Source organism: Miscanthus floridulus, chromosome 2 (assembly GCF_019320115.1).
Source record: "Miscanthus floridulus cultivar M001 chromosome 2, ASM1932011v1, whole genome shotgun sequence".
Lineage (NCBI taxonomy): Eukaryota > Viridiplantae > Streptophyta > Magnoliopsida > Poales > Poaceae > Miscanthus > Miscanthus floridulus.
In genome coordinates this window covers 171,202,101-171,343,174 of record NC_089581.1, presented here as the reverse complement: position 1 = coordinate 171,343,174, position 141,074 = coordinate 171,202,101, and the positions used below count along the sequence as shown (strand labels likewise).

Below are 141,074 nucleotides of genomic sequence, written 5' to 3'. Positions count from 1 at the left end.
CCAACTCAACTAGAGGCCCTTTCGCAAGAGCCACAACTTTATAGAGATCTAACGATAAAAATAAATAAATAGACAACTCTAACGATTAGATGAAGGGCAACATAATACTCATTGGTATATACAATTATTCAGTCACACAACAGACAATCTTATGCCTATGGCAAATCATATGATTTTATAAATGCGAGCAGTGTAAAACATGGTAAATGCAAGACCAAGAAGATCAAAAGTCAAGTTCTTATGATCAAATACCGAAACAAATGAAATTATAAATATAGTATTAAAAAAATGGATACAGGATAGAAACTGAGGAAATGAGTTTGGGTCCTTATCGAGGCGAATTTGGGTGCTTGTTTGTTCTTTATATATAATAAAGTCACCTAGATCCTCCCAAGTTGATCTGTTTTAAGATAGAAACTTAAATCTTACAGGACTTACCGGAAGCAACAGACTTTGCCACTGGAACGGCCTTATCATCGGTATAACTGACAAAACAATTGCTGACAGGACACCCTGCAGTTACACATTTGAGAGAAGCACTCGAATTAGTGGGAACAAGGATGGCATGACACTAAATCACACTGTTACAATGCTCAAATAAAACCATACCAGATTTGGGCATATTACCACAATTTGCTTCTCCAGCAGAACTCCAGCAAATAATCCTAGCACCTTCAGGAGAAAATAATAACTTTATGCAAAAATGAACAGCCAAGATAGAAATTACCATTTATATTATGCCCCATGATACCAAACAGAATTGCATGGATCGAACTGAACAAACAGAATTGCATGGATGTGACCTATATTTAGTGCGGTCTTAATTACCTATATTTTACATAGCAAAAAGTAGTGTTTTGTGATTCAAAAAGACCAGCTTTCATTTCCCTGTTAAGCATCTTTGGCTAAGTTTTGTTTCTCACCCTGCTCAGGCTTGTACAGTCTTTTTTGTTTGCTCCCCTTTTTCTTTTGTTTGTACAGTTGTTTCTTTGGTTCTAATAAAATTTTATTACAGTGGGGGGCCTCCCCTGCTGTATTTACGGTTCAAAAAAATGTTTGGTTGGGTCACGAACTAATGATATCTCTCACTTCACTTCTTCCTGTAGATTGAGAAAAATAAGTCATGCTAGAGCATACAGGTCTTATTTGTGGAATTTCACAAACAGCCAAAAAATAAAGATAGCAGAAAATCTTGCTTGTCAATATTATATCTTGAGAAAAGATCTTGAGTCTTGACTAAGATGATCCTAGTAATTGAAGAGCAAATTTTCTGCCCATACAAATAGTTCTGAGTTGAAGAGCATATTTTAAAATATTCTTTCCAAAGGAGGGAAAAACCGGAGGTCCACTGGAACTGACCCCAACTGTCGGCCTGATAGGTTGTTTGAACCAATTCAAACCATTAACCGGCTGCACCAGAGCAGGAAATGAGGGCAGCTAAGAAGGAATGAGACCCGGAATTCGTGGCGGGAACCGGCATCTAGCGGAAACATGGCCCAATCTGAAGCAGGAGTCACAACGTGTTCTATTGGGGCAAAAAATCCAGGTGTGGGCCGTTGAGAAGCAGCGATTGCAAGAATTAAGGCCCAGAGAAATAGCTCTAGGATGTGCGCCCAAGATTGACGCCGTACGAAGCTCCTTGTCATGATTAGGTTGTAAACGGTCAAAAACCGAAACTTGGAAATTGAATTCGATCAAAAACAGAGGCTCGACGATCACCATGAACGTGAGCTCGAGCTTCACGAGGACTCAGCAAAGGCCGACGAGAACCAAGAGAGGTCCGATTGGCTCCAGTAAGCACAGAGGCATAAGAACGTTGACGATTCGGAGCAGACTTTCTGACAACAGACCATGAGACCAAAGAGCATTTTGCCAGAGACGGAATTCATGTCTCCACTGCGGACCTCCATCATGCCAGAGGTGGAAGAAGACTTTGAAAGACACACCACCAAGAATGGAGCAGAGGATCGAAGACACAGAATACACAGAAAGACGAAATTTGCACCGGCCAACAGAGATGACGAGGAAGAAACCAGGTGAACCGGAGGAGGGCGAAGAACAAACCGGGACGTGGAGGGAGGAGGAGATGGTCTTCTCAAACTGTTTGCCATGAGAGAAGTCCATCTGCAGCAGGTCGCCGGCGGAGATCACCTGCAGCGAGGGGGGTCACCGGCTTCCTTCATCAACATCCCCAAAAAAGCCAACCGGTTCCCGCAAAACTTCGAACACCTTGCAAGCAGGATCCGTAGAAGCCTCCTCCAGCTCCGATGAAACGCAAAGGAGCTAGCTCGGGTCGCACCGGACGCTAGCAAATCCAAAGAGGGGCGGACGCCATGGCCGGAGCAAGCAGCAGCAGAGTCGAAGGTCGCCGGAGTTAGGGTCGGGGTCGGGTGGCGAGGGGGTCCACGGTCCTGGAGGCGCGTAGGCGAGGGCCGCACCAGGACGAGGCGCGCAGGCGAGGCCGCGCCGGGGCCGGGAGGTCACCGGCGCCGTTGGGGTGGACGACGGGACCGGGTAGTCACCGGCGTTGGAGCGGGGTGATGAGGCTGCGAGACGCGACGACCTTTTTCTCTTTATGACATGGTAACTGCTAACATTACCTTAGGAAAGGTCTGAAAGGACGTTACCGTCGTCTAGATCGATTCAGTGCTGCTACATTGCGAGGTGCAGAGGAGCGGGAGCCGCAACAAGTCGTGCCAAACACATCCTTAGAGTCAACTATTCCATCAATTCATACTTCCGCATGGGCTAAAATCTTAGAAATATAGCATTTTATGATGTCATGAACCTAAATTTTAATCTTATCGGTTTTCTGCAGTACCCATGAAAGGTCCTGCGAGCGAGATGAAGCAAAGGGATGGTGGTGTGGTTCCAACAGAAATGCAGATGAAGTTGGACATGGAACGCTACAAATTGAATAGAAAAGCTGGTCGATAATAAAGGGGCGGCGGCACAACAGATGCGAGGTTCTTGACAGAAGCTGCGATTTGATCGGGATTCAAAGCTGTCGCCGGCGAGTCGGCGGCTAGTGGAAGGGCAGCTCGGCTCGGGAAGCTTGCTGGCAGTGCCGCCCAAGGCTGCTCCTCCATCTTAAAATAACCAGGTCATGTTTGTTTTGTTAAAAAGCCATAGCTAAAAACATCGTTCGCTGATTTATTATGAAAAAAAACTATTCATTCGTTAAAATAGTATGGCCCGTAAGACAAACGAACAGGGCCTATGTGTTTTATTTTTTTTTTTTGAGAAAATTTGACTATTTATAAAATATGGGATTCACTAAATTTCAGATGCCATAATTTTATTTTTCTTTCAGACGACGATTATTACATATTTTTTGTATAGAAATTGCAGTTTTAGTTCGTTGCAATTTCTATAGATATAATATGCAACTTTTTGTTTCGAGAATAAAAAATCAGTTAGACAAAACCCAAACCTGACCAAATCTGATGTGTTGGCACAAAAACAATTTAACAATTTACAATTATTTCTATAGTCAGACAAGGACAAAATTTTGATATGTTATGACAAAGACAAATAAGAAATCATAAAAGTGACAATTTATTTGTACTAATTGGTAGTACAAGAGTGTTATCTGAAATCATCTTAAAATTCAGGTACCTGAAATATAGAAGAAGTGATAAAATATATCATCAATATTTGTATCTTATATAATATTCTACAACTAATCTAATCATAATAAATATTAGTTTTTTATTAATTTGGTCAAATTTAAAAATGTTTGTGGCTTTTAAAAATATGAGATGTGTAATTATTTGGGACAGAGGAAATTCCACGGTTGGTCGAAAAACACATATTAGATGGAAGCCATGGGTTTAGGAATAGGAAGCGGGATGGCTGGAACTAGATCCTCTGCAGTTGGGCAAATCAACTTTTCTCTGCAGTCAGCATCTTAGCCGTGCATTTCAGACCCAACCGTCAGCCCACGAAATGGTGGAACCAGACTAATCTTGCAAGACTGCAGCTGGCCCATCTCAGCCCAACCTGGGCGACTCGTACCTGGACTCCACCGACCACCGCCGTTGCTGATCACCGCTAGATCGGCGTGGCCAGTGCTCTCGCCCGCCGTGGGCGACCCGTAGGCGACAAGCACCTTGATGTCGGCGGCGACGTCGGCCTCGTTCTTGGCGGACAGCCGGTCACCGGAGGCCGGCACATCGAAGGCCGTGCCGTGTCGTCCCCGCACGCGGCTTCGCACGACAGCGCGGCGACGCGGGCCAGCAGCGCGACGCAGAAGTCGATCAGCGCCGCGAGCGCGACGGCGATGAGCACGGAAGCAGCGGCCACTGCGGCCTTGTCGCGGGAGCCCAGCGGCAGCGCGGCGACGAGGTCGAGCGAGTCCGTGATGCAGGCAGCTGTGGCGGCCGTGACGAGCACGGAGGCAGAGTCGGACGCGGTGAGGACCAGCATGTTCAGCAGCACCGTGGCGGCGTGCATCTTGAGCGAAGCATCTTGTGTGAAAGATAGCAGCCATAGCTCTTCCAGGCAACGTCGTTGTTGGGCCGAGGCCCAGTGCGTGAAGGGGTGCAGTGCCAGGGAGGAACCGTGTATCATCCGATTCTACTCACCTGACTGCAGAGGAGAGTCGTCCTCATGGACTGCAGAGGATCTGGTGGTGGCCTGCCCATCGCTAGAAGAAGCGGGTCTGTTGGGTTTTTTTTATGAAAACGGGATGGGCTTTAGCCCCTACTGACTTTATTAGAAATATAAAAAAAAATCAGTCCAGGAACAGTAGTAAAGTGCTTCATGGTGTAGAATAACAAAACGTAGAATAGCATATATGTATATAGAAAGGATGAGAAATTGAGAAGTAATCAGGTTCCGATGTATTTGTACGTTGTAAAAAAGAAGAGTCTAGAGTTTTCTTTCTATCGCGGTACATAAATGTTACCGTAGTGGGTGGTGAATGAGTTATGAAGATCTAGCACCCGTGATTTTACGATTGCGGGAAGAGTTTTACAATTGCAGCTATATGCGCTACTGAAATAGTGAATTTAAGGTACGGGGAAATTGCATCCACCACGCAACAAATTGGCGAGTGAGTGCGTATTAGTCCAACAACTCGTAGACTACTCAATTAAGTGTAACAACATGGTAATCTGGTAAATCTTTGGTCCGTTAACTATAATAGTAATGAGCTTTGCCACACTGGATATTGAGCAGGGCTTGTGTTCACTTGACACAGGTCATCCAGACTTCCGCTCGGCTCATGTTTCCTCATAGCGCACTCGGCTCTATCTCAATACTAGCTAACATGGGCTACTCACCGCATTAAAAGGGACTATATGCACAGTTTGGTTCAGGCTATCGCTCTGTTGCTATCATGAACTCCGAGAATCCGCCACCATAACCGATTCGTTAACCCCTTAAGATTCGGTTTCTATTTCGGTGTAAGAATACAGTTGTGATACGAGGTATCACTCTGATTATTGAATAGGGAGTGAAGGTATGAACTACTTGTCTGTGTCACAAACCGGTTGTGATGATCCAAGCTTCACAATTCGTTCGAGAGTAGTTTTCCTATCCTCATGGTTTGGAGGCCACTTTCCTATCTAATTTCACAAATTGTATGAGCTAGTTCTCCAAATTGATCAACTTGAGTTGAAAAAACCGTTTAATTTATTTCACTAGAGAGGGTTAGCACAAACACTTAGGCTTATCACTAATTCACAGACAAACACAAAAAGTAATGTCCACTCATAAATCAGCAATGTGCACGTTTCCATAATCGTTTCACATCACATTACTTCAACATACTGGAGTCCCTACGTGCCTGTATTCACATTACATGGCATGGAGCAGCCTCCAGCCAATGACGCGTGTCGGGGACTTAATACCGGGTACCCCGGAAGGTGGAACCAATAACCACCGAGCGTTAAAAACTTCTGGACGGATAAGGGCGCCATAACGTCTCTTGCTCGAATGACAAGAGTTTGGTTCCGCCTCGCCCGACGCCTTTGGGGCGAGCTCGGTCTCGCCCGAGGACTAGGGGATAGACTCCGTCTCGCCCGACGCCTTTGAGATAGCTCTGCCTCGCCCGAGGGCTCAGGGCTAGTCTCCGTCTCGCCCGACGCCTTTGGGGCGGGCTCGGTTTCGCTCGAGGGCTGAGGGATAGACTCCGCCTCGCCTGACCCCGGAGGGGCAGGCTCGGTCTCGCCCAAGAGATAAGGACTGGTCGCTGCTTCACCCGACGGCCAGGAACGAGCCTCGCCCTGCTCGATATCTAAAGACTGATTTCATCTTACCTGACAACTTCTCCCCGTTCCCTCATGATGATGGGTACAGGGCAAGACATGACGTTCAGGTCAACCATGGCTCCAAGGACCATACCCTGCGCCCTAGCAGGAAAAGTACTGCCAGGGAACGACGGGACAGGTGCTTTAGACCCTTCCAGGCGCCGTAGAGCCCGAAAGGTATTTCAGGTGCGTGCTCCTCGCCCTGTAGAGTTGTAGGCGCCGCCTTCAGCTCTGGGACATGGAACCCGACGAAGATATACAACAACTGCTACGCTCCAGAAAAGGATTTGCTATCTCCACGAACGACGGATACTCCGTCACCACGCTATGAACCCAAGGGAGCTGCGTCCGCTTCTCGACCCCTCAGGTCCACCAAGTCAGAAGACCTTAGCCACGGCGCTACTCCGGACCCCGACCCCGCGTCCCTTCGATGAAGACTCATAGGAACCAGAAGGCATGCGGAGCAAGGCTGGGGGAGGCTCATAAGTCAAAACCACTGTATTGCAGCCCATACCCTGCACAGGGCAGCATTCTGTAACCAACCTGACATTCTACAGAGGCATCGACAGTATTATAGGTGCTTATCTTCCTTCGCACTCATCAGAATGAAGAACCATGCTGGGTAGACGTGAGCCACCAGACTAGGTAGAGTACGCATCCTAAAGCCCTCACCCTTGTAAAGCCAGCCCCTTCATCTATAAAAGGGGATACGCTTCCTCCATCAAGGGGACCGATCTTTGACGGGATAGTACACAACACTCACACAGTCAAGCTGCGATCAAGCTCTTGTCCTCCTTTCAACCCTTCCATCAGAGACTTGGGACCAGTCCCTCTCTCGATCGTTTGTACCCCCTACTACGAACCGTTCACGGTGCTAATAACACGAGCAGTAACAAACTGGACGTAGGGACATTCGGCCTGAACCAGTATAAATCTTGTGTCCTTTAGCGCACCATCCGAGCCTAACGCGCATTACTATAAATTTACTTGCCGGTGCTTATACAAAACACCGACAATTGGCGCGCCAGGTAGGGGGCTTGCGCGTTTCAAATAAGGCATCGGATGGCCACCCACGCAATCAGCTGGGCCCTGGGCGCACACGTGCGTTTCGGCAACCTAGATTTCATTGTCACACTAGGAGGAGAGCTGGCGCTGACTCACACGGCCGCCCGGTCTCTCCCTTCCATCAACCTCAGCCATCTGAGGCTTGAGGGCCGGCCTGGCAACTCCCATGGACCCCGGTCATCAAGGGAGGCCTCACGCAACGTCGCCCTGTTTCCAGAAGGCCCCGTACGGAGCGCCCCGACAGCGTTTCCATTCGGTCTCCGCAACGCTGCGGCGACCGCTGGCCACCTTCTGGCACTACGTGTGGTTCAGTCACCCACGAACATCGAGTTCATGGGGGCGATTGAGCATGATACGGAGACTCTCTACGGGCTCCTCAATGAGGAGCCAGGATCGCTCTCCAGCTCGGACTCCAGTAGGGGGAGCCACCACCCTTCCCGGGAATGCTTCATGGCGCAGACCCCGATGGGCACGTCGAAAGTATCTCTGGGGAAGAGGTTACCCCGACAAACAACCCTAACGGTAGATCCGGGGAAGAGACAATAGCCCCATCTCGCCTAAGGATGGAGCAGCTGAGGGCCCGTCAGCAAGAAATCGATGAGGTCGGGCAAGGGCTCGTCCGGGAGTACGCGGACATCAATCGTGAGATTGAACGCCGCAAAGACGGGGGGCGCGCGTGCGCCATGGCCCGCACCGTACACCAAAGGATCCTCACCGACAATGGGACCCTTCCTCACTTTACCCGAGCAAGCCAGAACATCGCCGCAGCAACTGCCTTACTGCATGGCCTTCCGGAGGCCACGGTGTCCGAGGATCGCCGCGCCCGAAGAAGAAATTCGCACGTTGCTCGAGCGTGCGGCGGCGCAGCAGGCGGAAAGTTCGTTGTCTCGACTATGTGAACTCGACACCAGCCAGCACACGCCCTCAGTGCATCCCACCAAGGACGCATCCGTTCACCAAACACCGCCAGTTGACAGGCAGCCCTCCGCCGTCCCAGTGCATCAACGCCTCGACCATGGCCGCGACGTACGCAGCATCATCGACGCTCGGAAACATGCCCACAGCGACGATGGAGAAGCAGCACGCCGCGACTACCATCCCCGACGTGGCCGACGCTACGACAGCAACGAGGACCGAAGCCCGAGCCCCAGCCTGCCAGGTCCTCAGTCCTTCGGTCGACACATCCTCAACGCTGCGTTCCCCCTAAGGTATCGACCGCCTACCAACATCCCTAAATATTCTGGCGAAACAAATCCTGGGCTTTGGCTCGAAGACTATCGGCTTGCATGTCAGGCCAGTGGTGCGAGTGATGACGATTTCATTATTCGCAATCTCCCATTGTTCTTGGCTGATTCGGCGCGAGCATGGCTGGAGCACCTACCGTCCAATGCCATTCAGAGTTGGGCGGATCTAACGAAGATCTTCGTGGGCAACTTCTAGGGCATGTACAAACGCCTTGGAAACCCATTGGACCTCAAGAACTATCGCCAGAAGGCCAATGAAACCCTCCATGGGTACATCTGGCGCTTCTCTCGGCAGTGCAATGAGCTCCCTAACGTCACCGACGCCGACGTGATAGGAGCCTTCCTATCCGGGACAACCTATGAATCCTTGGTCCACAAGCTAGGACGCAGGGGCCCATGGACTACCTAGGAACTCCTAAACATCGCCACCAGTCACGCCTCTAGAGAGGAGGTGGTGGGAGCCATCTTTGATCGCTCCAACGGAAAGACGAGGCAGGACAAGGGCGCCGGCGAAGGCGCCTCCAACTGTCCTGCCAAAAGGAAAATAAGAAGCAACGGCGCAACAACTCGCTCGTGGCCGCTGCTGACCGCAAAGGTGGCCGGAAGCCAGCGGAGGGCACTCTGAACCACTTCGAGAAAATGCTCGAGGGGCCATGCCCAAACCATACCTTCCCGGCCAAGCATCTATACAAGGATTGCGGCCTCATGCGCAAATACTTGTCCGGTGGCCTTAACAAAGGGGAGCAGAGGAAGGAGCCTGTTCCCGCCACAGACGACACAGAGGAGAAGGACGACGCCTTCCCAACATCGACCGGCGCCCTCATGATCTTCGGAGGATCAACGGCCTATGACTCCAAGCGCCGCCAGAAGGTCACGCGCCGTGAGGTCTATACAGCCGGACCGGCCACGCCTGCCTTCCTCCGGTGGTCGGAATCCGCCATAACCTTCGATCGGACCGACCATCCGGATGCCATCCCACACCCAGGAAGGTACCCGCTTGTCGTTGATCGGATCGTTGGTCCAAAGTGACTCACGAAAGTACTGATGGACGGAGGCAGCAGCCTCAACATCATGTACGCCAAGACGCTCGACGAGATGGGCGTCGACCGAACAAACCTCCGTCCCATTCGAGCGCCTTTCCATGGCGTCATGCCTGGTAGGCAAGCCGTGCCACTGGGGCAGATCGATATGCCCATCACTTTCAGGGATTGGTCCAATTACCGGACTAAGACCCTCACCTTCGACGTAGTGGGGTTCCCGGGGACTTTCCACGCCATCCTGGGACGACCATGCTACGCGAAGTTCATGGTCGTCCTCAATTATACGTACCTCAAGCTAAAGATGTCGGCCCCCCGTGGGGTCATCACCATCGGCACCTCCTTCCAGCGCGCTTATGAGTGCGAAGTCGAATGTTGCAGACATGTATCCGCGGTCATCGCCTCCAAAGAGCTCGCCACCCTCAGGGAGGAGGTTGTTGAAGAGGCACCCGACACGAACAGGTCATCTGGGTCATTTGAATCGGCGGAAGGACCCAAGGAGGTCCTCTTGGACCCCAGCAACTCCGAGGGCAAAAAAGTCCATATCGGGACCGCTCTCTCCTCCGAATAGGAAAGCACGCTCGTCGACTTCCTCCGCGATAACAAAGACATCTTTGTGTGGAAACCCTCGGATATGCTGGGCATCCCGAGGGAGGTCGCCGAGCATACTCTCTAGATCCTCCCGGGCTCCAAGCCAGTGAAGCAACGCCTGCGCCGTTTCGACGAGGAAAAACACCGAGCCATCGGTGAAGAAATAGCAAAATTGTTAGCTGCTGGGTTCATCAGAGAAGTACACCACCTAGAGTGGTTGGCAAATCCTGTTCTTGTGCAAAAAAAGAGCGAGAAATGGAGAATGTGTGTCGATTACACAAGCCTCAACAAGGCGTGTCCAAAGGATCCGTTTCCTTTGCCACGAATAGACCAAATAGTCGATTCCACCTCGGGGTGCGAAACCCTCTGTTTTCTTGACGCATACTCTGGTTACCACCAAATCATGATGAAAGAGTCTGACCAGCTCGCGACATCTTTTATCACCCCCTTCGGATTGTTCTGCTACATTTCAATGCCGTTCGGTCTGAAGAATGCTGGGGCAACTTACCAGCGCTGTATGCTCAATTGCTTCGAAGACCTCATCGGGTGAACCGTTGAGGCCTATGTCAATGACATCATGGTCAAGTCCAAGCGAGCTTACCACCTTGTCGCCGACCTTGAACAAACCTTTGCGAAACTCTAGGCAAACGGCATCAAACTCAATCCTGAAAAATGTGTTTTCGGGGTCCCGAGGGGCATGCTGCTCGGCTTCATCGTCTCCGAGCACGGCATCGAAGCCAACCTAGAAAAGATATCAGCCATCACAAGGATGGGCCTGATCCAAAACTTAAAGGGGGTTCAGCGGATCACAGGGTGCCTTGCCACCCTCAACCGATTTATTTCACACCTCGGCGAACGAGGACTCCCCCTTTATCAACTCCTGAAGAAATTTGACCACTTCGAGTGGACAGTCGAGGCTCAGGAGGCACTTGACATGGTTAAACGATTTTTAACTAAACCCCTGGTCCTAGTTCCTCCATGCAATGGAGAATCCCTCCTACTGTATATATCGGCCACCACCCAAGTGGTCAGCTCCGCCTTAGTGGTAGAGCGAGAGGAAGAGGGGCACGCCTTCAAGGTGCAGCGCCCTGTGTATTTCATTAGCGAGGTGTTATCCGACTCCATAGCCCGCTACTCCCAAATCCAGAAACTCCTCTACACCATCCCCATCACCAAGAGGAAGCTATGCCACTACTTCGAGTCACACCCTGTAATAGTAGTGATATCATTCCCCCTCGGCGAGGTCATCCGTAGCCATGACGCTACGGGAAGAACCGCAAAGTGGGTGCTCGAGCTGATGGATCAGAGCATTTCTTATGCCCCCCGAACAGCGATCAAACCTTAGGTACTGGCTGACTTCATCGCGGAGTGGACTGAGGTCCAGATGCCACCAACAGTCATCGATCAAGAGTAATGGACAATGTACTTCGATGGATCGCTGATGAAGAAGGGCGCCGGAGAAGGACTAGTTTTTGTATCCCCCCTCGAGGTCCACATGAGGTACATGGTTCGGCTCCATTTCCCCTCATCAAACAATACTGCAGAATACGAAGCACTCATCAATGGCCTACGAATCGCCATCGAGCTAGGCATTCGACGCCTCAACATCAGGGGCGACTCTCAACTGGAAGGCAACCAGGTCATGAAGGAGTCATGCTGCCACGACGCCAAGATGGTGGCATACTGTCAAGAAGTCCGATGGCTGGAGGACAGATTTGACGGCCTTGAACTCAATCACATCCCAAGGCACCTCAACAAAGCAGCCAACATGCTCGCGAAAGCAGCGTCCGGCCGAGAGCCAGTCCCGATAGGCGTCTTTGCCAACGATTAACACAAACCCTTGGTACGCTACGCGGGGTCGGAACAAGCCGATGATGGCCCATCTAGTCCGACCCTAGGGGCCGATCCGCCAACTGCTCCACCCGACCCTGAGGTTATGGAGCTTGAAGAGGACCTAGCAGTGGAGTCCAACCCTCCTAATGATTGGAGAACGCTTTACCTCGACTACCTCCTCCATGACATACTATCGGCAGACAAGACGGAAGCCCGACGGCTCGCGCGACGCGCCAAATCCTTTGTTCTTGTAGAGGGCGAACTCTACAAATGGAGCCACATCGGTATTCTACAACTCTATATCCCTGGCGAACAGGGGAAGCTCCTGCTGGGTGACATCCATGATGGAATCTGTGGTCATCATGCCGCACCAAGAAACTTGGTTGGAAATGCATTCCAACAAGGTTTTTACTGGCCCACCGCAGTAGCCGATGCCGAGCAAATTGTACGCACCTGCGAAGGGTGTCAGTACTATGCCCGGCAAACACACCTCCTGGCCCAGGCACTCTAGATGATCCCCATCATATGGCCCTTCGCGGTCTAGGGGCTCGACCTGGTTGGGCCACTCAAAAAGGCACCCGGGAGCTTCACCCACCGTCACCATAGACAAGTTTACAAAATGGATTGAAGCTCGTCCAATATCCACGATCAAATCTGAGCAAGCTGTGCTATTCTTCCTCAACATCATCCATCGCTTTGGAGTACCGAACTCCATCATCATAGACAATGGCACGTAGTTCACCGGTAGGAAATTCGTTCAATTCTATGATGAACAACACATCCGGATCGATTGGGCAGCCGTCGCACACCCCCGGACGAACGGGCAGGTCGAGTGCGCAAACGGCATGCTCCTTCAAGGCCTTAAACCCAGAATTTTCAACCGGTTGAATAAGTTCGGCGCACGCTGGCTCGCTGAGCTCCCAGCCATGCTCTGGAGCCTAAGGATAACTCCTAGCCGGGCCACCGGCTACACACCTTTCTTCATGGTCTACGGTTCTGAGGCTGTTCTCCCAATAGACCTCGACTATGGAGCACCAAGAATCAGAGCATACGATGAACAGGGGGGCGAGGCATCTCACCAAGACACCATGGACTAGCTAGATGAAGCCCGCGACATCGCCCTCCTCTGTTCAGCTAAGTACCAGTAGGCGTTGCGACGGTACCACAGCCGACGGGTAAGGGGTCGAGCCTTCAACATCGGGGACCTCGTCCTCTGCCTTGTGTAGAGCAACAAGGACCGCCACAAACTCTCCTCACCCTGGGAAGGGCCCTACGTCGTCGCGGAAGTACTTCGCCCGGGCGCCTACAGGTTGAAAACCATCAACGGCGAGGTCTGCACCAACACCTGAAACATTGAGCAGCTACGTCGTTTTTATCCTTAAAATAAGCGTATACTCCTCCTTATCAGTCTTTGTCATTACAAAACCTCGATCCTTAGTGACTTCCGACCCCTGCAAATCATGAGGGGTCAGACCTCACTCGGGGGCTAACATGAGTAATACAAGTATTACGCTTGCAAAAACCTCCTGTGTTATATTTGCAAACATTCTCTAAGTTTTCCATTCTTCTCATAAACAAGTCCTAAGGGCTAAGATTTTGGGAACAAATTCTGAATATGACTGGTAGGACTGTGGGAGACCCACGCCCCAGCGACTGCAACCTCTTTGCTCACTAGCTCAATTAAAATTAGTTTACCCACGTTCCTAGTTTCTTATGACTTAGACCATGAGAAGGGTTGGAGGGCACTAAAACCATTTCTACAAAAAAGAGAAAGATAAAAAATTGCTTGCCATAAGCAAAAGATGAAAATTTATTTATTTTTTGCACAAAATTCACCACTTACAAAGTGATTTCATTACAAAAAGGACTAATATACTTGTAAATTCAGAGGACTATTTACTCAGGGGCTTCCCCACAAAATTATTCAATTACAGTCTCTATTTAGCTTTACTACAAGTACTGCTGCGGTCGCCGCGCCACGCTCTCCATCAATGACGCCCGGGGCATGTACACGGGCCAGCTCATCTACTGCGGCCGCCGCGCCACGCTCTCCATTGGTGACGCGCGGGGCCTGTACACGGGCCAGCTCGTCTACTTCGGCCACCGCGCCGCACTCTCCATCGACGACATCCCACCGCTTTGCGGGATCCTCGAAGGCACCGTCATCTGCAACGCCTTCGCCGAGGCGTCCGGGGACTACGCCATCGTCATCAGCCGCAACCTCGACAGCGACGCCTCCGCCAGGGCATCCGGGGGCTACGCTATCGTCGCCAACCACAACCCTAATAATGGCGTCAGGGCAGGAAACGCGAACACAGCAAACGACGGTGAAGTCGACAATGTACGACGCCCACCAGCGCTCCTTCTCCTTTGGCAGCAGCGACTCCTCAGCAAGGGCGGCACGCACCATCTCATCTACATTGGATGACCTCCGGCTTAACATCATGCTCTAGATTCACGAGCGGATTTGTGAGTTTTCTCTCTCTCTCTGGCATTACTCTTCCTCACTCAGGAACCACCGCGACGCACGGACACATTCAGCGGAAAGAAAGAAGAAGGAGAGGTAGCGGCTCAGAGGTAGGAGAAGAGGTAGGATGAGAACTCCCCTCCCCCTCCCTATTTAAAGAGGAGGCACCACAGCTAAGGAAAGGCAAAATGTTGGACGAAAAACCCTCTCCCTTCCCCTCTTTAAATATGGAATCAATGCTAATAGACCCCTGAGGGGACGCACCGGAACTGACGGGACGTGCCCTGGTCGATGAGGCGTCCCCCCTGGTCAAACTAGACACTGCCTGGGTATGGCCCGCCACTGACCCGCTCTAGACATGACAATTAAAGCGCCCACATGGGTAGACGACCCTCCGCCTCCCCATGCAGGATCACGAAATGATCCGACGACAGAAACAACGAACGAACATCCAAAGAAAGATAAGCATCTTTGCCTTCTTACTTTACGCGTTAAAATTCATTACCGAGCTTCCGACCCCGTCAAACGGTGAGGACACGAACACCACTCGGGGGCTGCCGAGGATGTCTACCAGTCTAGACATCCTCCTCACCCGACCTCTCCGTACGCTTGAAACCAGGGGCGCGAAGTACGGGCATAAAACTTTGAGTAAAGCTGGATGAACTAGCAGACCCTATGCCTCGGTAGCTACGGTGTTTCTAACTAGAAAAATCATACTCAGCGCCCTCCGCGTCTCTAGCTTCGACGTCTGCCTTCTCAAGAAGGGTTCGGAGGGGTCCGCCTATAGAATCTCCCCCAAACGAGAAGTTGTCAGGTTGCCCAAGTCAATTGAACGGCTCGAACCGCCACCGAGATACGAAAAACAAAGAATAGCGATTCTTATGCATGTTACTCCAACCTCATCGCAAACATCAGGGCCCGAACCCCGCACGGACACATTTGGTAGGAGCTTTCCGTCACTCATACCGCCAAGGTAACGTTACCGACCCTGCCTTCATTTCGATTATATTATACATATGCAAAATGTCGCATCCCAACGCTTCGTGTCCTGTCATGAAACGGCCATCGCCTCATTCGATATAGGTGGCAATAGGCCGAGGTTCAAAGGCCGGCCCATGAAGGGCTCGAGGCCACCTCGTGCCAAAACAAGAGCCAGGGAGAAGTAACCAAGACGAGCCCCAGCGGCCTTGCCCGACCCCGCTCACAAACAAACAGGGACGTCTCAACCTTTTCTCGTTCGATTCTAACCCCGAGCCAAACCCATAGAATCTCCATCGAGGAGAGGCCATCGGGCCACCTAAGCCTATCAAACGGCTTGGGCATCTGCCGAGAGGCGGGTTAAGAAGTTGTGGAGTGCCACCAGAGGGCTCTACCGACCCCATCAGCAAATGATGGACCCGGATTCCACATGAACGTACCCGTTAGCGAGCTCATTGAGCGCGATACTCAAGCCATCGAGGCAAGTGTCGTTCACTCAGCCCCTCTGATTGCGAAAATCGAGGATGGGGTAACACGCAAATTACGGCCGACCCCTATTAGACCCTGACAAGGCCCGAGGGCTCGAGCCAATCAATACAGGGACACAGGTTCGAAGGCCCTACCATGCTGAGCCCATAGAGTCCCCAGTTGGGGATTTCTGTTGGAAGACAGTGCGAGGAATATTGCAATGCCATCCAAGGACTTCGCTGACCCTATCACAAAAACTACGGAATGGGATTCCATCTGAATGCTCCGGTCTCCAGTAACCCCTGACCCCAGCAAATGTAGGGGGTTGGACCTTACTCGGGGGCTAGTTAAGGTATGGCTACCTCCCTTCCTTTTTTCAAAACAATCTCCTCGCATCAAGACCAGCGGCAAGATTCGGGGGAACAGATTGGTAAGATCGCAAAAAATCAAACAAAATGAAATTACAAAGCAAAATCACGAAACTGCGTCCAGACTCGAAAATACTGACACTTGTTCACATATTACATATAAGTTGTGCCCAAAATTATTCGACTAACTACTCCCGCGAAGGGAGAACCATCTCTTTTAGATTATCCGCCAGGTTTTTCGTAAGGGGAGCAACCATCTTCTCAATTGCCTCCAGCTCATCATCCTCATAGGTAGACGGGAAACCTTCGCTCATCACCTTTAGGTTGATCTCCTTCTTGTAATGAGCGTGGGCAACGGTGAAGGCCTAGGTGATCCTGGCGTGAAAAGCACTCTCCTCAAGCTGGCCCACCAGAGCCGTGATACCCACGGCACGAGCCATGAGCAGGCTGGTCTCCACCAGCTCCACCACCTTCAGGGCATCAAGGACCACCCCAACCACAGCTTGCAGAAGATCATGCTCGTCGCTCTCAGTCTAAAGGGTCCTTCGTACATGGACAAGCTCCTTTTCTAGCTTGACAGAGACGTTTTCGGCGCTCAACCTTCAGCTCACCGCGTCATCGAGATCCACCCGGAGAGAATGGACCACCTCGACGTCCTCGTCCACCTTCTACTGAAGGGCCGTGGTCCTACTCTTGGCCTTCCACCTGAGGTCCCGCTCCATCTCTAGCTCCTTCAGGACCTCACCGGCCTTCTCATTAGCCGTGGCATTCCTCTGCAGTGGCTCATCTCGCTCCTTTCAGAGCCTGGCGATCTCCTCCTCATCCAGCTTTGACCTCGCTGACAAATCCTCAAACATCCTGTGGGCCTCCTCCGCATCCTGACGTGCCTAGGCCTCCCGCTCCTGGGCGACAGCAAGCTGTGCGGCCATATCTGCTCGCAGCTAGGCCTCCTCGGAGAACCGATCCCACTTCGCCTTCTGCTCATGGAGGAATTGGGATTTATTCCGACTACGAGCAACAAGAATTTGAAGAGGAAGAATACTGGTATCAGAAATACGAAAATACAAGAACATGCGAAGAAAGAAGAAAACCCAGCGAATACCTGGGTAGTAGGAACAACGATTTCAGGCAAGGCTCCTCTGGCCTGGTCTAGGGCATCCAGCATGGTCGAGATTCCGATGTCAAGACCCTCCCGCTCCATGCTCTCGGCATGATCATCGAGCGAGAAAAGAGCCGACGTTGGATCCTGGGCGGCCATCCACTTGAGCGGTGGCTCCCCCGCGTGGGGGAGCGGCTTCCTCCTGACAAAGGGGCCGGGGTGGCTCCCTTCTGACCCTATGTGGCACCACCGCCACGCTCGAGGACCCTCCGACCGGACCCTCCTCCATCTAAGCCGCTTCGAGCGTCACGAGCAGATCCACCTAGGCCCCTGGTGGCACGGACTGCACTACGCCCTTAAGCACCACCATGGTGGCGTCTGGCTGAGCCTGGCTCAACGCGGTCACAACCACCTCTATCGACATCACCCGACCCTCGGCTGGCTGTACCACGCCCACCACGAAAGATGTCGCCTGCTTGGCAACCACTGAGGGCGCGAGCGCCACCACAAGCGCCGTCGAAATGGCCAACATGGCCCCAACATCGGCACCGCTCCCACCCGAAATAGGGGCGACGCCGGGCAGCGCCATCCATCCCGCCTATATGGCGAGGCTCTTTTTGGGCGCTAGCCCCAGGGGGTGACCCATCCGCAAGAACCTACACAAAGGTAATAGCCATTAGGTCAAAATAGAAATGGAAAAAGAATGAAAACAGGGGAATCAGCAGCTTACGCTGACGCCCTCGGCCGGCGGAAGCATTTTGGAGGTGGATCCCCAGATCCCTGACCCGACTCGTCTGGGTAGGACCGTTTTGAGCCTGCCCCCTGCTCCGAGGTAGGAGGGCTCATCTCCCTCACCTCATGGGGCACGGCACCAGAGCCGCTCCCCTCCATCATCTCATGGGGCACGGCACTAGAGCCACTCCCCTCCACCATCACCTCAGGGTCAGTGGTGGCAGGCCTACCTTCCCCCATCCACCAATCCTCAGCCAGCACGCTATGCGAAGCGGTGGACTCTCTGGCCTCCACCGACCTCACCGACTCACTTCCCTCCGCGTGGAACGGGAAGGGTCCCTGCACGGATAGGTGGGCACTTGTCAGCGTGTCCTTGTCCTCCAGGATGCCTCAATCCACATCGATGACTACCTCGTCGTCATCATCATCGTCGTCGTCGTCATCATCACTGCTCATGTCCTCTCCCCGATCCCGTGCCTCCTGCTTCAGTCGTTTCGCCTTCTTCATCTGCTCCCTTGCTTTCTTGTCCCGCTCGGTCGTGAGTTGATTTGCCGCCGCCATGGCCTTGTCCTTTGGCAATGGAACCAAACTGTCTTTGAAGACTAGCCCCCTCGGCTGGTTCCAACGTCACAAAAGCGAGTATCAAAAAAATGGAGATTCAGGAAAAAGAGAGAGCACGGGAGAAGGAGGCTTACAAATTCGAAGAACCCAGGTTCTGACCACATTGGGGGATGTCTGGGCACCGGATACACAATGTCGAGGACGCCGCCTGTGGAATCCTTCATCAGCTTTGTCGCCTCCTTAATGCGCTGTGCCACTTCCGAGAAAGGGAGCGCCTCGTCAACAAGCACCATCCCCTCAACCGACATCCCGGACATCATTCGATGCAGGGGAAGCACGCGCACCATCAGAGGCGCCACCCTCCTCACATGATAGGCACCGATAATCCCCGCCCCCTTTACGCCCCGTTCCTTCAGGGCTTAGAGGGCGGAAAGAAGGTCGGAGATGTGTTTCTTGTCTTTAGACTGGACGCCCCAGCCCCACAACTCCGGAGCCTCTTCAATAAGGTGCCTAGTGTACCTCAGTAGGGTGGCACTCACATCATTCCTAACATAAAACCACTGCAAGTGCCATCCCTTGTTGGATGTCGCCAGACGCATGAATGGGTAACCCCTCGACCGAGTATGGCGCAGATGAACGCTGGCACATCCCATCGGCGCGTTCACATCTTTCTCCCCCAATCTTCCTCTTCGACAAACTAATGGTAAAGAAATACCGCCATAGATCAAAATGGGGATCTATCCCTAGGAAACCCTCGCACAGGGCAACAAACACCGCCATATGTTGAACCCCGTTGGGAGTTAGATGCTGTAGCTCCACCTCATAATAATCCAACAGCCCCCGAAGGAATCTATGTGCGGGTACCGTAAATCTCCGCTCATGGAAGATGGCGAAAGAAATGACATACCCTTCGGGCGACACCGGCTCACCCTCGTCACCAGGTAGCAGCCACTCCTGGATGGCGGATAGCGGGCGAAGAAGGCCACGGCGGACGAGGCCCTCCAAACGCCGTGAGGTGATGCTAGATCTGCCCCACAACTCCATTAAAGCAATTGGGGAGAAAGGCAGGCACAAGTTTGATGGCGGCTACAACACGGATGCAAGCCGGTCGACGGTGGTGGTGCGGGCGCAGGAGGCTGGGACGATTGGCGCCGGATGTTTCAGACGCAAAGGCAAGGGGGCGAAATATGGAACCTTGGGGGTGAACCTCGTGGTTTTATAGGGGCGACGGACACGAGAAGGGCAACCGTCCGCCTCGATCTCTAGGCCTGCCACGTGCACCGCCGCGTCACGTCACGGGACACGTGCCCACAGTCCCTATCCTTTCCCACCGAAAATCACAGTGGATGGTTCGCCTTCCCCGGGCAAATCCGGACTCTCTTCCCACCTGGGGAAGGCAGGTCACAAAGATTTTTTCTATTTGGCCCACCTAGGGCCCAGAAGCTCGGCGGCCGGCCCAACTGAGGATGGGTCCGCTAACGATCTGAAATCAAGGGCGCAAGTATTACTGGGATCCTAGTCCACGGACAAGCCCCAATTAGGTCAGCCCTGAATGAGATCCCCGCGAATAGGATACCACGACCCCCTCGAAAAAATATCCAGTTGACGAAAAACTAAGTCCTTCAGCCTTACCCGCGAAGGGTCTGATACAACCCCCTAGGCGACCCTGCTCGAATCACCCGGGGGCTCGGGGGCTACACCCGTCGGGTGCGCTCGCGCGCACCCTCTAGCAAAGTAACTCCGACGAAATCAAAAACATCCTCCAGGCGGTTCTATCCGAATCACCTAGAGGCTCGGGGGCTACTGTCGGGGACCTAATACCGAGGTACCCCGAAAGGTGGAACCAATAACCACCGAGCGTTAAAAACTTCTGGACGGATAAGGGCGCCATAACGTCTTTTGCTCGAATGACAGGAGTTTGGTTCCGCCTCGCCCGACGCCTTTGGGGCGAGCTCGGTCTTGCCCGAGGATTGAGGGATAGACTTCGCCTCGCCCGCCACCTTTGAGATAGCTCTGCCTCGCCCGAGGGCTCAGGGCTAGTCTCCATCTCGCCCGACGCCTTTGGGGTGGGCTCGGTTTCGCCCGAGGGCTGAGGGATAGACTCCACCTCGCCCGACCCCGGAGGGGCGAGCTCGGTCTCACCCAAGAGATAAGGACTGGTGTCTACTTCACCCGACGGCCAGGAACGAGCCTCGCCCTGCTCGATATCTAAAGACTGATTTCATCTTACCTGACAACTTCTCCTCGTTCCCTCATGATGATGGGTACAGGGCAAGACAAGACGTTCGGGTCAACCATGGCTCCAAGGACCATACCCTACGCCCTGACAGGAAAAGTACTGCTAGGGAACGACGGGACAGGTGCTTTAGACCCTTTCGGGCGCCGCAGAGCCCGAAAGGTATTTCAGGTGCGTGCTCCTCGCCCTGTAGAGTTGTAGACGCCGCCTTCAGCTCTGGGACACGGAACCCGACGAAGATATACGACAACCGCTACGCTCTAGAAAAGGATTTGCTATCTCCACGAACACCGGATATTCCGTCACCATGCTATGGACCCAAGGGAGTTGCGCCCGCTTCCCGACCCCTCAGGTCCACCAAGTCAGAAGACCTTAACCACGGCGCTACTCCGAACCTCGACCCCGCGTCCCTCCGACGAAGACTCATAGGAACCAGAAGGCGTGCGGAGCAAGGCTGGGGGAGGCTCATAAGTCAAAAACCACTGTACTATAGCACATACCCTCCACAGGGCAGCATTCTGTAACCAACCTGACATTCTACAGAGGCATCGACAGTATTATAGGCGCTTATCTTCCTTCGCACTCATCAGAATAAAGAACCAGGCCGGGTAGACGTGAGCCACAAGACTAGGTAGAGTACGTATCCTAAAGCCCTCACCCTTATAAAGCCAGCCCCTTCATCTATAAAAGGGGATGCGCTTACTTCATCAAGGGGACCGATCTTTGACGGGATAGTACACAACACTCATACAGTCAAGCTGCGATCAAGCTCTTGTCCTCCTTTCAACCCTTCCATCAGAGACTTGGGACCAGTCCCTCTCTCGATCGTTTGTACCCCCTACTACGAACCGTTCACGGTGCTAATAACACGAGCAGCAACAAACTGGACGTAGAGACATTTGGCCCGAACCAGTATAAATCTTGTGTCCTTTAGCACACCATCCGAGCCTAACGCGCATTACTATAAATTTACTTTCCGGTGCTTGTACGAAACACCGACAACGCGCCTTGTGGTTATGTCATCTTGTAGAGGTGAGCGGCACTTTGAATTGTGCTTTCAATTGGAGGTTTCGTATCCTAGTTTTCAGAGCTCGCATGTATTGAAACAATATGGACTTGTTTTATCTCCATGGAACTTGTTTTACTCCTATGAAACTTTGATCTTTTCATCGATATTGTGATATATCAACATATCTGCTAAGTTTTGTAGCTTATTCAATACTACTCATAAATCTCTCATGACACCTCCACTAAGAATGACCTTAGAAGAACCATTGTGCTGTGTCCGAATTTATAGCATTAAACTACCCACGCTGTCAATGTGATGTTTACCCAGAGAACCACCCTGCAACTCACGTTGATTGTTTATAGGATGAACCGGCACCAACCGAAATTTGGGGTGTTGAGTTTTTTAGTCGCTCCTAAAATTCATGTCATATCAAATGTTTAGATACTAATAAGGAGCATTAAATATAGATTAATTACAAAATCAATTACATAGATGGAGGCTAATTTGCGAGACGATTTTTTTTAAGTCTAATTAATCTGTCATCAGCACATGTTTACTGTAGCACCATGTTGTCAAATCATGGACTAATTAGGCTTAAAAGATTCGCCTCGTAAATTAGTCGCAAGTTGTGCAATTAGTTTCATAATTAATCTATATTTAATACTCTATGTATGTGTCAAGTATTCGATGTGATAGGAATTTTAAGAGACACTGCCGGAACCAAAAAGGGCCTTTGAACGCCTCATGCATGCATGCCTCAACTTTCGAGTCAAGCAATGCGCGTCGGATACACGATCAAACACGAGCTAGTACTGCCGCATCTATCGTCTCAATTATTTTATATTAACATGAGGACGAGGGAGGGGAATGCGAGGCTGGCAACGCATTCCTTTCACGCTGTCTGCAATCCGTGACGACCCGGACTGGAGTGTGACGAGTACGTCGCACGCATAGCCTCTCGATAGTTGATCAGATAGCATGTCATGTTTTCAGGTTTGGTTGATAAAAAAAGAGTTTACGAGAGAAACGTACGCGCATGCACTTCCGTAGGCCTGTCGCTTCCGGTCCGGGAAAGCAAGAATGGGCCTCTCTTTGAAAGAAACCACACGTCCACACGTATGGAGTTAAGATAATGCCCAGCCCCTGTTGTTTCGAGCAAACTTGCAGCTTTAGGCTGTGTTTAGATGGCAAAAATTTTTACAAAATGTTATGGTAGTATTTTTGTTGTTATTTAACAATCAGTGTTCAATCATGGACTAATTAGGCTTAAAAGATTCGTCTCATGAATTTCGGCTAAACTGTGTAATTAGTTTTATTTTTTATTAATATTTAATGCTTCATGTATGTGTCCAAAGATTCGATGCGATGGGAAATCTTGAAAAATTTTGCAAATTTTTCTGGAACTAAACTGGACCTTAATTCTGGCAAATTTTAAAGAGCGCTCAAGAAGATAGCGTATACTTACTGGCCAAAGTTCTGATCCATCGATGGACGGCAGAGGAAGGTCTCTTCAGTAGTAGGAGGGATCTGGCAATAGGATGGATGATCAGCAGCATGTTCGGGAGGCCGTATCGTATCGTGGATTATTTACTGTTGGCTGATTTGGTGTGAGAGAAAAACACTGTTTCCGACTGAAAATTTACGATCGTTTACGAGCAAGCGAACAGGCTGCAGGCTGTTCGTTTGCTTGTATCTGACTTATAAGTCATGATTTATCAGTCAACGAACAACGAACAATATTTTTCTCTCACACCAAATCAGTCAATAGTACTTTCAGTCATGACTTATAAGTCAAACCAGCCCAAACGAACAGGACGGATATCTCTAACACTATTAGACACAGTCAGTTGTGGGACCCTTCTGTCAGCTGCTCAGGTGTACGTACCCCTGCTTCTCATCCTAGGAAACAAACACACGGACACGGTAGAAGAACGATGCGCATGCATGCGCGTCCGGGCGTCCGGCTGCCAAGACGCGGATCAAGTGCCGTGTGTGACACTGATCAGTGGACTCGCACGACACGAGGCACCAAGCAAGCCATCACTCCCGCGAGCCGGCGACGCGTACTCGCAGGCCGCACCCGTGCACTGCACGCCTGACGCTGACGCCCCAACCGGCCGTCCCCCACAGGATCGGGCGCTCGGCGCCCACGAGGCCGCCGCCGCCCAGGAAATGAACGACGGCCTTTGTCAGTTCCCAGGCCACTTTTATTTAGTGCGTCACATAAAGGTCAAGCGCCACCGAATACGACGCAACCGCAACGCCCCGCTGCTTCTTTCTTTCTTTGAGGCGCCGATGCGATGCCTACCTTGTGTCCTTGTTGAACGCACGCACACTCGCACTGCACGCCCGGCCGCCTGCCTATATAGCCCGCGGCAGCCGTGCCGTGCCGTGTGGATTGCGGGCGGAGTGGCATTCGGCAGCACATCCCTGCTGCACACGGCGCGGCACGGGAAGCGAGCAAGCAGCCGCCGTCCGCCGGGCCGGGCACGGCGCTGCCCCTGCTTCGCGGCTTCGCCGGTGCGCTCACGCAGGTACGGCGGTACGGGTGGAATACTGCTGCGTGTGGGAGTTGGGACGGTGCCTCGTGGGTCGGCAAGAGCTCGTCGTAGCACGGACACGGCTTTATTATCTTCTTGTTGCCGTTGTGTTTCTCTCCACCGCCGGCTTCTGGAGCGGTGGACGGTCGCTCTGCTGCTCTGTTTCTTTAAGCCCCAGGCCGGCGCCTATCCTCCTGCCATCTCTCTCTATCTTTCTCTGCTCGCGTCTTCCGTCCTTCCGTCGGTGTGACGGTGTCTCACGTCTGGTGGGCGGCGACGCCCGGCACGGTCGTGAAGCTGACGCAGAGAAGGTGAAGCTAAGCTCTGGCCCGTCTCTGGGAAGAGAAGCAGGCTCTGAAGTTTCTTTCACGAACCCTTTTCACCCACTGCGTCTTTACTTTCTTTGCTCAATTCAGGTGCATTCACAACAACCAAGGGGAAAGGTGCGAGAAATGGACGCTGACGCCGGACCAGAGCGATACGGGTAACCTCCACCATTTTCTCATGGCCATGGCTTTTAGTTTCCCTCCTCTCTGCAACCGACCTGACCTCTTTGCGTCATTTTCCTGTCGGAACCAAACACTCCCGGGACGCCAGGTGCGTGCACTACAGGAGGAAATGCAAGATAAGGGCGCCGTGCTGCGGCGAGGTATTTGATTGCAGGCACTGCCACAACGAAGCCAAGGTCAGGACTTCGCACTGGATCCTCTGAAATTTTGCACGTTTAATTTCGAGCTGGTTCATACAGGATACAAATTTTTGGCCCAGTGGTATTAGCCTGATTTCCTCTTTGCAGGATTCACTGGAGGTCAGCGTCCACGACCGCCACGTGGTTCCCCGTCACGACATCAAGCTGGTCAGTGACAGGAGGCGTTCTTGGCCTGCTGTACAGTCTACATGAAACTGCAAAAGAACCAACCTATATTCACATTCACACAACAAAATAAATAATATGGCATACCTCAGCATAGAACATTTTGCACGAGATACAGATTAGCTTGCTCTTCAGTTCTGCAGATACGGATCAGTCACTGTCCCTTTCTTTTCTGCTTAATTTTTAAATCGTCTGAATCATTATGAGCCTCCTCTGGCAGTGGCAAATAGTGATACTACTCCTACCTTTCTGCATTTTTTTTTTCTGAACATCACAGGTTATCTGCTCTCTCTGCAATAAAGAACAGGATGTAAGTTTCCTAATGAAGCAGGGATAGTGTTTTTCAGCTGCTGTTGGCATTACCTACTGTGTCACATGAATATCATTTCCTTTGTTGACAGGTACAACAAGATTGTTCAAATTGTGGAGCATGTCTCGGTAAATACTTCTGCGCAAAATGCAACTTCTTCGATGATGATGTAAGCTCGGTTTTGAAGTATTAAGCGAAGTAGTCGATGATTTTACTCGCTAATTTGGACGTAATTTCAGAAGTATTCCATCTTCTGTTTTCTCCGATTTTGTGTCGTGTTCCCTGACATTTCAGGTATCTAAGAACCAATTTCACTGTGATGGATGCGGCATATGTAGGCAAGTAGTATTAAACCTTCAGTAATGCTAGGAACCTTCCGAAACATTAACCTTCTGTTTTGTCCCATGGGTCCTAAGCTGTAATTGTTTGTACAGAACTGGTGGTGCAGAGAATTTCTACCACTGTGATAAATGTGGTATGGTTGTTTTCAACTAAGTATTTTGTTCATTTCTTGGAGCAAGAGCTAAGTATTTTTATTACTTCCTTGTTTAATGTCCCTATCAAAGTTTGTACTATCTGTGGGTTTGTTCTATTACAGGATGCTGCTATACCTCTCTGTTGAAAGATTCTCACCGTTGCGTGGACAGAGCTATGCATAACAACTGCCCCGTATGCATTGAGGTGAGTATTATATGCTTTTCAAAGAGAGCATGAGCATATCTACATCTCTTGAAATTCAGTAGATAGTAGATAGATAACTCATCCCCTAACCATCTTCTGCCACAGTATCTATTCGACTCGACGAAAGCTATCAATGTGCTCCATTGTGGACACACGATTCACCTGGAATGCCTGTACGAGATGAGAGCGCATCAGCAGTAAGCCTCCACTTGACATAGTGACTTTCACCTTATGCGGTTCCAGACCGTGTCCATCCCAGCTAATCCGATGCTAGCTAACCTACCATTTTCCTCAGGTTCTCATGCCCGGTTTGCTTGAGGTCTGCCTGCAACATGTCCGACATATGGCAAAAGCTGGATCAAGAGGTACAGCTTCCTCTCCCAACAACTCATCTTATCTTGCATCCTCAGGTACCAATCCAAGTAACTGTTCATTCCTTCAGGTCGCAGCGTCCCCGATGCCGGCCATCTATCAGAAGAAGATGGTAAGGGCACGTTCTTTAGAGTAGGCTCTCTGTCTGTCTCCCTTGGGTTCCTCTGTCAAATTGGGAGCCTTCAGCTTTGTGTTAATGTTTTGTTCCTGGGTTCACGTTCAGATATGGATCCTGTGCAACGACTGTGGCATGACGGCGAACGTGCAGTTCCACATCTTGGCGCACAAGTGCCCTGGATGCAGCTCTTACAACACCCGGCAGACGAGGGGCGATCCAGCTGCATGCTCCAGAGTTTGAGAACAAGTCAGGTCAGGTGGGAAGCCGGAAGCAAATATAACGATACTGCACTGCACAGAAACTCAATCAATAAGAGCAAACCCAATAAACTCGGCTTATAGCCAAGCAATATCATTTGAAGACTACATCTAGAGACAAAGTATACAATAGCTTGTCTGTTCTAAAATTTAAAGTATCATTTTTTATTGTATTAGATCCAATGAATCAGGAGAAAGAGGGCCCGTCTGACAATGCTGCTGGACAGGGCTGGACAGATGCCTCTCGCGCTTGCACGAGAGCGGTGAGAAATGTGCAATCGACGGGTGCCCAAACTTGAACAAGTGTTCTCTCTTTTAGCACATATGTAGGGGGAGCAATTGCTACCATTTGGGAGTAAAATTTTTTATATATTCACTATGTAGATCTACTCATGTGGAGCTCAACAAAATTAGATTTTTTATTTTATGATTTTTCTATAATTTACTGTGATTTTTCAAAGATTCACCGAAAATAAAAAAAAAGAAATCCAAACCCACCATTACTGTAGCAAACAAACCGTTACTGTAGCAGCCCTCTGTTGCTGTAGCAACCGCTGTTAAAAACCGCCCAGGGTAAAATAGACGGTTTTGAAAAATTCAGGAGGTAAAACAGACGGTTTCATAGTTGGGGATGAAGTAGACCATGTATGAAAGATGGGGGTTGAGTAGACTTTTTCCTGAGGTATATATAGAGATAGAAAACCTGGTCCAAGCCTTCCAACGACGAGCATCGCTTTGCTCCGACAGAAATTAACTTTTATCTTATACATAACTGAATTTGAATAACAAACTCAACACCATGCACATGAACACGACTAGTGCCGGTCGTCGAGTCCATTTACATTGTTACCTGATAGATGTATTACTAGTACATGGCTTACATCATCCATTCAACCAACTACTGGCCATACTACCTATTACAAAGGCCATATCTACTGTCTTTATTTGTCATAAACAAGGACATAATAGTACAAGGGTTGGAGACAGATTACTAAGGCACCTCTAATAGTCAGAGCTAGCTACTAGTTCTAAATCAATTTCTTTAATAATGTTAACTTTTAGCACATAGCTTTTAACATAGATTATCCCTATGACACTCTTATGTAACATTAATATGTGTGCAAGAGCTTAGCTCTTGATCAAGAGCTAGCTTAAAACTTGATTGTTGGAGCTGCCCTAACACTGAGCTCTTGAACTCTCCAATGCTTTGCTCATTGTGTCTATTTCAGATGGAACTTAAGTGTTAGGATCAGTGGTGTGGTGTGCAATTAGTCTTAATGCATAACATGATAAGCTTCTATAATTTATTCCGCATGTCATCCAAGTAACATACTCCATCCGTTCTAAAATAAACATATATCTTGCTTTCTGAAGAGTCAAATATTTTTTAAGTTTGACTAGGCATATTGAAAATAGTGTCAATATTTATATCTCTAAAAAAGTTTATTATGAAAATAAATTCTATGCTCAATCTAATGATATCTATTATTCATCATGAATACTAATATATAATTATATATTTATATATTTAGGTCAAACTTTAAAAATTAACTCTTTGGGAGTTGAGACACGTGGATAGAGGGAGTATGAGAAAGGGATATGTTTTAAAATAAAAAAAAAGTCAAAACATCAAGGGCAAATAATTTATAAAAAATGAAATAAAATAACAGACGCAACATGATAGAAAAGATTGCACACTCTGAAGCCCGTTTGGATCGCAATCGCAAGAGACCATGTCCGAAACCTGCAATTCAAACACTTGAGTAGGGATGAAGATAACATCCGGGGATTCGTCTTTCAAACACTTTCTTGAACTGCATCGAGTCGATGTGGCTCATGAAAACACCATCATGTGTCCATATAAAGATGGCATTGCTCTCCTCGTCGAACCCGCTTATCCCTAGCCGTAGTGGATGCATATGCACATGCTCCACCAATTGTACTGGAAGAAGCTTGTCCAGCTGAACGGTCTTGCACAACACCCATTTTGCAGCAGCATCGCCAAGCTCTGCCTCCCTCTCCCAGAACTCGATGCTAGGCCCAGACAAAAGCGGCCATCCCCATCGCCAGCTGCCGGCAGGATCCAAGACCTAAAATCGCTCCACGGCACCTGCGGCTCCGGAGGATGCGGTCGTTGCTCGATGATGGAAAGGCTCCGTGTTCCCAAATCAAAACGGACGATCTCGCCGTCGAAGAGAAGAAACCAGTGAATGGCGTTGCCGACAAGGCTGCTCGTGTGATCTGAGCGGAAACCAGGAGACGGAGGAAACACGGCGGTGACGGAACTGGTCCAGGCACCTGAATCCGATGAGTAAACGGAGGCGGTCAGCCTCGTCTCGAGATCATGGGCGAGCAGCACGACGAGGAGGAACGAGCGGCGGTCGGCGCCGCCCGTGACAGAGACCACCGTCGAGGCGATGAGTAAAGCTCCCTCGTACTGTAGGCTGCCTATGCGGCTCCGGTCCCCGGTCATGGGGTCGACCACCAGGAACTCGCTGGCGATCTCCTCGGCTCTGCAGCAGAGGACGAGCCGTATTGGAAGTCGGCCTCGCCGCGCCACAGGTCCCGCCAGAAGCGCGAGGGCAGGAGGCGGTCCGGGGGCTCCTGGGTAGGGAAGAATAGCCGCTGCGCTTGATGAAGCCGTGGAGGGGAGGCGTCCGGCGGTGGAACGCGCGGAAGCGGCGGACGAACCGGGGGTCGGTGACGAGGCGACGCCAGCGCTTGCACACGAGGCCGAAGCGCGGGAGCGTCGAGGGCTGCGGTGGGAGACGGAGGAACTCCGCGAGAAAGTCGTCGTCCTCCAGCGCCAGCGACTGCGAGGTGGGCCGCAGGCGTTTCATCGAGTGGGATTGGGATTTGGCAATTTGGGATATCGCCACGCCCACTGAGAGTGACTGAGATTTGGGAATTGGGCCGCCCGCGTGGGCCAATAAATATTGGGAGAATTATCTATTTGATACGAAAATAAATCAGTATTTCGTATTTAGTACTAAAAAATTTGAACTTTCTTATCTGGCACCTAGTTGAAATTTGCTTTCGTAAATGGCACTAACGTCCATTTAGAACAGTAACGGTGTCAAGTGACGGGCAAAATGACATGAATACCCTTGTTTATAGCAGAAACTCATGGTGCCAAATAGGGAAAGAATAAATAAACAGGTTGTCAAATAAAGAAATCATAAAAGGTTATTTGAATCGGTGACATTACAATTTTTATGAATTGGAAATAAACCATTACTATTTAGGCCGATATAAACGTGGGAGATATTGATTTTAGAAGATGGTTGTTTGTTTGATGCAAAATGAAATATTCATATTTGCATGCACGTGATTGGCCTGCTGTTGGGTTCGTGCACGTGGTTGCTAGAGAGGTGTTCCGTGCTTGCTGGCTCTAAACGGACTTCGGCCTTTTGGTCTTGGGCCCGTAGGAACACAACAGGGAAGAGGGGTACGGAACACACAGAAAGGGACAAAGCAAGGGCGTAGTCGTGCTCCTCAGGCACACGTCCGCCATGGACAGCTGCTGGAGCTCGGCTAGCGGGCGATTGTGGCCACCATTCTCGAATCCAAGGGCATGGGGAGGGACAGGAGAGGTAGGGTATTCACGTAGGCTAGCTACCTCGGCTGATTGCAGCGCGGGGAGGGAGATCGACGGGCACTCTCCTCTCCGTGCAAGGACAGAGGAGGAAGAAGATGAGCGACGGGTGGGTGGCTGCGGAGCTGAGCGGCTCGACGTGGTTGGTGTGGTGGAGGAGAGTCAAGAGGCGAGAGGGGCGCCCCTTGTATAAGCAGCTGGATGAGCGGGCTCAAGACCACGGCATGGCCGCGACAGAGCTGGCACGTGGAGGACGGGCGACGTGCGTGGCGTAGCTGACGCCCGTGCAGCGCGGCGTGGGGTAGTAGCTTTGCAGAGCTACGGAACAAGGCGAGCAGCGGGTGGCTATGGCGCTGAGTCGACAGCCGCGTTGACGGTGCAGCGGACGCCGGGGCAGCGCGGCGTGCGTGGCGCAGTTATACCTTGCTGATCTCCCTCTCGCTCGCGGTTATACCTTTGCTTGTCGCGTCATGCGCTCGCCATTGCTGCGCTCAAGCTTTGCCACCGCGTTAACAACTGCTCGCACGGCCACAACCATCTCCGACACCACCACCCCAGGCCGCGGCTCGTCGAGGAGCCTCGCTAGTCGGCTGCGGTAGGCCGCGGCTCGTCGAGCAGAGGCCGGGCGGCCTCCCGCGGGGTGGCCTGCTCGCGCTCCGGCCGTGGAGCCAGGGTAGCCTCGCACAGTGGCACAACAGAGCCGGGAAGAAGGGGAAGAAGGTCGCGGGATCTGGCCAAATTTCAGTCTTCTATATCTAACAGAGGGGTACATTGGACATAGGGAGAGAAAAACTGACACGGTCAAACCAGTCAACTAACCGACGACCAATGAAAATGGACGGCAGCGCTATTTAAGAAAGGAAATTTTAACTTGATGCCAAATATGAAAGTTCAAATTTTCAAGTGCCAAATACAAAACACTGATTTGTTTCATTGCCAAATAGATAATTCTCCCATAAATATAAACTCGCTCCTCCATGTTTGCTAAATAGTAATGTAAGGGAACAGCAAGCTTCTTCTTTTTATAGGAAACAACGAGCTTCTAATAATGGATACATAGCCCTGTTTGTTTCTCTTATAATCCGGTTTTTTTCAACTTATTTTTATAGTCGAAATATTATTTTTCTCTCACAACAATTCAGTCAAAACAGTGTTTTGACTTTTTTTTTTGGCGAAACGAACGGTGCCATAGCGTGCTGTATGACCCTCAGAAATATAAGAGAAGAACGTACCTTTTACCCTTGACTGCAAGAATAATGTGATGTATGACCCTCAGAAATATGAGAGAAGAACGTACCTTTTATCCGGCAAGAATTGTAGCCGTAAGATTGCACGAAGCAGGAGGTGGCAGTTGCAGGCTTGTGGCACGCGGGAGCAGTGTAGGCGAGAGGCAGGGCAGCCTGCGGCGCCTTATGCCTGGTGCTCGACTGCTCGGACGCGCCAGCGCAATGCCTCAAGCGTTGCTCCCGTCGCTTTTCCATGGCGCGTGGGCCACGCTCCTTGTCTCTCATGGCGGCGGTACGGAGGCCATGGCACAGCGGCAACGCAGCCATGGCGGGGCGCAGTGAGGCGAGGTGGCACCAGCCCCGGCCACGGCGGGGCAGATCCGCCTCGGCGCGGCGGCGTGGTGGGCTAGGCCCCCGGGCATGTCATGGCGTCCATTAGGCGGAGTCGCCGGCTCGACTTCTAGGCCAGCGGCTTTTGTTAGGCGGCCATCTGAGGTTCCGGCGTCAACTATGTCGTGGAGGCTGCGTTAATTAAGGATTTTATCTGCCAAATTTTTGCTCCCCGACGCTGGATGCGGCTGTCTCCACGGCGTGCGCGGACGGCCCCCGGGTGCACGTGACTCCGCTAGCACGAGCTCGGTCCCGCCGCGCCTGCAGCCCTCTGCCTTGCCAGCTCATCGTTGGCACGGACACGCGTCGGTGGCCTGCCGCGCCAATGGACCTGCGCCGGTGTCTTGCTCGCTGCCGCTCGCGCCGGGGACCCATGGCTGGCCGCACCCACGCCTTTGCCGGGAGCCGCCGCGTCAAGGGCCCGCCGCCAGATCCCTGCCCTGCCGCGTCGAGGGCCAATCGCCGGTGCCAGCTGGTGACCATGATTCTAGCACGCTCCGGTGGTGCGGCAAGCGGAGGGTGGAGTGGAGATGGGGAGGGCACGGAGCAGGCGGAGGGGACGAGCGTCAGGCCGCGAACCTTCGTGATCTATCGGCTAAACGATAAAGCGAGTAGAAAATCCAAACCAATCCACATTGGACGGACCAGATCTTCAGCATGTTCGGTTGGCTGGTTCGTATTGTTGCTGATTCGTGAAGAAGTACTACTGGTTGGTTTGTGTGAGAGAAAAATACTGTTCCGGCTGAAAATTTACGATCGTTTACGACAAGCCACAGCCAAACGAATAGGCTGAGATCTAACTGGTATCGTGCTAACGGGCGACGTAGCACTATCCATTAGCCCGTTTTTGATGGCAGGATTCATAGATAGAGATATGTTAGTATCTGATTATTTTTCAGCGAAGGCTCGCTAATGCCTCCTTCCAATCCAGTCATTTGACATCTGGTTTTTCAAACACTCTCGTGGTGTCAACAAGCTGTTCCTTTTTTTAATCTCACATACATTGCCCAGAATCCAGAAACCTCTTTATGATGCACCGTACCACGTACTGTCACACACAAATAAGTGGCTTGTTTTAGCTTAACAAAATTTTGTTGAATTTTATTTTCGTCTCAAGGGTGACAAGGGGCTTTCACTATGTATGCACTTAACTTTTATTTTCATGCATTTAGCAGTCTATTGTCCAATGTCCACATTTAACTTATATTTTTTCTAGTGAAATGTGAAGTAATCCTAAATTTCGCATGAAATAAGTCACCAAGGTGACTGAAATACTTGCAACAAAATTAGTTGCATAGACAAAAATCACCCCAAGCAGCTCTCTCTTAGCATAAGCGGCTATTATGAAGTAATCATATCTTCCATTCTTTATTTCTAACATGCAGGGAAACATCACTATTAGTATGTCCCACCCTCTAGCAAAATTGTTCTTCAAATGTAGGATTAATATAGGCTATCATCAGACATCGGTTTTCTCTATTGGCCTTAAGAATACTGCCTTTCACCGAAATGATGGATTTCTTCTATCATTGACAATCGCTACGTATTAGTCACATTCACATGGGCATTTGGAACTTATTTTCTTTCATCAATTCATCGAATTTTATTGATTATCAACCTTCGCACTGCATCTTTCCTCTACAACACGTAAGGAAAGGTATCGGCCACCGCCTATACTATCGTATTCATTGTATCTCACATCTAATTATTTTTTCTAAGATACGTATATCTCACGACTATTATCGTAGTCACCCATGACTCCGGCACCCCGCACCGACGTTGCCTCACCACAGACACTGATGCCCCACACTGCCTAATGCCACCCCACTCGACTCCAGCGCCACTGCCCGACGATAGCCCATGCCTGCTGCCACCGTCATTGCATGCCAGACTCGCCGCTAGGCTTGGTCGCCTCACCCGACTTCGGTACTCCAATCCGACGGCGCACACCACCGCATACTAGAATCGAGGTCCAGTGCGGCTCAGCACCACGCCCAACTCCGCCAAGTTGTTTGGCTGATGATGGCGCCACTAGCCTTGAGGAGAGAACGTCAACGATGGCCCGACTTGCTTCTAACTGCGTGTGTAGGGCATCCAAGCGCTGGCATTGGACAGGGAGAGATCTTGGCGTCGAAGGGGCGACTTTGGGCGAGGATGGACAATAGCATCACCCGACCTTAATCAACAAGCCAGGAGGAGAGAGATTGATGCTAGGGCTATTTTGGTCTTTCTTACATGCTTTCTAAAAGAAAAGAGGCCGGAGAAATAAAATGGAAAAGACATAAAAGAGAAAATCTCCTATTCAAAAGAACATGGAGGTCCAGGGTTACATTTCGAAAGGCACGTGAATTGAGTAAAGTTGGGTGCATTTAAGCCGAAGGAACAAAAATCAAGCCAAACCGGACAGAACCAAGGCAAGGTTTATTTTCTCAGTTTTCGGTTTTTGTGTCATTTTTTATTTTCTAGAGGTTGGAACCGAGCAACTAAGAGACCTGGTGGATGTTCTGGACACAACCGAGACCTCAGAGGCCTGAGCTGCTATTTAGCCCACCTTGCCCAAAAGAATGGGGACCATTGAAAGGTCCTTGCTTGGTTTTGCTAATTGAGTGACAACCTTAGGTGGATAAATATGTGTTTGAGTGACATACACAGGTGATTAGTCCACAAGTACATCATGTGTGAGCAACCTATGCCATGGAGGTGAAATGGCTTGGATATGTTTCAAGGCTCACACATGTGATGACGGAGCTCATTATTGCATATGAGACATGACATGGAGTCATGTGACTAAGGTGGAGAAGATCAAGATAAGGCTTGGCTTGATGGACTGGTTGCAAGCGTGAAGAGCGAGTTGGAGGCTTTGGAGTGATGGACCGCGTGGCGGTGAAGCTTGAGGAAGACTTGGCACCAATAGACGAAGGCAACGGTGAAAAGCAAGTGATTTTAAGATCGATGAACCAATAAGGTCACATGATGATAAGAAGTGGATCATATCATTTGTAGATCAAGGTTGGTGCATGTGTTGCATCAACATTGGAGGAGATAGAATGGAATGCGCAAGGCAAAGGTATAATCTATAGGGAATTTTATTTTACCGGCCATAGGTGTGTAGAGAAGTTTATGACCGGGTTTAGGATAGGTGGTCATACTATCAAGAGGGGCAAACTTGTTTGCATATTGGTCATCTAGTGCCACTCGAGTGATCTAACTTTGCATCGTTGCTAGGATCGAGTGGTGTGGTGAGTTGAGTGACTAATCTTTTGGAAAACATTTGTGAAAATCTAGCACACATGCACAAGATGGTGATCACTTGGTGGAGTTGGCACATTTATAAAGGAGAAGTTGTTGGTGTTGAAACGGATCAAGTTGGAGAGGAAAAGGAGAAGAAAAGGGCTAGTTATGGTTGTCCGGGGGTCAAAAGTTGCAACCTAACTCGTAGCCAAATCATAGCCATTGTAGAGGGTGGCACCGCCCTTTTCTGGTGGCAAAAAAGTGGACACCGCCACCCCTAGGGCGGTGCCAGGGGCGGTGTCCAAAAATAGCAGCAGCACCCTTTCGTATTTCGGGCATAACTCCTAGCTCCGAGCTCCGATTTTGATGACATAGGACTTTTCGTAAAGCTAACGAATAGTTCTACATCCTTGAAGTGATGGATTTCAATTTAGAGCAAGTTAGGATTACCGAACTATTCAGTGACTATGGCGGTGTGGCACCGGCCCTTTTTCTAGAGAGGGGGGACTCATTGGGGGGCACCAGCGGTGGCGGTGCACCGGCCCCCCTATGTCCGGTGCCAAGGATCTCAACGGCTAGTTTAATATAGTCGTTGCAATTCGACTGTTGGGCACCGCCACCCTCTTGTCTGGTGCCCGCACGTTGCTGTCCGGTGACTACGTAGAAATATGCTAATTGGCTCCAACGGCTTCTAAATAGAGGTGGAGATCAGGCTCGGCTGAGGTTGAGCACCTTAGGGATGTGTTGCCCTTATGGTCCCATTCAGCTTCGCTGAAAAAACAAGCGAAACACTGTTTCGGGTGATTTGTTGTGAGAGAAAAATACTGTTCAGGCTAAAAAAACTAAGCTGAAAAGTAAGGATTATAAGAGAAGTGAACTAGGGTCCTATGTGTGCTTAGTTTGAGAAGTCTCGAACTCACTTGTGCTTGCGAGAAGTGTGAATCCATTGCGAGTGAGTGATTCTAGTGCGTTGCATTGTGAGATTGCCTCGAGTGACGCTAGGTGATCAAGTTGCAAGCCGGTGGTGCTTGTTACTCTTTGAGGTTGCCACCTCCTAGATGGCTTGGTGGTGGTCTCCGTTAAAGCACGCAAAGAAGATTATGTGGTGCTCCGGAGAAGTGATTGTGAGGGGTATTGCGCTCGCCCCGCGAGAGCCGCGAAGAGCAACTCTAGTAGAGCGTATCATTGAGCTACCCTCATTTTTGGGTAGGTTCTTGCGGTGCTCAACGTGTGGGCTTGGCGGGTGATGCCAATTAGTCGTCGAACCATAAAGTGAGCGATCGACACAACGAGGACTAGCTTGGTGGCAACCAAGTGAACCTTAGGATAAAAATCACCGTGTCATTCTTGTCTTTCCATTGATTTGCATCCCCATTACACAAGCTTTTAATTACTTTCATATACATTGTGCTTGTGTAGTTGCTCTTGTAATTAGTTAGCTTGTGTAGCTTGCTAGTTACCTTCTCGCTTGTGTAGCATAGAAGTAGCTCCCTTGCGTGACTAATTCGGTTTGAGTAACCTTGTTAGTCACATTGCTTAGTTTGTGTAGCTAAGTAATTTTCACTCTATAATTTGACTTGTGTAGCCTTGTTATTGAGCATTGCTAGTGAGCTTAGAAGCTTTATGCTTTTGCTTACTAGATTATGTAGGAGCTCTTCCGGTTGCCAAAGTACCAGTGCATATGTTTATGTGACCTTGCTCTAGAATTGATTAGGTGAGCTCTAGTTAGCCCGACACCTTTGTTGCCTAATTAAGATCTTTATAAGGTGCTTGTGAGCGTAGATAGAGAGATGTAGTCTTGGTTAGACCGATAGTTTTAATTCCATATTTGTTTCGGTTAGCCGATAGGTTTAATTTTTAGAAAGGACTATTCCCCCCTCTAGTCCGTCATCTCCACCCTACAACCATGCACCCACCCACCCTCACGAGTCGGAAGCCACAACCTCTATCCTATTCGCTCCCGTCTCTATGGCTCTTGGGTTTCGCATTGGCAGGGGGCGCCATGGCTGCGCGAGCGCGACGCGGCGGGACGATGGTGGTGATGCTAGGCACCGTGATCTACCTAAGCGAGTTGGAGAGTGGGGCTGCAACGACTAGTGAGTAGTGCTAAGTAAGGCCGTGCACGAGGCAACGACGGTGAGCGTGAGCTGGCGATGTGGCAACGGATGACGAGGCGAGCTGGCGAGGAGCGCTCTAGCGAGGCAGTGCGTTAGGCCAAGACGCAGCTACGACGTCGAGCAACCGTGGGCGTGCACCTGTGGCGAGCTCCAGCGAACTACTCAATTCTTCTATCTTGTTTGCACCGATGGGTTTTCAAACACTACCAAACCGAAGTTTTCATGCAGCGATCAAATCGAACCAACAGTTTCAACCGATTATCTAGCCCAATTGAGAAGAGTTAGACCCCGTTTGTGCACCCCCCCGAATCACAAGAAGGAACAAGTCCTGGCCAGAATCTTTAGTTTGTTTATATAAGATTTCATTAGCCGAAATGAATTCTGGCGTCATATTGCTCTAAACGAACGAGCCCTTAAGGCATTGTTTGGATGCGTATGTATTCATCTCAATCCACATGTATTGAAGTGAATTGTAGTAGAATTAAACTAAGTTCTATTCCATTTCACCCTAATACATGTGGATTAAAGTGAATACACATGTATTTAAACAAGGCCTAAAACCTAAGGGTTAATAAATATATAAATTTCTCTTAAGAAATGGTAGTGTTGGAGCCCCACGTGTTTCGACAATTCGGCGCCATGCTAGGACAAGCCGAAGGTGCTTCACAGAAGAAAAAAAAAATATGTGCAAACTGTATCCACCATGTCTCCCTGCATAGTGCATACATGTCATGGATAATTGCCATGTGTCCTGTCAACGCAATGCAACTGCACATGGTGGAGGACTGGAGGCAGAAAAATCAGCGGACATGAGAGGCAACTGAAGCCACATACGGACATACGAGAAAATCTATAGCAGTGGATTCACATTGCCTAGACAAGCGACAACTATCTCTAGTATGTATACACAGAGACACGGCGATACAGTTCCGCTTAATATATATATACACAGAGACACGGTGATACAGTTCCGCTTAATATATATATATTAATAAACTCCATAAAGCTCCTGGAATCGGCGCATTCTCAGCGCCCCTGCTACTGTTGCTTCGCTTCGCTCCGCTCCAAGCCTCCAACACCCCCACGCGCGCCATGTGGCCGTGACCCCTCGCCGCTGTCCGCCACGCAGGCCGTCAACCGTAGCTGAAAGGAGGAGTCCACCTGACGCCGCCCGCCTCCTCGCCACCCCGTTTCGCTTTCGCGTTTCGCTTCGCCTTCCCCCTCCCTCCTTCCCCGCTCCCTTTATTCCTATCGGCGCTCGGCCACCTTCCCGCACCAACCCACCCGCCCCCGCATTCCCGGGTGCCTTGCTTCGCTTTGCCCGCGATTCGATCCAGGCTTCGGTTGGAGGCATGGCCTCGTCGCCCGCGAGCAGCTACGACTGCTCCTTCAAGGTCCTGCTCATCGGGGACTCCGCCGTCGGCAAGAGCAGCCTCCTCGTCAGCTTCGTCTCCGCCGCCCACATCGACGACGACATCGCGCCAACCATAGGTACGTGCGCATCCGTTCCTCCTGTACCCCGGTGGATCTCGCCGCTGCGTGACTCCTGTGCGAACTGCCAAGCGTGGCGGCTCGTTTGTCTCGATTACGTAACAGGACACGACAGCAATCGATTTTTTCTTTTTGTCCCAAGCGGAGAACTGGAGGTTACTACTGGGCCGCGTTGCTGTTAGCAGAGTACAGTAATAATACAGTAACGTAATTACGTTCGTTGTCAAATGCTCTTGCAATTTTTGGGACGGGGTGAAGGGATCACCACACACTGAAACGTTCGTTTGTGGAAGTTGATTTTCTGTTCCCAGGCGTTGCCCATTAGTAGAAACTAAGGCTAAGATACTTCTCTGGTTGCATCTGCGTATATCGTTGGAGGCAACTCTTTCTGTCATAACCTGAAGCTCAAGGAACAAGCGCCGGAAGATGAATTGGACTGGAAGTATGGTCCGGGTGCAATCAGCGACCATGCACACAACCTGCTCTTTTATTGGAGGCTTGCAATCAGGAAATTCGGGATAATTCTAGAATTGAAGTTTAGGGACGCAGGGGATTGTGCCATCTTCTCAATTTACTGATTTGCAGGTAGATATGTGCTACCAAATTTCTCTGTGCACTCGCTATTGATCAAAGCCCGAAATAAGGCACTAAGCACTCACGTTACCGGCAGGCGGCAGACGAGAAAAATAAAACTGACTGTTTCTAAGTTTCCAAAATCAAGCATTGTGGACAGCACGAGAGTGCATGTTTGATGTCTTTTTTAAAAAACTTTGGTAAAAACTTCGAAATGCTTTTGTAGTTGATAATGTGTAAACCTCCTATATCTTCACTGTGCATAGAGGTTTATCACTTGAGGTTTATGAATCTTATTTCTACCTTTGATTCTAACAGCTTTTAACCTTCCCTAAAAAAGATTATAAACTTTTAATCTACCTTTGATTGGTTGGCTTTCTTCTGTCCTAACTTTTTTTATCCTGCCAATACAAGTTGTGGCTACACCTTATTTATCTAGTAAATAATGATAATTCTACATAGTTCAATAAATGCTCTTTATAATGTATAGCTCAAACAACCATGTTAGAAAACCCCCTTCGATTTGATATAACAATACAATTTTAGACATTAAGGGCATCCAGTCATAGCAACCCTTGATCCTTTTCTTCTCAAAGAGGCATTTGAATTCTGACATTATTATTGTTATTGTATAGCGTTGTTTATCAACCAAATACCTGCTTTTTTGAATTTAACTTTTTTCTACTCCTTTTTGTAGGGGTGGATTTTAAAATCAAATTTCTCAGTGTGGGTGGGAAGAAACTGAAACTGACAATATGGGACACTGGTAAGGTTCTTTTTCCTGTTTCTGATAATGGCCTTAACGCTTTTGTTAGTTGCTGCCTTGGCAGCAGGGGCAACTGGGCAACTGTTTCACTGTTCAAGTGCTCTATAAATTCTTTTTGCACTATTTTGCAGCCGGCCAGGAGAGGTTCAGAACAATTACCAGCTCTTATTACAGGGGTGCTCATGGGATTATTCTAGGTAACTTGATCTCTTTCAAGATACATATATGACAGTTCATTATAGATTAAGAAGCTTCAACCGTTTATCATTTTTTTACCTTGAGTTTAAAGTATTTTTATGCCCATTTTCCAGCCAATGGTACTGTCTGTTGAGCTCAGGTCATGCCATAAAATGCTAATCAGGTTTACCTTTTGAATTGTGTTCATGCTCCAATCTGGTGGAATTTTTATGGTCATTTGAGCTGTTTTTTTTTATATATACATGTAACTGACGAGGCTATCAAATTTTAAGATGATCCCTCAAAGCATGTTGCTATCTAGGATCTTGCTGTGCCACATCTTAGTGGCTTTGTACCATAATTTTATTTGTTTTAAACACCTCAATTTACTTGATCCCTGTTGTCTGAACTTTTCAAGGTTACCCACCATATGGGTGCATCCTTTCCAGTATAGTGATCTTTCCTATGTCTTCGCCAGATCATTAAATAATCTCACATCTTGCGTGGTGCCTCACTTCGATAATGTGTCAGCTAAGCATTTTGTACTTTTGCCACAAGTGGTAGTCTGGGGTTTACCATCGGTATCTGCAGGTCATCGCCTCTCACTTGAACCAAGTAGATTAGCCTTGGCATATCTGGTCAAATTTATTACATTTCTTCTGTCTGCCCCCTCACTTTATTTCTCTAGTTCTTGGTAAACTAAACTCATGTATTTCCATTATTAAGGATAATGGAGATGGGGTTGAGCTTCGTCTCAGGGGAAAAAAACTAACCATTTGTGGTTGTATTTGGGAACTGAATATGTGGTTAACTTTTGAGATTAATGCTGAAACGCAATGTTATGAATAGTATCAACAAAATTTCAACGAAGCATTTTAGTGTGTATGATCCTTGTAATCATCATTCATTTCTATGATTCAGAAAATGTTGCAGGGTGACTTAAAAGAATATTAACTTGGTAATGTCTTGTTCTGGTAGTTTATGACGTTACAAAAAGGGAGAGTTTCACAAATTTAGCTGATGTGTGGACCAAGGAAATAGAGTTACACTCAACAAATAAGGAATGCGTCAAAATGCTTGTTGGAAATAAAGTGGACAAGGTATATTATTTCTTTCCTAAGTCAAATTCTTTTTTCACTTGAACATTGTTCCATTTCTGTATTTAACGGTTCCTTACCAAAGTGAAAGTAGTTCATTATTCTACTGATTGCATGTTTGATCTTATTATGATCCGCTGCATGAATCACTTGAGCGTGATAGGTAATATTTGTTGACTGTTGTAACATATTGTTGGTATCTGTAGATTGGTTTTCAAGAATAAATATACCAAATGAAACAACTGCACATAGCTCTGTGGGTTTGATGATTTTTATCTTGTATAGGATGAGGACAGAATGGTGACAAAAGAAGAAGGTCTTGCATTTGCACAAGAATGTGGATGTCTCTTTGTCGAGAGTAGTGCTAAAACAAGAGAAAACGTGGAGAAATGTTTTGAAGAGCTTTCGTTAAAGGTATATCTGCACAAACCACAACGATACTTAATATCAAAAGCTTATCTCTTTACCCTTCATACCATTCAAATCCCCCTTCCAATAGCTCCAGAAAATTAGATTGTAAAGTTATGAATCAATTATGTGCAATAGCACTGGTGAAGTTAAAGCTTACTATTTCTAATGTTTTGAGTTAGCAGCCTTCTGGCTTAGTATGTTTTGAGTAGCAGCCTTCTGGCTTATCAGATACTGACATGTTACCTATTGATCCTGTTGTTAAGTCAGGAAAATAAACAAATACTCCTGTTTGAGTAGCACCTTCTGGCTTATCAGATACTGACATGCTACCTACTGATCCTATTGTTAAGTCAGGAAAATAAACAAATACTCCTGTCGTGATTTAGCTGCATACGTTTCAGTTGTCAAATATTCTTCCCAAAGTTGTGCGATTTCTAAATTTTCTGTTGCTTGTGACATTTGTCGTATATGCTCATTGCATAATCACCGTATTTGCGGAGACTGGTTATCCATTCCTATGTTATTTTAAAAGCAGGGTGACCTTAGGTGCCCCAAGCTTGCACAGGACTGTACAACCTCCATCCCAAAATAACTGCACATCTCGCTTCTTGAGAAGTTAAATTTTTCTAAGTTTGACTATTTTTATAAAAAACAGTATCAACATTCTTATCCCTAAATAAGTTTATTAAGAAAATATATGTCATGAATAATCTATTGATACTTACTACACATAATATATAGTAGTTAGTACTTTTGCTATATATTTGATCAAACTATAAAAAAAAACTTGACTCCTCAAAGCGATGTGCAGTTATTTTGGGACGAAGGGAGTAGGTCTGTTTTGAGTATTAAAGTCTTAACTCCTGTGCATTGATGAACTGTAACTTGATATCTCCAAGTCTGCATAATTAATGTAGGTCCATTTTAAATTAACAGTAAGTCCAGTCATCTGTATTGATCTATACAAATTAATATGTTTAAAACTTTTCCTTTTTCTTCTCCACCTTGTTTTTTAGGAAAATTTCCATTTCTCAGAATTTTAAAAAATATCTCTCAGAGCTTGTTCATTTATTTATTAGTTATGTATCAAATATTTCTCACCTGCTGAGGTTCTAGCAGTCAATTAATTGTGCATTACTTATGTCGGCACTGGGCAGCACTGTTGCACCAACAAGGACCATACTTAAGGAACCTGCCAGATGATTTGACTAGATGTGCTATAATTGTTTCTTGTGGGTGCTAGTGCCAGTGTGCAAACCTTCCACATGATTGCTGGTGTTTTGCTTATGTCTTCAGCTACACAGAGTACCATTTGCATATATTAAAAATGTGGGTTATGCTGCATAGACACATGGGTGCATGAGCTATAGCTTTGAAGCATGGAGATGCACTGCTTTCTGCCCACAGCATTGTTTGAGAGAACCCACAGATTTGTTGCATTGGTCAACAAGGTTCTTCTGCAGACATACACACAGGAAAACAGCTCCAATACGTGAAAAGAGTTATGCTAGGAAACTCATTTAGCTCCTCAACATATCGTCTTCTCATCAGAAGCCATTAGTTTTATTCAATTTTATTTACAATCTTATTAGCAGCTTAAATGTCGGATTAGCATTTTCTCAAAACATATTTGCACATCATTTGCTTGGTGGTGGAAATAGTCTCTGTTACGTTTTCTTGTTATACAACAAATTTTCTTCCCTACTTTAGGCAAAATGTAAATTTCTTGTGCTGGTGTACAGATCCTTGAAGTTCCCAGTCTCTTGGAGGAAGGTTATTCGGTTGTTAAGAGGAACACTCTGAAACAGAAAGCAGGAGAATGCAAGCCAAAGTGGAGGATGCTGTCAGTAGATCGGCCAGTTCTTGTTGCAAGCCACTCGAGGTATCATAGGTTTAGGTGTCCATTGTAAGTTGTATTGGGATGTAGATGAGTTGTATCTAAATGCTCAGCGGCACAGCTAATGCAGTGATGGGAGAACTAACCACTTGAGGTTTTGGTGTGAATTGGTTTGTACAGAAGAAAAGCCTTTTCTTTTTTTCTGTTTCCTGACGTGGCAGTTTGGTTTGCTGCTTGTAACGAGATCCAGTCAGCTGATCACTTCATTGATTGTATGTGTGGAAGTGTATAGCTGGTAGATGAGTTGTATCTAAATGCTCAGCGGCACAGCCAATGCGAGTGATGGGAGAACTAACCACTTGAGGTTTTGGTGTGAATTGATCTGTACAGAAGAAAAGCCTTTTCTCTTTTTTTTTCTTCTGTTCCCTGACGTGGCAATTTGGTTTGCTGCTTGTAACGAGATCCAGTCAGCTGATCACTTCATTGGTTGTATGTGTGGAAGTGTATAGCTGGTACATAATTCAGGGCTTGTAGTTAGCTCTGGAAGCCCCAGTCATGTGAAGTAATGTCAATCTGGCTGATCCACATTCTGAATGTACAGTCGTTTCTTGTCTCAGCTAGACTGAGCTTGAGTTTAACATGTCCAATTCGTGCTAGCTGTACCATTGTCTCTGGTGATTGAAACTGGAGCATTGGTTTGAACAGTATGCCAGTATTTTTTTTTAAAAAAAAATGTGCCTTAGCACGTAGACATTATAATTCCGTACTTTTCAGCTTGTTTTTTCAGCGAAGCGAACGGCCCTATATTTTTCTTTGAGAGGATTATCTTTAGGTTTGAATAGTATCTACTGTACGACGCGGTGGTGTGACAGAGCAAGCGAGCAGCATCACATGCTTTCTCAGGCTCTCCCTCCACTGGAAGATGATTCCTTTCCAGGATCACTTGGCTCCATGATTCAGGATAGAGATCCTCGACTCGAAGGTACAGCAGCTTTGTCTCTGCTATCGATCATTTGGATTTCATTTTCACGTCATTTCAACTGTGCGTATGCTCACAGCTAACATATGTTTCTGGCTTTCCGTCCACTACGTGCGTTGCTTGTTCTCGTGAGCAACCAACATGACAAGGCATGATGGGCACCCAAGGAAATGCATGTGACGCAACGATGCATGCATCAACCATTGCCACTTCATTTTTTTTCTTCTTTTGCACGGACGCGCGCTGAAAAAGGACGGGCCGGTTCCCTTCACCGGATCAAGTTGACCCTCACCACCATCACAACAGTTATGAATACACCAGTGGATGTGTCATGTGTGTGTGCCTTCGCTTCGCCTGAAAAAAAAAATCAACACCCTGAGATCATTCACTTATTTTTCAGGGTTCAGGCAAGGAACCCATGGGGCGCGCAGTCACTGGCCAGTGGCCACTGTGCAGGAAAAAGACGACTCCGTGGCCTTTTTTTCGTTCTCTGAAGAAGCGATTTTAAATCAACTGGACCGTGCAAACATGACCAAGAGGAGTACTAGTAGAGGAGTGATGCCGTCCGTGATGCGTGACCTGTTCTTGTTCCTGTTGCTGAAATCACTTCAAGGCAAAAAGGGACGTCGCCACAAAACCGCTTTCTGTTCGCAAATGCGCTAGCCTGCACTTAGCCAAAACTGAAGACACAGGAAAGCTCCAAGCAGAGACGCGCCCAAACAGCCGCCCCGTCCCGGCGTCCCCGTGCTGGCACCCAAGTTGCCGCGCACACGAAAAAAGGTCGATCAGGAGTCATCCGCGCACAGGCGGACAGGCCAGAACAACAGTGAGCTGGACGACGCATCAGCGCGCTGTCGCGTCCCCGTTCCACGAGACCACGATCCACGACGAAGAGGTTCAGGTTCACCGTGGGGAATGGCTGGCCCCGATCCGGCCTGATGGGCGCGCCACGCGCGGGTGTACCCGGATTAGGCGAGGCAGAGTTTATGGCGACGTTTGCTTCTGCCTGCTTGGACACCGATCTGAAGCGTCGCAGCAGGGAATCATGCAGTGGGTGGGCCTGTAGCCACGCCGGCCCGCCCATAATTTCCGCTCTCCGCTGGTCCAGCGGCGGCACGCGACGCTAGCTAGCACGGTCGTCTCAGAGTTCGGGCTAGAGGCGTAGAGCATGAGCATGCATGCTGCTTGCTGCATCGGCCATGTGGTGAAGACAGTGTGCAGTGGCAGGACCTATAACAGCCTAATACGTTGGGACACCCGGTGTGCTGACTGACTACTAGAACTAATTAGTAGTAGTAGTAACTCGCAAGATGCCAGTGGGCAGATTAATTTGGAACAGTAGCTTGTCCAACATGGGGATTGAACATGTAGTGCTCCTGTGATAAGTTGTTGACAGTAATCGATATACTTGCATTGGGCGCTATGATCTGGATCTGGCCCGTACTATTGTTTTCACACAAATTCATGGCTTGTCTAGATTGGAGGAATGGAGTTTTTCTTTTCTATGGAAAGCCTAGCTTATATGCAATGGAGGAAACAAAACATCCATTTCGTGCTCTTGTAAAATTTGCCTACGCTTGAACGAAGAGATGGACAGCTCTTTATTCACAGGAACAGAGGAATAAAAATGTACTGTACTTATTATATTCCTGTGTTCCAAATACACCTATTCCTTTGAGATTCCTGCGTTTTATGTTTATTACATGGAGGGAAAAGTGCTACAGGGAACAAAGCTGCCGGCCTGCTATAAACAGGCATGTCTATGTGAATTCCGTGGCCTGCAGCATCATAAATTCATTCATGATTCACCTGTTAGCTATATGGATCATGATCGTCTCCGGTTCTCTTCAGACGGCACATATAATCAGCCTGTTCGTTTGGCTGTGGCTTGTCGTAAATAATCGTAAATTTTCAGCCAGAACAGTATTTTTCGCTCACACAAACCAACCAGCAGTACTTCTTCACGAACCAGCAACGATACGAACCAGTCAACCGAACAGGACAAGAACACTATCGACATCCATCGCAAGTCACTGCCTGACTGGTCCAACGTTGCGTAGGCTTGTCACCAGCCAAATAAGGATGGCGTTGCACGTCCTCATCGCTCAGTCAAATATACTCCTAGGCTCGATCGAGTGCCTCTTGGCCACTCGGTGTTTCCAGTGACAAATCGATCCAAGGCGGCACGCACGGGCGTGTGATACGATGCACTATCGTTGGGTTCCATACTTCCATCAGCGGCGAGGTTGCGCCGTTGCGGTTCGGCCGGGCCGCCATGCCCATGCGCGACGCTGCTGTGCAGCAGCGAGACCGATCCCTTCTTTCGCGGCGAAACGGCAACAGGATCGAGTGATCGATGGGCCGGATGACCGCGACGGGGGCGGCCGGCCGGCTGGCCGGTGCGCGCGAGCAAATCAGCCAGCGCCGCCCACACGAGAGCGACCCGTGGCCGAGGCCGCAGGCGCAGCCACTCGTTTCCTCCACTGCTCTCCTGGCCGGCTGCTGCCGAGACGTCACGCGAATCAGCGGAAGAGCGCGGCAGCATTTCATTTCCATCTCGCGGTAGTCAGTCTCCTCGTCGACGTACTACTGTACTTGCGTGATGCGTGATGCGTGATCGCGCCTCCTAATCAACCTCATTTGCCAACAATCACATCATAAATGTCCACGGAAAGCACAGTTAAGTCAGGGAGAGTCCAGAACTTAAGCAAAAGGGATGTACCCAGCACGCCGATTGATTTGAGCGCGTCTCGATCGAGTGGTAAGGTAGCCCAGGCAAGGACGGCTTGAGATAATGGCTAGGCTAAGCAGACAGCGACTTGCCTGGTCCCTGGTGTGGTCCAATCGCTTACAAAAATATCAGTGGTTACGACTCGAATAATTCGGTGACACGCTAGAAAGGATCATTCTGCTCGGGATTCAAAACAAAGTCCAGGCTGGCTTGATTTCGCGTGTCCCAAATCTGAATTTTGTGCGCACACACAAGACATGCTTCGAGATAGACAAGAAAACAAGACAGAATTACTAGCTGTTTTTGCTTACTCATCAGTGGTCCTTAACTATTTAACCTGGACCGCAGCAGTAAGAGTAGAATGTCGATGTTAAGGAAAAGGATGCTAATATTTGTCCATCCAGGTACCACAAGAGGACGAACAAGGCTGACTTGAATTTTTATCCACATGCTGACATGCTCATGTCATGTGCCACACGGCAGTCCTCTCTGCGTCCTGCCTTTGTAGGAGCCCGCCCGAGAGGCATATTCCGCGCAGGACGACCCGAGACGGGAGTTGTTGCTTGGCTTGCTGCTGATTGAACTAGTTTCAGTAGCTTGCAACCACCAACACTGACCACAGCGTATATGTTACTGGATACACTAGGGAGTGCACGCTATTGCTACGTGTAGCATGAACATGGCTCTGTACTATATAGCTTGGTCATCGACCGTGAAGAGCATCTGTTACTGTTTCATACGGACTGATCGGATCATGTCAATGTCAAGTTGAAGTTGCCAACCACCCGTCCTGTAGCTACTACTACTCGGAGTAGATGCCATCCATGGAGGACCATCGGTGCCCACGACGCATTTATACCTACTGGCACCACCACTCGCCATCGATCGGTCGCCATTTCATGAGCACGGGTACTACGAGCGAGCAGGTCCGGAGGACGTACTGCACGAGGCTCCGCATCGCGATGGATATGATGCATGCATGCAACACGAGCCGGACAACCGGTCCACGTCCAGCCGACAGCTACAGGTCAGCCTTATCGCTCTGCCACACCATTCCGACGTGGCGCGCGTACCATCCCGCTCGTCCGCACATGGCGATGCATTATTGCGCTGCACGCCCGCCCCGCGGGGAGACGAGTAGACGACGAGACGACGGACGATCCCCGTCGAAATCATCGCGATTTGAGCAGAACCATCCCAGATTTTCAACACATGCTGCAGATCGAGGTGCTCCAGTATTACAGAGAGCTAGTACGTGGAACTCGGTGAATCCTCAGGCAAATGCACAAATTTTACAGAAGCAAACGGGTCCGGAATTCACGGTTACAGACTGATCCAAGAATCCAAGAAAGCAAACGATGCGAGCGGCGCCAGCGCAGCAACAGCAGCTTGAGATGGTCGACGATGCATGCACGTGCACGAAAGAAACTAAACGGCGAGGGGAGAGAGAGAGAGAGAGAGAACTGATGATCTGCTAGCTGCGCACGGAGACGGAGAACGGAACCCAAGCTTGGGGGGGTCGCCGCCGGCCGGCCTAGTAGTCGGTGGTGGGGAGCTGCTCGTGGGTGTGGGAGATGAAGAGCAGCTCGTAGATGACGCCGGCGATGCCGGCGCCGATGAGTGGGCCGACCCAGTACACCCACTGGTATCCCCACTCCCAGCTGACGAGCGCGGGGCCGAAGGACACGGCGGGGTTCATGGACGCGCCGGTGAAGGCGCCGCCGACCAGGATGTTGGCGCCCACGATGAAGCCGATGGCGATGGGGGCGATGGTGCCCAGGCTGCCCTTCTTGGGGTCCACGGCGGTGGCGTACACCGTGTACACCAGCCCGAAGGTCATCACGATCTCCAGCACCAGCGCCTCCCACACGGAGACGCCCGTGAGGCCGAAGGTGCCCGTGGCCAGCCCGCCCGTGGAGAAGCGGAGCAGGAAGCACGCCACCGTGGAGCCCAGCAGCTGGGCCACCCAGTACAGGAGGCCGCGGAACAGGGTGATGTTGCCGCCCACGAAGGCGCCGAACGTCACGGCAGGGTTCACGTGCCCGCCGGAGATGTTGGCGCTCACGGACACCGCCACGAACAGCGCGAAGGCGTGCGCCACAGCCGCCGCGATCAGGCCCGAGGGGGTCGTCGCGCCGCCGCTGGTCAGCTTGCCTGCGCGAGGAGGAGCGCCAGCAGGGAATCAGTAAAACTAACACAGTCAAATCTCATCAGGTGTTTCGTCGTCCACACTCAGATACTGACAAGCACTGTAGGTAAAACATGTTCATGATTTCCTTTTTTTTTCTGCCTTCTGCTTTACTACTGTGATTAGCATGTTGATAAAACAGATTTGTTCAACACCGCGCTAGCTAATTAAAAGGAGATTCATCCAGGTATAAAGATGGGGGTTTATGCAGGTTTTTGTCAGTTAAGCGGATCAGTTTGAACTAGTATTAAGCACTGTCTGATACAGTATTCTCCTCTTCCTGATATCATTAAAAAAAACTACTGCATGTTTCTTTTCCAGGATACAGGAGGCGTTCGTGTCAGTGGAGGTGGGATGGTGGGGCATTTTGCTACTTCTGGGGAGTAGCAGCACATGGGAACGAGTATCCTTGTGTCTTGACAAGTTAACATGGGAACGAATAGAAGGTACTACAGATGCTGCCAAGGATTCCTATCTTCTGCAGCTCTAAAATCATGCCAGGCCTAAATCTGTCATTTGCATTAGTCATTTCAGCTAAAAGACCTCGCTATCGTCACTTTTGACTTTTTTAAAAAGACATTTCTCTTAGCTTCTAGTTAACACTGGCTTTGTATTAGAAAAATCTACCGAAAGCCTGATAGCTAGTACTTATGACGAAAAGGACTTTTCTTTTTTCCCTTCATTTCAGTGACGAATCAAGGAGCCGACCATGACTTGTGCTAGAGCATGACAGATTAAGCTGAGCTTAATTAAGTACTCATGTACTGTACAGGCTAGCTAGCTGCTCGTTTTATGTTCATCTAATAATACTCCATGTTTTGTCAGTCAGTGGAAAGTGAAATACAAACTACTGAAGGCCAGATGAGGGCCGATCGAGCTTGTTGTGTTGCAAGAGTAGGAGCGGAGGACTCACTGAAGGCCATGCCGGAGCCCTGGCCGGCGAAGACGAAGATGAGGGTGGAGATGAACTCAGCGAACGCCGCCTTGAGGGCGCCCGGGTGGTACACCTCATGGTGGGTCCCCACGGCGATCCTGCTGATCGGCATTTTCACGGCCCTCTAGCTCTAACCACGACTGCTTGCTTGGAGCTGGAGCTGGAGTGGAGCTAAGCTAAGCTCAGGGGTGTGAGAGATGCGGTGGTGAGGAAGAGATGCTATGGAGGTGGTATATATAATATACACACACCCCGCGCAGGCCGGTCTCCCCGCGCCTATCGGGTTGGAACGCGAGGGCTATTTGTGACACCTGCAGCCGGAGTTGGCGTATTTGCGCACACCCAACTTGCTTGGCTGTACGTTGGTTTATTTTTAGGCTAATAAGTTTGGCTGGTGTTGATTTGTTAAAAGAGAAAAATATTGTTAGCTGACTGATAAGCTTTGGCTGTAACTAACAAGCGAATAGGTTGGGTGAAGTTTCTAGCGAGATCAAGTGGATATTGTTTCTTTAAAATTATTGTATTAGCCCTACACAAACAGACAAACTAGAATTTTAAGCAACACAGACATTATAAGTTGGTGTTTAATATCTACCACCAATAAAAATTAATCTTTGTAATGTCTCTTTTTATCTAATTTTCACCACAGTACATATATAAATATACTTTGTAATCTCTATCCGTTTATTATAAATTTATCGGTATTTTGTATGTTTTTTTATCCATGATATCTCTATTGTTTCTCCCTCTACATGTGTGCCTATGTATGGCTTCACTACGATCTGCTTAGCACGACTTCGGATCCTTACTGTAGTATGGGAAAAAGACAGAGCCGGTTTATCGAGGTTAAGATACCGCGGATATATCAAGGCACCGAATGGTTAGCCGCTCGGGCGTTTCAGCTAGCCAAAGCCTAGCAACTACGACCCACTTAAGCAACACAGGACCCGGGCTGAACGTCAAGACACGTGGCCCATCATGACCACTCTCTTCTTCTTCAGTCGCACGCTACGCAGCCACGCTCGACCTCTCCCCCGTCTTCCCTAGGAAAGGACGGGGAGAGGTCGGACGCCACCAAGTACATCTGCCCTGACAGAGACAGGCATGCTCTGCTCACTTCGCCAGGACGGCCATCTCTCGAGACACGGGATCTCAGGGCAGATGCCATCCCTGAGCACCCCTGCGCAGACAGGACAACACCACGGGGCGGCGACGGCTGATACGGCAGTGCACCGTCCAAATTCAGCCTGACAAGACGGGCGTATAGACCCACCCGCTACGGGATGGGTCGCCCGATCCCGGCCTTGACTTCACGAGACTAACCAAGCCACCAGTAGCCTCGACCTTGCAACCCAGGGTCAAGGTCTACGGCGCCATGACCCGGAAGGGCGATCAGCAACCCAAGAGCAGACACCTGCTCCCTCGTTGTCGCCATGATACCACTAGTAGAACAGGAGACGACGACGAAGGCCACGGCAAGACCACGCCGCACAGGACAGTAGGTGAACCACCGCCATGCCAACAGTGTCGTCACGCTCGGCACTGTGGCACAACGCCATGCCACGCCACGGCGTGGGGAGCAGGATCACGACGACCACGACAATGACCATGCCTGAACGTGCGATGACGCCAGGACAAGACATGATGGATTACTGACCAAGTTTACTCGCTTCTTCCTCCCTCAGGCTCTCGACCACTCGGGTCGGGAGAACCCATCTCTCCACTGTAACCTGGCCCCCAAACTCTATATAAGGGTGGCCAGGCCTCCCTTCAAGGGGACGAAATCTCGGAGACTCCATTCGGGCTTTCGTTCACCTGACTCCTCCTACCTCGAATTCTTTAGCTTACACACCCCCATTGTTAGATCTCAGAGCACTTGAACCAAGGAACACAAACTCGCTACCCTCTCTGAGACTGGACGTAGGGCTTCGGCCTGAACCAGCATAATTTCCCTATGTCTTGAGTGCTACCATCGTCTTTCTATAGCAGCACGACACACATAAATTCACTCATTGGTTTACAAAACACCGACACAGTTAAATAAAAAAATGTATTCACCGGCTCTTGTTCATTTTACAAAACGGATAAAAACAGGTCCTTGCTATGGTCCACTAAGGAGCCAGAGCCGGCCGGAGCTCCACCAACTAGGGTCTACACGCATTAGTTGAATACTTAGCTTAGCCCATGTCTCGTGACACATTGTCAATCATATTTTAGTTTTGAAATTTTAATTTTATTAATTTGCTATATTTTTTATTCTTGAGTTAACTTGAAACTCTTTACAAATTGCACCCTTTATTCAAAACTCCACTTTGTATTCTATTAAAAAAGGGTTTTAGGTTGTAGAGTGCACTCTTGATTACTAAGATGACATAAACAGACACTTAATCCTTTATCAAGTTGTTCTAAATCAACAATAAAACTTGAGGTAAGATTGAAGATGGACAATGGTGCTGACATTGTATATGTTAATATAATTTTGGGGTCGAGCTCCCGTCTATCAACCAAAGTTAACAGACAATGTACCTTATTACAATGCAGCAGATGGTACTGCCATCTGAAAACAGTTTTAAGAGCTAGTTCCAACATCCACTGATAACGGCACTACCTCCAACTTAAGCTCCCAGAAAAGGAAACCTCTAAAAAAAACAAGCTACTTTGGCAGAACAGAAACTTGACGCCACATCAACAAACTTGACGTCTCAACTTTCTTCTGCATAGACCTTCCGCCGGGATACTCAATATGTCAGGCCCGGACACCGTTGTCTCCCCACCATCGCCGATTAGAAGAATTTACTTAATAGAATTAGTTGGTAATTTAGATGTAGTTCCGAGGGGTTGTTTTGGTTTAGTTTGTATAATAACGTAAGTGGTAAGTTAGATGCAATTTTGTAGGAGATCATGTTTTTAAAATAGCATATGTCGGTAAATAGATGTAAATTTAGGGATTACTTTATATTGTTTTTTCGTAACGAGTCTGGTAATTCTTCTAGGAAATAAATATATCATCTAGCTAATTCTATCAACCATTTAATCGTCATTAGATCGTATTGAATCGATGGTTAGATCTTTTAAATATTTTTTATGAATTATATGATTTATCCCCTTTTAAATGCGTCTTGGGACAATAACGTGGGAACTCCATTAATAAACTCCAAGTGATAACAAAAAGAAATATTACATGTAACGATATGTTGCTCTGTAGTATGGGGGATCAACGAGGGAGTGGTACAGATTGGAATGGATGGTTACGATATACGATAATATAAAGAATCATCAATCATCACTAGAAAAGGTATAAGAAAAACTCGGTACAGCCTCTTGTGTAGGAGCTACTATTATTTTTTAAGCCACGCACAAGGCGAGTCGTCAGAACCAGAGAAATAAATAATAAATACTGGGCTATCCGAGCCAACTTTCAGACGAAAATTTCGCCATTTCGGCCATGTCTCTCCACTGTCCTGTGTTATCGTCTTGCATGAAAAATGCTAAAATCTTGTTCTTTTTCCCTGGAGAGTCGTGGTCGGTAACAACGTTGTCCATACGAGTGTAGTCTGCCTTTAACCATCTCGTAAGCTCGGCGGATGCTGGGGGATTCTTGCAAGATTCCAGCGCTGCTTTGAGACAGCGACCGGGAGCGGGTCGCTTGCGGCGCCAGCTCAGGCAAAGCGCCGGCCGGGGAGCTGTCCGCGAGCCACGCGTGCAGAGAGGCGCCGGCGCGTACTCGTGGCTCGTGTGGATTAGGAGGCGCCGGCGACGTGACCCCTCGCCGCTAATTGGGCCGCCGGGATTAGCTGACTGGGGCCCCGCCTGTGCGTGCCTGGAGTCGTCGTCGATCGCTGCTGCTGGCCCCGGGTCCCGGTTACCATCACATGTGCTCCACGCCGCTGCAGTGCTGCTGCTGATCTTTTCTACGGCTAGTGAGGGCAGTGGTCCATATCTGTTTTCCGGACACAGCTAGAATCTGTCCAGAGCTTAGTGACGGCATATATAGCCGTTGAACCATTTGCAGAGCTGAATTACACTCCTCAAACATTTTTTTTTTGTTTTTGGCAATTGTGCTACTCCTAGTCCTAGGAGTACCTGTCTCACTCAAAAATGATCTTTTTTTTGAAATTGAAACAAAACCCACAGGGTCCAACGCCGAGATATCTTCTGGCCTATAGATCAATCAATCAACCTCCTTGGAACAAGAAACGCATTTGACCCTTCGAGATTCTTCCGATGGATGGATAACAACATGCACGGCACCACCACCACACGCATCATCAATCAACCACACGAAACCAGACCTCCTTCCTTTCGACAATTCCTCAAAGGACGGCGAGGCGAGATGGTTCGGCGCGCCACTCCGGCACCGGCCCTGGACAAAAACCACCATCCCCTCCATGTTTTCCCGCTGCCCGCCCACCCGGCTCGTACGACGGGGATGGGGACACGGCATCCGCCGACTACTGCTCCTCTGCTCGTTTCGGCGCGTCACGGGTTCTCGATTCCTCCGTGCTCCTCCATGCGCCGGCCGGCCGGGCGCACAACCACTAGCCCACTGATGTCTCATCAGTCATCACTGACACGGTCTGGTACTGCTAGGAGGACTACTATATGCGAGCTCCATGATTAGGAGAACTGATAGTTAGGGTGCGTTTAGATCAAAAAAATTTTGGATTTTGGTTCAATGTAGCATTTCGTTTGTATTTGGTAATTAGTGTCTAATTATGGACTAATTAGGTTCAAAAGTTTCGTCTCGCGATTTCTCGACCAACTGTGTAATTAGTTTTTTTTTTCGTCTACATTTAGTACTCCATGCATGTGCCGCAAGATTCGATGTGACAGTTACTATACAAAATTTTTTGGCAACTAAACAGGGCCTTACATTACGATTATCCCAACGAGTATACTAATCTGCGGGAGATAACTACGGCCTCGTTTAGATGGTGATTTTTTTTAGAAACGATACGGTAGCACTTTCGTTGTTATTTGGCAATTAGTATCTAATTATAGTCTAATTAGGTTTAAAAGATTCGTCTCATGAATTTCGTCTAAACTGTGTAATTAGTTTTATTTTTTATTTATATTTAATACTTCATGCATGCGTCCAAAAATTCGATTTAACAAGAAATCTTAAAAAATTTTGTAAAATTTTAGGAACTAAACAGCACCGATGTCCACAAGGTTTCTTTAATCTTCGGCTGCCGCTGCCTTGCTGCTCCACTATTCTTCGCCTTTTGTTCCTTTCCTTCCTCCTGTTGCTGCCGTACGCTTCCCCTCGTCACATGCATCACCACGGTACAGAACCTTTCAGATCTGCACCGCACGCACTACAAGTGTCACCACTCACCACAACTGCTAAACACATGAACTGCCCGGGAACGCAGGACGTATGTACCTCATCCATGGCTTTCTACCATTAGAGCAGCCACATGTTTAAAACGCTACTACAAAAACTTTATTGGAGGCGGACGTTTTCGGTTTTCCGCGGCGGGCAAAGCCGTCCGCCGCGGCCTAGAGGCCATGGTAAATCGTGGCTTAACCGCGGCGGGCGGCCTTACCCGCCGCGGTTAACCGTTTTACCGCGGCGGGCGGTGTAATCGTTTGGAAAAAACAAAAAAAAACCCAAAGCCCACTGGCGAGCCCATTGACTGAGCCCACCGGCGAGCCCAATCCCAAACCGAAACCCTAGGGCCGCCATCGTCGTCCCTGGATCCAGCTGCAGCCGCCTCTGCAGCGCCGCTGCCGAAGATGAGGCCGGAAAGGAGGAGGGCGCTGAGCAGCCGCGCATCCGCGTGCGCCGCCACCGTAGCTCCGACATCCGTGCCGGCTCTAGATCTGGGAAAGGGGAGAGGGCACAGTAAGGGAGACGAAGAGAGAAGAGCGAGGGAGACGAAGAGAGACCTGTACCTGCATTGGCAGCGACACCGTCACGGCATTCACCGGATCCGGCCGGGATCCGTCGGATCCAGCCGCCCTCCTATAGGATCCGGCAGTCCTCCACCTAGAACCGCCCGCCACCGTCGTCAGGGAGGGATGGGGAGGCCGCCTCCCACCAGATCCGGCCAGGGAGGAAGAAGGGGGCCAGATCCGCACGAGGGAGAGAGAGGAGACCAGGGCGCGTCGCCGGTGGATGTCGCGCCGCCGCGCGAGGAAGGGAGCCAGGTCCCGCGCGCAGAAGCCGACGCGCGCCCCATGTCCCCAGCACCGCCGGTGGATGTCGCGTCGGGAGAGGAGTGGAGAGGTGGTGACGACGGAGTGGAGAGGAGACTGCCTCGGTCTCGCGCGGAGTGGGGAGTGGGGAGGTCGCCTCGCCTCGGACTCAGTCGCGCGGAACGGAGAGGAGGTCGGGCCGACCGGTGGAGGAAGAGAGAGACAGAGGAGTGGGGTAGAAAACCCTACCTCCTCGTATATATAGTTCAAGGTTAAAATCGGGCCTTGCTGGGGATTTTGGGCTTGGGCCTTTTCCGAGGCGGGCCATATAGAATGCCCGCCACGGTAAATCGATTTACCGTAGCGGGCACCTTAAGACACCCGCCTCCAAAAATAGGCTATTTTTCGAGGTGAACGTCTTAAGACGCCCGCCACGGTAAATCGATTTACCGTGGCGGGCAAAAGTGCCCGCCTCAGAAAATAAAAAACGTCCGCTTCCGTAAATCGACAGGCATTAACCGTGGTGGGCAAAAAGATGCCCGCCACGGAGGCCACCCGGGCGACGTCGCGCAAATTCGATCATGTAGTAGTGAAATACAGAAATACTATACAATGCACGTGTGTTTTAGCACAAAAAAACGCATTGATTTTTTTTTTGTATCTATGACGAATGGGGCCCACATGTCATAACGAACACATGAACACCCTCCCCCTCACCAGTTTCTCCCTTTCTCTTTCTCATCGGCAACCACCGGCGCCTGCGCCAGCGACCGGCGAGCTCACCCCGACGCCCGTGCCCGCGCTCGACGCGCCTCCGCGTGCCCGCGCCTACGCGCCTCCCCGCGCTCACGCCGGCGGCGGCAGATCTGGCTCCAGTTAGGCCTCTCTTCCTCCTCTGTGATCTGTGATTTGTCTTTCCATAGAAAAAAATGTTTGTTGTGATCTTGTGATTTGTGATTGTCTTGATGTAGAAGAAGACGGGAGGTAGAAGAAGGCTGGAAGCTAGAAGTAGAAGAAGGGTGGAGGCTGTTGGATCTTAATGCTATGGTGCAAAAAAATTATGTGTTGATGTATAAAACACATAGTTATGTAGTAGACAGATCAACAAGGCAACACTTTGTTGCTAACCGGCTGGTTAACATGGCCTGCTTTGCTTGTGGATCAGCGGACCAGGCAGTTTAGCGCCAAGACCATGCTTTTAAATTATCACCCGATCGTAATAACATGCTTGAGCAGTAGCAATCGATCTCTGCCCTATTCGATCCACGCAATTTTTTGAATTAAATACAGTTATCATTCCCTACCGGATAAGGCTTGACAGAGAGCGAGATCGATTATTCTCGCGGAGGCAAAATGGGTTCCACTTCCAGCAAGGCAAAGCGACGATCGGATGAGAATGAGCTAAGCTGGAGCACTTAGCTTGTGGGGGCGTACATACATAACAAGTTGATGTGGCAATTTGTCCTAAAAAAGAAATGTGGCAATTCCGGGTGGTAGGTTGCGGACCTGCAGTACCGAAGTCTACCTGTAAACTATGCTAAAAGCAGGTTTTTCATTGATAGGCCCTTTTCAATCTGATTGCCTTCTCAGCGAAGCGATGAGGGCCAAACTAAGCATTAGGTCCTTTGTTGCTATCAAGGAACTATAAAGAATCCTGCAAAAGAAAAATGGACAACCACCTTTTGCCCCCTTTTGGGGTTTAAAATAAGAGTCACATGAATTGGCACGCCACGCCGCCACTTCTTTAACCTTTGATTTTGATGGAAAATAGAAACGTCCGTGAAGCAGTGCTGGTGCTGCAAAGGAACAAAAAAGAAATAAAGAAATAAAGAAAGGAATGTCATCATTTGTCAGGTTGTTTACTTCACCTCACACTTGGCTGGACTGGCTTCGTCCCATGTTTTTCTTCACTGTTTTTCTGATAGAGTCGCAGTCGTAGCAGCATTCTTTCGACATGGCACTTTCTTTGCATCATAAAATGCAGAGTTTTTGCATCTTTGGGTCTTTCCGATTCCGTTCCTTTCTTGAAGACGGCGCTGTAGAAGTGTACTGGCTTCTCCCAGATCACGCACAGGAGCGACTATAAACGGGTTCGGCCCAACTGAGTGTTTGGGCCCTGGGACAGGCAAGTTGGATTCAGTCCACTCAATCAACTTTGATGGATTTGGGCCTGGAATCCGAACTGTTTCTGTTAAACAAATTTAAGGCCTTCCTGATCGAAGCTTCCTGAGGAAGTTCCTTCCATATATAACGTGGAAAAACCTAAATGGAAAGGGGCCCGCGGGCCGTGACGTGGTGCATGTGACCGTTGGGTTGCTTCGTGTGGAAGATACGAGTGATAGGAGCAACAAAGAATTTCATTCCCATTTGAGTAAAGGACGATGCCGGTCCTCAAATTTGCTGTGCTGTGTCGTTCCGATGCCCGAACTCTCAAAACGATTGTTGAGGTCCCTAAACTCTGTTCGGGTGTCAAGATAGTCGAAACGGGTCTACACTGTCACTAACGAGGTGGCTGACAGGTGGGACCCACCTGTCATCTCCATCTTCCACCTCTCTCTCCTCTCCATCTCAGGGCACGGCCAGGGGCAGGGGCACCACGAGTAGCCGCGCGGCGCGCGCGGCGGCGGCAGCATGCGACACGGAGGCCACGCGCACGCATGGACGTGTACAGCACCAAGGGTGTGGAGCCCGCCGTTGAGGCGCTTGAGCATGGCGATGGCGAGCTCGCGAAAAGCGGCTATGGCTACGGATGAAGGGCTCGCGGTTGCGCATGTGGCAGGAAGCTTAAGACCGACGGCCCCGCGCGGCGCCAAGCCCCTCGCGTCCTCCATGCCTGCAGCCGGCGGCCAGCGACCCCGCGCGGCACCGAGCCCACGCACCGCGGTGGCCTCCTGCGACGCGGCTCGCGCAGCCTCCACGCATGCGGTAGGGACCCCGCGACCGGTGCCTCGCACCGGTGTACGGCGGCCCCTGGCCACGCCGCGCGCTCCTCATCCGCGCCGGCCCCGCGCGGCTCCCTCTGCAAGCCGCGGCCCCCTTTCTCGCGGACCCCGCCGGCCTCGCGAGCTTCCGTCGTGCGTGCGCACCCGATTCGCGCCGCCAGAGCCGGCCGTCTGCGCGGCCCAGCGCCGGTCGCCCGCGCCACCGCACGGCACTGCGCATCGCCCGTGCCTCCCCTGGCCCGTGGCCTCGCGCGCCTCCCCACGCCTGCGCCTCGCGCGGCCGTCCGCGTAGCCCGCCCGCGCCCCTGGCCCTGCCGTCCCCGCCCCTGGGCGCGTCGCCCCGTGAGCTCGGGAGAGAGGTTTGAGGAACACGGGAGAGATGAGGAAGATGAAACTGACAGGTGGCCCCCCACATATGGGTACGGGTTAGACCCGTTTGGACCACCATGACACCCGAACAAGGTTTAGGGATCTACATCCAGTTCGTTTGGCTGGTTCGTATCGTTGCTGGTTCGTTTATGTGAGAGAGAAGTACCGCTGACTGATTCATGTAAATAGTATCCATGTGAGGGGGCTGGCCAGCCAGCCCCAGCCGATCGGGTTGCTAGACGATCGTTTTGAGAATTTGGGGACCGGAATAACACAACACCACAAGTTTGAGGACCGGCAGTGTACTTAACTCTTCCGATTTCAAATCTCACAACTTATAATAGGGTTCTAATTTCAAAACAAATAAATACGACCTTTTCATGTGAAATCGCTACGGGCAGTGGGAAATGTTTTCATGCTAAATTGCTAGGTTGGACTCATTTCTACTACATGGGAACAAAATGGAGGCTGTGAATAAAAAATGCTTTCATATTCGTGCTCGTCGAGTACTCCCTCCGTCCCAAAAAGAAGCATGTTATGGGATATTGAAAGTCAATTTTTCTCAACTTTGATTAGATTTGTAGAAAATGCGTGCAATATTTTTATCTCCAAATAAGTTTATTATAAAAGTACATTTAACGATCTATCTAATGATACTAATTATGTATTATAAATATTAATATTTTTTTATATATAATTGGTTAAAGTTAGAAAAAACTGACTTATCAGAAAATGAGAATGACTTCTAGAAGAAAATGAGAATGACTTCTAGAACAGAGAAAGCATTATGGTTTAGGGTTTAGGGTACAACGGGCAAATCGGCTCTAGCAAGCGCCAAGCCGCGATCTCAAAATTCGAAACTCCCTCCCATCCATCCACGCTCTCGCTGCCCCTAATTTGAACGCAAATCCAGCCCACCGCATCCGTCGGCCGTGATCCCGCAACTGCAACGACTACTTCCCTATCCGGCCCGGGCCATCTCGCCCGTCCATCTCTGCACTGACGGTCGGGTCCCTCCGTTTCCTTTAATTTAAATACGCCCCCCATCCATTCCCAGGCTCCCAGCGCCCCTACACCCTCTCCTCCAACACGCTCCCCTCGCTGCGACTCGTGTCGGCGCTCATCCGCAAAAACCGCAACCGCTCCAAGGTACGCGCGTCGCCTCCCCACCCCTCAAACCCTTTGATTTCTCGTCTTGTACGCGAAATGTTCCTCTATGAATCGTGGCTCTGATCTTTTGGCTGCCCGAGTCGGTAGTTTGTCTGGGGATTCCGCTGAAATTTTGGGGATTTTCTGTAGGAAGTTCATCGAGAAGTGTTGGTGGACATGGGTCAGATCCAGTACTCCGAGAAGTACTTCGACGACACCTACGAGTACAGGTAGATGCGAAACCCTCGCCGTCATGATCTTCGCCCTTCCCCCATCTCTTTCGTCTGCGGTGGTTCGCAAAACCCTAACCGGATCCCCTTTTTTCCGCGCAGGCACGTCGTCCTCCCGCCCGAGGTCGCCAAGCTCCTCCCCAAGAACCGCCTCCTCTCCGAGGTAAACGCCTGCAGTTTCACCTGCATTCCTGTAGATTGCGTTCTCGTCCTGTCGCTTTGGTTGTCTGATGTTTGGGTTTTTGTGGGGGGATTTTTTTCCCTTTTCTTCTGTGCAGAACGAGTGGCGCGCGATCGGTGTGCAGCAGAGCCGCGGGTGGGTGCACTACGCGATCCACCGGCCGGAGCCGCACATCATGCTCTTCCGCCGCCCGATCAACTACCAGCAGCAGCAGGAGGCGGCTGCCGCGCAGATGCTGCCCAAGTGAGCCCCTGCTGGCAAGGGTGGCGACCAGAAATGTTTTAAAACCCTAGTCCCCTTTTCATCTCTAAAAGGGGCGTCGCTATTCTGTTGATTAATTCCTGTCTGTTGGTTGGAAACTTGGGATCTAGTTGGTCGACTTGGTGGTGTCTGCCTTGTGTTCGTTGAAATGTCTGTGAAGGAACTGCCATGTGTTAGGCTGTGTTATCATGACCATTTTCTTAATGTTATGTGTTACTATGTGATCAGGATGACACTCCTGTTGCGATGTGATCTTTGTGATGGTGTGATTCTGTGTCCAGGATGACACTCCTGTTGTGATGTGATCTTTTGTGATGGTGTGATTCTGGTTAGTAGTGCTGATATCATGTTTAATCTGTTCTATTGGGTGATCAGGTTGTTTATGGGTGCTTGTGATAACACATGACGATTAGATGATTCCTTGTGATTGATATGCATTTTGTGAGGTTAAAATTGTCACCTAATGAATGCAGTTCAAACATGCCAAGGAAGAAATCAGCTAGTGAAATTAGCCTGGAATCTTGGCTGTCATTGTGGGCGCTAGAGGAGGCAAGATAGCCTATGGATAGATAGCCTATGGAAGGTCAATTTTGTAACTTTTTCTGTTGCACCGAATGAGCCAACATTCTTTTGGATTTAGGCCAATACAACTCTTCGAGTTCTGAGAAACACTATTACAATTCGTTTATTTAGAGATATGCCATTAGAATTTTATCTCTTCCATGTTCATGCCATTTTCTACGCCTGCCGCGTATAAGGGTCCACTGTCAGGCACATAGGCGTACAAGGAGCCATACGGACCTAAGGTAAGGTCCTGTCTCCTCCGTTAGACCGAGCGCCTGCGCATGAGCGGAGCGGTGGCGTAGCCTGCACGTGACGCGAGGGGGAGCAGCTGCGCTCGCCCGCGGCGGCCCGCACGCGAGAGTGACGGAGCGCGAGAGCGACAGGGCGCTCCTGGCCTTTGGCCCTGTAGGATGCAGGTTGTCGTCGGGGGTGCAGTCATGGTAGAGGTAGCACAGCCCGTGCGCCGCCTCCAGCTCGATCCGGGTGCGCGTGCTAGCGGCTACCGCCGTCGCCGCCGCCACTTCGGTCGCGTGGGCGAGCAGCCATGAACGCCAAGAGGCCGCTGGAGGAGTTCGCGGCCACCGTGGTCCGTGTAGGACGTCACGGAGCTGGTGGAGAGGACGTCCAGGCCTGTGGAGCTTCTTGTCCTTGCCTGTGGAGCTGGTGGCTTGCCGGAGCTGTCGATCGCGTGCGCCGCCGCGTCCTGAGCGCCAAGAGCTGCCGGAGCTGTCCGTTCCTGAACGCAAGAGCAGTCGATTGCGTGTGCCGCCGAGCGAGACCGCGTCCTCCGCGCGCACCGACCTGCCGCCTCCGAGCGAGACCGTCGCGTCGAGACTGGCAAACCGCGGGCGAGCGCGCAGGCCGCCGGCGCGGATCCGCCACAGACGCTGGCGCACGTGACGGGCGAGAAGAAGGCGCACGTGAACAGCAGGGTTGCCAGGATGTGGGACGCCTCCCGCGCCGGACCCCGCCGCCGCGTCGAAGAAGTTCGCGAGCCTCGCCGCAGAGCTGCCGGCACGCCGCGGCAGCGCAGCCTCCAGGCGCACCAACGCGGCGCCAGCTAGGAGATTGTCGGTCGCCCGCGCGCCGCCGTCGATGGAGAGGACGCACACCTCTCCCGTGCTGGTGGCTGCCCGTGGGGGCCGGAGGCGGAGCGGCGGCGCTCGTCCGCGGCGGCTGTCGCTCGACAGCCGTCTTGGTCTGACGAGGAGCCATGGACTTAAGGTATGTACGCCTTCGTGTATGTATAGGTGCCTGACGGTGGGTCCTTGTGCGCGGCAGCCGTAGAAAATGGCATGAACGTGAAAGAGATGAAATTGTAATGGCAGATTTCCTAATAGACGAATTGTAATGGCATTTCTCAAAACTCGAAGAATTATAGGCCCCGTTCGCTTCGCTGAAAAAACAAGCTAAAATATTGTTCTGGCTAATTTGTTGTGAGAGAAAAATATTGTTCTGACTAAAAAGACAAGCCAAAAAATACGAATTATAAGACAAGCGAACAGGGCTATAATGGTCAAGATAAAAAAACTTCTTTTATCTGGTACTTTGCTTTTTTTCCTCTTCTTTTATCTAGTACTTTGCTTTTTTTACTACTCACTGACAAAAAAAAAAGAAAACAAGGTACCTCTTGCTTTTCAAGGAGGAACCTTTTTTAATAGTTGACCAAGTAAAATTCTAATATCTATGATACATAATAAGTTTATTAAGATAAACAAATGTTGATATTATTTTCTATAAATCTAGAACCTAAAAGTTCGATTTCTCAAATGTCCTGAGCAAGATGTGCGTTCTTTTCAGGGTAGATGGAGTAGTATAGCAAGGTTTTCGTGCAATTATGTGGCTAGTGGATTGTTTCATTTCTTTAGAGGACTCGGACCTGTTCACTTGGCTTATAAGCCGTATTTTTCAGTTAATAAATAATATTTTTCTTTCATAATAAATCAGTCAACAATACTTTTAGCTATAACTTATCAGCCAAAAGATCAGGTCAGAGGATGTTTTGTTACACATTTGAGAAACTATATTTGATTAGACATTAAGGCCCCGTTCGCTGGTCTGAACTTTGGCTGAAACTGGCTGAAAAACACTGTTCCGGCTGAATTGTTGTGAGAGAAAAATACTGTTCCGACTGAAAAAACAAGCCGAACAAGCCAAACTTTAAGACAAGCGAACGGGGCCTAAAGTTGCAACTGCCAAACTCAACTCATCGTGCCATTTACTACTACCTGGACGAACCAAAAGGCTGCTAAACAACAAGCCAATCACAACTCCTTTGTTTTGGTTTGGTCTCGGTACTGATCAGTAGCAGACAGTAGAAGCCTTCGTTTGAGTATGGCTTATCATAAATAATCGTAAATTTTCAATCGGAACAGTATTTTTCTCTCACACAAACTAGTCAGCAATACTCCTTCACAAACCAGCAACGATACGAACCAACCAACCGAACAAGCCGTAGGATGATAGGCGCGCTCCGCCGCACCCGTATGATTCCACGCACCTGTTTTTGCTTTTGGCATCGCGCAGAGGCATCAAAATTGAGTCGGCATGCATGTTTACACAGCACCTATATACACAGCTCAGAACAGAACATCTATATTAGGAATAATTGGTCAATATTTACACAGCATTCATGTTTTATCATACAGTTAGGAATAATTGGTCAATATTTAGACAGCTCAAGTCAAAACAGAACATGGTGGCCGAACAGAGAAGAAAAAACATCGCAATGCATAGCAATAAATGAACCCTATACAGATTAGGGAGATTGGTAGATTATCTAATTTAGGTGAGGATTACATGCTGAAATGAGCCATAGGGAAAGATCTTGATTAGAATGTTCTGAACCTTGAACTGGGACTGTAGGGAAAAGTTGCTATAAGAGCGGGCAGGTTTGTTTTCCATCAACCTTGGACCCTTCTCAAATGTCCACACATGGCAGTACACATCTTAAAGCAAGATCCTCGTCAGCTTTGCCCTTCCATTCGTTCCAATTCAGTTCACCCTCAACCATGTACATGCTCTGCTCAACAGAGCCTGTCAACAATCCTTTAGGAAAGGTTTCACTCGATTGAGCTCCATCCCTGTTTGAGTTTTTTGTTGGGCACTGTGAAGCCACACAAATACCTTTCTCCATAAGGATCAAACTCTTATGCCCTTCGTCATCCATCTCAGTTACCACCAGAAGGAAATACGGGTTATCAAAAGATTGTTTCATAAAGAATGAAAATGTAAATTTGAACTAACTGATATCATTTCACCAGACCTGATGTATCACTGTAAGTAAATTGGTCTTTTTGGAAGGAATCATAGCAAACTCTGGTCCTATGTAAAGCTGACGGCTGAAGTAAAACGAAAAAAATCCATAGCTAGTCCAAATATGTGGCCACAGTTATTATTAGAACAAAGAACGATAAAGAAAAAACTGATATTTGGGTTCTAAACTCTTGACTTCTTTTTCATGATAGGACATTAACTTTTTTTTGAGAAAAAATCTCTAAGATGGTGCAATGCCATATTGTATCATATGCATTGGTCACAAAGAAACTCCAAGCCCAAGGGATATTTCATGATAACCTCTTAAGTTCTATAATAGGTACATCCATTAGGGACCCACCGTAACCTAATTCTAGTTATAATGTGGTGTACAGTGTCACAAGTAAAATTAAAACAGAGTTCATGAGCACAATGGCATCCCTGTGTATCATAAGATTATTATGGAAAAAATACAGGGAAACTAAACCTAGCATAGGAAGACATGATGATGGATCGATGGAAGCAATCTTCTGAATGCCATTTGAAAGTCAGCACAAATCCCACATAAGTGCCTGAAGGACACATGTACTGGAATGAGAAAAGAAGATAGTAACGTGGTGTGGAAGCACTAATCACATATTCAACAGCACTACCATGCATTCATATGCTTGCTTGTTGGTAACAAAAAAAATTTGAAGGCAAATTGTTGGTAACAAAATGAAGAGGAAAGTAATAATGAGAAATTGGAGAGAGAATGCCTGATCCGCATTAGCACATTGTACTATTTTGCAGAGGAAACCTGAGCTAAAAATCATCACAAGTGCAGTATGTATATCTTCTCAATGTCCTAGAAGAGATAAAATATTTGTTTCTAATGCAATAACCTGAAGCGTACCCAATAACTATTTTCCTTGGTTTTCTTCCTTCCCTGATGGTGACTACAGAATCCTGTAAACTTTTAGGTAAACTTTGGCGAATCCAAAATCCATTCCGTGGTACTAACTGATTCAGTTCAACAGAACCATTATGCAGAAGACTAAATGCATATCATGATACACAACACAAAGACTGAAAGAAAGCAGCGAGGGGATCGGGACCTTATTGTAGATTCACACAAGCACACAGCGGCACAACAAGGAGGAGGTTTGGAGGCCATTTAACGCACTTGCAATGCATAAGATTAATGAACCTGGCAGTGAACTGATCACATGGTGTCAGCATGTCATTGGTAATACCTGTCCATTGTATGGATGAGAACTCTGTGAACATATGTGTATCCATGTCTGAGATTGCAAGCACCACATTAGGAAAACAGGCAACATGCAAGAAACAAACACAACACATGACCTCAGGCAGATGTATTTTTTGGAGAATACTGTGGACAGCCTACAACATGTCATATAAACTGGTGCAACTGTGATCAGTCTAATAACTGATAAAACCAAAATTGACAAACTTGGTAATATTTTTTGTAAGCAACCTTATCCAATAGCAGCGGTATGCTTGAAAGTTGGTGAAGGCAACGTAATTGTACAATTCCCTGATGCTATCCACTGAACCACAGGAGATATATAACTGAGAAATAATCACTGAGTCGATGAAATACAAAATAACAGTGGGAGCACAGAAAGGAAAGAAATGTTAAACCAAACCTCACCATGTCAATGCTCCTAATTCTGCTCGTAGAGGTAGAAGGTGTGATGAGTGCAGGACAGCGGTCACTGAATCACATGCTACAGACGAAAATGGGCCTCACCGAGGAGGAGGAAAGGCATCAAGGAACCACCTAAATAACCTGCAGTCGAGCAGGACCCAGGGCATCATCTTCATGAAACCATGGTACCCATAGCCTGAAAAAAAGGAATCACCTAAACACCACAAACGCTTAAGCTTAAGCCTGCATGAATCAAACTGGACTCATCATATAACTACAGCAAATGGTACGGTAACTTCCCTGCAAAGCGAATAGAACTGAGTATAGAGAAAATGAACTGGTACACCGAAGGGACATATCACCGAACACCTAGGATTCAAGAGCAGACAAAACTATGAAGTGTGAATATCGCCGAACACCTAGGATTCAAGAGCAGACAAAACTATGAAGTGTGAATATACATCGAGACCGAGATCGCGTAGGAGGGGACACGAACCTCAGCGTGAAGATGTCGGCGAGGTAGTCGAGGACGGCGGCGAGGCATTCGAGGACGGCGGCAAGGTAGTCGAGGACGACGGTGAGGCATTCGAGGACGGCGGCGAGGTAGTCGAGAGAACGGCGGTGAGGCATTCGAGGACGGCGTCGAGGTAGACTCGGCGGATCCCCATGCTTGCTGGAGGAGATGAGGATGAGGGCGGCATCTAGTCGTCGCTTCCGCACCGAGGCCCACCGCGCCCCCAAGCGCCTGCGTGTCGCCACCTATCCGTACTGCCCCGCGAGCGCAGCAGCCGGCAAGGACGGCCGACGCATCGGGCCACGTAGCCGCCGCCGAACCGGCAGCGCAGGCGCCGCGTGAAACAAAGAGGAGACGAAGCGGGGTGGATGCGGAGGCGATTTTTATTTTTATTTTTAACACTTTTTTAAACTAATTTCAAATCTATCGTCGTTTGATTTTTTTTTTCAAAACTAACACTTTTGGTCGCGCCTATTGCCATGACGCGGCAAAACGTTTGTGTCGCGCCATGTACAGTGGCGTGGCAAGAGAATGACGTGGCGATAACCGAGTCTGCTGACCGGTGACGTGGCAGAGTCTGCCGGTGGCGCAGCACTGCCGCGCTATAGCCCACGGCGTGACAGGACCTGGACGCAGACAGAAGATCGGCTGTTGTTGGTGAGGATCGGCAGCGACGCGATCATGGACCCCAGCTTCGCGTCGTAGCTGAACGACACCTGCAGCTCCGATCCCAACGCCTTCGCCTTCCTCAACCCCTCACCGGTGGGCTCCGAGCAGGTGCTCTAGTCCGACATGAGGTCACGTAGCACGATCGACTACTGCGTGTCCAATCAGGGTGGCTTCTTCGGTGATTTCGTGGCGGCGATGACCAAGCTCGGGAGGATCGGTGTCAAGACATCAGCCATCGGCGGCGAGATACGCCAGGACTGCCGGTTCCTGAATTAATTGCTAGTTAATCTCGCCGGCAGTGCTGCCGCGACGCATTGAAACGAATATGAAGCAAATAAATGAAATCCATGCACAGGTTGATAAGCTGCCACATAACATTTTTATTGGTTCGACATAACATAACTAACTAAGTATGTAAGTTTCGAACGATAATATTCGTTCGACCTAACAAATTAAGATCCAGGAGTGTAATGATCTCTTGGACGCCTCTACCTTTTCGGATTTATTGGCAACACATTGGAAGTGTAGCCAACGTCGGTGTGGTCGCGTTGCCGGTGCGTACGGCTCGTACCCTGCAAGTATATGATATGCACGATTACTTATAATCTTTATGATTGTTAGTTCATGGAGCCTACGTATTTAAAGAAACTACCTTTGTTACTACCTGTGAGACCCCTTGGGTATCAAGCGGAGCACCACCTAGCTGACACATGTCGATCTCGTCCTACGGCTAATCGTTCCACTAGTGATGCTGTCTGCAAAAGCCCGGGGGATCGTCGTCGTTGTCATCGTCGTCCTTGTTTGCAGGGTCCTTTCCAGCGCTATGATGTGGTGGTGTACGCACTGTGAAAGTGTCACCTGTCACCGGCTGAGAAGAGCCGGCTGGTGTCCTCAAAGAGCCTGAAGACGTGCCACCCGACCTTGCTGAGATTGTCGGTTCCACGCAAGGAGTGTCCATGCAGCTCAGCTTCTGAGCTAGCTTTCTGCAGCTCCGCTTCACCTTCTATATAAATAGACGTTAAAGTTGGTGTATTTCTCAAACGCATATACACTAAAGATATATTTTTGGAATGGATAAGTTTATGTTTACCTTCACAAAAGCCTCGAGAATGCCTGGCCCCTGCCCTCTAGACTCGTGAAGCCGAAACGCTGCTTCGTTGGACATCCTTGACAATTGTGTCACCTGGATATAGAAATGCGATTGGACAGTTTTATTACACATACTTAATACCAAATGGATAACAAATTGTACCATTCGAGTATCTTACCACGTATATTTGAAGCGGAGCTCTCTGTAGTTGTGTGTCGTCCCTAGTGGCAACGTCGTACACATCTTCGATCTCATCTTCCTCTGAGTCCTCGTCAATCGCCTCCTCAGTGTACGGGGGCTTGATATGTGTCCTCGTAGACATGTGAAGCCACCGCAGGTACTCGTCGAAGGTGTGCTAGTCGTGTGGGGGACCCGCATAGACCGGCTGCCGTTCCCTGTTCTGCCACAAGTATATGTACACGTTGTGTGTCACGCGCCAATCCTTGGTCTTATACCTCTTCCTGCGATCATACCTGCAACAAAACGATGTTAGTTGTACCACACACACCTCTGAATTATAGCTTTGTTATTAATCGATAACGCACCCATGCAATTCTTGGTTGGTGGAGTAAAGCGGTGGTGGGTAGCCTGTCATTCTTCTAAACTGCCTACAAACCCTGATGGACAAGTGAATCTCGACCACGTAGAAGAAAATAATAGGGACGTTGTAGCGATAATCGTCTGACTCATCCCTAGTGATAGGACTCAAATAGTACTCGAGCTCCAGAGCATCCTAAGGACATCAATGTACCTGAACATTTTGTAATTGAGTTAGATTATGATATAGTGTACATCGAACAAGACACATGTATGATAGTAAAGAGAACGTAACCTAGTGCTGTGTCAGGACATCGAGACTGTCCGTGTACTTCCTGTACTTGCGCATCGCATTCTCTCTAACTAACTCTGCTTTCCGTCTAGATATACAGCTGTAGGGAGTGTATCCTACCCGTTCCATTGTTGCATTGAACACGATAATGAATAAGCCATTAATAATTTCATCATATGTAACTGCCTCGAAGAATATAGTGAATCGAAGTACTTATCGATAAACCAGTATTAAGGGGCTCCCAATAGACCATCGTTCCCAACACCAAACCTGAAGTAGGTAGGAGCAACCCTCAAGATTCGCATACCCTGAGGTGCGACGGCAGACAACGCACAACTATCGATACGTCCATGCCAGGACTGCGCTGCCCCAGCTGTATGCCACTATGTTCTTCCACAGCTGGCGTTGTATGTCAAGAAAGATTCAGCTGATGGTGTTGCCCGAGGCGTCTGGTAATAGGAAAGCACCAAGAAAGTGCCAGAGTCACACTCTAGCAAACCTATCGATCTGAGCCTCATCAGCCTATGGACCCAAGTAATCAAAGCACTCTATGATCTAGGACGACGAAACACCAGAATTTTTTCTGAAATTCACTAAAAAATGAGACCAAATGGCTGCAGGAAAGCAATGCAAGTATTAAATATGCTTGAATTGCTCACTTATTTTTCTTCGAAACCCCGTTGTCCGGTGAAAAAAAGCCAGTAAACTGAGTCACTAGCTCCCTCCAGTGATCATTGTCAACTATACCTGTCACTGAAAGTCTCCCCAACCGAAGGCCAAAGATAGCCTTCACATCCTGCATGGTCAAGATCATCTCGCCGCAAGATAGGTGGAACGTGTGGGTCTCAGGTCTCCACCTGTTATAAGAATAGAACGACTGTTAGTTGCCTCAAATTTGTTATAAGAATGTTTACGTATAAAGAAGGCACCCGCACCTGTCTACAGCTGCAGTAAGTAGTGCTGAGTCAAGGGGCGGAAGACCGTAGTTGACAACACAAACAAGCTCAAGGAAGCTGTCACGCCATATGTACGGCGCGTAACGCTCGTCCCACTGGTGCGCCCTGGTGTGCGTGCGGAGCCTCAAAGAAAACAAGGCCACCTCTGCGTCGGTGTCACTCAAGATGTGTGCTCAGTGCTGGTCGTCGTATTCTACCTCAAGAAGGGGATACAACGGGTGCTGCGTGGGAGGAGCATCCTGTTATAAATTGATAAACAAAGGGTTAGAGTATTCAAATTAACAATATTCAAATTAACATTATGTAGCATTGCAAAATTTGAACTACTTATTATGCAATACGAACACAATATGAAAGCACATGTATATATTCAAAGTAATATTAACAGACATACTGAACAACTTCACTAGGAAATTAAGCATTTGACGAAACTTTATCAAGTCATTCAAATCACCATATAACGCACTACTAAGTACCGACACTTGAAAACTAGTATCTATACTGACAACCTTTACTACTATAAACTAACTAAATAATAAATACCTAATCAATCACTAAACCCAAAATTCTAACTAACAGTAACATAAACCCTAACTACCTAACCAAACATTAAGTATACTACAACACACAACCTAAACCCTAAAAACTACCTACCTAAATAAACAAATTCACTAACCTAACTATTCTAAAATCACTAACCCTAACTAAAACAATAATCATAATAACATGAAATCGAGAGAGGGAGCTACCTTACCTTGATATGAGCGGGCGGGCGGCGGCCGTGACGCGCCGATGTTCGTGGCGCGGCTGACGCGGGCGCTGCGCGACGGGAGTGGGCGGGCGCGGAGGTCGAGTGCGGGCGCGGTCGGGGCGGCCGTCAAGGCGGCGGGCGCTGCCGGCGGGGCGCGGCGCGGCGGCGGGAGAGCGGGCGTTGCGCGATGTGCGGGCGGGCGGGCGAGCAGGGGCGGCGATGGGTAGGCAAACAGAGGGAGGGCGACGGCTCGCGGACGATATTTACCTAGGCCTACCGCGCCGTGGGCTATGTCGCGTCAGTGCCGCGCCGAGATTGGTGGCATGATAGACCTTGCCACATCATCGGTCAGCAGACCCGGTCGTCGTCACGTCATCCTCCTGCCGCGCCACCATGTATGATGCGGCATAGGTGTTTCGCCACGCTATGGTAATAGGGGCGGCCAAAAGTGTTAGTTTTGAAGAAAAAAATCAAACATTGTTAGATTTGAAATTAATTTAAAAAAGTGTTTAAAAAATCGCGGAGGCAGCGAGGCGCGATGCGCAGGGGTTTTTTATATATCGGAGATGAGGCAGCCACGGTACTGGGGCGCTCGAAGCACGCGGCTCGTTTCGATTGGTATAGGACGCTGGAGGCACGTGAGCCGGAGGAGGTAGTAATGCGCTTTGGCAGGACGTTTTCTTTTTTTCTTCTGATGAGGGAGAGGGACGCGTGGACAGGCGGAGAGGCTGCGTTTTCATTACGCGTCGAGGGACTAAAAGACTACTTTGCCAGGGCATGACTTGGATTCTACACGTCTACCCACCAAAGCGTGTGTTTTAGCTCATGACCAAACATTGACCCTTTGCAGATTAGCCGCGTCAGTTTCTTACTTAGGCTGTCATTTGATTTTCTACCACAACTACCGAACTAAAGTTTGCCACACTTCTAGCCCACCAGTGATTGCTCCATTTCTTTGCCAAATCATGCCTACGGTAGAGCAAAAAAAAAAAATGTTAACCTAGTAAAGATTGGCAAAAATGCGGCAATACGTAGTCTTTATCCAAACACACCAAGTCACGACGCCACACCTTAGTCTGCTTGGATTTTGCACGTCTACCGAAATTAGGACAAAAAACATCACATAAACCGACAAGTGAGAAAAAAGTAAAAGAAACTACCAACCATTGAATCAGTGCTAACAAGGCCCATTGGCAACCTAGTTCAAACAAACCAATCGTAAGTACATACAGGGGGTGATTGGTTACACGCAGGAGGCCATCCTGAGCCTCATCCCAGCACCGCTCGGTGCACTTGGCCGTGTTTGGATGTCTGTCTCGCATCCTTTCTCTGATCCGTCTCATTCATCTTCACCCCTCCGTCCCGTATGGATCCGTCTTCTCAATTTCCACTTTCCTCGCGATGTAGGACGACGCAATGCACCCATGATACAGAGGCCCATGTGTCATACACTCAAAACTTCCATCCATGCATGCAACCAAACAAGATTTTATCTCGTACTGGACCAACAACAAAGATAACCAAACATGACTAGGTGTACGGTTTGAACATGCATCTCACCATCATGGACCGGATCTCCATCCCGGCTCCCCATCACCGAAGCAACCAATCACCCCCATAGTGTGCCGAGCAGTCAGGGCCGTCCGGTAAAATATATAGGCCTTGTGCAAATTCTCATTTAGGCCCCAAATATAAATACTAAATAAATAAATAACAACAACAATAGTTATTATTCATTGTATTATTCTGCTTGTATGATCTATTGATAGCCCTGTTCGACAATCAAATCAGCATCCATAATCCTTTCTTTCCCTTTATTTCTATGCTTTACATAGATATAGACACATAGTCGTATTTTCAAACCCAACTTTAGAAAACAAATCTTAAAATATTGGTGCAATAGAAAAGAACAAAATTAACACGGTTAGAAATCCAAAAAGAACAGTTCTAGCCTTCTAGGCATATGCCAGTTGGAATAGTATGTTGATCCGGTTAGTATTTAGTATACTGGCTGCTCCGATGCAACAAGAAGCAGCTTCCACGGTCACAGTGCAAACATGTTTACAATACAAATTTATCTCAATTAGTAAATTGAAGCAAAATAGGAGTAAAGAATTATGCCCTTCAAAGAGAGAAGGAAACATGGGGGAATTCATAGTATAGCACGATTTTTAGGCGAAAATCAAGATTAATCTTGTTATTTTTAGGCGAAATTTCAGTCAATGTAGTACTAGTACACTAAAACTCTTGTTATTTTTTCCCATTATCCATATTTTGTGAAGGGAAGGATCCTTCTTTGCCGAATCTCTTGGATCAACTTGAATTTCGAATACCCATCTACCTCAGATCTACTTTCACATGTTGCCGTGGTAAACAATTCCTCTCCTCCCTCTCTCTCATAGGCTGAGATCACAGAGAAATTCTTTTGCTTGCCAGATTTGTTGAAAGTGGACTGTATCATATCTAAATGCAGATTTGTAAATCTGAGGGAGTGAATGTCACTGTTCCTCAGTTAAAGCATGTAATTGATATTTTCCTAGGTGACATTAGGAGGACGGTGATGCTTCTGCAGTTTTGGTACCAAGGAAGTCATCAATTCGCAGGTTTGATGATTTATACTAGGAAAATTTATCCATTTTTTAGTTGTACGTGTTGAACTGGCTCATTGTTCACTTCTTTTAGACCTGTCAGTATGTAAAACTTACTATGCTTCTTTCTCATTGTATTTGCTTCTGCAATTAGTTTGTGAACCCTTGTTAAACTATGTTTAAATGATCCTTCAATAAGGCAAAGCTAGTGTCCAATACATTATTATGAAGTTAAAGATGCCGGTTGTTTATGGGTATTGAGCTCAATAAGTCCCCTAATCCAAAATGCATGTGACCATACAAAATTCACGTACTTTTGGCAGCACATACATGCAAAGGCACCTGAACGACCATGCACGACGACTAATACATGTACCACACGGACGGATTAGTGGTGGTGGTGGGGTGTGTGTGCCCTTCCGCCGTTGATCCCATGGAACCCCTAGAGCATCTCTAATATTTTTTTTCATGGCTGTTTTTAGAGGAGAGGCTAGAGATTGAAGATGAACTTTAAGCTTCCTTGAACTTTCATCCTGGCATTGGAGCAGCATGGACCAGTCCTGGTGCCCCGCCGAGGGCGTTGGCCAAACCACCCCAGACGCCACCATGCTAAAAACTACCAACGTGGGGGCTGCGAGAACACGCATTTTCAGGGACGACTTTTTAACTTAATCTGATGTGATGCTATGTATGTACATTTATAAGAAAGGAGTCGGTCTGCATCCTACGAGATATTCAGCTTTCGGTTGGCTGGTTCGTGAAGAAGTACTGTTGGCTGGTTTGTGTGAGAGAAAAATACTGTTCTGGCTGGAAATTTACGACCGTTTATGATAAGTCACAGCCAGAAGTACTACTGACTGGTTTGTGTGAGAGAAAAATACTATTCCGACTAAAAATTTACAATCATTTACGATAAGTCACAGCTAAACGAACAGACTGACTGATTCTCGCTATTTGAGTTTGGCGCAGGCCCGTCCCGGCGCATGTGTAACCTGTGCGTCCGCAGAGGGCGCCCAAAATGTTTAGGGCCCTGAAGATTAGTCTATATATCAATCAGCATTAGTAATGTTAGTCCATACAGGAGAAAAAGAGTAGTACTAGTTATCCATATTCAAATCATTTGTTTTTTCTCTTGCCGCTTGCAAATCGTAAACTATCTTTCATAATGGGACTGATTCTCTGAGTCTCTAGATTAATCCTGATTTACGCCTAAAAATCATGCTGTACTATGAATTCCCTCGTGTTTCCTTCTCTCTTTGAAGGGCGTAAATCTTTACTCCTATTTTGCTTCAATTTATTGATTGAGATAAATTTGTATTCTAAACATGTTAGCACTGTGACTGTGACTGGAAGCTGCTGCTTGTTGGATCGGAGCAGCCAGTATACTAAGTACTAACCAGATCAATATACTATTCCAACTGGCATATGCCTAGACGGCTAGAACTGTTCTTCTTGAATTTCTAACCGTGTTAATTTTGTTCTTTTCTATTGCACCAATATTTTAAGATTTGTTTTCTAAAAGTTGGGTTTGAAAATATGACTATGTCTATGTAAAGCATAGAAATAAATGGAAAAAAGGGAATATGGATGCTGATTTGATTGTAGAAAGGGGCTATTAATAGATCATACAAGCAGAATAATACAATGCATAATAACTATCGTTATTGTTATTTATTTATTTAGTATTTATATTTCATGCCTAAATGAGAATTTGCACAGGCCTATATATTTTATGGGACGGCCCTGACTGCTCGGCACACTGCAGACTATATAGACTGCAGTGTACCCAGCGGTTGAGGCGCAAGTACAAAAGGTATTTGGATTGCAACTTTGAATCTACTTTATTTATATAGACTAAAATTCAATCGGTTAGCCAATATAAAGAAGCTATGTTTTGATTGTGGCATGGGTTGGTCATAGAAAAATAGATATAAGAGTATTCCTTGGTCATTTTTTTGTATAATGGCAGTGATGAGTAATTTAATATATTCTACGGTTAATGTGGATACTTTTGTTTTGCTGGACAAATACTAAAATAGTAGATAGCATTGCTAAACAAATTCGAATTTGATTTGTTCAGTTTTGTAGCAACCCTGCAAAGTGCGAAGTGTTCCGCCACGGTCCACGGGTGGGTTCTTGTCGTTCTCACCGCCGGTCGGGGGCGGCTCCGCGGCTGGCTGGCCCAATGCAAGCTCCACCACACAAACGCCGCAAAGCGCCATGCGTGCTCGTGCACACTTGTTCTCCGTCCCCGCCTTTCCTCCGTTCCCTGCCGTCACGCAACCACACTGCGCTCCCCGTGTGTACACTGCACAGTGTGCTCTCTCTGGCCGGATCAGTAGTTCTTCCCTCGCGTTCACTCCCCAGCGTGGGAGAATCCCGGAATTTTCTTGGTCTGCCCACTTGTTTTTTTTCCGCCAAAAACAGGTTTCTCCCCGTTGCCGTGCCAGAACTCTGTTCTTGCCCAGTCTAGAAGCTCTCTGCACTGCTTCCAATTCCAACCACCGACTGCGGCCGCGGACGAAGCATATAATCGGCGCGGGCCGCGCGGCGAAGATCTCCAGCGCGAAAGCCAAAACCTCTGCGCTTCACTTCGACACGTGCGGCGACAAAATGCGCGCGACGACCCCAGCCCTCTTGCTCCTGGTGGCGCCGCGGCTCCCCTCGCTCGCCGCGCCGGCGGCTGGAGGCCGCGTCTATGTGGGCCGTCGTCCTCGGATCCGCCTACGCGTGGCTGCGCCGACGTCCGTCCCAGGGGAGGCGGCGGAGCAGGCGGAGCCGAGCACGTCGGCGCCCGAGTCCGGCGAGAAGTTCTCGTGGAGGGATCACTGGTACCCAGTCTCCCTCGTCGAGGACCTCGACCCCAGCCGCCCCACCCCGTTCCAGCTCCTCAACCGCGACCTCGTCATCTGGAAGGAACCCAAGTCCGGCGAGTGGGTCGCGCTCGACGACCGCTGCCCCCACCGCCTTGCCCCGCTCTCGGTACGGTGACCCGCATCCCTTCCTCGCCTCATCCGTGTCCTACCGGATCTCTTCCTCGTTTCGGCTAATTTTGGTCTGAGCCTGTGCAGGAGGGCAGGATCGATGAGACGGGGTGCTTGCAGTGCTCGTATCACGGATGGTCATTCGACGGCTCCGGCGCCTGCACCAGGATCCCCCAGGCCATGCCTGAGGGTCTTGAGGCCCGGGGGGTGCGTTCGCCGAAGGCGTGCGCGATCAAGTTCCCCACCCTCGTCTCCCAGGGCTTGCTGTTCGTGTGGCCTGATGAGAATGGGTGGGAGAAAGCCACTGCCACCAAGCCTCCAATGTTCGTAGAGTCAGGGTTTGGACTGCGGCTAATTGGTTGAATTCGGCTGTGCTTTCCGGCGACTGAATTCGATCTTGTTTGGTTTCAGGTTGCCGAAAGAGTTTGACGACCCGGCCTTCTCCACGGTGACAATCCAGAGGGACTTGTTCTATGGTTATGATACGTTGATGGAGAACGTCTCTGATCCGTCCCATATAGAATTTGCTCACCACAAGGTAGCTACTTAGTAAAGGGACAAAACTTAGTTGCTTGCCACACTCACCATGATAGTATTTTGCAGTTGAAAGTTTGTGATTCGAGGAAAGATGTTTTGTTGTAATCAATTTTGGTTACTTTGCCCAAAAATCACCACCTCAATGCTGTTTAAGTATATGAAATTCCTCAGAAATGACTTATAATGATAAAAAGTGCAGAATGGTTTGCGTCTGGCCTCTTATCTTTTTCCGATTGCCAGTGTGCAAGTTTAACTGACTGTTACACCTTAACTGTGGATATACCCAATATATTTTATTGCATCATAGTTTTATTCTCTTTACGTATGATACTTGCTTATTCTGAATGGACAATAAATGACTGGCTGACTTAATTGTGCTATCTATGTGGCATGAACTTGTGCCAGTGGCATAGACAAACAAAATGCTTTGTTCTCTTGAGATACATGGTTTCAGCAAATCCGCTCATGTTTCAGAGCTTTACTCCTCTCGCAGGTTACTGGACGAAGAGATAGAGCCAGGCCTTTGACATTCAAGATGGAGTCAAGTGGTGCCTGGGGTTACTCAGGGGCAAATTCTGGTAATCCTCGCATTACTGCAACTTTTGAGGCCCCTTGCTATGCATTAAACAAGTAAGTTTCACAAAAGTACCTGGTCATCTTTCCTCTTGTTTTATTGTATTACTTGTCTTTCAGTGTGGTGGAGTGGTTCTTATTTATCGCTTCAGCAATCTAGTCGTTATACGGCTCTGAACTTTTGTTAACTGGTTTGTACAGAATAGAGATAGACACAAAGTTACCCATTTTTGGAGACCAGAAATGGGTCATATGGATTTGCTCTTTCAACATTCCAATGGCCCCAGGGAAGACTCGTTCTATTGTCTGTAGCGCTCGAAACTTTTTCCAGTTTACAATGCCAGGAAAAGCATGGTGGCAGGTACATGCTTGTTTAGTGATTCCTTTACTTAACCTTTGTTTTCCTATTTGTTTTGTCAATGAATCTTATAACTGCTAAAATGAACTTGTTCTCATATTTTTGTGGGGAAACAAGGCGAAGGTACCTAGTCCCTACTGTATGCATATATTATTGGCGGAGTTTATTACTTGATCATATTTGAATTTATATGTGTACAGTCAAATGCTGATACCTTCTTTCTCTCTTTGTGGTGTAGCTTGTCCCTCGATGGTATGAACATTGGACTTCAAATTTGGTCTATGATGGTGATATGATTGTTCTTCAAGGCCAGGAAAAGATTTTCCTAGCTGCAACCAAGGAGTCTTCTACAGATGTTAATCAGCAGTACACAAAGATCACATTCACACCCACACAGGCTGATCGATTTGTTTTAGCATTCCGGGCATGGCTAAGGAAATTTGGCAATAGCCAGCCTGAGTGGTTTGGAAATCCTAGCCAGGAAGCATTGCCTTCCACCGTCTTTTCAAAGCGCGAGGTAAAAGCTATCTGGGCCACCAAAGAATCTCAGTATAATCTTTGCTTCAGACTTAAAATGTTCGAATATCGCAATAATTTTTTGGTGACCAAGGATCTGTTTTGCCTACATCCTTAATGCTCTATGCATTGATAACTGATTGCAGTTATCTTTTTTACTCGTTTTTCCCCTTTCTGTGCAGAATGTGTTATCATGTCTTCATTGTTGGCACACTTTGTTTCTATAACACACAAATTTATGTTGTACATTATCAGTTGTCATATGAGCTAATGTATTAACAGCAATCTGCGTAAGTGCTTAGTATCACAAAGGGCCAAATTCAGTGAAACATTTGGAAAGATAGTAGCGTCGAACCACTCTTACTGCTAGACATTTGAGAATAGTTGCTTAACTGACAGCAAAAGTTCACCTTCTACTGACTGAATCTGGAAACAGTATCATCTACTTGAAGTAGACACACGTAAACTTTCGTCAGCTGTGTTTCGCGTTCCAGTAACTCTTATATTCTTTCGCGTTCCAGTAACTCTTATATTCTTATGATTGACTTTGTGTTATGCAGATGCTAGACAGATACGAGCAACACACATTGAAATGCTCGTCTTGCAAAGGAGCATATCATGCATTCCAGACTCTGCAGAAGGTATTCATGGGAGCGACAGTAGTGGGCAGTGCTACCGCCGGGATTCCTGCAGATGTTCAGCTCAGACTATTGATCGGTGCAGCTGCTTTGATTAGTGCCGCTGTAGCATATGCATTCCATGAGCTCCAGAAGAATTTTGTATTCGTGGATTACGTGCATGCTGACATTGATTGAAAACTTTGTGAGGATATGTTGTGTCGACATCGCACGCTCGTGTCTGTAGTCTAGGGCTCTTGGCGCGTAGCTAGGGAAAGTAACTTTTTTGCCGGATATATAGCTCACATATGTGTATATAATAGTAGGCACTCAACTGTATCCAATGTAACGCGGAAATATAATTTTGTATGTTATTGTATTATATATTGGATTAAAAATGTCTCCAAATCCTTTAGCATGTAAAATCTACGTGGGAGCATACTTTTTTTTCCTCAACACAACGAATTTCACATCATTGTGTTAAATGTTAAAAAAACATCGGGTTATATGCCGATTTCATGGTTAGGTTTGGTATCTTAAAACGTACTAACACACACAAACTACTAACAACGGTGATAAAGATCGACTCGTGGAATGGTACGCGGTGGTGGGTAGGATAAAACTAATCACTCGGAGGTCACTCAACAGGATCAGCTCAATTCTCATATCGTACCAATATCAACTCTCCTTCAAATAATAGATTACATGGTTTATTTATATTAGGAACATCCCTCCTAGTTGGGTGTAAACATAAGCATAAAAAATACAAGTGGAAGGTCATCTTGGTGGAGAAATTGAAGAGTCATCGGTTTCTCCCGCAGCAATAAAACTGCATGTGTAGCTTCCACTAAAATGGTTGTAACTCCTAGCTCGTAAGTCCAAAGATGCACCGTTTGTTGCGTTGGAAATTATACGCATATATCTTTCCAATGATATAGCATACGAATGCTAAAATCATGAATATTAGTACCAGCAAGCCACGGAATATAGGAGTAATTCTGCATGTTTTTTATGGCCTTATCATCCTCCCCCTGTTGAAAAAAAACTTATTCTCGAGTTCAGATTGGTTGGAGATACTATCACAGTGATGTCGACCTTCCTTAAGTTAGAAATCCCATTATGGTAATATCATTTACACATAATATATTGGTGGTGTAACCTAACTAATATTGCTGCGTGACAACACTATCTTGGGATTTTTGCAAGTTCATTCCAATCACCTTTCTCATTTCTTTTGTTTCTTGCCTTGTACCCAATTCTTGCACAACTATGGCGCCATGATAGAAACACTAATGATATATCGGCTACGTGATTACTGAAGGCAGGATGATAATCATGTGATTCTCTGAGCAGTTAGAGCTATGTGCGAGGATGGCATGCAAAACTATTTCAATTTAGAGTGTCTGGTCAAAATCTGTTGTTACGGTGAGTCTTTGGTTTACTACCCAAGTAATGAGCAAATTGTATCCATGTATAGGAAACATGATTTTGTTTGATTTGAGGCTAAGACTTGGCCAAGTAGAAAAGAAACCCATCATATTCAACCAGATGTTTTTTTCAACCAAATGTTGGGCAGAACATGAATGGGCGAAATCGTTTGTTTCATTTTTACCTTCCTAAATTTTACTAAATGTCATTTTGTTTACCTTGGTGTTTGCATAATCTAACTTGGCATAGATAAATTTTTGTTTGGCTTAATGAGTCTTTAGGATGTATTTGTTTTCTAGCCAAATGTGAGGTCATGTGCATGCATGCTACATGTGAATATCTTTTTACACTAAATATATTCATCATGGGCTTTATTTTGTAGTTTAAATGTATAGAGTAAGTTAGTTTAATAATAATATTAAGAAACAACATTATGGGTTAAGAGATAATTGCATGAATGTTTTCATCCTATAAGTGCTACAAAGAAAATCACCTTCTCTCCTTGACATGCGTAACAACTACCTATGCACCTCGGTGCTTGGGTCACAAATCCAGCTCTAAATTCTTGCCTAACTTTTCTAAAGGATAGAATTTGGATGGGCAAAGTTTCCTTGAGCTAGCCAAATTTGGCATGGAACCAAATGGAAGCAAAATTCATTCAACAGTTACCGAATTTGGCTTAGCTATATAGAGTCACAAAGCAAACATGTCTGAAATAGCATTTCCCCTCCCCACCCTCAAAGTGTAATTTTTTCTTCTCTGAGGAGAGTTTGATGTACTAAGGGGGTACCGACAACAATGATTCTATTTTTTGCATGATCTACAATTCAATCATAACCAATTTTCGTTGTAACTCCTTCATCCAAGGTTTCATTCAAAATTGACTAAAATACATGAAAAAATGTGCACTCTTTGCATGCATTAGTGGTTTTTTAAGGGGCGGGAAGCCGGGAAACGTGTGTGGTTGGCTGGGTTCCACTAATGCTGCCCGACGTGGAGAGTGTAATGCATAGGTAAACCAATGACCTTAGACAGGTTTTGACATTAGAGAGCACGACAGGATCCAAGAGCCAAACATCTCTCTCGAGTCCCAACACTAATGCTGTCGGGTTCATAAACCCGGGGTCCCCAATGGACCAACTTCCCTGCAATACTTGGCCTAACAGGCAGCGCAGCGACAACGCGCGTCTGGGCCGGCCCAGATACACAATGACAGGCCGAGACCACGATACGGTCCCCGACCGACACCTCCGGCCAGAAGACCTAGTCGGAGCCCCAACCGGAGGGCCTGGGCGTGGTGGGACCACAGTCCGGCTCCGACCTCGTTCCTCCGACCGAGGATATGCCGGACCTTTGCTCGCCTCTCTTTCCCGACCGACACGGTCGGGGCCGACTAGGAACAACCGACCAGGACGCCTGCTCGGTGTGAGCCCGGGGAGCAAGCGGAGCATATAAGGTAAGGCGCTCAAGTCAACCGCAATACCGAGGACCGTACCCTGCCTGCCCTGCGCACCCGCAGGACGGTGCCATCAGGCCATGTCAAACGGACACTATACAGCCTGCCAGATGCGTCAGAGCACAAACAGTATTATGGGCGCTGTCGTTTTCCGTCCCCGGCGAACATGTCTAAAATAGAGGACAACGGCTCTCTCTAAAAAAGAGAGGACAACAGCTCAACAACTCTAGAGCTCGATAGCTACACAGTCTGCACTCTCTCAACAGTTGATAAGCTCGGACACACAGAGCATACGCTCCAATACTTAGCGCATGTTTGAGCATCTGTCACTCTCTTCCACTCAGTTCAGAGTCCGACCGGGCCTCTAACACACTATTCTCATTCCTTACTCGTTTGTAATCTCACAACAAACTTCGAGCACCTGGGCTTAGGAATAAAGTCACCGACTGACTGAAACTGGATGTAGGGCATGTTGCCTGAACAAGTATAAATTCTATGTCATCGTATGCTAGGCCACTTCCGATCACAGCGCACGACAAAACTATAAATATTTACTTGTTGGCCACATTTCACACCGACAAATGCTTTGTTGGTTTTTCTTTTCTTTCCATGTAGTCGTCTATAAATGCAGGCTAGGAGCCTCACCATTTGTTGTGGGATAAAAGGGGAATAACATTGGATCAAGTGGTCCTTCATCTGGCAATGAATGATGAGGAGAATATCCACCAACATGTTGGCAGCAATGGCAATTACAATCTGATGTACAATTGACAATGCTTTATATGGGAAAACTCCTCAAGGCGAGGAGATAAAACAACTGCACCAACCGATCACTCCATATGCTTCCATTTTACAATGAATGACGGTTAAAAGAGAACACTATAGCATATAGAGTATTACAACAATAGGAACATATTTACAGAAGTCATACATTTTGTTCCCCTTAGTAATATGTTCATATCTCACAAATTACATCTCCAATGTGCATGGGTTTTGGTAGTCATGTAGAGTAGATGCACATTGTTGACGGTCGATAATGTCAACTATAATCTATTAAAATAATATATAATTATATTTAAAATCAATCATTAACGTAGGTGTAGTGGTTTGAAACTAACTATTTCTACTACCCCGTCTTTTCCATCTTCGTCTCTAAACCGAAGTTCCAGGAATGTATGTAAGATCGTAACTCGTAAGACGTGGGTGTTAATTTTATCCGGTACTCTCTCCGTCCATAAATGAGGCTTGTTTCGGTGGTTGAAAAGTACTACAGGTATTTTTAGGTATTTTGTATTTTTATTTTTATAAACAATTAATTTAAGAAAGAAACTTAGTAAAAATATTTTTTGGTGAATAGTAAATCAAAAAAAAAAGGATGGATAGGAATTGATTACGTGGGACGTGGGTTAGCAGGTCCGAGTCCGTGTAGGCCTAGCGGACTCCCTAGTTTGTCTCGATCGAAGAAGGCAGGCAGGCGGCGAGAGGCAGGATGCGATGCTGCAAAGTGCCTCCCTCCCCTTTTGGGCCGACATCGTGCGGTCTGCACTTTACTTTTTCAGACGTCCAACTTTGCAGGTTCGCCAGGCAGTTCGGTTGGCTGGCTCATATCGTTGCTGGTTCGTGAAGAAGTACTGCTGGCTGGTTTGTGTGAGAGAAAAATACCGTTCCGGTTGGAAATTTACTATCGTTTACGACAAGCCACAGCCAAACGAACAGGCTAACGGCTGAATCTTCTGGTCCCCAGCGACCACGTGAGCTCTGCAAGCGCACAGGCTCGGCGCCGAAGACGACCGCCGCGGTGCGTCGGGTGTCGACGATGTCTAGCCGTTGGCGTTCGGCGCGCAACTCGTTCGCTGTCCCGTGCCAGTCGGCGCGCCCCCAAGAGCGTGATGGATCATATGGTTGTACGCGCGTGCAACCAACCATTCACGCTAGCGCTAAGTTGGGAAAAACTGCCGGATCAAAAAAAAGAAAGAAAGGTTGTCTTGGATTTCGAGACTTGCACCTATTTAATATGGCAATGTTAAGTCGACAAGCGTGGAGATTAATTACCTTCCCTGATTCTCTCTGTGGGTAAGTTTTGAAGGCAAGATATTTTCCAAATTCAGATATACTACACTGTTCGTCCCGATCTGGTATTTCATATACATGGAGGAGTATTTTGAAAGGGGTTGACCTGCTGAAGGAGGGGATCGTATGAAGAATTGGTAATGGTGAAAGTGTGAGAATTTGGGAGGACCCATGGTTGCCCAAAGGGTTGACAAGAAAGCCGGCTACACCTAAGGGAACTAACCTCTTAATAAAAGTTAGTGAGCTTATCAACCCTGTAACAGGTGTATGGGATGAGCAACTTATTCGTGAAACATTTTGTTCGGAAGATGCAAATGAGATCTTAAGAATACCAATTGCTGAAAATTTGAAGGATTGGCCTGCATGGTATTTTGATGCAAAAGGTTTATTTTCTGTGAAATCTGCCTACAAGGTTACAATAGCAAGAAGGGGTACATTGGCTGGTTGGGATGCTTCTACTTCGGGGACTGTTAGGGATGACAGTGATTTATATGGAAACTCAACGTACCTAACAAAGTGAAAATGTTTATGTGACGTTTTGCTCATAACAGTTTACCGGTACGAAGAAATTTAGCAAGGCGCGGAGTTGTCATTGACACGAGGTGTCCTGTCTGTACAAGGCTTGATGAGGATAGCGGACATCTCTTTTTCAAGTGTAAGTATGCTAAACTATGCTAGCGTCTAATGAATATGGAACACATCAGGATTCAATTGTTGAATTGTGTTTCGGCATGAGAAACCTGCAATATTATTTGGAAGCTAGAAAAAGATACTCAATTGAAGGTTATAATTTTCCTTTGGAGGTGTTGGTCAACGAGGAACAAGGCCAACGACGGGGGAAGGATGTTGAATGCAAATGAAATTCATAATTATGTCAATTACTTTCAAATGGAGTTTGAAAAACTAAGCGTGTCTGGGAAGAAATAAATTCAAGCTACCAAAGATAATTGGAAGCCACCACCTGAAGACATAAATAAAGTTAATATTGATCGAGCTTTTGATCAAAAAATAAGAACATGAGATTGGGGCTTTGTTGTGCGGAATAATCATGGTGAGTTGCTTGCTGCAGGGGCTGGAAAGATGAACTATGCAGCTTCATCTCTACACATTGAGGCAATTGTGGCATACAAAGGTTTGCTTTTTGCTTTACAATGGGGCATGCGGCGCATCATCCTAGAGACGGACACTTCTGTGTTGACCTCTACTCTTAATGCGAATGGAATTGATCGAAATGGTGTTGGAGGCCTCATACAACAAGTCCAACAAATAATGCGATTTGAATTTTCATCATGTGTTATCTCAAATTGTAGCAGGTGTTGTAATAAGGTGGCTGATGCTTTGGCTACTCTGTATGTTGTCATCTGATGTTCAGCTGTTAATCCGCCAAAGCCCTGACTTTGTAAGTGAACTTGTTGCAGGCGATTTGCCTAAATGTTGTGTCCAATGAATATGTGATTTGCCTAAAAAAACCATTCACGCTAGCTATCCTGTGCCTCATAGATAGCGTGATGTGCGCGCAGGCGCAGGCATGCGTATGCCTCTCATCTGTGGCCGCGGAAGGCTCTCCAGCTCGGGTTGCAAACATCTCGTGGAGATATCGGGCAACAATATGCAACAAAATTTCACATTCAACATTCCAAGGTAACTCATCTTTCAACACAAACATTTATATGTATAGGCCCTGTTCGTCTCGTTGAAATTTGGCTTTTGCTGATGCTTATGCTGCTTTATTGTAAGAGAAAAACATGGTTCGTTCGCTAAAAGTACTGTAGAAGTAGTGCTAAAGAAACGATAAAAAGCAGTACATGGGCGAGGGAAGCGGAACCTTTCATGGGAATGGCTTCCTGTACAAAGCAGGTACATGACTAGATCTCAACAGCTCAAGTTCCTCCTTCCATTGGGTCAGTAGAGGAGTGCCTACAAAGCATATTCAGCGATGAGCTTCTCGTTCCACTTTTCTTTTCATTCTAGAATCGATATAACTACAAAAACAAAAGAGTACAAGAACTCAACAGACTCCAAGAGCAAGGCCTATTAGCTAGTGTCAATACTGCAACAATTTTAACAAAAATCTGATAGAATCTATTTGGGTGCTCATGTACGTGCTACAAGTTTCAGGATGACCTTAGCAGCTGCTAAGAAAAGTCTCAGATCAATTCACAGTGGAGCAAATATGTAGATAAGGAACAACTTAACTCTTCTAAATCTCTGCAAATTAAATCAAGTTTCACTTCTAGACACTAGCACATACTTAAAGTAAGGAATCCACGTTACTAAAAAAGGTAAAGAATCTACGGATTACATCGAAACTGAAGCAGCATATTCAAGCAGCAAGTGACCATGGCATTCGGAATCGGTCCAATAGTAGAGTACTAAAGAGAATACTAAACAAGTAGTAATACCATCTTTGTATCGTTGTCGTTGTATCAGTAATATTTTCTCGGATGAGGTTGAGCATCACAGTTCGTTCACAATTTTGGTTTTAACCAGAAAAGGAATAAACCAAACTAATTTTTTCAGTTATTTATGTTCGGTTTTTACTTGTTGGTAAATTATTTTGGCTTCTATTTTTCAGAAACCAAAATTTTTAGAAACCTTTAAACTTATTGCCTAGCCATAGACCGCACGATCATTGGCACCCCTGGGGCCACCCAGGTACTTGGGAGTCGCGAGGTCCACTCCATGATGCCAGATCCCCTTCCCACTCCATGTTATCCGTCCAACGAGGGGAAAATTTTTTCACGAGCTCGACCGAGAAATTCCCCTCCATTTTCCTGGTTCAGCTCAGTTCCCTCGCTCCTCCTCTCCTCTCGTGGGGGACGGCACGCAACCGCCCGCAGCCACTCACCGGCAAGGCGACCGACGCGGCCGCGCCCGGCACAGTTACGCACGCAGGCGCCCAATGGCTGCGTCACTCCGCTCGCCGCCTCCGCTCCCCGCCGCCTTCCGCCGCTGCCGCGCCGTCGTCCGCGCCTCCTCCTCCTCTTCGTCATCATCCGCCGTCTCGTCGTCATCGTCCGCCCCCAAGGCGCGGTTCGTCGCCCGCCGCTCCGAGTCCGTCCCCGTCCAGCAGCTGGCCCGCCCGCTCGGTACCCGGAGCCTTTCCCCCTCCCGAGCTCTCCCCAGACTTCATGGTCTCTACTTGCTCGCTGGTTGAGGGGTCGCTTGAGATGCATGTCTGTTTGCCTCCTGCAGCGGAGTACATGAGCTTGCCGGCCAGCCAGTACTCGGTGCTGGACGCCGAGCGCATCGAGCGCGTCGACGACTCCACCTTCCGGTGCTACGTGTACCGCTTCCGCTTCTTCGCGCTTGAGGTCTGCCCCGTCCTCCTCGTCCGCGTCGATGAGGAACCCGACGGCTGTTGCATTCGCCTCCTCTCCTGCAAGGTACCTTTCGCCATACAAACTTCAGGCTTCAGTAATGGCGGCAGTTGTTTATTTTCTGAGCAGCGATTAGCCGATTAGTGTCTCGCTGATATGGTTATTTGGTTTGGCTTGCAGCTGGAGGGGTCACCGCTCGTGGAGGCCCAAAATGATAAATTCTCAGGTAAGGTTCGTTGTTCTCACTAGATACTTGCCTGATTGCTGATTCTTGTTAATCACTGGCTCAGTCGATGGATTCTACATAATATTACCTAATCAATGCTCAAAGAAGCTGAAAATGCTTATCATTGACATGTCACATAAAGCGGTTGATGCTAAACCGCCGAGTATCATTCCCACAGTGGTATTGCCAAACTTCTCACACACATGCAACGGAATGCGTTTTGATTTCTGATGCTTGTAATGGCTAATCCCATGCTGTGATGCTTACAGCCTTTGATTTATGTTTCTATTAATGGCCAACCATCACTGCTGTGATCACAACTTGGTTGATACACTAAAAACTTAAGAGTTTTAAAAGAATATCCCTCTTCTTCCAACTGCAGCAAACATGTAAGGTCCTATAAAATTGACGTTCTGTTTTGGCTTAAAAAGCTTCATTCTACTATGACATAGTCTTTGGTCACCTAACCAAAGGGCCCATCAAATTAAAGTTTAACCATTCTGCATAAGCATTTTTTGAAACAAACCATTCCACATAGGCATGGGGGACCCTTTTCTGCTATTTGTGTGATTCTATGCTCTGTTTATTTGAGAAGGGATAAAAATCAAACATAATACGTTGGCATATCCTCATAGGTGTCAACTAACTCGTTGACAATCTTATTCTTAGTTCCTTTTTAGTTTTTGCCGAACTTCTTTGACTTAATAATTTGTTGGAAAGTTTGTATGGTTCTGATAGACAAAGAAAGGCAAATATTTAGTGGCATAATTGCAGATTTTCATAGTCGACCTATATTAGCTCATCCAGCAAAGTTTAATACATCTAATCCATAGTGGTTTCTTTCCATATATAAATAAACTATTTAACCCTGGTTCCAGGATATCTTTGACTTGATTTGCTGTGGGATGCAGCTTCCATGGCGAATAGGGTTTTCTGCAGCAGCAGGTCGCAAGATTCGACCATTCAACAGCTTACATCAGATACTACAATAGAGGTAGGCACTCTCAAGCTCCCAGCTTGCATAGTTTAATCATCATTGATTTGAACACAATAATCAGCTTATTTTGATAATCTTCAGGTTGCAATCGATATACCTTTTCCATTTCGAGCAATACCAGTTGAAGCCATTGAATCAAGTGGCAGGCAAGTGCTTGAACAGTTACTCAGAGTCATGCTTCCAAGATTTCTAAAGCAGGTTGGTTTAATTTTATTTGACGTGCCATAGCTACTTTTTTATTAACATTTTCTTCAGTTCAGTCTTCACTCTTTCTTCCAAGCTGCAGTACATGTTTCTTTCGGATTACAACTCTAGAAGAATTTGTGTTAGAGCAGTAAAGAATGAGTTGGTTTATAAGATAAAATACTGATATAGGAATTTGAGATGAAATTATATTTCTAGAATTACCTCTCTTTATTGTAAATCGAACAGTTCTCCATTTTTTTAAAAAGACTCCTATTAAGCCAAGGTTGCTCTATTTTACCTATAGCATTTGTTCATGCCACATTATCTATTTTTACTGGCCAATCAATGATTCAGTTTTCAGTTCTGCTTGCTATCTAATACATGATGAACTAGATGACCTAAAAAGAAGAGCCATACATGGGGAAAGATATGTTTAATTGCCAGATGGAACTACGTTGAGTCTAGGGATGGTTGTGACTCATGAGCAACTTTTCCATATTTGTCTTTAAATTTATATATATTTTTTCAAATGATTTCCTATTTTGTTGTTTCAGCTTGTTAAAGACTACCAAGCTTGGGCTTCTGGTGATGCTTCAAGGAAACCACTTGGCACTGGGGAAATCTGAAGCTGCCCAGTGGCTCCACTAGGCATGATAGTTTATTCGTTGAATTCAGTTATCATCACCCCCTCATTTGTATAGCAATCCTGCCCAAACGTTATCCACTTCACTCAGGGCAGTTCTTGAACTTGTTGAAATTAGCCATTGCCACTTGTTTTTTGGTTCCAGCTCTTCAGCAGTCTTGGTCTGAAGATGGCTGATTGAGCACTCATCACACTGAAGATTACAGTATCTGAACTGGCATTTGTGCCCGCATTTGCACTCACACTGAAGACTACAGTAAATACTCCATATGTGAAGTGATATCTTTTGTAAGTAAACTAGTTACCTGAAGGAGGAAGTATAAACTGGAACGTTTCATGACAGTGTTGCCCTCTGTGATGGTTGTACGGTACTTTGATCTGGGCACGGTGTTGCCTCCATCAGCCATTTGCAATTGGAGAAACACTATCTCGTAAAACGACGCTAATCCTCCTGCGTAGGCTGTACATTTCATTTAGTTATGGTTATGGATCAAGTTGCATTTGATGCAAGGAATATAATATGAGAGATGGACCAGTTTATTTTGTGAGCTTTAAGCACGCAAGTAACATGTTCCCGAGGTTAAAGAGTGAGCTACACTTTCTGTCAATGATGTTTAAGGGGCATCATTGTACACCTGATGATTTACCACACTAGGCTATTGTTTATGGTTCGCAATTGTGGTTTCTGTGTTACAGTGTTAGTGAGACGGGATGGGTGACAATAAAACTTTAGGTTTCCAATAGCTAAATGGCCAGAACGCAAGTTGTCAGCAAATCTTATCTGAACTCTGAAGTCCAAAAAAAAAAAGGTTTCCAATCACTAAATTCAACCAAAACGGAGTAATTCGGGGTGAGCTAGACTGCGAGAGCCCAGCCAAGAAGGCGAGCAGAAGACGACCCAGAACGAACCCAACGAAGTCTCAAACCACGGTTAGTTTAACCAGACATTCCTTTCTCCACGCGTCCTTCCTTTTCTCCTCGTCATCTTCCTGCTGCGCGGCCCCGCCAGCACAGCGCCGCCGCCCCCATGACCCCACCACCTCCTCACATCGTGTCAAGCCTTCTCGCTCTCGGCCTCGGCCTCGCGCCGTTCTGAGCTGTCCGTGGCACCCCCCGCCTCCCTCCCTCCCTCTCTCCTCTCCTCTCTCTCTGCTGTCGCCGCGGATCTCCCTGCGGCGGCCGCCACGATGGCCTCCTCATCCGCCGCGGCGTCGGCCGCCGCCCTAGGTGACGTCTCATCGCTTCTCACTCCCCTCCGCTCGCTCTCCAGCCTCTTTTCCTCACTGGCTCTCTATCCGTTCCAGAGGCCGTGCAGGTGCTCGTCGCCTCGCTCGCCGACGACTCCCCGATCGCCCGTGACGCCGCGCTCGCTGCCCTCCGCGACATCGCGCCGCTGTAAGGGGCCGTTCTTCCGTGCGCCCGCTCCCTTCGATCATCCTTCCTGTTAGAGTATATTTCACTTCCGTGTGAAGCGGCTCCGTGAAATTCGTTGCTTGTTGGGTGCAGGAACCCGATGCTCATCCTCGACTGCTGCGCCACCGTCTCCCGTGGCGGACGTCGGGTGCGTCCATGAGCCAATGAGATGAAAAATGCTTGTTCGCTTTTTTTTGGATTATCTGTGTGCTTGAATTATTTTTGGTTTGTGGAATGCAGCGGTTTGGCAACATGGCTGGGGTTTTTCTCGTCATGGCTTCTGCAGTGAGAGCTCTCGATCACTCTGACGCTGAGCATGAGTTCCTTCAGAAAATCGCAAAGATTGCAACGGCTGAGATTGTTACCTCAAAGGTATCTGATACTGGCAATATCTCTCCACTCTCCTTATGTTTTTGAGCTCAATGCTAGATGATGATCTTTGAGCTGGAAACTAAGGGATGTATGCAAGCCCAGACTAATGCTTTCATTCTGGTACCAATTTGCACAACTGCGCACAACATTATGAGGATTTCTAAGCTTATCACATCCAGTTACTAGCATATAAATGTAACTTCAATCACGAATCTCCCTTATATATAACAATTTTACAACTCGAAATCATGACCATACAAATGTACATTGAAATACAAATGTAATGGTACCACTTTTGTGTCACTAAACCCATATATAGTTAGCCTAATTGTTAGAAATACATGCTCGCCTTGTATTTTTGAAGGGAAGGAATATCATCCACATAGATATGGAAGAAAAAGAAAAAGGAAAATGAAAGCTAGATTTATGATAACCTGCTATGATTTTTTTGTATATTAACATTAGGCTGATGAATTAGAAAATGAAACTTATAGTAGCTGCTATAACAATATGATACGAATATAAGAACGGGCTGATGTGAAGTTAAAACATTTCCCTATCTCCTCATAAGCAAGGAGATTTGTGCATTATAGTTTACTTGGCTCTTAGATACTTCAACTCTGTCGAGGACATATAGTTTGAAATGTCAAACTTTACAACTATCCGAATTAGGTTGAACCTTCAAGATTTAATCATAGCATGCGGTGCAGTACTTTATCTAATACTTTATTTAGTTTCTCTCTGTATCATGCTCAAAGTGCACATTTAACCAATAACCCCAGAAATAACCAGATTGAGTAGTTTTCTGAACTTATAAGCCAAATAGCCTAAAGTTAAAACTAGGCTAAAGAGACCTTTAATAGTAGTAACTACCATTTTTTTATATCGAGGCGTTTCCTGAATCGTAAGGAGTTACTTTTACAAGTGCTGGTTATTACATGTTGTTGGTTTTTGAATAGTTAATTTGTAAAATGGATTTCAGGTTTGCAATACGATATTGAGAGGCATACAAAAATTGCTCTTATAATGGTTATGAGCATTAGAGAATGCTGCGTACTGGTAGTGTGAGCTATCCTAGGCGAACATTAATGTCAATGATGCATTATTTTGTCTTTGTTTATACTTATGTTATTTTCTTGTTTCACCTGCCTATCTTTGTTTCAACTCTAAATTGTTGTTCTTTGGCGAACAGGAATTCAATGTTGATTGGCAAAGAGCAGCTGCTTGTCTTCTGGTTGCTATAGGTTCACATGATCCAGACTTGGTATGCCTTTTCTCAACGTTATCCCTTTTGTTCGTGGAGACGGCTATTAGATAAATTAACGATACCATTTAATATGATGCATGTTTACTTAAGAGCACATGTCACAGTGGTAATATGCTCAATACCAACTAAAGAGGTTTTGTTACTAAGTAGTGGGAAAGTTGTTGCCGACAAATGTGGATTATAAAACGATCAAATTGCATTACTTGTTGGAAAAAGATCAAGTAGTCCATATCTATTGATGATGACATAGAGTCTTGGGAAGTGCAAGGTACTTTAGGAGTGTCGTATCATCACATGGCTAGATTGATGTCTAGAGGAGGTGCAAGTATTTTTACAGATGCCATCTTGACTGGAGAAGAAGCAATGTAAAAGGAAACTGAAGGTGTTTGTTGTATATTTGTGTTATGAAGAGCATACCATTTGTAGTTTTGATCCAGCACATACACAATTTGTTTTCAACGTCAATGCATAATCTAGCAGGAACCATCCTTTTCATTTTTATGGAAGATGTTTCATCGAGGGGTTCTTTAATAGACGGAACATGATTTTGGTTGTGTAGTTTGCATTATACAACAATACCAAACATTTTAGTATAACATGAATTCAACAAGATGCTCTACAACAACAACAACAACAACATAGCCTTTCAGTCCCAAGCAAGTTGGGGTAGGCTAGAGTTGAAACCCACCAAGAGCCCCAAGTCACGGTTCAGGCACTTCAATAGCTGCTTTCCAAGTACTCCTATTTAAACATAGATCTCTAGTTATATCCCAAGCTTTCAGTCCCAAGATGCTCTAGTTCCAAGATTTTCTAGTTGCCTCTGGACTAATCTATAACTTCAAGACTTTCTAGTAGCCACAATCCATGTTGCTTCAGGATCATCTTCTGATAATTCTCTGGTTAAAGTTAGGGTTTTAAATGTATACATCAAAGCTCTTTTGAAGTCTGCACTCCAAGTTCCATAAAACAAGATGTCTTTCTACTTAAGTAAGAAGAGCCCATTCCTGTCTTGGATGAACACCACAAATTGATTACGTTCTCAATAGAAATGTGCAAGTGTTCCCCATGCATTGGTCATATATTCCCTGTTTCATGGAAAATAGAACTCCGGTACACCTTTAACTGACTTTGAGGAATTGCGAGCTTGATCTCTTTCTCCATTGTTCGGTTGTTCTTGTGTGGTAGTTACTCTTTATTAGTAGAGTAGTAGTTCAGCATTTCACTGATTTCAATCTGTCACCCTACCGTTTTTTAGATGATGGAGGAAATATTTCTTCATTTCTCTGGACCAACTTCTGCTCTGCCAGCCATGTTACAGATACTTGCAGATTTTGCGTCTGCTGAAGGTTAATCACATTTATAATTTCATTTCCATCTGATTGAATTGGACTACTGAATTTGCAACATGTGTTTGTTTCTTTGAAGCTTTGCAGTTCACCCCACGGTTAAAGGACGTGCTTTTGCGTGTTTTACCTATCCTAGGAAGTGTACGAGATGGCCAACGGCCTGTTTTTGCGAATGGTATTGCTATGGAATTTCCTGAAATCATCAGTGATTCCTCTAATGTTTCTGAAAACTTCAAAACATTTAGAAAACTTGCTTTTTTATCAATTATTACAATTTTTTTCTCTTCCATTTTGCAGCATTCAAGTGTTGGTGCCAGGCTGCATGGCAGTACCTAGGAGATGCCCCCTCCGAGCTTCCTTTTGATAACGATGTTATGTAAGCTTTCAGTTTTTCAAAACTTGTTTTTGGAGGTAATGGAAGTTGGCATGGCATTTATCTAATATTTTAATGACAGGTCCTTCATGAATTCAGTATTTGAATTACTTATAAAAGTATGGACAGGTTCACGTGATCTAAAGGTGCGTCTTAGTTTTGGCTTTGACTTGTTTTTTTTCACACACCTTAGAACAATATAATGTCTCAACTGATAGGAGTGTTAGAAGTAGAGAAAATATATATACCGTACACTTCAGGCTGTTCTAAAATTGCTATAGTTTGTTGGAACGTTGAATGTTAGTGGTTTAGTGCACTGTTCTTTTAGAATATTCATTTCTTTCATATGATAACATTATGCTGCTTGATCATATCAACTGCTAGATACTCCCTCCATCCCAAATTATACATCATTCCAAGAATCTCGGAGAGTCAAAGCATCTCAAGTTGGATCAAAATTATAGAAAGAATTACAAAGATTTATGACATCAAATAGATATACTATAAAAATATAATTAATGAAGAATCTAATGATACTTAGTTGGTATCATAAATGTTATTATCTTATCATATAAATTTGGTCAAACTTGAGATGCTTTGACTCTCCAAGATTCTTGGAATGACTTATAATTTGGGATGGAGGGAGTACTGCTGATTGTATGCTTAATATTCTTATTACCAGGTGAGGTCGTCCTCTGTGGAGGCTTTGGGTGAAATGGTTGGCCTGGTCACTAGGTCACAGTTGAAATCAGCACTGCCAAGGATTATACCAACAATGCTGGATCTGTATGTGATCTATTTTGTATATTTATTGAAGATGTTTTATAGTTTCCCCCCAGATATTAATTTCTTCTCATGTAGATGTAAGAAAGATCAAGAAGTTGCTTTTGTTGCGTCCCACAGTCTTCACAACCTTCTTAATGCATCGTTGTTGTCTCAAAGTGGCCCCCCTTTACTTGATTTTGAGGTAAATGAAGAACATGCTTAAGACATGGTTTCTTCACTTTTTGAATATATTCTATTTTACCTTTTCCCTTTTTCACTTATTGAAACTATGAGAAGCTAAAGCTGTGTGGCACTGCTATTGTAGAGGCATACTACAGAACTTCACTGGCACTGTTCATATGATACACATGGTTTAAAGTTTGAACATTCAGTTTAAAAATTCACTGGCACTGTTCATACAATACACATGGTTAAAAGTTTGAACATTCAGTTTAAACATGATATGTTCACATTAGCTGGGTCACAATGAGCAGAGGTTGCATATTTTCATTGCTACAAACTAGTTCTATTTTTGGTTTTAGATTTTGGATTATGAACATTGACCATGGGATCAGATCACACACTAGCAATCTCCCCACCCCTCAACAAAAGATGCCTTTATTAAATGTTTATGCCCTGTCCTGTCACTGTCATATGTTTCTAACTCGTGCATCGTATTCCTTCATGAAATATCCAGCATGAATATACTATATAAAATTCTAAATATATGTCAAGCATGATCTTTGATCACTCAGTCTGTTGTTTCTTGTGTTGCAGGAGCTTACTGTTATCTTAGTTACGCTTCTTCCGTTAGTATCTGCCAATAACAACAAAGATGAGCATTATGTTTCGAAGGGACTGAAGGTGGCTGTGTCACTCGTGGCTTTTCTTGTTTCATCGTTATATCAACAAACTAGTTACTTTTTATCGGTTCAACCCAATAATGCCACATTTTGATGTGACAAGTAGAAATGACAATTGAAGGTCTCAAAAAATCAAAAAATTGTAAGACTTGCTTAGTGGAAATGATGAAGAGACAGTGTTTCTCCAGTATTTCTGTGAGACCTTATTAGTTATTACTGTCTATTTTTAAGCAATGTTTCTGTACAATTTTTCTGTAAACTTCCATTGCATTGTAATATTTGTATACTGCTGTTTATAAAGATACTCATGTCTTAGATTTATCTGCTTGTAGACATACAATGAGCTCCAGCATTGCTTTTTGGTAATTGGTTTAGCATATCCCGAGGATCTTTGCATGTTCCTTTTGACTGTAAGTCATTTTTCCACACGTCATGAAAATTCCAAGTTTGCACAAGATAGTTTATGCAGGTTTGTTATTAGTTACTGTCTATTGCTATACAGAAATGCAAATCAAAAGATGAAGCATCTATTGTTGGAGCGCTTAGCACAATAAAACACCTATTGCCCAGGTTCCCTATTTCTCTCTGTCTCGTTCTGTGTCTGCTTGTAAAACTGTTTGTTGCAACTTCTATGATCTATTTTTTATAGATTGTTGGAATCATGGCATACTAAACAAGCACCACTGGTTGAAATCATGAAATCACTTTTAGAGCAACAGAGCTTGGGCATTCGTATGGCGCTAGCTGAGGTAATGCATTGCACCTAAACTTTTGGTGGAGATAGTCATATTTCCCTTGCATGAATCAGAGTTGCATCACGCAATTCTTATTACGGCCAAATTCTTTCTTAATGCTTGATACATGCAATAGTATAGATAATACTGATTTGTCTTTATGCATCCAATTTTGCCCTTTTTAATATTAGTTAAATTTTGTGCAGCTAATTGTTGTTATGGCTTCACACTGCTATTTAAGTGGACATCCTGCTGAGTTGGCAGTTGAGTTCCTGGTGCGGCATAGTGCTATAACTGATGACGATCTAAATGACCTCGGCACTCTGAGAAACGAGTACTTCCAGGACAAAAGATTTGAGGTTTTACTTAATTTTGGATTATGTGTGATTTACTTGTTAAGGCCACTGCTTTAGTATGATGTTTATTCTAATTCTATTTCCATTTATCAGATGAAAGTAAGTCTTGCTGGCTTATCAGAACTAAGATCTGTGTGCGAAAAGGGTCTTCTTTTACTAGCAATCACCATTCCTGAGATGAAGGTAAAAGCTCTTTGCATTATGCTCATCGAATCAGGAAATCAGTTTGTGTACAAATAATTTCTGTAAGTCAATTTCATCATAGCTAAATAAGCAATCCGCTTTAATTTTCCTATTTTTCAGCTTGTTCTGTGGCCATTCATCTTGAAGTTGATAATCCCAAGGAAGTATACTGGTGCAGTAGCTACGGTGAGCATTTCGGTACACTCTTTGCAAATACTGTGCAGGGGCATTATGTTTCTAGTGAATAAATACTGCACATCTATTCAAGTTCATACTTCATGTTCTGGATATCATTAACATGGAGGTATCTGCAGGTCTGCAAATGCATAACTGAATTGTGTAGGCATAAATTGTCACATACAAACCCACTATATACTGAATTTAATGCCTCCAACGAAACCCCCAATCCTGAGGTAGCTTGCTTGATCTCAGATGTCTTTTATCTACTAAATCTTTTCATCAGTTGGCTAGTTATTTCTCATGATGACATGGATCATGCAGGATTTGTTTGCTCGTTTGGTTGTGCTTCTGCATAATCCACTTGCTAGGGGTCAACTGGCCACCCAGATCCTGACGGTTTGTCTTCTTACTGATTTAAAATAAATGTTTTTAAATAAGATTTCAATGGACAGTCTTGACAACTGTTTTGGGCTGTTAGAGCATATGGCATGGATCCAGAGGTTCCGATTGCTATGGTAGGATAGGATTAGTTTCCATCTCTATCTCTAGGACTGCTTGAGATCCAAGTCACGATGTACTCTATATATTGAGCGGATCTCAAGCAGTTCTAGAGATAGAGATGAAAACTAATCCTATCCTACCATAGCAATCAGATATCCTTCCAGATCCATGCATTATACTCTAACATGAGCATGTCCTTTTTTTTGTCCTTATTATATGTGACTTTGTACGTCATCAATTCTGCATATTATCTATCACTCTAGCTTTTCCAGACACATGAACATGTTATCTCTTATCTGTATCATTGCTGAGTTCTGTCTTCAGGTGGGAATTATCAATGATTTTGGTTACGTTGGATTTCTTATGTGTGGAAGATGAGGCATTATTTTATTAGGAAAAAAGTTATATTGTGAAAGCGCTAGAATAGCCTCCAAGCCCTAAGTGATAGGTTTGCCTGGTGTTATTTGTTCTTTTGATGGGAGTCTAATGCTGTTTGCTTACTCTTACATCTCCACTATCAGATACTTGGGCATTGTTGCATGCTTGCTTGTCATTGCAACTGAACTTTTGCTACAACTGATTGTATTTGTAACCTTCTCTTACCCTCAATTTAAGTAATTCCAGTAATTGCTGATTAAAGGCTAATTAAATCAATCTTGCTTTATGTCTGTAGGTTCTGTGCTACTTGGGTCCACTTTTCCCCAGAAACGTTTCTTTGTTTTGGCAAGATGAGGTATAGAACTAAACATATCCAGTATTGTTTGAATATGAATAGTACATGTTTTCAAGTTTTGTTTCTTTTTCTTTTAGTTATTAATCCCCGAAAAAAAGTTGCTCTATTGCAACTTGCAAATCCTGTCTGTGTCCGGTAATTCATTTGATACTTGCCCTGTGCTGTGCTTGAGTTGTTTGTATAATGCACCCTATTATGTGACTCTTGTGACAATTTACCTGAAAAATAAAGAGTTCATTTGCGGTCATCATACTGTTAAAGTAGCTTACAAAATGCATCTTTTGGCAAGTATTAGGTCCCTAAGATGAAAGCTTACATCAGTGATCCTGAAGACCTAAAGCAAGATAGCACATACCAGGAAAAATGGGACGACATGATAATAAGTGTAAGTATCTTATCCCTGTTGGTTCCTTCTTCTTTTTTGAAATGGATTCAGCTATTCAGGATTGTATTCATGTCGTAACAAGAGAGCCTACAACTATGGTATTAGCAGTTACAATCATGATATGTTGTATTGATATGTGCTTTAATCAAATTGTGTTAAGAAGTTGAGCGAAATTGATGGGATAAGTCTCATGTGTGGGCTGGTCTTTGTGGGGCTGTGCTGGTCACATGGTCCTTGTGGCTGCATGGTCTGTTTTTAGGACAACATTTTAGACTAGAGGACAACATCTTAGACTAGAGGACAGCATCTTAGAGGACAATATCTTAGCATCTATGACGGCATCTTAGACTAGCATCTTGGCATATGCTTGGCTGGCTAGCAGCCTATAAATATGTACCCCAACCCCTCAGGTTGGCATGACATTTGAAAATAAACCAGAAAATTGCCCCAACTCCTAGTGTCATCCTCTCTTGATGAGAGTAAGAATTCTACTACTATCAAGAGTAAGAATTCAGCGACTAACAACTGGTATCAGACCCGTACTATCCTGTAGCCGGAGCATCTCCTGCTCATCTCCTTTCCCAGCCGCACAACAGCCCCAGCTAGGAGCAGCAGCAGCTCCGGCCGCTCCTGCTCACTCCTCTCCCTCTGCGCAGACAAGTAGCAGCTCATTTGAAGCAGCCCTCTCCCCACGCAGCAGCCCCCCGGTAGCGCGTCATGTCCGCAGGGCAGTCTCAGCGCTCGGTCGCCTCGAGCACGCGGCGTCGGCAGGAGGCCGAACTTGCCGCGGCAGAGGAACGCGAGCGAGCGGCGGCAGAGACCGCTGCGGCGGCGGCAAGGGCGTCGAGGCTGGCAGCGGCGGAGCTGGCAGCAGCCAGAGCGGAGGCGGAAGCAGCGGCGGCGGCGGATGCAGCGCGTGCGGCGGCAGCAGAGGTCGAGGCCCTGCGCGGCAGCATCCGCAGCTCCGTTTCTGCTGACGACAGCGCAGACGCGGACCTCGAGTTGCTGGGGAGGGAGGCAGGACGAGCACGGGTGGCGCAGTGGGCAGCCGCGCATGCCCACGAGCGCGGTGGCAGCCCCGACAAGCACGGACGCGCCGGTGGCGCTCCTGGAGGAGGCGCGCATGGCGGTGGCGCTCCTAGAGGAGGCGCGCACGGCGACGGTGGCGGACGGGTCGATGGAGAGCGCGGCCTTCACAGGCAGCATGGCTCTCTCCTCGGATCGGTACCGTGGTTACCACGGGCTCCAGGCTATCGTCAGGGACGTCAGCCCCGGCGGTGGGTGGCCTACCCTCACCAAGACCAACTACGTCGAGTGGGCTGCGGTGATGAGGGTAAAGCTCCAGGTGCGGCACATGTGCGAGGCTGTCCGGTACGGCGACGTCGACTACGACCTAGATCAACGGGTGCTGGATGCCCTGATCGCTGCAGTCCTGCCCGAGATGCAGTTCTCGCTTACCAACAAGCGGACTGCCAAGGAGGCTTGGGACGCCATCGCTGCGGCACGCATCGGCAGCGACCGCGCCGACAAGTCCACACTGCAGGCACTTCGCAAGGAGTGGGAGAACCTGGCCTTCAAGCCAGGTGAGGACGTTGATGACTTCGCTCTCCGTCTCGACACTCTGTTGCAGAAGATGGTGCAGTTCGGCGATGACACCTACGGCGATGAGAGAGCTGTTGAAAAGCTCTTCCGCTGCGTCCCCGAGAAATACAAGCAGATGGCTCGCTCGATCGAGTCTCTGTTGGATCTCTCCACGATGTCGATCGAGGAGGCGATAGGTCACCTCAAGGTCGTCGACAGCGATGAGCCACAGTCCCTCTCGGGGCCCATCACCACTGGCGGGAAGCTCCTTCTCACAGGAGCAGTGGCTTGCCAGCCAAGGTGACCGGAAGAAGGGGGAGCCTTCTTCCCGCGACAGGCGGCCGCAAGCGTGGCAAGCCGCGCAAGGTGCGCAGAGACGCCTAGGCCGGGGTGCGAGGACGTGCCGAGGGTGATGCCCGCGGAGGCGCCCAGGGCGGCGCCGCCGGCAGGCACAAGTCGGCACGAGACGACGCCTGCCGCAACTGCGGCCAGCTTGGCCATTGGGCCAAGGACTGTCGACAGCCACGACGCGGCCAGGCCCACGTCGCACAGGAGGAGGAGCCGGCTCTGTTCATGGCACATGCAAGCATCGAGCTACCTCCAGCGGCACTGGCCGCAGCGGCTCTCCTCCACCTTGACGAGCCAAAAGCACACGCCCTCCTCGGCACCGGCTCCGACAACAACAAGATTGACGGGTGGTGCCTTGACACCAGCGCCACCCATCACATGACCGGTCGACGGGAGTTCTTCACCGAGCTTGACTCTAGCGTCCGAGGCTCCGTCAAGTTTGGGGATGCCTCCGGCGTGGAGATGAAGGGCGTCGGCTCCGTCATCTTCACCGCCATGTCTGGTGAGCACAGGCTGCTCACCGGAGTCTACTACATCCCCGCGTTGAGGAACTCCATTATCAGCTTGGGATAGCTGGATGAGAACGGTTCGCGCGTGGTGGTTGAGGATGGAGTCATGAGGATTCGGGATCGCCGTCGTCGCCTTCTTGCCAAGGTATCCAGAAGCGCAAATCGACTCTACATCCTTAACGTGCAGGTGGCACAACCCCTCTGTCTCGCTGCTCGTCGGGATGACGAGGCGTGGCAGTGGCACGAGCGCTTCGGGCACCTTCACTTCGAGGCCCTGAAGCGGCTCAGTGCCACGGAGATGGTGCGAGGCCTGTCGTGCCTCGACCATGTGGAGCAGCTCTGCGACGTCTGCGTGTTGACGAAGCAGAGGCGACTCCCCTTTCCCCAGCGGGCGAGCTTTCGAGCCAAGGAGAGGCTCGAGCTTGTGCACGGGGACTTGTGTGGCTCGGTGACACCGGCCACACCAGGAGGACGACGCTACTTCCTGCTGCTCGTCGACGACCTCTCCCGCTACATGTGGGTGATGGTCCTCGGCAGCAAGGGAGAGGCTGCGGACGCCATCAGGCGCTCGCAGGATGCTGCGGAGGCGAAGTGCGGCCGCAAGCTGCGCGTGCTGCGCACCGACAACGATGGCGAATTCACGGCGACTGAATTCTCGTCGTACTGCGCTGATGAGGGCATTCAGCGCCACTACTCCGCGCCGTACAACCCGTAGCAGAACGGCGTCGTCGAGCGGCGCAACCAGACGGTTGTGGGGATGGCTCGGGCCCTTCTCAAGCAGAGAGGGATGTCGGCTGTCTTCTGGGGAGAGGTGGTGGTGGCGGCCGTCTACATCCTCAACCGCTCGCCTACCAAGGCGCTCGATGGCAGGACACCGTACGAGGCTTGGCATGGGCGCAAGCCGGCGGTTTCCCACTTGCGGGTCTTCGGCTGCCTCGCGTTCGCCAAGGAGCTTGGCCACATCAGCAAGCTCGACGATAGGAGCACTCCGGGAGTGTTCATCGGCTACGCGGAGGGCTCAAAGGCCTACCGCATCCTTGACCCGAAGACACAGCGTGTGCGCACGGCGCGCGACGTTGTGTTCGACGAAGGGCGAGGATGGGCGTGGGACAAGGCGGTGGACGACGGCTCGGCTCCGACGTGCGACGACTTCACTGTCGAGTACGTCCACTTCGAGGGAGCTGGGGGAGTAGGCAGCTCTTCTTCGGCGAGCGCGTCTACCCTAGTCCCTGAGCCTCCACCAACCCCGGCGCCTGCTACTCCGACAGCACCACGCTCTCCAGTCAGGACCTCGGCTGCGATGAGTCCTTCGCCGGCTCCACCACAGCCGGCACCGCCATGCACTCCAGCACCGACTGGTACCTCTTCGGGCACGTCTACTCCAACACCAACTCGTGTCGAGCACAACCCGGTTGAGCTCGCTACTCCGCTCTCTCACGACGAGGAGTGCATCGACGCGTACCACGACGGCGAGCCGTGGTGGTACCGTACGATGGAGAACCTTCTCGGCGACCAGCCGGTGCCGGGACCGGTGCCTCATGACCTGGAGGCGCAGTCGCACCTTGCGTGTGACGACGGCGAGCCTCGGTCGTTTGTAGAGGCCGAGAGACACGCGGCATGGCGCGCCGCGATGCAGTTGGAGATGGATGCGGTCAAGAAGAACCGCACCTGGGAGCTTGCTGACCTTCCTCGTGGTCACCGCGCAATCACCCTTGAGTGGGTGTACAAGCTGAAGAGGGATGAAGCTGGCGCCATCGTCAAGCACAAGGCTCGCTTGGTGGCACGAGGTTTCGTGCAGCAGGAGGGGGTCGACTTCGACGACGCCTTTGCTCCCGTGGCACGGATGGAGTCCGTGCGACTCCTTGCGCTAGCTGCCCAGGAGGGCTGGCGTGTTCATCACATGGACGTCAAGTCGGCGTTCCTTAACGGCGACTTGAAGGAGGAGGTCTACGTGCACTAGCCGTCGGGATTTGTGATTCTCGGCAAGGAGGGCAAGGTGCTCCGCCTGCGCAAGGCCCTCTATGGCTTGCGGCAGGCACCGAGGGCGTGGAATGCCAAGTTGGATTCCACGCTAAAGGGGATGGGCTTCGAGCAAAGCCCGCACGAGGCGGCCATCTACCGACGGGGCAGTGGAGGAAATGCTCTGCTGGTGGGTGTCTACATCGACGACTTGGTGATCACCGGCACCAAGGATGCGGAGGTGACGGCATTCAAGGAAGAGATGAAGGCCACCTTCCAGATGAGTGACCTGAGGCCTCTCTCCTTCTACCTGAGAATCGAGGTGCACCAGGATGACTCCGGGATCACGCTTCGACAAACCGCCTACGCCAAGCGCGTCGTTGAGCTAGCTGGGCTCACCGACTGCAACCCATCTCTCACTCCGATGGAGGAGAGGCTGAAGCTGAGCCGCGACAGCACGACGGAGGAGGTGGACGCTACGCAGTACCGGCGTCTTGTGGGGAGCCTTCGCTACCTCGCCCACACACGGCCGGACTTGGCATTCTTCGTCGGCTACGTTAGTCGGTTCATGCAGCGACCGACGACGGAGCACCAGCAGGCTGTGAAGAGGATCATCCGCTACGTTGCGGGGACTCTCGATCACGGCCTCTACTACCCTAGGTGCCCTAGGGCGGCACACTTCGTCGGGTAAAGCGACAGCGACCACGCCGGCGACATTGACACCAGCAAGAGCACGAGCGGGATCCTCTTCTTCCTCGGCAAGTGCCTCGTTAGCTGGCAGTCGGTCAAGCAGCAGATGGTGGCCCTGTCCAGCTGCGAGGCCGAGTACATAGCAGCCTCCACCGCTTCGACTCAGGCGCTCTGGCTCGCTCGACTACTCGGTGATTTCCTTGGCAGAGACACTAGAGCGGTAGAGCTCAGGGTGGACAGCAAGTCCGCTCTGGCCCTGGCAAAGAACCCTGTGTTCCATGAATGCAGCAAGCACATCCGGGTGAGGTACCACTTCATCCGAGGCTGTTTGGAGGAAGGGAGCATCAAGGCGAGCTACATCAACACCAAGGACCAGCTTGCGGACCTTCTCAACAAGCCCCTTGGGAGGATCAAGTTCCTTGAGCTCTGCTCCAGGACCGGGATGGTTCAACTTTCCCACAGGACGACGCACAAGACTTAGGGGGAGAATGATGGGATAAGTCTCATGTGTGGGCTGGTCTTTGTGGGGCTGTGCTGGTCACATGGTCCTTGTGGCTGCATGGTCTGTTTTTAGGACAACATCTTAGACTAGAAGACAGCATCTTAGAAGACAGCATCTTAAACTAGAGGACAATATCTTAGAGGACAACATTTTAACATCTGGGACAGCATCTTAGACTAGCATCTTGGCATATGCTTGGCTGGCTAGCAGCCTATAAATATGTACCCCCAACCCCTCAGGTTGGTATGGCATTTGGAAATAAACCAGAAAATTGTCCCAACTCCTAGTGTCATCCTCTCTCGATAAGAGTAAAAATTCTACTATTAACAAGAGTAAGAATTCAGCGACTAACAGAAATAAAAATACAAGGAAAAAATGACGGCTTACCGTGTCCATTTTTTCTCTGGGTTATTGTGTAGTATTTGTTATTCAAGGAGCCTGGGGATGGTGCATGTTTAGAAGAATGTATTTCCATATTGCTGCGTCCAGTCTCTTATGCTAATAGGGGTTGCAGCCCAGGCCTTTTTTTTTTCTTGAACACGCAGGAGAGCTGCGTATCATTGTATTAATAGAAGAAGAGGAGAGTCATACTGTCGGTGCTTTGGAACCAGGGGTCCCTCAACCAACGAGTGAATTTGTGCTGCGTGCCCTTAATCCCGGATGGTGATGCAAAGAGACACAAGGTTTATCCTGGTTCAGGCAATCGAAGGCCCTACGTCTAGTCCGAGAGATCGATCTTGTATTCCTCGCACCGGAGTGCTCGTAGTAGGGGGTTACAAGCTAGGTGAGAGAGGGAGCTAGCCCCAGGTCTCGGCGTGGGTGGTGCGGGCTGCTTGAGGCGTTGTTCCCAAGCAGCGTAGGAGTGCGAAGTTCTATCGGCGTGTTCGTTTCCCCCCCCCCTAGAAATGGCCCCAGTCCCTCCCTTTTATACTCTAAGGGAGGACCGGGAACGTACATAGGTTGCTACATAGCGCTTCTGCAAATGGGGTGTCGTGTCCGAGCCCTGTAGCCGGCCACTGTTGTTGTGGTATGGTCGATGGAGTGGCTCCGTCCTTGTCGTGCAAAAGTGACACGCCGGTCATACTCGATCTTGTGCGTTGTGGGGCTCCAGTACAGCTTGATGCAGGACATGGCGGGCGACGTGCTGGTCACCGTGTAATGACGTCATAGGGAGCAGCGGCTCTGCAGATGCCGAGGCCGAGCCATCGTGGGGGCTCGGCGGTCATGGACCCTCAGGCTGCCGAGCCCGTGAAGCAAACTGCCGAGGCCTTGGGGGAGTTATTGGCCCTGGGTACTGATTCCGAGGCCACAGTAGCCCAGACGTGGCTCCCCACGCTGCGTTGTCCTCGGAGCAGGAGTTGGCAGCATAATGAGGTATGGGTGTCAACCATGTGCATGGTGGTTAGCACAGTGACGGGTAACCCCTGCCCAGTCCAAGGGACGTGCAGGTCATCGCGTGATGACGTCGTGGGGGGCCGTGGTTCTGTAGGTGCCGAGGCCAAGCCATCGCGGGGGGCTTTGGCGGACATGGGTCCCCAGGCTGTCGAGCCCCTGAAGCAAACTGCCGAGGCCTTGGAGGGAATTATTGGTCCTGGGTACTGATTCCGAGGCCACAGTAGCCCAGACGTGGCTTCCCACGCTGCGTTGTCCTCGGAGCAGGAGTTGGCAGCACAGTGAGGCATGGGCGTCAACCCATGTGCACGGTGGATAGTACAGTGGCGGGTAACCCCTGCCCAGTCCTGCCTCCTGTCCCATCGGCCATTCTGCTGTACTGTGCCGAGCATGCCGTTGTCGTCAGGGGCAGCAGTTGGCTGAGTTGATGCGACACGACGTTTTGCCAGAGGGACGGGAGAAGGAAGAGGCAGCGGAGTGCTGCCGAGCCTGCCTTGCGCGAGACGGAGGGTCGGTGGCCCGGCCGAGGCCTTTGGCGGGGAATCGCTCGGGGTCAGTAGTGAGGGGGCCTCGGGCGAATCGGAGAATCGGCCGAGGCCCGCGGCGATGGGCCTCGGGCGAGTCGGAGAATCGGCCGAGGCCCTTGGAGCCTCGGGCGAGTCGGAGAATCGGCCGAGGCCGGCAGCGTTTAGCTGGTTTCGATCTTTACGAAGTCTAAGCAGTTGTTTTTTGGGTCTTGCTTAGGGTACCCCTTCTCGCGGTACCCGACAGTAGCCCCCGAGCCTTGGGGGGAGTGGAGGCACTCCCCCTGAGGTTCCGACGAGAATTGGCTCTTGATAGTTCCTGTCGGGATGGTGTTTTGTATTCGAGGTTTCGGTGGGTGCGCGCGAGCGCACCCGCCGGGTGTAGCCCCCGAGGCCCTGGAGGAGTGATTTCACTTCTTCAGGGGCTTTTTTCTCTTTCGAGTGAGGTGTTTTCGTCGTGTTTGCCGGGCCCGTGGGCGCGAGTTCGGATCGCGGGGCCTCGACGATGTCGCGGAAAGAGCCCCTTAGCCTCCGCCTGGAGCGAGAGGGCCGTCAGGGGTTCTCCCGGCTTTTTGTACAACCCTCGTGCTTCCTTTTCGCTCGGAAGGAGGGGTGGAAGATGCCATGCTACCCTCGGTGGGCGCGAGCGATGGCATTTCCGGTGAGCTGTTATCGGGTAAGTTCGAGTGGAGGCCCGTACCCCGTTCGCTGGGGGTCGGCTAGCGGTCCGGAGACGCGCTCCAAGAATACCGGCGGGTTTCTCTAGTGGGTGCCGAGGCCGTTCGCTGGGCCTCGGTGGCTCGGTGCCTCCCTACGGTGGGATCCCATTCAGAGACCTCCCCGCCGGTCTCGGACACGACCCGGGGCGCGCCTGTACAGGCTCGCCCGTGGTCGTCCCTGACTCCTTTATCCTGGGGCGGCTGTCGAAACCCCTGGGGGCCCAGTCTTCGAACCCCTGGACCGTAACGGGTTTGGGTCGCTTTGTCTTTATCTTGGGTGCAGGAAGAGCCCCCGAGCCTCTGCACGGAGCGAGAGGGCGATCAGGGGTCCCCCTGACTTTTTTTTTTGTTCGTCCCCCGCACGTCCTTTTCGTTCGGACGGGGGGGCTGTTTGCCGAGCCCACTCGTGTGCGAGCTTGAGCCGCTGGGTCTCGGCAAAGTTGCAGGAGGAACCCCCGAGTCTCTCGCACGGGGCGAGAGAGCGGTCAGAGGTCCCCTGGCTTTTGGTTCGCCCCTCGCGCGTGAGGGTCTGTCTGCCGAGCCCCCCTCGGGTGCGAGGCTAGGTCGCGGGGTCTCGGCGTCTTTTGCAGAAGGAGCTCCCTAGCCTCTGCACAGGGCGAGAGGACCGTCAGGAGTTCTTCTGGCTTTTTGAACGACCCTCGCGCTTCCTTTTCGCTCGGAAGGAGGGTTTGTTTTGCCGAGCCCCCTCGTGTGCGAGTCTAAGCCGCTGGGCCTCGGCAATGTTTTGCAGGAAGGGTCCCTTAGCCTCTGCGCGGGGCAAGAGGGCCGTCAGGGATTCTCCTGACTTTTCATTCGACCCTCGCGCTTCCTTTTCGCTCGGAAGGAGGGGTGGAAGATGCCGTGCTACCCTCGGTGGGCGCGAGCGACGACATTTCCGGTGAGCTGTTATCGGGTAAGTCCGAGTGGAGGCCCGTACCCCGTTCGCTGGGGGTCGGCTAGCGGTCCGGAGACGCGCTCCAAGAGTACCGGAGGGTTTCTCTAGTGGGTGCCGAGGCCGTTCGCTGGGCCTCGGTGGCTCGGTGCCTCCCTACGGTGGGATCCCATTCGGAGACCTCCCTACCGGTCTCGGACACGACACAGGGCGTCCCAAGCGTTTCGCTTGCTTGGGCCTCGGCCTCGTATAGGCTCGCCCGTAGTCGCCCCTGACTCTGTTGCCCTGGGGCGGCTGTCGAAACCCCTAAGGGCCCAGCCTTCGAACCCCTGGACCGTAGCGGGCTCGGTGCCCAGTTCCTTTGCCTGAAAGGAATCGGGGGGGTATTTCTCTCCCTACGGCTAACAACGGCAGGCGCGTCTTTTGAGGCGACTTTTTCGGGGAGGCGGAACGGCGCCTGCTGCTGCTGCGGTTGGACGCGACGTGGGGTCAGCCGACGGGACGTATCTGCACGCACGATTTAATGAGGAGGGAGTGGGCGCGTGGGCGGTAAAACCGGATCCGGATAACCGCGCCGGATCTTTTGGGGGAAACTTCCCCGATTTCGTCGCCCGGCGGTTTCGTCTTGTCCCTGCATAAATACGCAAAGAACCTCGCCCTTCCTCTTCTTATCTTTTCCGCATTCGCTTTTGCTGCCTCCGTGCTGTTGCTGAGAGCATAGAGCGCCGGGGAGGAGAAGGGCGAGGGCGAGAGACTAAAAGAGAGAGGGAGAGAGATTACCGCCGTAGCAGCGTCCTCCGCCGCGCAAATGGCTGGTGGTCCCGTCATCCTTGCGGCGGATCCCTGGGAGCGGTCTGACGTTACCGAGGAGAAGCTGCAGTCGCTCGTGGAGGCCGGTCTTCTTCGCCCGATCACCGACCCCGACGAGCCGGAGTGGATTGCTCCGGGGAACGAGTCGGAGCCGAGGCCGCGCGACGGCTACGTGGTGAGCTTCGTCGTCTTCCACGAGCGAGGCTTTGGGTCGCCGGCGGATAACTTCATGCGGGCGCTCCCGCACTACTATGGCGTGGAGCTGCACAATTTCAGCCCCAACTCCATCGCGCAGGCGGCCATCTTCGTCGCCGTCTGTGAGGGGTACTTGGGGATCGCTCCCCACTGGGAGTTGTGGCTCCACTTGTTCTGAGCGACGTTCACCACCAAGCCGGGGGGAACGAGGGGGGCTCGGAAGGTGCAGAGGGCCGGCGGCTGCACCCTTCACGTGCGCCAGGACCGGCAGTCCCTCTACATCCCGGCCCAGCTGTCATCGTCCAACCGTCGTTGGTATGACGGCTGGTTCTACCTCCGCAACGACGGCGGAGGACTTCCCCCTTATACCGGGCGGGTTGTAGAGAGTCAACCAGAGAAATGGGGGTACGGCGTCGTCCAGGCCGACCAGCCTAGGCTGGAACCGCTTTTGAGGGCCTTGCGGAAGCTGCGTGACCATGGCCTTTCGGCGGCCGTGGTCGTGGCGGCTTTTCACCGCCGGAGGGTGTTGCCGCTGATGGCTCGGCGGCGGCGGCTGTTCGAGATGACGCCGAGCGATCCGATTGCCGGTACCAAGATGTCCGCCTTCGCCCTTACCGACGAAGAGACCCTGCGTCGGGTGAGGGAAACGGTAGACGTGAAGCCGAAGATTGAGGATTTGATGCCGTTTCCGATGCGCCCGTCGCGGGGGTATGTCTCGCTGGTAAGTTGGAAGTTGCCGAGGCTTTCGCGGCCTTCTTGCTTTTTGCCTTTTCGTCTGTTGTCTTACTTCGTCGTTCCCTCAGGGGATAAGAGATGTGCGAGGCTCTCCGCCGCCCGTACCCGAGGACGCCCGGCGGCGATCCGTGAACAGGGCGCGTGCCGAGGAGGAGAAGAGGAAGAAAGATGCCAAGGAGGCGAAGCGCACGAAGAAGATCCTTGCGCGCGAAAAGCTGGACGCCCGTCGCCGGCGTCAGAAGCTCGACGGTCTCCCGTTGGAGCCGTCTCCTTCGTCGTCGGTGTCGGATTCTTCGAGCGACGGCGGCGGGCGCGAGGTGGGGACGGCCTGTTTGGAACACCTCCCCGACATCAGGGAGATGGTACCCGGGGCGCCGGCAAGGAGCCTGACGCCCCTAGGAGGAGGAGGAGGTGTCCCGGGGCCAGTGGCGGCCCGTCCCGGGGCCGAGGCCGACACACCCGAGGCGCGGGTGTCGGAGGAGCGTGCCGTCAGCCCGATGGGTTCGACGGTGGAGATGGAGCGGGTGACGGTGGGGGCGACCCCATTGTCTCCGCGAAGGGTCGAGGAGGTGCCGGGGTCCGACGGAGGCCAGCTGGCACTGGTGGACACCGAGGCCGCGCTGCTGCCATCACCGCCACCGTCGCAGAGGAGGCAGGCGGTGTCGAAGCGGCTGCATCCCCGTTCGCGGTAAGCGTCTTCTCCGGTGGAGTCCGTAGTACTTCTTGTTTGCCCCTTGATCGCATGCTGACCTCAGGAGTGTCTTTGTTTCCAGCCAGACGCATCTGGTGGAAGATCCTCCCTTGGCGCCCCGTAAGGCGCTCAAGGTGAACGTTAGCTCCTCCGCCCATCAGGCAGCGGAGGCGCAGGCTGGCGTGCAGCGTGGCGCGGCGTCGGACGAGGCCGTTTCGGAGGAGGTAGCTGCCCAGGGAAAGGGTGCCGAGGCGGCCGTGGAGCGAGTGGAGGAGGGGGAGCCCACGCCTCGCGATGTTGTGGGTCTTGGCGGTGGACGCCGGGGCCATCGAGGTAGAGATGGCGGAGGCCAGAGCCCCCGGGTCCGTCGAGACCGAGGCGATGGAGGTGGAGGCGGAGCAAATTTTGGCGCCGCCCCTGGTTCAGACAATCTCGTCTGATGATTCTTCCCGAGGGAAGGAGGCGGCGGACGTCGAGGCGGCCAGTGCCGCGGAGCAGCCAGTCCCAGATCCTGCCGAGGGGAGTTCGGCCCTTGCCCCGCTACGGCCCGAGCCCCGTGGGTGGAACTTCCCGCGTGTTTTCTGGCGGGACCAGGCTGATCCCGAGGGGGAGCCTGTGTTCGCCCTTGAAGACATCGCAGAGGGGGGGCGTTGGGATACCCTCGAGGAGTACCGCCAACTGGCAGTGCGGTCGTTGCAGACAGCGATGACTGTTATGGAAGGGGACTTGCCTGGTGTCACTCGGGTAAGTACTTTCGTGTCTCGTGCCGAGTTGTCCTCGCAGTGTTTGACGTGCGTTTTTTACCTCTTTAGGAGCTCGAGACCCGGTCCCTTGGGAAATCGGTGTTCCTACGGAGGGAGAGGGGTGTCTGGGACCAGCTCCGGCGGCAGAGGGGCCTGCTTGCCGATGCCCAGGGGCTTTTGTCGGCGCGGAGTGCGGAAGTGGAGGACCTCCGCCTTCGTTGTGCTGACCTTCAGGCCGAGCTGGTCACGGCTAAGGGCCAGGCTACCCCTCTGGTGGCGAAGATCAAGGAACTGGAGGAGGAGCGAGACTCCTTCAGGTCTCGGGCCCAAGAAGCAACGGCCTCTGCAAAGGCCACAGCCGGGCAGCTGGGTGCGGAGCAGAGTGAGCATCAGGCGACAAAAGTCGCCCTGGCAGAGGCTACCAAGGCGGCCGAGGCCTCTCGGGTCGAGGTCTTAGCCTGGAAGAACAAGGCCGAGGGTAAGTTCCGCTGGACCGTGTTCCTCGTTCATTTGTTCCGGTTCGCGTTTGACTCCTGCCCCTTCGTTGCGACGTAGATCTGGAGAAAGAGGCTTCCCAGGCGGCTGAGGCCTCCGTCGCAGCGCAAGCGGCGCTGGATGTTGAGGTCCGGGAGCACGAGGCGCTGTGCAGCGCTGTTCGTACCGCCTGCGAGGCCCTGGACGTCGAGGAGGTCCAATCAGCCAGCTCCCTTGGGAGCCGCCTGATTGCATTGAGCGGCCGCGTCCACGAGAGGCTCCGGGGGGCGTTGCACACGGGTGTCAAGCGTGCCCTGGCCGTCGTCTCCTCGCACTACGCCATCAACCTCGAGGCTGTCAGCGACGGCTACGTGTTGCCAGAAGATGACGACGAGGCGGATGCGGAGGTCGTGAAGCTGTTGGAGGCGGCCGAGGCACCTGGCACAGCGCTGGCCCGTCTATTTGAAGAAGAGGTGGTCCCTCCCGCGCCGGCCGCCGGTCCTTGAGCTTTGATCTGGGCCAAAAGGGGTCGTGTAACCGGATTGGATTAGTTGTCATATCGTGACGTCTTTGTGGCCGTCGAGGCCTGTAAAGTATTTGCGTACGTGCGTCTTTTAATCGTTTTCTGTTCTACTTCCGAGCCTGTGCCCTCTGTCTCGATCTTGGGAACCCGCAAAGAAATCCCTCGGGACCTAAGCCGTCCTTCGGCGAAGGGTGGTGAGGGAGCTGCCGTAGCCCAGAGGCGTAGGCCGTTCTCACGTCTCGACCGGCCCTTTGGCCTCCAGACAAACTTTTGGTCTTTGGGTTTCTTGTGAGGGTCCCGTCGGAGTGCGAGAGAGTTTGGCGTAGAAATTTTTTGAAAGACCATTAACAAACGGTATTCGAGACTTAGGGGGGTTTTTAGGGGGTTCCCCCTTTTTACCCCCCGAGGGGGGCTCGGCTTTGCAGAGGCAGAGCCGAGTCTCCCTTATAGCGCTATTGTGACGTCGAGCCCCCATTGATAGACAAGCTCTCTGCATAGAACTTCCTCGGAGCCTACGCTGTCCTTTGGGTGAGAAGGTGGTGAGGGAGCTGCCGTAGCCCGGAGGCGTGGGTCGTTCTCACGGCTTGGCCAGTCTTTTCGCCTTTGAGACGATCGTGCGGTCCTTAGGTTCTATACAATCGACTTGTCTATAAGGGGGGTTCCTCGAAAGATTATAACAACTAAGAACGCTTCTTTATTGTATTTCGAGAAACAATGTAAACAACGTTTGGAAATTTAAGGGTAGAAACGACGTAGCTGTTCTATGTTCCAAGCGTTTGTGAAGATTTCGCCCTTCTCGTTGGCCAACTTGTAGGTCCCGGGCTTCAGCACTTGAGCGATGATGTACGGCCCTTCCCAGGGTGGGGTCAGCTTGTGGCGGCCCTTGTTGCTCTGCCTCCGTCTCAGCACCAGGTCGCCCACCTTCAGGTCTCGTCTTTGGACGCGCCGGGCTTGGTAGCGTCGTAGGGCTTGCTGGTACCTGGCTGAGTGTAGCAGCGCGACGTCTCGGGCTTCCTCCAGTTGGTCGAGGGCGTCTTCGCGGGCAGTGCGGTTGCTTTGCTCGTTGTACGCCTGTAGCCTCGGGGAACCGTATTCTAAGTCAGTGGGGAGGATGGCCTCGGCTCCATAGACCAGGAAGAACGGTGTGAATCCCGTGGCTCGGCTCGGGGTATTCCTTAGGCTCCAGATGACTGACGGGAGTTCGGCAAGCCATTTCTTGCCAAACTTCTTCAACCGATTGAATATCCTTGGCTTAAGGCCTTGTAGGATCATGCCGTTGGCACGCTCTACTTGGCCATTCGTCCTTGGGTGCCCTACGGCCAACCAGGCCACCCGAGTGTGGTGGTCGTCGCAGAAAGTTAGGAATTTGCGACCGGTGAATTGTGTCCCATTGTCGGTGATGATGGTGTTAGGAACCCCGAACCTGTGGATGATATCCGTAAAGAACAGCACCGCTTGCTCGGATTTGATCTGAGCGATCGGACGAGTCTCGATCCATTTGGAGAATTTGTCGATAGCTACCAGCAGATGGGTATAGCCCCCGGGTGCCTTCTGCAGAGGCCCAACCATGTCCAGCCCCCATACAGCGAATGGCCATGTGATGGGGATGGTTTGGAGGGCTTGGGCCGGGAGGTGCGTCTGTCGAGCGTAGTACTGGCATCCCTCGCAGGAGCGTACTAGCCTCGTGGCGTCTGCCACCGCCGTCGACCAATAGAAACCTTGGCGGAAGGCATTACCCACGAGCGCCCGAGGCGCCGCGTGGTGCCCGCAGACTCCCGCGTGCAAGTCCCAAAGTAAGGATTGGCCAGCCTCGGCGGTGATGCATCGTTGGAGAATTCCGGATGGGCTACGCCTATACAACTCGCCGTCGCAGAGGACGTAAGTCTTGGCGCGTCGCGCAAGCCGCCGGGCTTCGGTTCTGTCAGCAGGAAGCTCTCCTCGAACGAGGCGATCAAGGAAAGGGACTCGCCAGTCCGTTCCTTGATCGGCCTCGGGAGGCTCTGCGTTAATTGCCATGGCCTCGGGCCCGGCGGGCGAGGTCTCGGTGGCAGAGGGGGTCTCGGGCCCTGCGGTGGGCTCGGCTGACGGGCCCTCTTCCGTCGCCGAGGCGTAGTCGACGGATGGCTTGTGGAGGTCTCTGGCGAAGACGTTCGGGGGAACCGGGGTCCGTGCCGACGCCATCTTTGCTAGTTCGTCCGCGGCCTCGTTGAACTTTCGTGCAACGTGGTTGAGTTCGAGACCGTCGAACTTGTTCTCCAGGCGACGTACTATCGCGCAGTACGCCTTCATTTTGGGGTCATGGCAGCTTGACTCTTTCATCACCTGATCGACGACGAGCTGCGAATCACCCCGTACGTCGAGACGTCGCACTCCAAGTTCGATGGCGATTTGCAGGCCGTTGACGAGGGCCTCGTATTCGGCGACATTGTTGGAGGCGGCGAAGTGAAGCCGGATCATGTAGCGCATGTGTACTCCGAGGGGCGAGACCAGGAGCAGGCCCACGCCAGCCCCAGCTTTCATCAGAGACCCGTCGAAGTACATGGTCCAGCATTCTGATTGGATCTGAACGGGTGGCAGCTGTGTGTCGGTCCATTCGGCTACAAAGTCGGACAGGACCTGTGATTTGATCGCCTTCCGAGGCGCGAAAGATAAGGTTTCCCCCATGAGTTCGACAGCCCACTTGGCTATTCTACCCGAGGCCTCCCGGTTTTGGATTATCTCTCCCAGAGGGAAAGACGACACCACAGTCACCGGGTGGGATTCGAAGTAGTGACGCAGCTTGCGTCTAGCCAAGACTACGGTGTAAACCAGCTTCTGGATGTGGGGGTAACGCGTCTTAGTCTCGGAGAGCACTTCGCTGATGAAGTAAACAGGTCGTTGGACGGGTAGAACGTGTCCTTTCTCCTGCCTCTCGACTACTATGGCCGCGCTGACCACTTGGGTCGTTGCAGTGACGTAGAGTAAGAGGTGCTCGCCCTCGGTGGGTGGCACCAGGACGGGGGGGGTGGTGAGCAGTGCTTTGAGCCTGGCGAGGGCTTCTTCGGCCTCGGTGGTCCAAGAAAAGGTGCTCGGTGGTCCAAACCCACACACCCACCCACTACTACTACTACTTCATCATGAGAACTGAATCACCGGTTTAAAACAAAAGGACGACCCGACATCTACGGCAGTCCTTCAAACTGCTCCTCCAGCAGTGAGCAGGGAGAACCCCTTGGCTCCTGCCATGCTCCACCAATGGGCCTCTTCCCTAGCCAAAGCCAGTACTGTCTTTACATTTGGGGTTGCACCATTGAAAACACAATCATTTCTATGCCGCCAAATGCTCCAGGCTCCCAAAATGACTAGAGAATTCAGACCCTTCCTCAAATCTCCACTAGCAGCGTTATCCACCTTTCTCCACCATTCATCGAAGGACTGATCAGAAGGTTGTGGAGCAAGTGATGCAAAACCAAAATGCACCAGGAGGGAGAACCAAAAGTCTCTTGAGAATACACATCCCACAAGCAGATGCTGAATATTTTCCTCCTGTTGATCACAGAGAAGGCACTGTTCTGGATGAGGGAGACCCCTCCTTGCCAATCTGTCTGCTGTCCAACATCTGTTGTGAGCAACTAGCCACATAAAAAATCTTCATTTGGGGGGTGCCTAGGATTTCCAGATTCTCTCATAAGGTTCAAAGGAGACTGCTCCCTGAAAAAGGGTATCGTAAGCACTCTTTGCTGTATATTGTCCCGAAGAAGATAACCTCCAGACATGCTTATCAGGAATATTTTCATTCAACACCACAGAATTCATGATGTCCCAGAGGTCCAGGTACTGAAACAAGGCTGTCATGCATACTTCACCCTGTATGTCCTCTATCCATTTCTCCTCCGTAAGGGCCTCCAACACAGTACGCTTGCTAGATCTTCTTTTAGGGACCAGTGCAAAGATCAGGGGTGCTATGTCCTGAATTCCCTTGCCATCTAGCCATTTGTCCTTCCAGAAAAGCGCATTAGATCCATTTCCCACCTCTGTTATCACTGCCACAGAGATGAGGCCAGCTACCTCTTTACTAACTTGGATAGGCAGATTTGCCCAAGGTTTGTTGGGCGCACTCCGCTTAAGCCACGGCCATCTTGCTTTTAAGGCAATACCCAGAGACTTTAAATCTGCTATCCCAAGACCACCTAGTTCCCGGGAGCGGCACACTTTTGGCCAGGCAATGAGGCAGTGACCACCTTTTGCCTCTTTTCGTCCCTTCCACAGGAATGCTCTTCTGATCTTATCTATGGCTTTGATAGCCCAAGGTGGAAGATCTGTTGCCATAGCCACATAGATTAGAATTCCTGTGAGAACATATTGCACTTGAATTACTCTGCCAGCACAAGTCATCAGCTTTCTAATGGTCAATGGTAGGCCCAAATAGTTACAAGGAAAATCCAGCACTTCACAAGGCAACAAGTTTTGAATGAGAGCCAAATTTTCCTCAGTACAACGAATAGGCAGCACATTACTTTTTTGGACATTGGTCTTGAGGCCAGAAGCTTCCCCAAATAATTGCAATAGCTGTAATGACAAATTAATATCCGCTGCAATAGGCTGGAGGAAAATGGCTACATCGTCAGCATATAATGAGATTCTGTGCTGGATTGGTCTCCTGGATAAGGGCTGTAGCAGCCCACCTTCAGAAGCCTTTGTGAGCATCCGATTTAAGACATCCATAACCAGAATGAAGAGCATGGGAGAAAGAGGGTCTCCCTGCCCCAGTCCCCTTCTGTGCTTTATACTTTCTCCTGGGATGCCATTGAGGAGGATCTGGGTGGATGAAGTTGTTAAGAGACCACAAATTAAGTCACACCAGCGAGCACCGAAACCCAACTTTCTAAGAACCTCTAATAGAAAAGCCCAAGACACTGAGTCAAAAGCTTTGGTGATGTCTAGCTTGAGGAGTATTCTGGGCTGCTGTTGAGAATGTAAGAATTTTACTGTCTGCTGGACCATCATGAAATTATCTTGAATAAACCTTTGTTTGATGAAGGCACTCTGATTGGGGGACACCATCTCATCCAACCGGCCTGCAAGCCTATTAGCAAGGATTTTGGTCACTAGTTTGGCGAAGCTGTGAACCAAACTAATGGGCTGAAAGTCCTTGACTTGCACAGCATTCGACTTTTTTGGAATCAGAGTAATGAAGGCAGAGTTCAGTTTCCAGAGATTTCTGAAACTTCTACTCCAAAGAGAGTGGACTGCTGCCATCGCATCGTTCTTAATAACTGTCCAACAGCTTTTGTAGAATCTTCCAGTGAACCCATCTGGGCCAGGTGCCTTATCAGATGGCAGCTCCTTTATGGTGTTCCAAACTTCTTCTTCCGAGAAAGGCAAATCTAAAGCTTCCAGATCAAAGCTTGGGCTACCAAGGGTGTCCAGGTTGATGGTTCTTTCTCTAGCGCGTTCTGTCCCAATGAGATTGTCATAAAAATTAAGAACCGCAGCTGCCTTCTCTTCATGTTTTGTAATGACCTGATCTCCTTCATGAAGTTTGGGAATGAAATTCTTCTTTTTCCTATATCTTGCATGCTGATGAAAAAGCCTTGTGTTGGCATCCCCTTCCTTTAACCATCCTATCCTGGACCTGAGTCTGGCTATTATTCTCATCAGTGATGCTAGTGCCAAAGAGTGTTTCTTGAGATTGTTACGCAGCCACAATTCATGTGGTTGGAGAGGCCTGCTTTCTTGTGCAATTTCAAACTGGTGGATGACTTCTTTTGCCAACAACTGAGATTTGATGTGTCCAAACTTCGACTGACTCCAGCTCTGTAATCCTCTGGCTGTTGCCTTAAGCTTCAAAGCAAAGGTTTCGAGGGGGCAATGAGTGGGCTGTACAGCCTCCCATGTATTCCTCACAACATCCAGGAATCCATCTAGAGAGGGCCAGAAAGCTTCAAAGTGAAATCTTTTCTTGCTGCCAATAATGTCCTGCAGCCCAAGAATCAGGGGACAGTGGTCCGAATCAATAGAAGCAGCACTCTGAAGGAGACAACCCGGGAACTGCTCCTCCCAATCCAGCGAGCAGAACATTCTGTCCAGCCTAACTAGTGTAGGGGAAGCATCAGTGAAGGAGCTGGTCCATGTAAATTTACGACCATGGAGAGGAATTTCAGTGACCTCCATATCATTGATCCACCTTCTGAACCTTCCCATCATTGCTCTATTAAGGTTGGAGTTGTTTTTGTCCTCCCCATATAGATGAGATTGAAGTCCCCAACCACTAGCCAAGGCCCAGTGCACTGAGCTCTTACATCTCTCAGTTCCTGGAGAAAATGGATCTTGTCTTGATTTTGTTGGGGCCCATATACACAGGTCAACCACCACGCATTACCATTTGATGGGCAGAATTGGACGGAGGCACTATGAGTATCCACCCTGGTAGCTCCAACAGTGCCCAGTCGAATCCGCCAAGCAATCAAAATTCCACCACTGGCGCCCTCAGGGGGTAAGCAAATGAAGTTATTATCGAAATCACTTCCCAGCATAGACAAGATCAAACTCCTAGAAACATTACTCAATTTAGTTTCTTGCAGGCATACAACATCAATTTTGGAGGCATCCACCATTACTTTGACAGCATCCTGTCTCGCTACTGAGTTTAAACCCCTTACATTCCAATTTAGGATGTGTGCAGGATCCATAATGACACTACAGCAAGAACGACCCAGAGGATGTATCAAACATTACACTCCACTAGCTCTGCAGCATAATCTGCCTCAGGGAGAGCCCATCCGAAGAGTGCAGCAAGGGCCTTAGTGTGTGAAGAAGGCAGGGGCTGTTTGAATCGCCGTGCATAATCATCAAGGATCTGTTGGCTAATTTGTTCCCTTTCTCCTTCAACATCCATGTCAAGTGCTCGCGTGACTTGTTTCTTCAGGTATGTGGGGCATACCTCAGAAGATTCCGCGGGGAAGCCAGCAATCCGGCGACTTCGGCGCGGCTCCTTGCTAGGTGGCTCCAGCTTCTTCTTCCTTCGTTTGCTGATGTGGGGGATCGGCATGAGTCCCCCCGGAATTTTGGACAGCGCCTTGACGAATTCTGTCGCCGGGCTGGGAGGCACTGGAGTGGAGGCTAGAGCAGCAGCTGATGAATCAGACGTCCCCTCATTTCTTCTAGCACGGTGACGGGAGTAGACCAGAATGGTCTGCTGGGAGTTCGCAGTCGCCGGCCGGGCCAGTGGAGGCTGTGGCGAGGGGGTGGAGACCGAGGAGGTGACGGCGGTGGCAGCAGGCTGCGTCCGCGGGGAGGGAGACGCCATATTCAGTTTGACAGGATGGCTCTCGTCGCACCTGCTCCCGCTCCCCCTCCACCTTCTGGCGCCCACCCCCTCCCATCCTTCTGCTCCACCAGCCGCTCGCCGCTGCCTACTCCGGGCGCGTCGACCACCCAATCCCTATCTCTCCGGCGCCTGAGGGAACCCCCTACGCCACGGCAGGGCGCTCTAAGGTCCAGCGTTGGAGGGACATCTCCCCGTCTTCTGGGTGCTCCTCCGACGACATGTCACCTTCTTTCAAGGACGTTCTCATGGGAGATGTCGTCTTGCCTGCTCACGCTGCCCTCCCTCGCGCGCCTGCCCCGTCCGCGGCTGCTGTCTCGCCGGCTCGTCCTCGCGCGCCGACTCGAATCGTCCTCAGGCTGCGCAACCGGTGTGTTCGTCCCGCCGGGGCGACTGTCCCTGACCGTGATGGTTGGGTAACCTCGGAGAGTCAACGTGCCCGCCGCGAGCGCCGTCGGCGGGGGCTCCTTCCTCGGCGGCCTATCCCGGAGGACCGTCGCGGCCGCTGCTTCAACTGTCTGTCCACAGCTCACAAGGCCGCGATCTGCCGTTCCCGTCCGCGGTGCTTCGCTTGCCGGGGTCTGGGGCATCTCTCTGGCTCCTGCCCATCCTGGCGTCCCCGGACACTCGCCGCCCACAGGCAGCTGGTTTGGCGACTGAAGGTCACGGAGTCGACGCGGTCGCCGGCCATGCAGCCTCCGGCGGCCACTAGTGGTGGAAGAGAGCACAGGCGCAAGCGGCGTCGTCGGGCACGTGGGACGTGCTCTGCGGCAGGTGCGGCTAACACGGACGATGGCACCGGCGAGGAAGAAGAGCCTAGCTACTCCTCCCCGGAGCCTGTTGTCGGGATCGCGCAGGCCGGCGCCGCTGGTGCTTTGGCTGCCCCAAGACGCATTCTTGACCGGTCGGACCGTCTTTCCCACAACGAGGACGCCCTGAGTTGCGCCTTGGTCATCACCTTGCTGGCAGGACCTAGGGACGGCGTGTCGGAGTTCATCCGTGCCACGGTGGCCCATAGGTTTGAAATCGAAGAAGCTCGGCTAACCCTGCTTCCCTAGGGTCCGTCTGGCTTCCTCTTGATTTTGCCTAATGAGGAGCTAGCTGGCATCGTCTACAACGGAGGTCGTCCCATTGTCACCACCACTGCCCGGCTGCACGTCATGCATTGGACAAGGTTCCTCCAGTCCTCGGTGGCGAGCCTGCCGGTGGCAGTGGAAGTGGAGCTCAAGGGCATCCCTGCCCATGCCTGGGACCTGGTGACTGCTGAAATCCTCCTGGACGAGCTCTGCTGGATTGATGGGCTGCATCTGAACAATGCAGACCGCGTGGTGCTCCGATCTTGCCCTCTTTCCCTCTGAGATGAAGCTGGACATCGTGGAGCCCCCCTTGGCGGACAGTCCTGGAGTACGGATGCTATCCTATCCCATCAGTCGCCCTCATCGATCGGCAAGTCTGAGTCATGATCATCCTCCCTCGCCTCCCCCCTGAAGATGAAGATTGGGAACCTCGCCGGAGACGGCGAAATCTCACATCGCCTCCGTCCTCCTCTCCGGCACTGGCGGCGGCGCCGGGTGATGCTTCGGTTTCCGGCCAGATGGGCAGGGCTTCGGTCCATGCAAGGCTGGGCCCATGCGTCCACAAGGTAAGCGGTTCAGGATGCTGATTCGCGCCCCCATGCTGGTGGCACCTCATCTCCTGTGCTCACCATTGATGGCCGGGCGGCCCTGTCAGCTGAGCTTCTGCCACGCGAAGAGGGTACGCCTGTTCCCGAGACTGTCCGCGCAGGAACCAAGGAGGCCATCCCTGCGGCGTGTGCAGATGTTGCCGTTAACACGGGGTCGTCACCCGAGGAGCCTCGCACGCGCGCAGCTGTGATTAAGGCGTTCGTTGGCGCGGATACGGCGGTGGAAGGTAACGAAGATCCTGCTGTTGGGCGTAGTGATGGCACTGATAGGCCACGGATGGAGGTCCCCATGGAACTCTCCGATGGGCCTTCGATGCCTCCTGCCCCTGCTGATTAAAGCACAGAAGATGATGGGCCACAGATTGAGATCAATATGGATCTCTCTGATGGGCCTCGGGTGGGGGAATCTGGGCCGTCTCCCCTCTCCTCCCTGGACGGGCTGGGTGAGGCCTCCTCCCCCCTGGGGGCAACTGTAGAGTCAGAAGCCCCCAGCTCCTCTGGCCCAACTAGCCTGGTTGAGCATCCTGCAGCCAACGCACCTACTGAGAGCTGCAGCCCAGGCCTGTGATGGTTCCTTGTACACTGTAGGCCTTTTGTTTGTGTTTGATACTTCAATTTGCTAGTTCCATATCAGGCCTGAAAGTATGAAGAATCTCTATAAGTATATATTAAGAACATTTTTCTCTGTATTTTCTTGGGTCAAGTATTCAGATGATGTACTATTTCCCTGAGAACTAATCTTGTGTCGTCTTTCAGTTTTTGGCAGAATCTTTGGATGTTGTGAATGATACTGAGTGGGTCATTTCTTTGGGTGATGCATTTGCACGACAGTATGATCTGTATTCTATATCTGACGGACACGCTGCTTTGCTGCACAGGTAATCATTAAATTTGTGCTGTTCTTGGGCACTTTGTCCATACTGCATGGCACACTGATACGTCTGGAAGGTCGCTGAACCTGTATCTGATATGGCGGGATACAACGATATGTAATGGCATATCCTTGGTTTTTTTGAGAAATGTCGTATCCCCGTATCAGCGACTTTTATCGCGTATCGGTGAAACATAGGTTACTAGATGGAAGCTATGCTTTTGGTTCCGTTGCATACAAAATATTTTCTGAACATGTGCTGCATGCTATTCATTTTGTTGCGACATCAGTTCTTTCTGTCTTTATTGAGCAACAACTAAGTTATTACTCTTTAAATAATCCTAAGAAGTTTGTGGTCTTCTTTATTCTATCAGTTTTTTTTTCGGACAAGGGTTCAACCCTGCTTATATCTAAAGCAATAAACTGTTTTTGAGATGCTGGGGTTACCTGCTTACAAAAGCGCACCAACACGGCTAGTTAAAGCTAGGAAAGGCTGGTCTTCTGTCAGATATTTGGGAGTATTTCTATGTCAGAGTGAGCAAACTGAGCAAGGATACTATAAGTTGGCATCGCCATTCATATTAGACTGTATACATTTGTCCATTAATTATTGTGCTAGATCTGTCAAAATCTGCCATGACAACTGGATCATGCTGGTTTATTCCAAAAGCATGTATAATCCTTCACATGACACAAGTTCAATGACTTGTCTGATCGCCAGTTATAGATTTTACCCTTTGTTGTAGTTATTTTTGTTAAATGCTGCAGATCCAAGACAATAAACGATAGGTTTATGCTACCCTTCCTTGATGATATTGAGTGACTTGTTATGGAAGTTACATGAAAATGACTCCACATACTGGCTTTGTTTTACCTTTTTATTTGCAGATGCTTAGGAATGCTTCTTCAGAAGGTTGATGATAGGATTTATGTCAGAGAGAAGATTGATTGGATGTGTAGGCACTCAAGTATGTCTATTCCTATTAATCGCCTTGGACTTGCTCAAGGCATCGGGCTGGTAAGTTTCCATCAGTGAAGCCTTTTATTTGGTCTTATTTTAAACCCTTTCAGCACTAAAGTCTCCATTGCAGGTTGCCGCTTCTCATTTGGATACAGTGTTGGAGAAACTGAAGAACATACTAGATAATGCAGGGCAAAACGCTCTCCAGAGGTACTTATATGATCTTTTGGCAGGAAACATCTATTGCTCATCTCGGTGCCAGTCCTGTCTAGCAGCAATATAACCTAAACCAAAACTAGGTTGTGTTGCTTCACATGTACACTCCTGTGGCCAACTTTGTGCTGAAATGGAATCCTGTACTTTGTTCTTAACTTAATGTACCAATTTGTTTCCCTTCTTTTCAGTTACTTAGGCTTGGTTTGGCACATTTTGTAATACTTCATTCCATATCCCATCTTGTATTTGGAAAAAGAGAAATGGAGACTGGACCATTCAAAAGTGAATATCAAGCAGCTACCATTTAGCTGGTGTAATTCATTTATGTAGGCCATCTATCCTGTTGTTTCAGTATTAATGAATTTATGACATCCAATTCTGCAGGTTCCTCTCATTTTTCTCATTCGGTCCAAAAGTGGAAGATGTTGATGACACATATGCAGCATTGGCGTTGATGTATGGTTATGCCGCAAGATATGCTCCATCAACTGTTATTGAAGCCAGAATTAATGCACTTGTGGTATGATATCCAATTCAAACCAATCTGTCACCATTATTTCAATTTTAACCCAAAATTCTATCCCCTAATCTGGCCTTCTCATCTGCCACATCTATTACATTGCTGGCAGTTTATTTATTTTACATTATATTTATGTTGACCACATTTTACACTTTAATTAAGTCACCTCAGTGTCTTCATATCTGGTCAATGGAATATTCAGAAACGGTTTATTACATTTTAGCTTGATGAATATGATTCTCTTGAATTCAGGGGACTAATATGCTTGGAAGGTTTCTTCATGTTCAGCATCCTACTGCAAAGCAAGCTGTGATTACTGCAATTGATCTTCTAGGTGATTCCCTTCATAATATGCGCAAATCATATCTTAGTTTCACTATATGCTTTTCGGCTGGTAGATATATGGGCCATGGATTTACTTTTGAGAGTATAGACACATACCTTTGCTGTTCTTGTTTTGTCATGAGTGACCTTTTACTATTTAGTTATTGCAGTGGGCTTGGTAGTCTTCATTCTGTATATTTTTTTTTCTCAAACACACAGGAGAACTGCACATCATTATATTAATAAGAAATAACGGGAAAGGAACCATACAAGACACACCCACTCACACCATTGTGTTTTCATTCTGTATTTTACTATTTTAGTTATCTACTTATCTTTTTTATGCACATCATATTGATAGTTGGTATCTATTCTCTCAAAACTGTTTGGCTGTTCATCTCAATTTTTTGATAAATAACTACCTCCATTCTTTGATATTTCATATTTGACATCGGTTAGTTCAAAATTGAACTAATAATCAACATGAAATATTAAAGAATGGAGGGAATATTGGTTAGAAAGAAGCCTTGTCGAACATCCCTGGAATTTCATTGAGATATTAATAATTCCCATGTACTCCTGCAAGATTTTTGTAATTGTTTCACTACATGAATACATCATGCAAGAATATTATGGAAAGAAGTGTAAGCCTGTGGTGTTCTGCTGGTGCTTCAGGGCTCCAAGAGTTGCTCTTGGGGTCTGGCCATCTATACCTCTTATTTAACTGAGAGGCTGTTGGTGACTATTATAAGTTTTGTGTGGTGCGCTTTTGTGTGTGTGTGTTTTTAGTCTGGAAAAGGCACTTCACCTTTTTCTTTTGTATTCTCTCTTCTTAATGAAATGACACACAATTCTCCTGTGTAGTTTGAGAAAAAAAGAGTAAGCGAAACATTTGATTCTGCTGATTTATGATTAAGTTGAGAATTAACTTAAAGCTTATCAAGACAAAACTAGTACTAAGAGATTGAATATAGATGTTTCTTCTTCCTTATAACCAGTGGCGGATGCAGAACAGGATTGAAGGGGGTGCTGGTCTCTTCTTCTTCCTCTCTCTCTCTCTCCATTTTTCTTCTTTCCTCCACCTCTTCTTCTCTCTCACCCTCCCCATATTTCCATTGATGCACCAGCTGTAGGGGGGGCTGGAGCCCCCCCAGCCCCCCCTGTAGATCCGCCCCTGCTTATAACGCAATGAGACACAACTCTCCTGTGCATTCTAGAAAAAAGAAGAAGAATGAGTATAGATGTTTCCATTTAAATGGTTTGGTACACTGTTTGATCATTTGCTGTTCTCTATCACTCATATCACTCACACGGCATTTAATTGACAGTTTGTATTTGATAGATTTGTATGGAATATGATTTTTTACCTTTGATTGATAGTTAATATACAATTTTTGTGCATTAATTTATTATCTCTTTTTTCCCTCAGAAGATTGCATATCCTCCAATTCCTGTTGTTGAACTTTGTACACTTCCAAATTTATACGTGTGTTGCATTCATAATATATTTTTGTTACATGAGAATATTTGGGGAGGCCCCTGGCAAATCTGCCTCTATGGGCACATGTACACATTGCATATATCGGTATATCCACTCCATTAAGCACTGATATTTGTGCTGCACCATTTGCAACTAAATTTGACCCGAAAATGCAGCAGGGGAGACCCCCACTGTAAGAGTTTTTTTATAATTATTTTTGAAAAAAGGATTGAAATTAAATAGGTATATGGAGCAGCAAACATAGGAATGCATCCTCTATAGCGTGAGTATTGAGGTGCATTGACCCTAGACACAAAAGATCCACACTTATATTGCATATTAGTAACATTAATTTTCACACACCTTTTAGTTCAGTTACTCCTTTGCGTTCAGGGTCTTATGCATATTTAGCAATTTTATCATGTTGAGATGAGGTCATAAAGTTCCAATGAGCAGATGCTTAATTGGTTTGTTTATGAGGGAACATACAAAATGCACTTACCATTTCACATGTAGAGTGCTAGACTGCTAGGTGATATGTATATGGGTTCATAAAACCAAGTTGGTCCTGACCCTCAAGGATGTGGGACCCTGATACAATTTCACAACACGTAGGGGTTTTGAGTTGATTTTGCTCTAGATACACCCCCCATGTGACTATTGTCTTCTTATTTAGATGTAGGTAGTACTTGCTCTGTTATGGTATCTTTAATTCTGAATATCATGGAGCCATATAGCATAACCAAGTTATTATGTATGATCTTGGTTTAATCAGAATGGCATTGATTTTCATATAGCAACAGCTAAGTTTATGCATTTACAATTTTTACTTCACAGTTATGTACTTTCTGCACTATCATATGTGATCAGTTTTGGTCTTTAGGTCGAGCTGTTATTAGTGCTGCTGAAATGGGAATCTCATTCCCACTGAAACGAAGAGACCAGTTACTGGAGTACGTTTTAACTCTAATGGGTAGGGATCAAAGTAATGATCTCAATGATTTCAACACCGAGCTTTTGCACACGCAGGTATATGCTCAAGTTTTGACCCTTGTTTTTGTTTCCAGATGTAGAATAAATTCTTTGTTTAGTTGAAGCTTCACTTTTAAATTAGCTTACATCTACAGTATTTCTTTATATTTATTTCACTTCTGCTCACTATGTAATGGTGTAGCGACTTATCAAGTTTTATGACATTTTTTTTTACTCTTTTCTAAATCATTCTTACATATGCAGAGTCTTGCTTTAAGTGCCTGTACTACTCTGGTCTCGCTAGAACCAAGATTGCCAATGGAAACAAGAAACCGTGTCATGAAGGTCTGCATGGCTATGTTGCAACACCACAAAACTTTGCTAATAGTTTGTCTATTACTTGAAGAATCTTTATATTGTTTTTACTTGGTTTATGTTCCACTTTCAGGCAACATTAGGTTTTTTTGCATTGCCAACAGAACCCTCAAGCATTGTTGAGAGTCTCATAACAAACCTCATTATTCTGTTAGGTGCCATCCTGCTTACAAGGTAATGTTGTGAACTTATAGTTCAATTGTATTATTTCTAATTTTGGGTAATATTGTTTATTATGCTGTTTCTTTTGCTTTTTCATTTTTTTTCTTGTGCTACTTGCTATGTCTTTAAAGAAAGGCCAATTTTCTCTGTCATTAGCTATGTTTTCTTATGTTGCCAGAATGTCTGATTTATGTGTATTCTTGGTTAGTTTGAGAATATAAGTCCAAGCCTACCATGTACACAAACCAAAAACACCAAACCTTAATTGGGCCATTTATATACATCTCTTAAATGGAATGCTATAACTTCTTGACTTCATTTACAGCTTCAAAACATTTGTAGCGAGTGAAATTACAAGAACGACATCGTTTTTTTCCATGTTTACTACTAGGCGTGTGAGTTTTATTTTCTATTTGTGGGTGGGTGGGTGGGTGTATGTTTTTTTTTTTTTTTGGGGGGGGGGGGGGAGCACTCTAATCCCACTCTTTTTTTCTTCTTATAATATTATAATTATGATACACAGTTCTTCCTGCATGTTAAAGAAAAAAAAATCCACGAGGTCTGTTTTTCTCCTCGAACACACAGGAGAGCTGTGTATTGTTATATTAAGACAAAAGAGGGGCAAGAACCGAAACACAAACACACCCACACACCAAAAAGAGAGAACCAGATTACATTCGTGCCTTTAGAAAAATAAAACAACCTCGACCTAACCAAAGGGCAAAATGGGGCATCCTAAGAGCCTCCATCTGGGCCAAGGGCAAGGAGAAAGGTGATACCCTTGCCCTGGCCAAACCCCAGAAATATAATTCCTCATAGCGAGTGACATGGTATCAGCGAGATTAGGAGAGGCACCATCAAAGACACATCGATTGCTGTTGCATTAACGGTCTAACGTTCATGCTGGATCTCTTTAGTATGGTTCATCTGAAGCAACTAGGCACAGAGGATTTATTTTAGTGTTGAAATAACATGAGGTGAACAAGATAAATACAAGGAAGTGATCCTAAGTACCCATAATAGGCAACGTATTAGTTCCTGGTATTTTGGGCAGCTTGATCGTCTTTGTTTCAGCCTAGTGCTCCATCCACTCTGTAATTTAATGTATTTTCAGTTGTCCTAAGTCAAATCATTGTAAGTTTGATCAAGTTTATAGAAAAGAGTATTAAAATCTACCGCATCAAAGAGGTAAATTATGAAAATACGTATTATCATTTGATATTATAAACATTATTGTTCTCTTCTACAAACTTGGTCAAACTTAGAATGGTTTGACTTAGGAGTTAGGACAACCAAAAATCCATTATATTTTAGGGAAAATTGTGTTCTTGCCCTTGTCCAGTAGTCTAATTGTGATTTTGCCCCTGCTTTTTCAACTTTGTATTTTTACCCGTACTATCTTGAAATGAATGGTCCGTTTGCCCCTGCTTTAGACGTCCGTCAGATGGACATGGATTAAACGAATTAAAAAAATTATAAATCTGAAAAGCAAAGGCGAAATGACCACACTGCCCTCTATCCTTATCGCCTCATCCCAAACAGAAGCACGGGTCGCCTCATCCCAAGTCTCGTACGCGGCTGCATCCGGTCGCAGGCTTCCGGCGGCGGCAAGCGGCGGAAGAACCAGCAGGGCGGGGCTGCCTCCAGGGCGCGGGGCGCAGCTGCCTCCTGGCCGCGGCGGCTGCATCGGCGGGGCGCGGGCTTCCTCCAGGCGGCCGCGGGGAGGTTGCGGCGCCTGCCCGCGGGTCTCGGCGTGCGCGCGCCGGGCGGCGGCGGCGCCCTGCCACGGGGCTCCGGTGGCATCTGACCGCACGTCCCGGCATCACCCGCCACAGGCCACACCGAGCGTGAGTAGCAAGCGCACTAGCAGAGCAAGCGTGGGGGCTGTTGGCTTGCCACGGATCCGCCGGTGCGGCCGTGCCAGCCTCCAAGCAACACCGTTGCAGCGCTGCGTGCCGAGGCAGGGATGAGCGACGGCGATTCGGCAAGCTCCATGGATTCCTGCAGTCCGCCAGGTCCTAAAGGAAGCAGCAAAGAAGCATGACCGGAAATCTGGAAGCAGCAGCCTGGCTTCGGTACAAACGGAGTCGCCGTAGCCTGGAATCTCGCATCTATGTAGTATGAGACTCGAATACTCGATCTCCTCACTTGTGTGCTCAATAATGTATATACAAGACTCAATCTCCTCTCTATTTTGTTCGATGAGAATACAAATTGTGTCGATATGCTGCCTATGAGGCTGGGTTAGAACCGACCCGAAAAAACTGACCCAAAATTTCGGTTAGAACCGAACGCCCAGGCCTAGTCATAATGCTATCAAAATACTGCTAAGGCGCTTCCAAAATTTTGAATATTTTTTTGATATTAAATCTGAATTGAAATAGTTGCAAGTTGGGCCAAATATATTTGATCAAATATAAATGTCTAATTCCCAAATCAGGGGCAAAATCACAAATAGGCATAACAAACAGGGGCAAAATCACATGGGCATTTCTGTCCTTTTGTATAAAATGTAACACCGTTAGGGGAGGATGATGGAATAGGGGCAAAGTGGTGCTTCGTTTCAAAAACAAAGGGGTAAATTCACAAAGTAAAAAAAAAACAGGGGCAAAATCACAATTTCGATACAAAGCAAGGGTAAAAATGCAAGAGCCCCAGTACTTCTCATTTGTATTCTGTAATGCTCATCACCGACCTTATATTCCCTTTGTCAGTGGTGAAGATGGTCGAAGTCGAGCAGAACAGTTGCTGCATATTCTTAGGCAGCTTGATCCATATGTATCGTCATCTTTGGAACACCAAAGAAGAAGAGGATGTGTTGCTGTACAGGAGGTGCTAATAAAGTTTCGCAATCTTTGTTCTGGTGGATTTGGTGCATTGGGCTCCTATCCAGCTTTCATAATGAATAAGCAAATCGATCAAGGAGGGACTAGGAGCTTGTCAAGTTTGTCATGTATGTTTACTGATTTTCTTAGACTGCTTAATAAGTGTAGGTATCATCCCTGTATAAGATAGCTGTTATTTTATCACAGCTGCATTTGTGTTGCCTAGTCGAGATTCTTTAAGCTTGGGAGAGAGGACAATGGCATACCTTCCTCGTTGTGCTGATACAGACACGGAAGTTAGGGAAGTTGCAATTCAGGTTTGTGCAAAAAGGACTGCTTTGCATTATTTTGTTTGTTACAGCATGTTTCTGCCCTTTTACCTAATGTGCAATTTTCTATTTCCACATGTGTTGTATGATTCTGCTATAAAATAGCTATGGTTTGCAGAAGATAGCGCAAGCATGCACATTATATAACAGAATTGTTTAATGTTTTCATCTTATGTTGTAAATAAATTATTTTGATCATATGCTTTTTTTTCCTTCTAGATCATTGCACTTTTCTTCAATATTTCATTGTCACTTCCAAAGCAGAAGGCATATTCTAATGATATTGATCTGGAATCCTCGTATAGTGCTTTGTCCTCCCTTGAGGAGTTAGTCTCTATTGTCAGAAGGGTGAGTATGATGTCTTCGTTTACTATCTGTTCGATCCATTTAGTCAAGCAACTTATCGAGGTTATGTTTGTATTGCTCTCAGGAGGCATCTGTTGATCAAACTGAACTATTTCAGAGGGTTGTCTCCTCAGTGTGTATTCTATTATCAAAGGATGAGGTAACCAATTCAATTCAACTCAAATGTAAGTTGTACAATGGCATGGTCGTATTAACATCTGTATACTTGGATAGCTGGTCGTCTTGCTACACTCTTGTACTGTTGGCAACATGTGATAAGGTAAAGCAGTCAGCAGATGCTTCCATTCAAGCTATTATCATGTTTATTATCAGAAGAGGCAAGGAGCTACATGAAGCTGATGTCTCGAGGTTAGTTTATAAAAGATGAAATTAGTTCATTAACATTTTAAAAATTATTATGCTACATGACACTAGAAACACATCTGTGTGTGAAAAATAAGATCTCTAGCTGGGAAATTCCAGTTACCCCTATGTCTCAGTTGAGGATGTAGAGAGAGGGCACAGACTACCATCGCTTTAGGGTGCCATGGCCCCACATTTACCAGAGTGGGGCTGCAGGAGACAATTTCTAGAGGGCCCTTACAAATCTCAAAGACATACCGATTACCAACCAAAAGAATGACACCAAAGAGGACTATTATGTCCATTTTTAAAAAGTGCATGGCACTGTGTCATTTACCAGCGTAGACAGACTGTTTTTGTGATGTGAATATGTGATATAATTTTCTTAGTTACACCTTTTTTTCAGGTAGGTGTCAACCTAAGTTTCAGCCCAGTGCATCATGTATCTTTTTCTTCATTGCAAGAATCTATTATTTTATGATCCTATTGTTGATCTTGTAGGACAACTCAATCTTTGCTCTCATCTGCTGTTTCTCTTACCGACAAGCACTCACGCCAAGAGGTTCTGAATGCTGTATCCATCGTTAGTTTTATCTATCATGTATTTGGTTAAATTTTCCAATATCAAATTATAAATATTGCGGACTATGATTATGCCTTCAAGCAGCTTTCGCCTTAATTTAAGACAGATATCATCCCTAGCAGAAAACACCAATCACATTGTGGTCTTTGATGAAGTTTTATCTGTGGCTGGAAGAGATATCTGTACAAAAGACATACCAAGGATTCGTGGAGGCTGGGCCATACAGGATGTTTTTTATGTAAGTGCTGGGCGGAAGCTGAACACTTGTATTATGCAAGAATACCATGCATTAGGAACTGATTGAGTTACGTATCAATACTATAGTTATGCTTTGATATATTGTCTTTATCGCATTCAGTTATGCATTATGGTGTTCATGTATATTTATTGAGCTGTGCAACAGGATATGTATTCATGGAAGTAGTTGATAATCCTGACTGATATGTATTCATGCACACTGTATCCTTTCTTATTGTAATTGTTCCTTTTTCTAAAAAGAAAATTTAACTCTTCCTGCAATTATTTGTAAGACCAGGATCAGCATGGTTTTCATGATTTACTACATTGTCTACTTGCACCGTATGGCAATGCACGTTGAATTACATTGCATTTTATTTTAAATATTTTAGAATTATTGTCACCTGGAAGACTTAGCAGAATTTGGCTTTATAAACCCAGGAGATACACTTCGTACTGCGTGTTTGATTGTTCGGCCTCCATTTCAGGCATTTTCCCAGCACAAGGAGCTTGCACTTCTATTCCTGGAGTACACTTTATCTATACTTCACAAAGAACCTGTCATAATAAACAGTTCTGAGAAGGGGGAGAGTACATCTGAGTCATCAGCTGATGACTGTATTCTACAGGCAACTATGTTTGCTCTCAATGCATTTATGAGGTATTGGTCACCATTTGATGGCTCACTGTTGATGTTGACAATGGTAGACACCTTTTCCTCTGCTGATTTTACATACTTAAAAACATTCAAACTTTACAGAGGCGGTGGGAAGATTGGGAAACAAGCAGTTGAGCAAAGTTACCCTTCTGTTCTTTCGGGCCTTATACTGAAGCTCGGAAGTCTTCATGGTCTTGCTGAATTGGGCCGAAATGAACTTCTACGGTGACAATTAAACCTATAGCTTTTGTAACTCAACATATCAAGGCTGTTTGTGAACTGAAGGACTGTATTTTTTTGGGGGGGATATTATGCAGATCATTGTTAATTGCATTTCAGTCATTTTGCGAATGTGTTGGTGATGTAGAAATTGGAAAGGTGCTTTTCTTAACTTATATTTCTTGCCAAATATGTGAAGTGATTCTGACTATGTTAAAGGTATCTACCATCAATAGATATTAGCTCGAGATGGGGAACAAACTGAGAAGGAGAAATGGATCGATCTTGTTCAGGAAATCGCATGCAGTTCCTCAGTAAAACGACCAAAAGATGTATGTTCTAGATTCTAGAGTATCCTTATATATATTTTGGTGAAATTGTTGATGCAAAATAATTATATATGTTGTTATCATAGGTTCTGCCAACTTGCGTTATCTTGTGTAAAGCTCTCAACAGAAATCAGAGGGCTGAAAGGGAGGCTGCTGCTGCTGCACTATCAGAATTTATCCACCACATGTAATTGAATAACTCCCTACCTTTACATTATGCTTCTTCTCTCACCTAATCGCATCTGGAAATGCTCTCTGCGCCTCTGGTGTGCTTAGATTATAGTTCCATATTCAGAATCAGTGCTCAATTTTGCATGGGATTCAAAGCTTCTATTCCCCACACCGCTAAACTTACTGATAACCTTCGCTGCTTACTTGTGCAGTGAAAAAGAACCTACATTGCTTGAACAAATGGTTGTGGAATTGTGTCAACATGTTTCTGATGATTCACCAACTGTCAGGAGTCTCTGTTTGCGTGGACTTGTGCAGGTCATCATTCTAATCACAGCATGAATACCTGTTCTTTTCATTACATCTGGTTTTATTATTTCAGTAATATAGGTTCGATTATATTGTTTGACTAACATAGAGTTGAAAGTAATGTTATTTTGTCTACCTATCAGATCCTGCTCCCCCCCCCCCCCCCCCCCCCCCTGAATCGTATGGCTTTATGGATTGAACACTAACCCAATCTAATTGCTGAGTGAAATCATGAGATCCATATACTTTTTATTGATTACCCATATGCTTAATCATCCTTGATCTCTTTCAGATTCCTGAGAGACACATGCTTAAATACATCCAGCAAGTGTTAGGAGTAATATTAGCGCTACTTGAAGACCCCAACGAGTCTGTTCAATTAACTGCTGTCCAATGCTTGTTAACTGTGAGTTCTTATTTAATGTAATTCCATTTTTTATCAATATTAACAGAATAATTGAAAATCATGCACCGGTTTCAGGTTCTTAATTTGTCAGAACAAGATGCTGTTGGTCCCATCTTAATAAATCTCTTAGTAAGGCTGCGGAATCTTCAGGTAACTATCCGGAACAAACTTTTTGGTTTTGCTGTTCTAATGCCATGATGCAGGACAATATGCGTGCTATCATCTCACAGATCCATCAACACTCATACAGAATAATCCATGCACTTCCGCCAATTCTGTACGAGAGTGTTGATGGATCTGTGAGATGGTGTGGAATTACAATCCATATAAATTTGGAAGAACCATAATGTCTGCACATAATAGCAATGAGCCATGTAGCAAATTGCGCTTCTGTTGTATTAGTTGGCAATATCATCGAGACCAAGCACTGCCTTATATTTTTGTCTGTTTTCCTGTAGTAGCCTATAATAGAGTGCTTCATAAATTTTCGGGTTGGTCTCCTCTGTTCAAAGAACACTCATTTTTTTATATTCCATGATTTTTAAGACACTAGTATTTCTTAAATAAGGTTTTGGTGATGCAAGATGATTGTCGTAGTTCTCTATGGTCCATGGAAATTTAACATCTTACATGTTGCATGACTAAATCACATTCCACTGATGTTTCTTTGGACCCTTCTTTGTTCTTTCTAGATTATTTAAAAAAAAATTGATGATGTGTTTTAGTTTTTAGGGAAAAGCACTCAGGTGGTATATTTATGCAATTTTATGCTTTGAAATTGACAGCTCATGACTTAACCTATTCTGCAATTGTTGTGCCACAGGTCTCAATGAATACGAAAATGAGGTCCAATGCATTTGCAGCTTATGGTGCTTTAAGTGCATATGGTGTTGGTTTGCAGCGCACTGCTTTTATTGAGCAGGTAAGCATACAGTTCCACTGCAGTCACTTTATGTTGCATACTGTTATCTTGTAATTTCTTTGTTGGATGCTGGTACACAGGGGTGGAGACAGGGCCGGTGCTGCCAGGGCTGCAGCACCGGCCCTAGAGCATAAAATGTTCAATGATATGTTATTTTTGTAGCTCAATGCAACTATATTTATATGTGGAATCAAATGTTTTAATCATGTATAAAGCCAGCACTCAGCAGTGTACTTAACACCCCTCTTGGTTAAGTTCTGGCTCCGCCCCTGCTGGTACATGAAGTGTCAAGGCAGTTATAATGTTTCATAATGTTCTGCCATCCATACTTGTGATTTTCTTTAATTTATTTACTTTTGGAAACTACAAGGTAGAATTTACAATTTGATGTGCGATTATATGCCCTCTACTGTTTTTTATTTATTTATGCCACTCCAGGTATTAACTTTATTAACCCCAACACAGATACATGCCACCCTTCCCCGTTTGATCCTACATCTTCATGATGATGACCTAAGTATTCGTCTAGCCTGTCGGGTATATACACTATGGTCTACAACATTTCCCCTTACCACACTTTTGTTTGAACTTGGATATGTTACTCTTTGTTGTTTGGTCAAAAACAGAACACATTCCAGCTCCTTGCACCATTGATGGAAGTAGAGGGCTTGTCTTTGCTCCTCAGCAAGCAGTATTTTGCTTCTGATCGCCGGTTTGTTTGAGCTTTCCTACCTATTTGTTCTGTAATTTGATGTTTTATTTAGAAGTGACATTTCCAGTATGTTTTTGCCCTCAGTTCCGATTATGAGGACTTCATTAGGGACTTAACAAGACAACTTTGTCGGTTGTCTCCTGGCAGAGTTGACAGCTACCTAGAATCTGCTATCCAGGTAAAGTTTTCTTATTAGTCGTACATACATTAGGAAGTTAGGAACCGAGCCTAGATCAACTGGTGTGAGGTGTTGGTGTACACTTCCATTATTGAGGTGTGAGTCTTCTACGACTCAAATTTGGGTGCCTATATTTTCTTAATTGGAAAACAGCCTACTCTTAGGTTGCTCAAGTTTTTTAAGTTGTACAATGAGACTACTAAAGCAAACCCAAAAATCTACTCTTAGGTTGCTCAACTTAATTTTAAGCTGTACAATTGAGACTACTAAAGCAAGCCGACTCTTGTTTTTGCATTCTAGGCATTCGATGCGCCTTGGCCAGTCATAAGAGCAAACGCGGTTTGTTTGGTGAGTTGCATGCTATCCTTTTTGGATGATCAGCGATTCATCGCTCCTTATTTCTCCCAGGTATTAATACTAGACTCTGGTGGTTTATTTAGTCGTAGTTCTCAATGAATTGAATAATTGATTAACATTCTTCTGTGTCAGGTGTTTGCTAAGTTGGTTGGTAGAATGAGCCAATCGCCAGACGCAATTGTTCGAGCGGCAGCATCATCTGCGCTGGGCATTCTGATTAAGAGATCTAATATGCTGAGGTCATTGGTTTCACGATATGATCGAGCAGATTCATCACGCAATTCCCAGAGTGGTGATTCTAATACCAAGACACCATCCGAATTTCAAGAACAGACAGAAGGAAGTCCGAATGATGCGCAAGTAGAGCAATAACACTGTAGCATCGGAGCTGTTTTTCTCATCCCCACCTTTTTCCTCTCAATCTAGCGCGGTTACTGTTCACATGAGGCAGTGAAGCTCGAACTTCTGCTCCTGGCTCCGGTTCTGACACGCTACAGTGCGTAAACAGTGTAGGAGCTGAAGCACCTTAGAGTCGTACCTTACCAAAGGGGCCCTAAAGCTGACTGAAGCCAATCAATCATGTATATGTACAGTGTTCTAGCTGTGCAGGCTTGTGTATATGTTGTACTTCCCTAGCAAATAGGAATAGTAGATCTTCAGTACACCTGTAAAGCAACCACTCACAGTTCGATGATTATTTATTGAATTTTCTTTTGATATAACCATGTAACATGCCGAACATACACACCCGCAAAAATTTAACCTATTTGTGCATTCGCGATCAACCTGCTTTGCATTCCTACCTGTCGCCTCTGAGCCAAGCTCCGTTGTTGCCTCCAGGCATTGAGCGCCGCATAGCACGCCGATGAGTTATTATTATTCAATAGTTAAGGAGTAATGTAGATGTTTTCCTTTCTGGAAGCATCCAACCTGTTATATTCTAGTGAACCACTACCGCATTGGCAGTATATGCCGAGTTTGGGTCATATAACTAAGAAAAAAAACAAGACACAAGCATAAAAAAGAGCGCGCATAGTTTGTTCTACATGTTGAACAAAAAATAGAACAGAGATGTTGCACCAGCCGGGAATCTAACCGGGTCTGTACCGTGGCAGGGTACTATTCTACCACTAGACTAATAATGCTTTCTACGTGCTTGATTTGGCACAAATTATAGTATCTTTTATTTGCGTATTTTTTCCCTATTCAAATCGTTACGGATATTAGTGCACCATCAGTGGAATCATGTTACATGTCATGCATGCATATGACTTGTACAAACATACAGTACAGTGGTATATTGTGTAAATAGGCAAGTGAACTGTGTTTAGTTTCCCTCTGATGATCTGATCTCACTCTAAAAAATCACTACATGCATGCTGCAGAACTACTGTGCTCCGGCCGGTTTAATTACCAATCCCAACCTCAACGCCTTAATCGAGAGTCACATGTCTCGACAACTGAACTAAACAAGTTGCCGATGCTCATCATTTCTCTTTAATTTCTCGGGCAAATGCTTGGTACATACAAGCACATCGTTCATGATTGCGATGTACCTAGCTAGTGGCGTATACATATGTATATTGACTTCCTCCAAAAGGAAGAACTAACAAATAAAGCAGGCGAGGACACTGACGGCTCGATCCATCCATCCAAGAGTCACCCTCATGAATCCCAAACCAAACGAACCCATATAGCTCAAGACCCTCAGACTAGCTCTACCACTCCCTCCACCATGCACGCATCATCTCTCAGTGAGATCTCACGGAGATTTGGATTTTGGAGCATACATTTGTCACTCTGGCTGTTGAGGATACATGTAGTGTAGCCTTGTGTAACGACTCGCCAGGGCGAGCGCAGTCACCACGCGCGTGCACGACGTGCACCGGTTGTAGATTGATCGGTTGCCAAAGGCAACCTTCTGAGATGTTCACTATTTATACGCCATGAGATCAATACAGCACAGTTGTTGGCTCCTATTATTTTTCTCTACACTGGCAAATAAAAGAGCCGATCGTCGAGCACTGAAGAAGCTGATGATGACAACCATGACAACACGAGAACTAGCCGGCCAGAGCCGCCGCTACTGCTAGCCTGCTCCTCCCTAACAACGTGCACGCATCACCGAAAAGGCAGGCAGGCCGAGGCACCCAGGCGAGGCGAGCGAGGAACACGAGCGCATGCAGTCACTCGCGCTGCCGGCGGACCCGGGAGGCCGGGACCCGGAGCGGAGAGGGCACCTCGCGTCGGATATCCCCGAGATGCCACCCCGTCCGGCCGGCCTGCCTCATGTCATGCTCATGCATGTGGGCGCCGGCCCGGGGGAAAGTGCAGTGCACGCAGCAAAACTAAAGACCGAACGAGAAAGGCACGCCAAAGTTGCAGTTGAGTTGGTGGCATCAGCATCACCCCGAGAAAAGCGCTAATGCTCGCCGCATATCCGCCGGAAGATACCCCTTCCTCCCTTCCCCCGTTGCACAGGCACCGGCAGTGGTTTTTGCGCGCCCGCACCCCCGTCTCTCCAGGAATTGCAAAGCTTCACTGAGATCAGGCCAAAGCAGGCGAAAAGCTCCGGCCTTTGAGCTGTGCCTGGACCCGATCGTGGGTCACGCGAAGGCGATGGGGTTCGGTGCAAAATCCGGGACGACGGATTTTTTTTGTGGCAAAGGCTGGCTTTGGCTTTGGGAAGGAAATTAAAGCCCCCTCGAATCCTCAAAGAGGCAGCCATGGCTCCACATAAAAGCGCCCAATGGGAGCTCCCTCTTCTCCCCCTCGTAAGCCCACGTATGCCCAGCCCAGGGCGGCAGGGGGCCGGCAGGCTCGCTAGTAGCTGATGCTCAATGACACCATACATGTAAGCACGCACGCACGCAATGATCTATCTATCTACCAGCTTATTATGTCGTCGTCATGCATGGTCGTGCGGAGCGCGTGTCTTGGCAATGGGAAGCTGCGTGCACCTCGACGGGACGGCGGCGCGCCTAGCTGTAGGGCGGCGTGGGCTCGTCGCCATGGAGCTGCCAGCCGCTGCTGCTCACCTTGTTGATGAGGAGTGGTGATGGCCATGGCTTCGATCGCCGTCGATGACGACAGCGGCGGCGAGTTTTACCTCTCTACTAAGGTAGGGCAACTTGTATCCTTTGGCAATTGTTCTGTTGGTGACGGTACACGGTGATGCTAGGAGAGGAGAGGGTGAACCTTGTCTTCTTGGAGGGTTATGAAAGTGGTGTGTATGATGCTATAACCTTGGTGCTTGCATTGTGTTTCCCGCTTGTTCTAATAATTAGTCAACTGGTCTTGGAGTTGGAATTGGTGCTACTACTCCTTTGTTACACACACGGTTCCTCAATGTGTTGAGCACTGATGTCAAGAATGAATAATATGAATTTGATATAGTATATATAAGTGGTGTGCAAAAATGTTGATTTCCTAAATGTAATCGATCCACGTCCATGGCCACATGCTGTTGTCAGTGGCGGAATTAGAACTTTTGATTAAGGAGGGCTAGATAATATGACGACACCTCGTAAATATGATAAATATATACAAAAGTATATGTCTCAATAGCTTTTCAACGTTTTTACATATATATTTAGTACTCATAACAAAAA

General features: G+C 48.2%; 7 protein-coding genes, 1 long non-coding RNA gene and 2 pseudogenes across 18 annotated transcripts in view; 6 read left to right on the top strand and 4 right to left on the bottom strand.

The window, feature by feature from the left end:
• The window catches only part of LOC136535702 (uncharacterized), a 6,565-nt gene extending 3,883 nt beyond the window's left edge, over positions 1 to 2,682 (bottom strand). Inside the window, exons 1-3 of the mRNA XM_066528076.1 lie at positions 2,065 to 2,682; positions 610 to 672; positions 439 to 513 (exon numbers count right to left, since the gene is read on the bottom strand). Of these exons, the coding sequence (XP_066384173.1) occupies positions 439 to 513; positions 610 to 672; positions 2,065 to 2,124 (198 nt within the window). The 5' untranslated portion in view covers positions 2,125 to 2,682. The remainder of the gene's footprint in view (positions 1 to 438; positions 514 to 609; positions 673 to 2,064) is intronic.
• A 21,507-nt stretch (positions 2,683 to 24,189) lies between these two features.
• Positions 24,190 to 27,517, top strand: LOC136535700 (E3 ubiquitin-protein ligase RZFP34-like). Of its 6 annotated transcripts, none has more exons than XR_010779034.1 (14): positions 24,190 to 24,793; positions 24,899 to 24,966; positions 25,080 to 25,167; positions 25,279 to 25,338; positions 25,634 to 25,666; positions 25,758 to 25,835; positions 25,961 to 26,004; positions 26,101 to 26,141; positions 26,265 to 26,347; positions 26,453 to 26,544; positions 26,643 to 26,712; positions 26,790 to 26,851; positions 26,943 to 27,088; positions 27,272 to 27,517. XR_010779034.1 is itself a non-coding variant. In XM_066528074.1 (13 exons), exons 2-13 carry the CDS (start codon positions 24,935 to 24,937, stop codon positions 26,971 to 26,973), a joined length of 714 nt encoding a protein of 237 aa, XP_066384171.1. In that variant the 5' UTR covers positions 24,190 to 24,793; positions 24,899 to 24,934; the 3' UTR covers positions 26,974 to 27,516. The 6 variants fall into 6 exon arrangements, 2 of the variants coding, with proteins under 2 accessions (XP_066384171.1, XP_066384170.1); XR_010779032.1 differs by having other exon boundaries at positions 26,943 to 27,093; XR_010779035.1 differs by having other exon boundaries at positions 27,322 to 27,516.
• A 1,118-nt stretch (positions 27,518 to 28,635) lies between these two features.
• Positions 28,636 to 29,934, bottom strand: LOC136540658 (uncharacterized; annotated as a pseudogene).
• Positions 29,935 to 38,873: 8,939 nt separating this feature from the next.
• LOC136535699 (ras-related protein RABC2a-like) lies at positions 38,874 to 44,610 on the top strand (annotated as a pseudogene).
• Positions 44,611 to 48,988: 4,378 nt separating this feature from the next.
• On the bottom strand, positions 48,989 to 51,065 carry LOC136535698 (aquaporin TIP1-1). The gene is made up of 2 exons (XM_066528071.1): positions 50,817 to 51,065; positions 48,989 to 49,869 (listed from the first exon to the last, which is right to left on the bottom strand). The coding sequence occupies exons 1-2, from the start codon at positions 50,947 to 50,949 to the stop codon at positions 49,250 to 49,252; spliced, it is 753 nt and encodes a 250-aa protein (XP_066384168.1). The 5' UTR covers positions 50,950 to 51,065; the 3' UTR covers positions 48,989 to 49,249.
• A 10,252-nt stretch (positions 51,066 to 61,317) lies between these two features.
• LOC136540657 (cyclin-dependent kinases regulatory subunit 1) lies at positions 61,318 to 62,362 on the top strand. 3 transcript variants are annotated; one of them, XM_066532666.1, is made up of 4 exons: positions 61,318 to 61,438; positions 61,589 to 61,668; positions 61,771 to 61,831; positions 61,947 to 62,362. In XM_066532666.1, the coding sequence occupies exons 2-4, from the start codon at positions 61,616 to 61,618 to the stop codon at positions 62,094 to 62,096; spliced, it is 264 nt and encodes an 87-aa protein (XP_066388763.1). In that variant the 5' UTR covers positions 61,318 to 61,438; positions 61,589 to 61,615; the 3' UTR covers positions 62,097 to 62,362. The 3 variants fall into 3 exon arrangements, with proteins under 3 accessions (XP_066388763.1, XP_066388765.1, XP_066388764.1); XM_066532668.1 differs by having other exon boundaries at positions 61,354 to 61,438; positions 61,593 to 61,668; XM_066532667.1 differs by having other exon boundaries at positions 61,354 to 61,438; positions 61,547 to 61,668.
• Positions 62,363 to 64,858: 2,496 nt separating this feature from the next.
• On the bottom strand, positions 64,859 to 68,455 carry LOC136540656 (uncharacterized). Of its 4 annotated transcripts, none has more exons than XR_010780006.1 (3): positions 68,080 to 68,455; positions 65,522 to 67,952; positions 64,859 to 65,240 (listed from the first exon to the last, which is right to left on the bottom strand). It is a non-coding gene; the product is annotated as an uncharacterized lncRNA (long non-coding RNA). The 4 variants fall into 4 exon arrangements; XR_010780007.1 differs by lacking the exon at positions 64,859 to 65,240 and having other exon boundaries at positions 65,265 to 67,504; positions 67,587 to 67,952; XR_010780008.1 differs by lacking the exon at positions 64,859 to 65,240 and having other exon boundaries at positions 65,265 to 67,482; positions 67,587 to 67,952.
• An 8,711-nt stretch (positions 68,456 to 77,166) lies between these two features.
• On the top strand, positions 77,167 to 80,975 carry LOC136540655 (pheophorbide a oxygenase, chloroplastic-like). The gene is made up of 7 exons (XM_066532665.1): positions 77,167 to 77,962; positions 78,052 to 78,287; positions 78,376 to 78,502; positions 78,995 to 79,131; positions 79,276 to 79,435; positions 79,671 to 79,949; positions 80,509 to 80,975. Exons 1-7 carry the CDS (start codon positions 77,201 to 77,203, stop codon positions 80,761 to 80,763), a joined length of 1,956 nt encoding a protein of 651 aa, XP_066388762.1. The 5' UTR covers positions 77,167 to 77,200; the 3' UTR covers positions 80,764 to 80,975.
• Positions 80,976 to 88,234: 7,259 nt separating this feature from the next.
• LOC136535697 (uncharacterized) lies at positions 88,235 to 91,233 on the top strand. The gene is made up of 6 exons (XM_066528070.1): positions 88,235 to 88,608; positions 88,715 to 88,905; positions 89,020 to 89,065; positions 89,977 to 90,059; positions 90,144 to 90,260; positions 90,803 to 91,233. The coding sequence occupies exons 1-6, from the start codon at positions 88,422 to 88,424 to the stop codon at positions 90,872 to 90,874; spliced, it is 696 nt and encodes a 231-aa protein (XP_066384167.1). The 5' UTR covers positions 88,235 to 88,421; the 3' UTR covers positions 90,875 to 91,233.
• A 364-nt stretch (positions 91,234 to 91,597) lies between these two features.
• On the top strand, positions 91,598 to 137,914 carry LOC136535696 (protein SHOOT GRAVITROPISM 6). The gene is given in 52 exon segments (XM_066528069.1): positions 91,598 to 92,118; positions 92,196 to 92,286; positions 92,398 to 92,452; positions 92,545 to 92,676; positions 93,869 to 93,940; positions 95,199 to 95,289; positions 95,369 to 95,464; positions 95,587 to 95,665; positions 95,745 to 95,808; positions 96,345 to 96,448; positions 96,524 to 96,629; positions 97,205 to 97,291; positions 97,623 to 97,700; positions 97,793 to 97,860; positions 97,940 to 98,039; positions 98,231 to 98,383; positions 98,474 to 98,563; positions 98,684 to 98,749; positions 98,878 to 98,976; positions 99,065 to 99,139; positions 99,918 to 99,977; positions 100,273 to 100,362; positions 123,396 to 123,517; positions 124,399 to 124,528; positions 124,602 to 124,681; positions 125,072 to 125,207; positions 125,460 to 125,541; positions 127,895 to 128,040; positions 128,248 to 128,328; positions 128,432 to 128,532; positions 131,235 to 131,473; positions 131,553 to 131,662; positions 131,894 to 132,022; positions 132,105 to 132,179; positions 132,254 to 132,283; positions 132,285 to 132,388; positions 132,884 to 132,956; positions 133,072 to 133,203; positions 133,691 to 133,863; positions 133,963 to 134,085; positions 134,178 to 134,238; positions 134,316 to 134,411; positions 134,495 to 134,595; positions 134,792 to 134,897; positions 135,181 to 135,294; positions 135,370 to 135,444; positions 136,118 to 136,216; positions 136,682 to 136,753; positions 136,843 to 136,928; positions 137,013 to 137,106; positions 137,407 to 137,514; positions 137,596 to 137,914. Coding segments are annotated over 52 exon segments (5,214 nt in total). The 5' UTR covers positions 91,598 to 92,078; the 3' UTR covers positions 137,836 to 137,914.
• Positions 137,915 to 141,074: the final 3,160 nt, after the last annotated feature.

What these genes read in the sequence shown, in the direction of transcription:
- LOC136535700 (XM_066528073.1), top strand. Translation starts at nt 24,935, where the DNA reads ATGGACGCTGACGCCGGACCAGAGCGATACGG. An exon ending in CCCGTCACGACATCAAGCTG is followed by an intron (nt 25,339 to 25,633) that starts GTCAGTGACAGG and finishes TGAACATCACAG; the next exon opens with GTTATCTGCTCTCTCTGCAA. An exon ending in TCTGCAATAAAGAACAGGAT is followed by an intron (nt 25,667 to 25,757) that starts GTAAGTTTCCTA and finishes CTTTGTTGACAG; the next exon opens with GTACAACAAGATTGTTCAAA.
- LOC136535698 (XM_066528071.1), bottom strand. Translation starts at nt 50,949, where the DNA reads ATGCCGATCAGCAGGATCGCCGTGGGGACCCACCATGAGGTGTACCAC. An exon ending in GGGCTCCGGCATGGCCTTCA is followed by an intron (nt 49,870 to 50,816) that starts GTGAGTCCTCCG and finishes CTCCTCGCGCAG; the next exon opens with GCAAGCTGACCAGCGGCGGC.
- LOC136540657 (XM_066532666.1), top strand. Translation starts at nt 61,616, where the DNA reads ATGGGTCAGATCCAGTACTCCGAGAAGTACTTCGACGACACCTACGAG. An exon ending in GACGACACCTACGAGTACAG is followed by an intron (nt 61,669 to 61,770) that starts GTAGATGCGAAA and finishes TTTTCCGCGCAG; the next exon opens with GCACGTCGTCCTCCCGCCCG. An exon ending in AGAACCGCCTCCTCTCCGAG is followed by an intron (nt 61,832 to 61,946) that starts GTAAACGCCTGC and finishes TCTTCTGTGCAG; the next exon opens with AACGAGTGGCGCGCGATCGG.
- LOC136540655 (XM_066532665.1), top strand. Translation starts at nt 77,201, where the DNA reads ATGCGTGCTCGTGCACACTTGTTCTCCGTCCCCGCCTTTCCTCCGTTC. An exon ending in CAGGAAAAGCATGGTGGCAG is followed by an intron (nt 79,436 to 79,670) that starts GTACATGCTTGT and finishes TTTGTGGTGTAG; the next exon opens with CTTGTCCCTCGATGGTATGA. An exon ending in CCGTCTTTTCAAAGCGCGAG is followed by an intron (nt 79,950 to 80,508) that starts GTAAAAGCTATC and finishes TGTGTTATGCAG; the next exon opens with ATGCTAGACAGATACGAGCA.
- LOC136535697 (XM_066528070.1), top strand. Translation starts at nt 88,422, where the DNA reads ATGGCTGCGTCACTCCGCTCGCCGCCTCCGCTCCCCGCCGCCTTCCGC. An exon ending in GCAGCTGGCCCGCCCGCTCG is followed by an intron (nt 88,609 to 88,714) that starts GTACCCGGAGCC and finishes TGCCTCCTGCAG; the next exon opens with CGGAGTACATGAGCTTGCCG. An exon ending in TTCCAAGATTTCTAAAGCAG is followed by an intron (nt 90,261 to 90,802) that starts GTTGGTTTAATT and finishes TTGTTGTTTCAG; the next exon opens with CTTGTTAAAGACTACCAAGC.